The sequence below is a fragment of the Aotus nancymaae genome, unplaced genomic scaffold (genome assembly GCF_030222135.1).
Source record: "Aotus nancymaae isolate 86718 unplaced genomic scaffold, 86718_ANA_hifiasm-v0.15.2.pri h1tg000028l, whole genome shotgun sequence".
Taxonomy (NCBI): Eukaryota; Metazoa; Chordata; class Mammalia; order Primates; family Aotidae; genus Aotus; species Aotus nancymaae.
The window spans coordinates 3336900-3461422 of NW_026988441.1; the positions used below are offsets into that span (position 1 = coordinate 3336900).

General features: G+C 44.2%; 6 protein-coding genes, 1 non-coding gene and 3 pseudogenes across 25 annotated transcripts; 4 read left to right on the forward strand and 6 right to left on the reverse strand.

The window, feature by feature from the left end:
• Positions 1-3734: 3734 nt before the first annotated feature.
• LOC135276915 (U6 spliceosomal RNA) lies at positions 3735-3841 on the forward strand. The gene has a single exon (XR_010344463.1). It is a non-coding gene; the product is annotated as a U6 spliceosomal RNA (small nuclear RNA).
• Positions 3842-4178: 337 nt separating this feature from the next.
• On the reverse strand, positions 4179-6317 carry LOC135276688 (putative zinc finger protein 137; annotated as a pseudogene).
• A 24-nt stretch (positions 6318-6341) lies between these two features.
• On the reverse strand, positions 6342-30662 carry LOC105723979 (zinc finger protein 888-like). 3 transcript variants are annotated; one of them, XM_064380943.1, is made up of 4 exons: positions 30517-30662; positions 12487-12563; positions 10131-10257; positions 6342-7794 (listed from the first exon to the last, which is right to left on the reverse strand). In XM_064380943.1, the coding sequence occupies exons 2-4, from the start codon at positions 12499-12501 to the stop codon at positions 6371-6373; spliced, it is 1566 nt and encodes a 521-aa protein (XP_064237013.1). In that variant the 5' UTR covers positions 12502-12563; positions 30517-30662; the 3' UTR covers positions 6342-6370. The 3 variants fall into 3 exon arrangements, with proteins under 3 accessions (XP_064237013.1, XP_064237012.1, XP_064237014.1); XM_064380942.1 differs by lacking the exon at positions 30517-30662 and adding an exon at positions 18479-18552; XM_064380944.1 differs by lacking the exon at positions 30517-30662 and adding an exon at positions 18355-18457.
• Positions 12694-13498, forward strand: LOC105724309 (small ribosomal subunit protein uS11-like). Its single transcript, XM_064380744.1, has 2 exons — positions 12694-12766; positions 13014-13498. The coding sequence occupies exons 1-2, from the start codon at positions 12694-12696 to the stop codon at positions 13496-13498; spliced, it is 558 nt and encodes a 185-aa protein (XP_064236814.1).
• On the reverse strand, positions 20543-31614 carry LOC105724307 (putative zinc finger protein 137; annotated as a pseudogene).
• A 6356-nt stretch (positions 31615-37970) lies between these two features.
• LOC105724301 (developmental pluripotency-associated 5 protein-like) lies at positions 37971-39781 on the forward strand (annotated as a pseudogene).
• A 4406-nt stretch (positions 39782-44187) lies between these two features.
• ZNF528 (zinc finger protein 528) lies at positions 44188-64034 on the reverse strand. Of its 7 annotated transcripts, none has more exons than XM_064380931.1 (6): positions 63965-64034; positions 63238-63402; positions 58239-58317; positions 53162-53288; positions 52551-52679; positions 44188-47170 (listed from the first exon to the last, which is right to left on the reverse strand). In XM_064380931.1, exons 2-6 carry the CDS (start codon positions 63276-63278, stop codon positions 45648-45650), a joined length of 1899 nt encoding a protein of 632 aa, XP_064237001.1. In that variant the 5' UTR covers positions 63279-63402; positions 63965-64034; the 3' UTR covers positions 44188-45647. The 7 variants fall into 7 exon arrangements, with proteins under 7 accessions (XP_064237001.1, XP_064237002.1, XP_064237003.1 ...); XM_064380932.1 differs by adding an exon at positions 60814-60864 and having other exon boundaries at positions 63238-64013; XM_064380933.1 differs by lacking the exon at positions 58239-58317 and adding exons at positions 58362-58451; positions 60814-60864 and having other exon boundaries at positions 63238-64013.
• Positions 64035-64279: 245 nt separating this feature from the next.
• Positions 64280-89653, reverse strand: ZNF880 (zinc finger protein 880). Of its 6 annotated transcripts, none has more exons than XR_010344213.1 (6): positions 89582-89653; positions 86177-86303; positions 85221-85349; positions 71970-73532; positions 70709-70835; positions 64280-64446 (listed from the first exon to the last, which is right to left on the reverse strand). XR_010344213.1 is itself a non-coding variant. In XM_064380941.1 (5 exons), the coding sequence occupies exons 1-5, from the start codon at positions 89591-89593 to the stop codon at positions 70819-70821; spliced, it is 1764 nt and encodes a 587-aa protein (XP_064237011.1). In that variant the 5' UTR covers positions 89594-89653; the 3' UTR covers positions 69863-70818. The 6 variants fall into 6 exon arrangements, 4 of the variants coding, with proteins under 4 accessions (XP_064237011.1, XP_064237010.1, XP_064237008.1 ...); XR_010344212.1 differs by lacking the exon at positions 64280-64446 and adding an exon at positions 69863-70280; XM_064380941.1 differs by lacking the exon at positions 64280-64446 and having other exon boundaries at positions 69863-70835; positions 72054-73532.
• A 5344-nt stretch (positions 89654-94997) lies between these two features.
• On the reverse strand, positions 94998-117893 carry ZNF610 (zinc finger protein 610). 6 transcript variants are annotated; one of them, XR_010344214.1, is made up of 6 exons: positions 117657-117893; positions 107868-107949; positions 105709-105835; positions 104770-104898; positions 96985-98202; positions 95931-95985 (listed from the first exon to the last, which is right to left on the reverse strand). XR_010344214.1 is itself a non-coding variant. In XM_064380945.1 (5 exons), the coding sequence occupies exons 2-5, from the start codon at positions 107928-107930 to the stop codon at positions 97121-97123; spliced, it is 1401 nt and encodes a 466-aa protein (XP_064237015.1). In that variant the 5' UTR covers positions 107931-107949; positions 117657-117893; the 3' UTR covers positions 94998-97120. The 6 variants fall into 6 exon arrangements, 5 of the variants coding, with proteins under 5 accessions (XP_064237015.1, XP_064237017.1, XP_064237018.1 ...); XM_064380945.1 differs by having other exon boundaries at positions 94998-98202; XM_064380947.1 differs by lacking the exon at positions 117657-117893 and having other exon boundaries at positions 94998-98202; positions 107868-111780.
• Positions 110517-110897, forward strand: LOC105724014 (large ribosomal subunit protein eL31-like). Its single transcript, XM_064380762.1, has one exon. The coding sequence runs from the start codon at positions 110517-110519 to the stop codon at positions 110895-110897; it is 381 nt and encodes a 126-aa protein (XP_064236832.1).
• Positions 117894-124523: the final 6630 nt, after the last annotated feature.

Below are 124523 nucleotides of genomic sequence, written 5' to 3' on the forward strand. Positions count from 1 at the left end.
TTTTTTAGAAATATGAGTTTCACAACATGGTAATAGGTGCCCTCTCTGGTAAGACTCCTATATTCTGACAGAAACTGATGTTAGAATTAAATAATAAAGTTTAGAACATATGATTAAGTATAGAGTTTATGTGAACACGAAGCTTGAAGATAGCCACCTGGAAACATCAACTCCAAATGAATGGGATCAGTGTTTCAAAATAGAGATGTTAAGGTTTGTTAGAAGAAAAAGTTTGAAGTCTCAAAGAAAACAATCACTCCAAGAAGTTAGCAAGGCGATTTTACATCTCTAGAAGGGTGCTGCCTGTAAACCTAATTGCCATGAGAGCACACTGGACAAGGAGAGGAGGGCCTTTTATCCTAATGCATTGGGCTTCTACCACTGTCTCCATTGGCTGGAGATGGACCTCACAATTTAAACTAAACCCGACTGGTTAAAAGCTTAAAATTTTCTTAAACAGTTAAGGCAATGCAGAGCAAACGAAGGGAGAAAGTCGCAACAAAACATATTTAAAAGCTGCCCCTAGGGTCCTTTCCTGAGGTGTTGGCCCCTCTACCATAAATACAACCTAATGACAGACAGGTATTTTGAAATGTTGCAATAGTGTTAGTAAGCTGTACAGGACTACATTGGTTGTATCAACAATTGGGAATAGCGACCCCTTTGGTGAAATGAATAAATGGTCTTAAGGACTGGCAAAGACTTGTGGGAACAGTCCCACCAAGACCTTTAGTGCTCCATAGGACACTGGACCAAGTATAACAGAGGGAATCTGTTCGGGAAGGACAAGAATCCCATTCCCACCAGCTAACACAACTGCTTCTCTCGGGATTATGATCTGTGCAAGAATCCAATATATCCTTCCAATGTCAGGAGGTCCAGGAAGGGCAGAGATATTTCTCAGAAGCAGTAAGCTGTCTTTGGTTCTGTAAATTACTGCAGGGCATGACTAAACCAGCATCAAAAGTCATAATTCAGGGTGAGCTTGATCTAGTTACATTAATGATGGAATAGCTAACCGTTGGATAGGAAAAAGTAACAGAATAGGCCGGGCTCACGCCTGTAATCGCAGCACTTGGGGAGACCGAGGCAGGGGAATCACAAGGTCAGGAGTTTGAGACCAGCCTGGCCAAGATGTTGAAACTCTGTCTCTACTAAAAATACAAAATTTATATGGGCACAGTGGCACAATAATCCCAATTACTCAGGAGGCTGAGGCAGGAGAACTGCTTGAACCTGGGAGGTGGAGGTTGCAGTGAGCCGAGATTGCGTCATTGCACTCCAGCCTGGGTGAGAGTGAGACTCCGTCTCAAAAAAAAAAAAAGAAAAAGAAAAAAGAAAAGAAAAAAGTAACAGAATAGCAGAATAGTAAATACAGAATGGTTAGATTTTTCTTAGTTTTAATTTGATAGAGCTGTTTCCTGAAATGGTAGCCCATGATTCTGGAGGCAATGATGCTTTCCTGACTTGGGTGTGGATGTGTCCATCCTTTTTCTGCTGTGTGGACTGCAGTCTCGGTGGTTATAGACATGTGGTAGGGTCCCTCCCAAGCTGGCTCAAGTTTCTTTTCTTTCCACCCTTTGATAAAAACCTGGTCTCAGCCAGGCGCGGTGGCTCACACCTGTAATCCCACCCAGCAGGTTGGGAGGCCGAGGTGGGTGGATCACGAGGTCAGGAGTTTGATACCATCCTGGCTAACACAGTGAAACCTAGTTACTAAAAAAATAAATAAATAAAAAATTAGCCTGGCATTGTGGTGTGCACCTGTAATCCCAGCTACTCTGGAGGCTGGGGCAGGAGAATCACTTGAACCCAAGAGGTGGAGGTTGCAGTGAGCCGAGATGGCACCACTGCACTCTAGCCTGGGCGAAAGAGCCAGACTCTGTCTCAGGAAAAAGCAAAAAAAAAAAAAAAAAAAAGAAAAAAAGAAAAGAAAAAGAAAACGTGGTCTCCAGTTTGGTGCTGGTGCACTGGGAATTCCAGGGGTGGCGCCTGGGCTAGAAGACCTCTGGTTTTGGGAGAAGAAAAGATAGAGGAGAGACCAAGTATACAATTTCTGAGAAACTGATCTTTTCTTTTTTTTTTTTTTTTTTGAGAAGGAGTTTCGCTCTTGTTACCCAGTCTGGAGTGCAATGGCGCGATCTCGGCTCACCGCAACCTCCACCTCCTGGGTTCAAAAAATTCTGCCTCAGCTTCCCGAGTAGCTGGGACTACAGGCGTGCGCCACCATGCCCAGGTAATTTTTAGTAGAGACGGGGTTTCACCTTGTTGACCAGGATGGTCTCAATCTCTTGACATCGTGATCCACCCGCCTCAGCCTCCCAAAGTGCTGGGATTATAGGCGTGAGCCACCGCGCCCAGCCTCTTTTTTTTTTTTTTTTTTTTTTTAAAGACCGGGGTTTCTCCATGTTGGTCAGGCTGGTTTTGAACTCCTGACCTCAGGTGATCCGCCCGCCTTGGCCTCCAAAGTGCTTGGATTACAGGCATGAGACACCACGCCCGGCTGATCTTTTGTTTGAAATGTAGGAAGCACAGTGGTGGAATGTAAGTAGGGCAGCTCATACATTACACAAGGCGATAGGTCAATGTCTTTCTGAGGGGCGGTTCTGATTTAATAACAGTGCAATAGGAAGGTATTTAGTTTAGGGTAACCAGATTTCTAGAACTAATTTAGTTAGGTGACTTTTGAGAGTTTGGTTCATCCTCTCTACTCTTCCTGAGGAAGATGAATGTCAAGGAATATGATATTCCCATTTTATGTCTAATACTTGAGCCAACTTTTTAATGACAAGTGCAGTAAAATAGGTTCCCTTGTCTGAATCAATATTTTCTATTAGCACAAACTTAGGTATGATATGTTCAACTAACGCTTTAACCACATCGCTGGCAGCTGCACTCGAGAAAGGGACAGCCTCTACCCAATGAGTAAAATCGTCTACTATTAATAAATATTTTAGCACACTGATTTGGGGCATTTCGGTACAATCAATTTGAATACTTTGAAATGGTCTCAATCCTGGATTTCTTCCACCAAGGGGTAATTTCCTCAAGGCTTGTTTATTTGTCTTTGTACATATTAAACACCTATCTGTGGCTTGTCTATCTAAAGTATAAATTCCAATACACCCATAAACTCTGAGAACTGTGTTACACGTAACTTCAGGCCCCCAATGAGCTCTTGATATAAGTGGAAGAGGACTTCTCTTTCTGCAAGATTATTTCCCCGCCCCTCAAAGGAGAAGTCTTTTTAATGTCCTGACACATGTAAAATTGCTATTTCCTCTGGAAGCTGGAAGTTGTTTAAAACATGAACAATTAATGTCTCATGAGCCAGGTTTTGGCCCTCACTATTAATAAGACCCCGTTCTGCCCAAATTTTCTCAAATGTAACAGGTACTCCAAAGGCATACTTAGAGTCAGTATAGACGGTTCCCTCTGGATTCTGTAAGCATTTTAAGGCTTGGCTGAGCAAAAATAGCTCACAAGCTTGTGCAGACCAACTATTAGGTAGTCTTCGTGATTCCATTTCTTCAAGGGTTTCTCCAGGAATTATTGCATACCCATTGTGCCTATCTGTTGACTATCCTGGAAGAGCCATCTATAAATAAGTGTTGCCTTCTATTAAAGGGGGCCTCCACTAAATCTGGCCAGACTTTTACATGATAGTCAATTAAATCAAGACATAAGCGTTCCCTGTTTAAAAGTGGATTTCCTGTTAAGAAACCTGCTGGGTTATGCTCGCTTTGGCAGCACATACACTAAAATTGGAACGATACAGAGAAGATTAGCATGGCCCCTGCGCAAGGATGACACGCAAATTCATGAAGCGTTCCATATTTTTGATTAAAGACTTAAACATAAGACCTAACACCATAGAAAACAGAGAAGAAAATCTAGGCAAAACCATTCAGGACACAGGCGTAGGCAAGGACGTCATGACCAAAACACCAAAAGCAATGGCAACAAAAGCCAAAATAGACAAATGGGACCTAATCAAACTCCACAGCTTCTGCACAGCAAAAGAAACAGTCATTAGAGTGAGTCAGCAACCAACAGAATGGGAAAAAGTTTTTGCAGCTTACCCATCTGACAAAGGGCTGATATCTAGAATTTACAACGAACTAAAACAGATTTACAAGAAAAAAACAAACAAGCCCATTCAAAAGTGGGTGAAGGATATGAACAGATACTTTACAAAAGAAGACATACATGAGGCCAACAAGCATATGAAAAAATGCTCATCATCACTGGTCATTAGAGAAATGCAAATCAAAACTATATTGAGATACCGTCTCACGCCAGTTAGAATGGCGATCATTAAAAAATCTGGAGAAAACAGATGCAGGAGAGGATGTGGAGAAATAGGAACACTTTTACACTGTTGGTGGGAGTGTAAATTAGTTCAACCATTGTGGAAGACAGTGTGGCGATTCCTCATGGACCTAGAAATAGAAATTCCATATGACCCAGCAATCCCATTACTGGGTATATATCCAAAGGATTATAAATCGTTCTACTATAAGGACACATGCACATGAATGTTCATTGCAGCACAGTTTACAATAGTAAAGACCTGGAACCAACCCAAATGCGCATCAATGATAGACTGGACAAAGAAAATGTGGCACATATACACCATGGAATATTATGCAGCCATAAAAAATGATGAGTTCGCGTCCTTTGTAGGAACATGGATGAACCTGGAAACCATCGTTCTCAGCAAACTGACACAAGAACACAAAATCAAACACCGCATGTTCTCACTCATAGGCGGGTGTTGAACAATGAGAACACATGGACACAGGGAGGGGAGCATCACACACTGGGGTCTGTTGGGGGGAAATAGGGGAGGGACAGCAGGGGGTGGGGCATTGGGGAGAGATAGCAAGGGGAGAAATGCCACATATAGGTGAAGGGGAAGAAGGCAGCAAATCACACTGCCATGTGTGTACCTATGCAAAATCTTGCATGTTCTTCACATGTACCCCAAAACCTAAAATGCAATTAAAAAAAAAAAAAGAAGAAACCTGCTGGGGTGAGTGACTCCAATGTCACTTAATGCTTGATGGGCTGATATACTCACTGCATTTGAAACAATTATCTCAAGAATTAATTTTCTGATGTTTTGAAAGGAGTGACCTCAGACTGAAGACCTTGCCACACTTATGACATTGTTAAGATTTCTGTCCAGTATGGATTCTCTGATGTCTAATGAAGTGTGAACATGAAGTAAAGGCTTTGCCACAATCATCACACTAGTGAGGTTTTTCTCCTGTATGAAGTCTATGTTTTGCATAAGATGAAACCTGACTGAAGGCCTTGCCACAATTATGACATTTGTAAGGTTTCTCTCCAGTATAAGTTTGCCGATGAATTGCAAGGTTTGAACAATGTCTGAACTATTTGCCACATTTATTACACTTGTAGGATCTCTCTTCATTATGGATTCTTCAATGATTTGCAATGGTTGTAGTGTTACTGAAGACTGTGTGACAATCATTACATTTGTAAAGTTTCCCTATACCATGGATTGCTGGATGATAAGTGCTGACTGCCCACTAAAGGCTTTGCCACACTCATTACACCTGTAAGTTTTTCTCCAGTGTCAATTCTAGTACGTTGTGCCAGGTGTGAATCATACCGAAAGCCTTGTCACAAAGCTTCTATTTGTATAACTTCTCTCCAGCATGAATTATCCTATGTCTTTCAAGGTGTGATTTGGGCCTGAGAATTCTGTTACATTCTTCACATTAATTAGTTTCTCCCCAATATGCAGTATATCATGATGTGCAAGTTTTGATTTTTGATTACAAAATTTTCCACATTCATTACAAGTTTTCTCTCCAGTATGAAGTCAATGGTAACATGGAAGCTTTGTTTTTCTATTAAAAACATTGCCCGGGGCCGGGTGCAGTGGCTCACACCTGTAATCCCAGCACTTTGGGAGGCCGAGGCGGGTGGATCACGAGGTCAAGAGATCGAGACCATTCTGGTCAACATGGTGAAACCCCATCTCTACTAAAAATACAAAAAATTAGCTGGGCATGGTGGCGCGTGCCTGTAATCCCAGGTACTCGGGAGGCTGAGGCAGGAGAATTGCCTGAACCCAGGAGGCGGAGGTTGTGGTGAGCCGAGATTGCGCCATTGCACTCCAGCCTGGGTAACAAGAGCGAAACTCTGTCTCAAAAAAAATAAATAAAATAAAATAAAAATAAAAACATTGCCACATTCATTACACTTGTAAGGTTTTACTCCACTATGAAGTATATGATGACATGAAAGGTTTGATTTTTGATTAAAAACCTTGCCACACTCATTACACTTTTTTTGTTTCTTTTAATTTTTTACATGACTACGGCAGTATACCCTTCTAAGGTTTCTTTCCAGTATGAAGTATACGATGGAATACAAGCGACGACTTCTGACTGAAGGTTTTGCCACATTCATTACATTTGTAAGGTTTCTCCCCAGTGTGAATTCTAGTATGTTGTGTCAGGTGTGAACCACGCCTGAAAGCCTTGTCACAAACCTTACATTTGTATGGTGACTCTCCAGTATGAATTCTTTTATGTCTTCCAAGGTCTGATTTCCATCTGAAAACTTTGTCACATTCTTCACATTTGTAAGGTTTCTCTCCAGTATGAACTCTATGATGACTTGAAAGGTTTGCTTGTTGATTAAAAAACTTGCCACATTCATTACACCTGTAAGGTTTCTCTCTAGTGTGAGTTCTAGTATGTTGTGACAGGTGTGAATGACGACTGAAAGCCTTGTCACAGACCTCACATTTGTATGGTTTCTCTCCATGAATTTTCCTATGTCTTTTAAGGTCTGATTTCCGAGTAAAAGCTTTCTTACATTCTTCACATTTGTAAGGTTTCTCTCCGGTATGAAGTCTATGATGACTTGCAAGGTTTGATGGTTGATTAAAAACCTTGCCACATTCATTACACTTGTAAGATTTCATTCCGGTATGAATTGCCTTATGAATTACAAGGGCTGAATTTCGACCAAAGGTCTTGTCACACCCATTACACTTGGAATGTTTCTCTACAGTATGAAGTCTACAATGATGTGTAAGGATTGACGGCCGACCGAAGTTCATGCCACACTCATTACACTTGTAAGGTTTCTCACCAGTGTGACATCTACGATGGCATTCAAGGTGTCGCTTCTGATTGAAGACTTTTCCACATATATCACATTCATACTGTTTCTCTCCTAAATGGATTATCTGATGTTCCCTTAAGAGTGAGCTACAATGAAATGCTTTGCCACTCTCACTATATTGGAAAAATTTTTCCGTCATGCGTACGTCCTGTCGATGTGTAAGTAATGAAGAATGGAGGAAATTATTTTCATAGTTAATAGAAATATGGCTTTGGGGCCTACAAGAAATCCTTTGGGATGTTGAAACTGAGGAAGCATCATTGGTAGATTTCTCTACTTGATTACCAATTTTCCCTTCAGTCTCAAATATGTGCAGTTCAGGCAGATGTGAATGAAAGCTTAATCCAAGCTCATCTTCAATAGGCTTGTTTCCAGCATGCCTTTGATCGGATCGCTCTGAACTACTAGTCAACTTTTTCATTTTTGTCATAGGAGTTTCTTGGCTATTTCTTTCCTCTTCTTCCCTCTGAAACTCAAAGTCATGAATATCTTCCTCAATTTCCTGGAAGCAAAAGTCTCCAATGTGATGACTTGCATGCGTTTCCAATGTCCCTGTGTGGAACATTTCTGTATTGCCCTGTGCTGTTGAGAACTTCTTCTTCATCATGCATTTGGAAGAGATATCTACAAAATAGAAACACCAACAGGTTTGCAATTGAGTACAGATGGTAAATAATATTGAAATGTGTAAATATTACACAGAAAAGTTTCCCAAACATGATCTTCAAAGTTTAGGAACACAAAAGGAGTGAGATTCTTTAATAAATAAAGGTCGATGACATGTACTTCAAGTCATTTCCACAGAAGCCTATTCCAGTATCATGACCACACAGTGACAGGGCACAAACATCTGTAAGCCTCAAGGAAGAAGCATTTTTCCACTATGACCCTAAAGTGTATGACAACTGGCAAAAAACATATCACTGTCACCTCAATAAATTGAAAAATTTATATTTTTCATATTTACAGCATATTTACTGTATACAAATAAATGCTCAAGAACCATATAGTATACTGTATTGATAAAGAATCCACAACAAGCTCATGTAAGCATAACCAAAATCAATGGAAATTTTCTACTGTGAAACAATCATAGCCCTGAGAAGATATGAAATGATTACAAAAATTTGCCAGGCCTGGTAGCCCATGCCTGTAGTCCCAGCTACTCGAGAGGCTGATGCACAAGAATCACCTCAACCTGGAAGTCAGAGGTTTCAGTAAATCGAGATTGCACCACTGCACTTCATCGTGGGTGACAAAGTGAGACTCCATCTCTATTTTTTTTGAGACAGAGTCTCAGTCTCTTGCCCAGGCTGGAGTGCAATGGCACGATCTTGGCTCACTGCAAACTCCATCTCCCAGTGTCAAGAGATTCTCCTGCTTCATCCTCCCAAATAGCTGGAATTACAAATGCCCGCCACAGCACCTGGCTAATTTTTATATTGTTGTTGTTGTTGTTGTTTTTAATTTTTGTATCTTTAGTAGAGACAAGGTTTCACCATCTTCGCCAGGCTGGTCTCGAAATCCTGACCTCATGATCTCCCCCGCCTTGGCCTCCCAAAGTGTTGGGATTACAGGAATGACCCACCACGCCTGACCACGACTCCATCTCAAGAAAAAAAAGAAAATATTAATACAATATTTTTCTAAAAATATGTCATAAAATTACATATATCCAGGGAGAACAGGTACTTTGTGACTTTAAAAAAAAAATTCTTTTAGATATTTTTATTTTTTTGAAACAATGTCTCGTTCCGTCACCCAGGCTGGAGTGCAATGATGAGACCTCTGCTCACTGCAACCTCTGCCCCCTGGGTTCAAGCAATTCTTCTGCCTCAGCCTCCTTAGTAGCTGAGATTACAGGGATGCATCACCATGCCCAGCTAATTTTTGTATTTTTAGTAGAGATAAGGTTTCACCATGTTGGCCAGGCTGGTCTCAAACTCCTGACCTCAGGTGATCCACCTGCCTCGGCCTTCCAAAGTCTTGGGATTACAGGCATGACCCCCGGTGCCTTGAGGCACTTTGTGACATTACAGAGAGAAGTGTGTCAGATATATTGCAGATCACATACCAAAAAGCCATATGTAAAATCATAAAAATTAGTTGGCCAGGCGCAGTGGCTCATGCCTGTTATTCCAGCACTTTGGGAGGCTGAGGCAGGTAGATCACGATGTCAGGAATTCAAGACCAGCCTGGCTAACAAAGCAAAACCCCATCTCTATTGAAAGTACAAAATTTAAGCCTGGCATAGTGGTTCACACCTGTAATCCCAGCACTTTCAGAGGTCAAGGCAGGTGGATCAACTGAGGTCAGGAGTTCGAGACCATCCTGACAAACATGGAGAAATCTCGTCTCTACTGAAAATACAAAATTAAGGCCGGGCGCACTGGCTCAAGCCTGTAATCCCAGCACTTTGGGAGGCCGAGGCGGGTGGATCATGAGGTCAAGAGATTGAGACCATCCTGGTCAACATGGTGAAACCCTGTCTCTACTAATACAAAAAAAAATTAGCTGGGCATGGTGGCACGTGCCCGTAATCCCAGCTACTCAGGAGGCTGAGGCAGGAGAATTGCCTGAACCCAGGAGGCGGAGGTTGCGGTGAGCCGAGATCGCGCCATTGCACTCCAGCCAGGGTAACAAGAGCGAAACTCCGTCTCAAAAAAAAAAAAAAAAAAAAGAAAATACAAAATTAGTTGGGCATGGCGGCACAGGCTTGTAATCCCAGCTACTTGGGAGGCTGAGGCAGGAGAACAGCTTGAACCTGGGAGGCAAAGGTTGTGGTGAGGCGAGATCCCACCACTGCACTCCAGCCTGGACAAGAGTGACACTCTGTCTCAAAAACAAACAAACAAAAAAGCATAATGTATGGGGCAAAATCACAAAAAGAAATATAAAACCAGGAAGAGCCAAGATAGACAAGGGCAGATTCCTCATGTCTGGAGGGACGTTTTCCTCACCCACAGACTCCAGGTTCCTGTAGTTCTCCAACATCACTTCCCTGTATAAAGCCCTCTGCGCAGGGGTCAGGCATTTCCACTCCTCCAATGAGAATTCTACAGCCACATCCTTGAAAGTCAAGTGTCCCTAAAATGGAAAACACATTTCAACAAAACATGGAGGAGTGAGTTGCCACCTTCACATGAAATGAGAAAAGAGAAACTAAGCATCCACTTCATCACAGACTGTTCTGACAAACCCACCTTAAGGTATTTTTGAACATTTCTTCTCTATTGCTGCATTTTATTGTACTTTCCCACGAAAGATTTTAAGATCCCCAAAGTCAGTGTAGAAGTCCTGGTTTTATGGACAATATAAAAAATACACAAACAAAAAGGAAACACAAGGCCAGGCGGGGTGGCTCGCGCCTATAATCCCAACTCTTTGGGAGGCCAAGGCGTGCAGATCACTTGAGATCAAGAGTTTGAGACCAGCCTGGCACGGTGGCTCCTGCCTGTAATCCCAGCACTTTCGGAGGCAGAAGCGGGCAGATCATAAGGTCAGAACATTGAGACCAGCCTTGCCAACATGGTGAAACCCTGTCTCTACTAAAAATACAAAAATTAGTGGGCTGTGGTGGCAGGCACCTGTAATCCCTGCTACTTGGAAGGCTGAGGCAGAAGAATCGCTTGAACCCAGGAGGCAGAGGTTGCAGTGAGCTGACATCACACCATTGCACTCCAGCCTGGGTGACAGAGCAAGACTCTTGTCTAAAAAAATAAAGAAAGAAAAAATTAGCTGCTCCATGTTTCAACACATACCTATCATTCTAGCTCTTTGGGAGGGTAAAGTGTGGATGACTTGAGCCCAGGAGTTCAAGGCTTCTGTAAACTAGAATTGTGCCATTGTACTCCAGTCCTGGGTCACAGGGCAACACCGTTTTTCTCTCTCTCTCTTTTTTTTTTGAGATGGAGAGTCTAGCTGTGTTGCACAGGCTGGAGTGCAATGGTACGATCTGGGCTCTCTGCAACCTCCGCCTCCTGGGTTCAAGTGATTGTCCTGCCTCAGCCTCCTGAGCTCCTGGGATTACAGACGTGTGCCACCATGCCCAGCTAATTTTTTTTTATTTTTAGTAGAGACGGCGTTTCACCATTTTAGCCAGGATGATCTGGAACTCCTGACGTCATGATTTGCCTGCCTTGACCTCCCAAAGTGCTTGGATTACAGGCATCAGCCATCCTGCTGAACCTTTTTTTTTTTTTTTTTTATTAAGACAGAGTCTCAGGCCGGGTGCGGTGCCTCACGCCTGTAATCCCAGCACTTTGGGAGGCCGAGGAGGGTGGATCACGAGGTCAAGAGATCGAGACCATCCTGGTCAACATGGTGAAACCCCGTCTCTACTAAAAATACAAAAAATTGGCTGGGCATAGTGGCGTGTGCCTATAATCCCAGCTACTCGGGAGGCTGAGGCAGGAGAATTGCCTGAACCCAGGAGGCGGAGGTTGCGGTGAGCCGAGATCGCGCCATTGCACTCCAGCCTGGGTAACAAGAGCAAAACTCCGTCTCAAAAAAAAAAAAAAAAAAATACAGAGTCTCTGTCTGTCACCCAGGCTGGAGTGCAGTGGCACAATCTCGGCTTATTGCAACCTCGACCTTCTGGGTTCAAATGATTCTCCTGTGTCAGCCTCCTGAGTAGCTGAGATTACCACCATGTGACACCATACCCAGCTAATTTTTGAATTTTTAGTAGAGACGAGGTTTCAGCACGTTGACAAGGCTGCTTTCGAACTCCTGACCTTTAGTGATCCATCTGCCTCGGCCTCCCAATGTGCTGGAACTATAGGCACGAGCTGCACCCAGACCAACAACATGTCTCTTAAGAAAAAAAGTTTGCAGTCAGAGACATGTTGATCTACTAGTGTGGCTTGCACTGCATTACCAAATCAGATACAAAGTATCTCCCCTTACTGGTCTCGTTTTCCAGAATTCACCAGACATCTGTGCACATTAACCTATGTGTTTCATACGTGGTTTCTCTGATCTGGTCACAAAGGTCTTACATCCAAATGTGGCCCCTGAACCATCCAGGCTGCCCAGCAGCACTGACACCACAAGGCCCACACCCTGTGTCCATCCAGGTCTGGGTGTCAGCCCTTCCCATCACCATGCCCAGTGGAGCCTCTTCCCAGGTTCATGTCACTGGGTCACAGGAGATGGAATCTCAGAGCAGATGACAGGAACTGAGGGAAGGCATGGGTGAGTGCGAGCCAACGTGTCAGGCAGGACGCTTCAGACCCAGAACAGACTGGCTACTACAATACCTGGCATTTCAGAGAGGAAAGAGACAGATGAATCCACCGAGGAGTGTCACTTTACCTGAGGAAGAGCCATGCCTGGCTCCTTTTCTTGCCTCTTCTGAGCTGCTTCCTCACCTGAGTCTTTAGAAATCAATCCTGTATGTGAAAAGAATTTAAGACTTAATGTTAGAAACGACTCACTCCCTTCCTGTGATAAAAACACATACATGGGAGAGACCTCACCCTGTAGAAAGGCGGGCCTCTGCTGCCCACCGCACCAGAGATCATGCAGAGCGAAGAAAGTCCCTGGCCAGATGTGGTGGCTCACACCTGTAATCCCAGCATTTTGGGAGGTGGAGGTGGGTGGATCACAATGTCAGGAGTTCAAGACCAGCCTGGCCAAGATGGTAAAACCCTGTCTCTACTAAAAATACAAAAAAAAATTAGCTAGGCATGGTGGTGGGTGCCTGTAATCGCAGCTACTCAGGAGGCTGAGGCAGAGAATTGCTTGAACCTGGGAGGTGGAGGCTGCAGTGAGCCAAGATTGCACCACTGCACTCCAGCCTGGGCGACAGAGTAAGATTCTGTCTCAAAAAATAAAAATAGAAATAGAAAATAGAAGCCTACATGCAGAATTGGCACCTTTAAAGGGGAAGGAAAAGAAGGAAGAACACGTCGTCAGCCTTGGACCTCAGGTGGCTGAAGGAGAGAATGCATTTGGTGTCTGCCATATCTTTGCATCCGTCATTGACACGTTTGTCCGTGTCACTGATCTTTCCGGCAAAGAAGCCATCTGCCGTGTGACTGGTGGGATGAAGGTGAAGGCAGGCCGAGATGAATCCTCGCCATATGCTGCTATGTGGGCTGCCCAGGATGTGGTCCAGAGGTGCAAGGAGCTGGATGTCACTGCCCTACACATCAAACTCCGGGCCACAGGAGGAAGTAGAACCAAGACCCCTGGACCCGGAGTCCAGTCGGCGCTCAGAGCCCCTTCCCGCTCGGGTATGAAGATGGGGCAGATTGAGGACGTCACCCCCATCCCCTCTGACAGCAAGTGCAGGAGCGGGGGTCGCCGTGGTCACCGTCTGTGAACAAGACTCCTCAACATATTTTCTGTTAATAAATTGCCTTCATGTAAAAATAAATAAGTAAATAAATAAAATAAAGTTCAAAAAAAAAGAAAGTCCCACAGGAACACCTACAAGTGTATGTTTCACCCTGGTCTTCAGATCTCACTGCCCTCCTGGAGAAGCCCCACACACCAGGCAGCAGTGGGGAGCTGGGCTGGACTGAGCTCCCCTTCAGGGCCCAGACCCAGCCCTGACCAAACCCCATGCAGAGCACAGCCCCTCCCCTCTCTGTGGATCACAGGCTCAGCTCAGCCCTCAGAAACGGAGGACTCAGAGCCTTGACGCTCAGTGCTGCACACAGATCACTATCACCTGGGACACTGTCGGTATTACTGAGGGTGGGTTCCATCCCAACAGAATAAGAATCTCTGGTAAAGCAGAAGAATGTTCTATTTGCAAAATGCCTCTGCACTGTAATGTGAAGCCAGGGCTGAGCCCCACTCAGGGGCGAGCCCAGCACAGCCACGCGTTCTGGCTCTGCTCTGCCCTTTGACCCTCCTTCTCACCAGGGCCCAGACAGTGGATGGCAAAGCCACAAAACTCATCTCAAGAACAGGCAACGTGGACTAGAGGCGGGGTGAAGGTTGGGCTGCGTGAAAGGAAAATAGAACTTGGGGCCCCAAAATCACTAAGCAAAAGGGAAAAGCCAAGCTGGGATCTGCTTAGGAAACCAGAATCCCCTTCTATTCAAAGTCACCCCTCTGCTCCCTGACATAGACGTAGATCTGACTGCTGTCTTTGGAAAGGCTAATCAGAAATTCAAATTGAGGACACAGCACAGTGGCTCACACCTGTAATCCCAACATTTTGGGAGACCCAGGCAGGCAGATCACTTGGGGTCAAGAGATTGAGACCAGCCTGACCAACATGGTGAAACTAAGTCTCTACTAAAAATACAAACACCTGGCCGGGTGAGATGGCTCATGCCTGTAATCCCAGCACACTGGGAGGCCAAGGTGGGCAGATCGCTTGAGGTCAGGAGTTCAAGACCAGCCTCACCACCATGGAGAAACCCCATATCTACAAAAAATTCAAAAATTAGGCAGGCGCAGTGGCTCATGCCTGTAATCCTAGCACTTTAGGAGGCCGAGGTGGGTGGATCACCTGAGGTCAGGAGTCCAAGACCAGCCTGGCCATCATGGTGAAACCCCATCTTTAAAAAAATAAAATTAAATAAAAAAAAAAAAAGAAAAAAAAATTCAAAAATTAGCTGAGTATGGTGGTGCAAGCCTGTAGTCCCAGCTACTCAGAAGGCTGAGGAAGGAGAATCACTTGCACACCGGAGGCGGAGGTTGCAATGAGGCAAGATTGTGCAACTGCACTCCAGTCTGGGTGACAGAGTCTCAAAAAAAAAAAAAAAAGGATATATCTATTTATTTATTTATATTATTTATTTATACATAAATAAATAAACAAACAGCCAGGCCTAGTGGGGCGTGCCTGTGGTCCCAGCTACTGCGGACGGGGAGGCTGAGGTGGGAAAATCACTTGAGCCCATGAGATTGCAGCTGCAGTGAGCTGTGATCCTGCCACTGCACTCCCGCCTGGGCAACAGTAACCGTGTCTCAAAAAAATAAAAATAAAAGTTAGAGGCCAGGCGCAGTGGCTTACGCCAGTAATCCCAACACTTTGGGAGGCTGAGGCAGGCAGATCACCTGAGGTCAGGAGTCCAGGATTGAGAAACCCAGTCTCTACTGAAAATACAAAACTAGCCGGGCATGGTGGTGCACACCTGTAATCCCAGGTACTCAAGAGCTGAGGCAGGAGAATCGTTTGAACCCCTGGGGTGGATGTTGTGGTGAGCCGAGATTTCACCACTGCACTCCAGTCTGGGCAAGAAGAGCAAAACTCCGTCTTGAAAAAAAAAAAAAAAAGAAAGAAAAAGAAAATAAAAAAAAAAAAGACGAAAAAAACAAAATTAAAAAATAAAAAACAACCAATGAAATGGGAAGTAGAAAAAAGGAAACTCATTACAAAATGAGAACAAAAGTCTTTTTTTGTTCGTTTTTGAGATGGAGTTTTACTTTTATTGCCGGGCTGGAGTGCAATGATGCGATCTCGGCCTACAACAACCTCTGCCTCCTGGCAAGTGATTCTCATGCCTCAGCCTCCTGAGTAGCTGGAATTACAGGTATTCACCACCATGCCAGGCTAAATTTTTGTAATTTTAGTAAAGAGAAGGTTTCTCCATGTTGGTTAGGCTGTTCTTGAACTCTATACCTCAGGTGATCCGCCCACCTTGGCCTCCCAAAGTGCTGGGATTACAGGTGGCAGCCACCGCGCCCGACCCAAAAGCACATCTAACATTCTTTTTTATTAGGTTCCATGTAGAAACAGAGACTCGGTCACTTCTTCCTCTACTTCACTGCCCCACTCCCCACCCCACGCATGGAAAGGGAAGAGGGTGAAACACGATTAATGTCATGTCACTGTCCTCCGGCTGAACAGGGGTTTCAAAGAGAAGCTAGCCTCCGACGCCATGATTATAAAATGCGCCACACTTAGGAGTTTGGCAGCTCTCATTCTCATCGGTAACTTTAAACAAAATTAAATTTATTACGTTATAGAGAAAGCAACATGTCATAACTTAATGATCACGTCCAGTGATCTCAGTGCTCATCTGCAGGCAGGGTCCCCCCTGGTTTTCACTACTGTTCACCTTCCTCATTCTGCACCCAGCTCTTTCTCACCTTCTCTCTCCAGCTGTTTCCTTCTGCATTTCCCGCTGAGTTTCTGCTTATTTTATGCCCCTCTCCTCTCCTGCCCCACTCTTTTTTTGAGGTTAGTTTTACTCTTGTTGCCCAGGCTGGAGTGCAATGGTGCAATCTCGGCTCATTGCAAACTCTGCCTCCTGGGTTCAAGTGATTCTCCTGCCTCAGCCTTCTAATAAAAAGAAAGCTAGGTGTGGTATCGCTTGTCTATAATCCCAGCTACTCAGGAGGCTGAGGGAAGAGAATCGCTTGAACCCAGGAGGCAGAGGTTATGATTAGCCAAGATCACATCACTGCACTCCACTCTAGTCAACAAGAGCGAAACTCCGCCTCAAACAAACACACAAACAAAAAAAAGTACTATGTTGGCCAGGCAGGGTGGCTCATCCTTGTAATCACAGTATTTTGGGAGGAAAAAATGAGAGGATACCGCCGGCTGGGTGCAATGGCTCACGCCTATAGTCCCAGCACTTTGGGATGCCGAGGTGAGTGGATTATCTGAGGTTGGGGTTTTGAGACCAGACTCACCAACATGGAGAAACACTATCTCTACTAAAACTACAAAATTAACCGGTTGTGGTGGTGGGCCCCTGTAATCACAGCCTCTTGGGAGGCTGAGGCAGAAGAATCGCTTGAACCCAGGAGGTTGAGGTTGCAGTGAGCTGAGATCGAGACATTGCACTCCAGCCTGGGCAACAAGAGCAAAACTCCGTCTCAACAAACAAACAAACAAACAAACAAAAACATAGGAGGATCCTTTGACCCTAGGAGTTTGAGACCAGCCTGGGAAACATAGTGAAACCTTGTTTCTAAATAAATAAAAAAAAAATACAAAAACTAGCTGGGCTTGGTGGCTCACCCAGTGGTCCCAGCTACTCAGGAGGCTGAGGTAGGAGGATGGCTTGAGCCTAGGAGGTCGAGACTGCAGTTAGAAGAGATGACGCCCAGCCTGGGAGTTAGAAGCAGACTGTGTCTCAACATAATAATTAATTAATTAATTAATTAAAAGTATTATGTAATAACAGAAAGTAATTCTTTTCCCACTTCACTGCCCCACTTCCTATCCCACTCTGGGAAAAGGGAAGAGAGTGACTCTCAACTGCATAAGACACTGCCCTCTGGCTGAATAGGGATTCCAAGTGGAAGCTAACCTCTGATGCCAAGATTTATAAAAGGTACGTGTCTTATAAATAGGAATCTTAAAATTCTCAATCTCCTAAAACTAAAATAATAACTTTTAATAACTTAAAACTTATTTAAGTAGATTATATACACAGAAGTCAACATGTCACAACTAAACAAATCCAATGAACTCACCCACTCATCTGTACTCAAACGCCCCCATCCTTTTTTCCTTCTGAGAGACTGGATTTCACTCTGTGGATGCATGATCTTGGCTCACTGCAGCCTGGACCTCCTGAGCTCAACTAATTCTCCTACCTGGGACTGCAGAGTAGCTGGGATTACAAGTGCCCACCATCACACAAGGTTAATTTTTTTTTTCAGAGATGGGGTCCCACTATGTTGCCCAGGCTGGTCTCGAACTCCTGGACTGAAGTATATCCCCTTGCCTCAGTCTCCTAAAGTGCGAGGATTACAAGCAGGAGCCACTGCGCCCAGCCCCTCTTTCTTCCTTACTGTGTTTCCTTCCCTAATTCTGCACATCTCTCTCATTCTCCCCTTCTCTCTCTAGCTCTTCCTTTCGTTTCTTTTTCCCTGGGATTCTGCTCCTCACTTTGTACCCCTCTCCTCTCCTGCTGTTTATCCCCTTCTCCCCTCTATTCCTTCTCTTCCGCCTCTTCTGCTCCATCCTCCCATCTTATTTAACCTCTTATTGCTCCTTCTCCCCAGTCGTCCTCAATCTCTATATATTTCTGCCTCTCCTCCCCTCTCTGCCCCTCCTCTGCTCTCCCTGTTAAATTCTCTCTTCCCTGCTCTACCCCCGTCCCCAACTCTCTGGCACCCCACGTCCCCAGGTGTCCTCCCTGCTGTGGTTCCCTCTGTTCTCCTTGCCACCAGCACCCTCTGCTCTGTCTGCCCCGGCTCCAAATCCCTCCTCGTCTCCCTCACTCTCCTGAGCCTCCCTCTTTGCTGCCCCATCCCTACCTTGCTGTCCTTCATCTCTCTGTGCATCTCGCTTTTCTCTACATTTCTCCAGTTGCTTTTCTCCTCCTTTTTTTTGATTTTCCACTTTTGCTGTCTCTTGGCAAATCCCTCACCCATTCTCTACTTTGCCATCTGTTATGGGTGTTTCTCATTCCTCTTTACTGCTGTCTCCTGATCCCGTGGGCCCCCACAATCACAGGAGGGTTTGAAGTAAGTCGCCTGCATCCGGAGAAGCACATTTTTACAGGGGCCGGAGCTGGGCGGGTAAGAACACCCCGTGTCACAGGACAGGCCCCGGGCACCTCCCCAACTCGGGCTAAGGGGAAGTAGTGACTGCGGAGGGGAGATCTGGGGAGCAGCAGGGCCCCTCACGAGGAGGAAGGTGTGGGGGCGACGGCGCCTTAGGACAAGGGTGGGGTCTGCAGGATCCCACGACCAGGCAGAGGACGCGGCCTGCCCCAGACTGGAGCCGCAGCGCTGCGCTCAGGGGACCAACGAGGGCAAGGGTGGGAGGCGCCCAGGGTGGGAATCCACCTGTCGGGTGAGGACTTTAATAAGCGTGGGGCAGGAGGGGTCAGAAAAAGGTTTTGAGCAGGATAGGAAGTGTATACAGTGCCCTATAACAGAAAAACCGGGGACAGGACAAGCCTGAGGGCGACTTTAAACCAAAAAGGAAGCGACCCCCGGACTGTCATGGAAACGTCTCAATTTGCTCTGGGTGAAGGAAGACAGGTGAGAATTTCCAGCTCTGTGGGGACACCAAGTCCCAGGTACAGAAGCGCCGGGGACCTGGGAAGCGGAGACTTAATGCAAGACTGAGCGAAACTCACGCGTCCCAGAGGGTCCCTCATTTCACGCGATTCGCTTCCGGGTTTGAAAAAATCTGCGCGCGCAGGACAAATGCCAGGCCTGGGCGTGGCCCGCAGGGAGGTGGGCGGGGCCTGGGCGAGGTAGGGGCGGGGCGCTTGGCGGAGAGACTTTGCCCTTCAGAACCAGCAGAGGGCGGGGCCGGTCGACACCTGTGTCTCAGCCTCGCTCCCAGCGCCTCTGTTTCTCGGCTTTTGGAGGCGAGACCGGCCGGGAAGGCTGACACATGAGTCAAAAGCCCTGGAATTGTCTGGAACGGGGATGCAAACCAGAATGTGAAATGCAAAGCCCTGTCTGGGCGGAAAGTACGTTTTCCTGCTGCTGACGCCCACAGAACATAATAGAAATCCTTTCCCTTTCTACTCTCCATTCACTCGAGAGAGAGAGTCCGCCCCGAGCTCAGCTTCAGAGACTTCCCGAACGCCACCGCCTGGGAGGCGGGACGGAGTGCTCAGGCCAGGGAGGAGTGAGGTCACTACCTGCTGCTTGAACACAGCAGGGATGCGGGCATGAGGGCGGGAGACTGAGGTCCCAGCTACTCAGGAAGCAGCCGCCGGAGGATCGCTGAACCCGGGGGTCCAGGCCAGCCTGGGAGACAAAGTAACACCCCCTCCCGCTATACTCCCTTCCTGGCCTCTCTCTCTCGCTCTCTTGTAACTTTTAAAATAAAATTGACGATGTGACATAGGGATCCAACATTATACTTTTCCATGTGGGTATGCAGTTAGTTGTCCCAGCACATTTGTGGAAGACATCTATTATTTTCTTTTTTTAATTTACTTTTTTCTTTCCTTTTTGTTTGTTTTATTTTTGGTTTTTTGAGACAGGGTCTAGCTCTGTCGCCCGGCGTGGGAGGGGGAGTGCAGTGGCGCGATCTTGGCTCACTGCAACCTCTGCCTCACAGGTTCAAGCGATTCTCCTGCTTCAGCCTCCGGAGTAGCTGGAATTGCAGGCGCCCACCACCACGTCCAGCTAATTTTTGTATCTGTAGTAGAGACAGGGTTTCACTGTGTTGGCCAGGCTGTTCTCGAACTCCTGACCTCGTGATCCGACTGCCTCGGCCTTCCAAAGTGCTACGATTACAAGCGTGAGCCACCGCGCCTTTTTATTTTGTTTCTGTTTTTGTTTTGTTTTGAGTCAGAATATTTCTCTGTTGTCCGGGCTGGAGTGCAGCGGCAAGATCTGGGCTCACTGGGATTGCAGGCGTGAGCCACCGTGCTTGGCCCAAGAAGTACTCTTTACTTCACTTTTTAAAGGTGAGAAAATATAACTGAAAACAAAAACATCTTCCCCTAAATAAGAAATCATCTCCACGACGATATAGAGAAAGAAATAAAAACCACTTTATTAATAAACCTTAGACCAGAATACGATGGGAAATAGGCAAATAGCTAAGAGGTTGACAAGAGAGAAGGAAACTTCCCTGTTCTATACAATGCATTAAGTACATGTTTCCAAGGTAGGTAAGAGGATGTGACAACACCCTTAGTCACACATGTTCATCCTGGCTCCACTTGGTAATGGAGGTGACCATGTGTGTCAGCTGATTAGCTTCATCCCGAGGGAGAGGAAAAAACCATAACCCACGTCTTTTTGACAAGTGTGAGTTTCACAACATGACGACAGGCACCGTCTCTGGTGAGGCTCCTACAATCCAACGGAAACTGATGTCAGTAGTATATAATAAAATTTAGAATATATGATTAAGTATAGAGTTTATGTGAACACAAAGTTTGAAGATAGCCACCTAGAAATATCAACTCCAAATTAAATGAGATCAGCATTCTAAAGTAGAGACGTTAAGGTTTCACAGGCATAGGGAAAGACAGAGGAGCTTTATCAGAATCACCACATTTTCCATTTAGGACCAGTGCATACGGGGCCGGACGCGGTGGCTCACGCCTGTAATCCCAGCACTTTGGGAGGCCGAGGCGGGTGGATCACGAGGTCAAGAGATCGAGACCATCCTGGTCAACATGGTGAAACCCCGTCTCTACTAAAAATACAAAAAATTAGCTGGGCATGGTGGCACGTGCCTGTAATCCCAGCTACTCAGGAGGCTGAGGCAGGAGAATTGCCTGAACCCAGGGGGCAGAGGTTGCGGTGAACCGAGATCGTGCCATTGCACTCCAGCCTGGGTAACAAGAGCGAAACTCCGTCTCAAAAAAAAAAAAAAAAAAAAAAAACAGACCAGTGCATAGGTTGCGGCGACTTGATTGGTTACGGACTGATACACTTCAAGGAAGGTTACTTTATCATTCCACAACAAGGGACAATAAGCCAGGAGTGACTGCTCACACCTGTAATCCCAGCACTTTGGGAGGCTGAGGCAGGTGGATCACCTGAGGTTAGGAGTTCAAGACCAGCCTGATCAACAAGGTGAAACCCCATCTCTACTGAAAATACAAAAATTAGCTGGGCATGGTGGCAGGCAACTGTAGCCCCAGATACTCAGAAGGCTGAGGCAGGAGAACTGCTTGAACCCAGGAGGTGAAGGTTACATTGCACTGAGATGGTGTCTCTGTACTTCCGCCTGGGCAAGGGAGTGAGCCTCCGTCTCAAAAAAAAAAAAAAAAAAAAAGAGGGGACAATGCTCCCAAGAGATCTTATCTCTGGTGTGGCTTATTCTTACTAATTATTAACAGAAAAACTTTTTTGTTTGCTTGTTTGTTTTGAGACAGAGTCTTTCTTGGTCATTCAGGCTTTAGTGCAGTGGCTCCATCTCAGCTCACAGCAACCTCCAACTCTCGATTTCAAGCAGTTCTCCTACCTTAGCCTCCCAAGCATCTGGGATTACAGGCATACATTACCATGCCCGCCTAATTGTTTTCTATTTTTAGTTGAGACGGCGTTTTACCATATTGGCCAAGCTGTTTTCAAACTCCTGACCTCAAGCGATCCACCCGCCTCGGCCTCACACGGTGCTAGCATTACAGGTGCGAGCCACCGCTCCGGGCCCTGACTTTATCGTCATGCAATATGAAACTGTCCTTCGCCTCCTGTGTGTAGTAGACAGTCCTGCATGTTAACTTTCAGTTTCTGTTATCCACTCAAACAACCCAGGACCTTGCTTAGTTCAATACGTCATTCTAATTGTCAGTCCCCGCTGCTAAAGTGTGAAATTCAAGCACAATTTTCTTATAATACATATTTTTCCATGTTCTTGATGATCCCTTGTACTAGAAAACTCTATTCAAGAGGATATAAAAAGGATTGTAGATATTCAACTGTCACTTATCTCTGGGATGCAAGGATGGGCCCACATATTCAAGCAAATCAATGTGATATGTCACTTTAACAGAATGAAAGATAAAAACCACATCATCTCAATAGACGGAGAAAAAGCAGTTCACAAAATTCAACATCCAGTCATCATAGTAATCCTAAACAAAATAAATAGAGATACAAATTTACCACAACAATGTAAAGACCATCCATGAAACAACCACAGCAGAAATAACCAGTCCGAGAAAACAGAATGCTTTTCCTGCAGGATCTCACATGGTCCAAGAATGCTCTCACCCCTTCTATCAATAAACACTGGCTGTCTTAGCCGGAGCAATTAAATAGCCAAAGAAATAAAACTCATCCAAATCAGAAAGAAAGAAGTACAATCATATGTGTTTGTAAAGGACATAATCTCCTGTGTAGAAAATCACAAAGAGTCAACCAAGATTCTACTGGAACTAATAAACGCATTCAGTGTAATCTGCAGAATACAATATCAGCACCAAAAACTGTTGGGGTCCGTGAGATCGGCACGTCTGCCAGGGATCTCTTGACCAGCAAGAGGGTCCTAATACCTGGAAGAGAGAGTGCGCGGAAGAAGAGAGAGAAAGAAATGGGTCTGGAGGTCTGATAAAAGCTATGCTCAGATCAGCGATTTATTCTTTGTGCACAGTTGCTTATATATGTTTTTTCATACAGTGTCTGACGTAGGTCCCATTACAAAAGTTTTATCAGGAGGGAACAGAAAATTACAAAGTAAGTATGGGAGGGGGTAGCATACAGGTTAAGCTAAAGATCACTGAACCCAAAACAAACAAAAGATTCTAATCCTATTAAGATTCTTATCCTCTTATCAATGACTACAGTTACAGTAAATAACATCAAGGTGAGCAATAATTTGAGGGGTAGCATTTTTCTAGTAACATGTGAGCGATCACGGGATTTAGTGAATGCAGGTAGACAGAGTCATAAAACCAGCCCAGAATGGGAACTTCAAGAGACAATAGTCTCATAGATAGTCACGCAGGCCTCACCCAGACATGCCATTAGCTCAGTGGATCAAGAATAGGCTTCTGCAAACTCAGGCCTCTATCACTTCCTTCTTTTTTCCTCAGCTCGACTGCCCTCAGCGTGGGGAGAATATGTCCGGGCTCTAACTCCGTCATGGCGGAGACACGGAGGGGTCTCTACGCTGGTGGAGCGATCTCCATAAAAAACTAGGTGGACTTCCATACATTAACAATAAACAATTTTAAAAGAAAATTAAAAAAAACACTTCTATTTGTTAGAGAACCTAAAGTAAGAAATATTTAGGAATAAATGTAAAAAGCTGAGGAATTTGTACCATGAAATCTACAAACATTGATTAAAGTGATTTAATACATAAAGCCGGGTGCGGTGGCTCACGCCTGTAATCCCAGCACTTTGGGAGGCTGAGGTGGGCGGTGCTTTCTCCTGTCTGGCAAGTAGCCCACGTTAAATGAGAAAAGGTATCAACAATAACACGCACAAAAGAGAGTCTACCAAAGGAGGGAACATGGGTAACATCTATCTACCAAAGAGTGTTAGGAGAAAGTCCCCTAGGGTTAACTCCAAAGGAAAGTGGCTGTCGAACTAAAACCTGACAAGAAGGACACTGTTGGACAGTAGATTTAGCTTGTTTCCAAGTAATGGATAATTTGTTTTTTAAACTCGCCGCATTAGTATGAGTTACCACGTGAAAGTCAATTGCAGAAGCGGCTAATCCATCAGCTCTAGCATTGGCTGCTGACAGAGGGCCTGGCAAAGGAGAATGAGAACGAATATGAGTAACATAGAAAGGGGAAGATCATGCTTGAAGCGTAGCCTGGAATTGTTTTTTTAAAAAAAGTGAAAGCAAATCGTCATCAGGCAAAACTTAATCAGAGCAGTCTCAGTGTCCTGGGCAACACGTACCACATAGGCTGACTCAGAGACAGTATTAACTGGTTCAGGAAAATCTTGAACTACAGTCATAACCACTATAAGCTCAGCACACTGGGCTGAGGCAGAACCAGTATGAACCACTCACTCTTGTGGTCTTGTATACGTCGCATGAGTGTTTGAGGAAGCATCAGTAAACGCAGTTATGGCTTCAGGCAGTGGAGCTCGTGCAGTAATGTTGGGCAGAATCCAGGACGTTAGTTTAAGGAAGTGAAAAAGCTTAACATTAGGGTAATGATTGTCAATTACTCCTGGAAAGTTAGCAAAATTTACTTGCCAAGTGACACAGTGAGTGAAAGCCTGGCAAACCTGTTATTTAAGGGAACAATTCTATAAAGCTCCTGGCTAGAAATTCTAAGAAGGTGTGAGCCTGTCCAATCACAACAGAAATTTGGTCCAAATAAACAGTAAGCATGCTCAGAAAACTGTGTGGAAGAAAACATCGTTCAATCAAACCCTGTTTCTGAGTAATAATTTCTGTGGGAGAATAACACGAAGTGTAACTGGGGACTAAACCGAGTAACCGGTGCTTGTTGGATTTTGTTTTCAATTGGCTGCAGCTCAGACTCTTGTCTCAGGAGTTAAAGATCTTTTGCTACGTAAGTCAGGATTTCCTCATAAAGTCGAAAAGAGGTTTGACATAACATAGGTGGGAATTCCCAAGGAGGGCTGAATCCAATTAATATCCCCAAGAAGTTTTTGGAAATCATTTAGTTTTAAAGGAGCTTCTTCTAAGCTGAACCTTTTGAGGTCTAATAACTTTTTCTTCTAATTGTATGCCCAAATATTGAAAAGGGAAAGTTCGAATTTTCTCAGGGGCAATTACCAGACCTGCCTCTGTGATAGCCTGTTGAATGGCCATGAAACAGTAAATTAAAACAGAACATGCTGGAGCAGAAGAAAGGGTATTGTCCAGGTAATGAATAACATAGCATTGAGGGAACTGTTCCTGAACAGGGTATAACACGCAGCCAACAAATGACTTGCAAATAGTAGGGCTATTAATCATGCCCTGTGGGAAAACTCTCCATTGATATCATGCTGCAGGACCAACACTGTCAAGAGCAGGAACAGTAAAGGCAAATTTCTCAAAGTCCTGTCCTGAGCTGCTAGGGGAATATTAAAAAAAAACCTGTCCTTACGATCAATAATAAGAGGCCAATACTCAGGAATCATGGTGGGAGTTGGCAGGCCAGGTTGCAGAGCACCCATAGGTTGAACAGCTGCATTAACAGCTCTTAAATCAGTTAGCATTCACCATTTACCAGATCTTTTCTGAATTACAAATACAGGTGAATTCCATGGAGAAAAAGATTCCTCAATGTGTCCCTTTTCTAACTGTTCAGAAACCAAAACATAAAGAGCCTCCAGCTTAGGTTGAGACAGTAGCCACCGATGGACCCAAATCAATTTATCTGTTTTCCAGGTAAGCAGAATAGGATCTGGAGGCTTGATAGTGGCCGCTGCTAAGAATAGCCATGACTGGTAATGTCAAACTTATAAGAAGGTTGAACAGGTTCTGCAATTCCCTGCGCTGTTTTTCCTAATCCTGTCCCTGGACATAGCCCATAGTAGACATCATGTTTCTGCTCTGTGGGCTATAGGAAACAGGTGTAAAAGAGATTTGTGCCCCCCATTGTTGTAGAAGATCGCAGCCCCAAAGACTGACTGGAATGGGAGTGATTAAAAGATACAGTATCCGACTGTCCCTCAGGGCCTATACAATTCAAAATGGGAGAGCTGTCGTAAACCTCAGTAGCCTGACCAACACCCACTAAACCGGCGGAAGTAATTCCTTTGGGCCAGTGAGGAGGCCACTCATGCAAGGCAATAACAGAACAGTCAGCCCCCGTATCAATCATTCCAGAAAACTTTTTGCCCTGAATATAACCAGGACAGGACAATTGTCAGAAATAACACTCGCCCAGTAGGCAGGTTTACCAGTTATCTGTGCTTCCAAACCCACCCATTCTTATCTCAGAGCTGGAGCCAAGTCATAGGTAAGGGAGGAGTAGCTGAGCTATGCAATCTCCCCACGTGGAGGGACACCAAAGAACAGCAGAGCTGATAACAAAGTGAATTTCCCCTGGATAATCAGAGTCCTTAACACCAGTATGTACCTGGATGCCTTTTATATTCAGACTGGATAGATCGAGTAAAAGGTGAACAGAGCCAGACTGCAAAGGGCCAGAAGACACAGTCCGTACAGCGATTGGAGGCTCCTCGGGCAATAAGGAAACGTCTCGGGGGCAGCGGAGGTCTACTGAGGCACTCCCTGAGGCGGCAGGGACAGGTGTTGTAATGAGATCCTTGTTGGGGTTGTGCCACTTGTTCCTGGGGCACGAATGGTTGCAGTGGAAATCTGCTGACTGGAAAGGCATTCATCAGCCCAGAAGGTTAAGGCCGAACATTCTGGAACGCCCCATTGTTTTGTGGAGCCTGGGGATGGCCCCTCTTCCCATTTCCCTGATTCTGGTTTTGTTGTAAATGGTTGCCATCAATATCTTAGATTAGCCCAATGGTATCCTATACAGCATTTAGGGCATAAATTTTATTTTTACCCCTTTGCTGCACTGGTCTTTAAGACTGGCGGTGTGCAGAGCGTTGGCCAGAAGGGCCAAGACAATTCTTTTGTATATGTCTGAACTGACCACACTGAAAACAATTACCAGAGAACTGTCCACCCATTTTAATACCCACCATAGCCTGAGGCATAATATTGCTGTATGCATGGTGCTGCCAACACCATCAAAAGCCTTAATATAGGAAGTAAGTATATCTCCTCCTGGCAAGACTTTACCCTGAATTGGGCGAACAGCTGCCTGACAGTCTGGGTTTGTTCACAAGCCATTAGTTCCACAACCAGGCGTTGTTTGTGACTATCAGGAATAGCTTTTTCTGCTGCATCGTGAAGACGGGCAGTAACGTCTGGAGATGGTTCATTAAGTCCCTAACAGGTGTAAATCAGGGGCAATTTGCACCTTTGTCCTGAATTTTGTCCCATCCATCAAGGCAGCATTTATGAAGCTGACCAATGACCTCATCATTTAATACAGTTTGATTTATAATAGCAGTCCATTGCCCCATGCCTAAAGGATTATCGGCAGAGATGTTAATAGGAGGATTAGCTCCCTGATTTCTATGGATGTGTTCCTGAACAGCATCGACCCACCAAGTTCTAAACTGCATATGTTGAGATTTTGTTAAGACTGCCTTGCCAAGACATACCCAATCATATGGCACCAAACATTTATCCTCTGCCAAAGCTTTTAAAGTGGGGTGGACAAAAGAATTAGTTCCATATTGTTTGACTGCTTCCTTAAGATCTTAAAGAAAAGCTTTCCCAATTTGCCCATGTGCACCTGAAGCTGTCCTGGATTGAGAGGATCTGACTGGACGACAGCTTGTACACCAGGAATACCAGTAGCAGTGGGCACGGGCTGCTGAGAAACAGGCACTGGTGCCTGACTGTCAGGCTGTGCACCCTTAGGTGCCATTGGCTTGCAGAGCAAGAACAACAGGTGGATTAGTGCCAGGGGGTGCCAGGACGGGAGTAGCAGGTACAGGAGGCTGCAAAACCATGGAAAACTGCGATGCCTCAGAATCCGCGTATTCATGAGCCTGAGTGATAGCTGTCATCAGTGGCATATCATCCTCACCTATGGATGTGACATGTTTTGGGAACAACCACAATCATGGATGGACCAGAAACAAAAAGGAAATTGGAATGCTGAGAGGAAAGGTTGAGAGCCTTTAAATCAGGCTGACCCGTGGCTACCTGTGATGCATGTCCTTCAAGGGCCTGTGGACCAGGCTGTGAACCGGCTACCGCAGAGCAGGTCTTTCGAGGGCCCGAACACCAGGCTGACCAATGGACTACAGAGCAGGCTTCCGAGGAGCCTGATGCACAGGACAGAGTTGAGGGCCTTACAGCAAGCCTGAACAGGGATAGAGTTGAGAGCTTCATCACTGGGCTGATTAGATGGATGGTTCAGAGCCCTACAGCAGGGCTGAGAGAGCAGAAGCTTCTGGCCACAACGGCCGTTGCATGGACTGCTCAATCGGGCTTTGCCAATCAATAGTCTGTAAGTCACGCATGAGGTCATCAGATGCAGTAAAAGGTGGTGCAGAAGGCTTAGGAGTAGGTAGAGAGACAAAAGTGAATTCTGGGTCCACCTCCATATTAGCAATGGCATATTCAATCTCGGCTGTGTCCTCTGGAGAAAGTGACCCAAGAACCTCCTCAACCTCCTCTGAAGAAAGGAAGGAGGAGTCGGCCTCCAAGGACTCTTCCTGTGTCTGCAGAGACTTGAGGACAGTAGAGAAGACCAAACAGACCAGATTACAACAGGAAAAACAGTCTGTTCCTTTTGAGTCGCTTTAAGATGGTGGCTGACCTTACCCCAATCCTTGAGTTTCAAGGTCCTTCAATGGAGAATCAGGGGCAAAACTGATCCATAACCTCCAACAACTGAATACATTTCTCAGAAGAAACTGTGACCTTCCTTTTTGAAGGAGAATTTTAATAAAATTAAGATAGCCCGAGTATTTCGTACTGGCTTGTACCACGATTACCCTGGATTCCTCTGAGGCACCTAAGCTTACCACAAGATTAACCGCGTACTCAGGAATTTCTCACTGAAAGATCCTCTGCTTCCATACTCAAGGCGTATCTTCACACAAGAGAGAAACCCACGTTGGAGCGCCAGATGTAGGGTCCAGCCCTACAGGGTCCTATGAGCCCCTCTCTAGTGGTGTGGAGACGAGAAACTGGAAATAGTCACAAGACACTGTGATCGAGATCAAGAGAGTTTGGGCCCAGGGGTCCACTGCCAACCAAAGTGCGGAGTCGGGCAGTGGCCCCGAGTGTCCGCACATGCTGACTTTTATTGACTACAAAGCTGAGGGCAGGGTAGGTAGGGCAAGGCATTGGTGGTCAGTGATAGGGTCAAAGTACATCACATGTCATATAGGTAGGGCCCAGGACTCTCAAGAAGCCGAAACAAGGGAAGGAGCATAATGAGTGAGCGCTTTTCCTTACATGTCAAGACGTTAATATTTATGTTACTTTTACTGATTTTACCTTCTAAGAAAAGGAGGAACCAGGTCTAGAAGTGGAATATGAAAGTAGACATGAAACACGACCACTGAAGCGTAGCATCACATAGAGACAGTTAAGCCCCTGGATGTTTGTGGGCCTCCCTGACAGCCATCAGGCCAACCGCAAGAACCTGGGGGGTGGAGTTTTCTCTTAGCTCCTGGGAGGAAGGAGACATGTCCAACATCTCCTTCCATAGCTTGCCAAACAGCAGGCACTTTCCCAGCCCTGGTGCTGTCGCATAGCCAAGGTGCCCTCCAGCAGCCCTTACACGGGCATCACAGAGCGCTTAAAACGTGTTGCCTTAGGGTCACTTCTTTCACAATGTCACCTTAGGTTCACACTTCGAGACCTGAGAGGCATTAGTAAAAGATTATGCTGAGTATACATATTTATATATATCTTAATGATTACCTATGAATAACTAAGATCACCTATGAATAACTACTACGGTTATCTCTATTTTCTTCTTCATTATTTATATGGAAACAGACTGAGGCTTCTGACTGCTGCCTCGGCACTTATGGGGTCTCCTGCCCACAACAACCCTTATTGATATATTGGAAAAATTAATATTGTTAAATGATTATAAAGCCCAATGTGATTTAGATTCAACTCAATACCCCTAAACATCCCTATCAATTTTTGTTAAAAAAACAAACAAACAAAAGACAAACTGGGAAAAGAGGCTTACGTGTGTTGGCCACGTTGGTCTCAAACTCTTGATCTCAAGTCATCTACCCATCTTGACCTCCCAAAGTGCTGGGATTACAGGCGTGAGTAAACATGCCAAGACCAATCCTCTTCACATAAACTCTTTAACGTCAATTAATGCTTGAACTGAATGTTAAGTCAACTCAAACTCATGTCAGTGCTGAATTGACTCTGATGTCAATTAATGCTCGATGGTTTGCTAGACTCATTGCATTTGGAACAATTATCTCAAAAATGAATTTTCCAATGTTCTACAAGAAATGACCTTGGACTGAAGAGCTTGCCACACTTACAAAATTTGTAAGATTTCTGCCCAGTATGGACTCTCTGATGTCTAATGAGGTGTGAACGTAAAGGCTTTGCCACAGTCAGAACAGTTGTGAGGTTTATCTCCTATATGAATCCTCCTGTTTTCCCTACGATGAAGCTTGACTGAAGACCTTGCCACAATCATAACATTTGTAAGGTTTCTCTCCAGTATAAGTTTGTCAATGAACTGCAATGGATGAATGATGTCTGAAAAATCTGCCACCTTTATTGCATTTGTAATATCTCTCTTCATTATGGATTTTCTAATGATCTGCAATGGTTGTAGCCTTACTGAAGACTTGATGACAATCATTACATTAGAAAAGTTTCCCTATACCATGGATTGACTTATGGTGATGAAGTATTGAATGTCCCCTAAAGGCTTTGCCACACTCACTACACTTGTAAGGTTTCTCTCCTGTGTGGATTCTAGTATGTTCTGCCAGGGTTGAATTACACCCAAAAGCCTTGTCACAAACCTTACATTTGTATGGTTCTCTCCAGTATGAATTCTCCTATGTCTTTCAAGGTCTGATTTGATTCTGAAAACTTTGTTACATTCTTCACATTTCTAAGGTTTCTCTCCAGTATGACGTCTACGATGAGGTAGAAGGTATGATTTTTGATTAAAATCTTTGCCACTTTCATTACACTTGTAAGGTTTCTCTCCAGTATGAAGTCTACGATGGCATGTAAGGGATGACTTTTTAATGAAGGTCTTGCCACATTCATTACACGTGTAGGGTGTCTCTCCAGTATGAAGTCTATGATGGCCTACAAGACTCACCATCTGACTGAAGGCCTTGCCACACTCATTACACTTGTAAGGTTTCTCTCCAGTGTGAACTGCCTTATGATTTACAAGGGCTGTATTTCAACCAAAGGACCTGCCACAGTCATTACACTTGTAAGGTTTCTCTCCAGTATGAATTACCTTATGGTTTAAAAGGACTGAATACTGACGGATGATGACTGACTGAAGGTCTTGCTACACTCATTACACTTGTAAGGTTTCTCTCCAGTATGATGTCTACAATGGTAAAAAAGGTATGACTTCTGACCGAAGGTCTTACCACATACATTACACTTGTAAGTCCTCTCTCCAGGGTGAAGTCTATGATGGCGTACAAGATTTGCCTTCTGACTGAAGTTCTTGCCACACTCATTACACTTGTAAGTTTTTTCTCCAGTATGAAATCCACAATGGCATACAAGCTGTCGCTTCTGATTAAAGACCTTGCCACTCTGTAAGTAAGTAGATATAAAATAAAAAAAATTAAAAAGTTAAACAAAAAAAAAAGACCTTGCCACATACATAACATTTATACTGTTCCTCTCCTAAATGGATTATCTGATTTTTCCTTAAAAGTAAGCTACAATTAAAGGCTTTGCCAGTCTCATTACACTGGACAGATTTTTCTCTCATGTGATGACTTTCATGTCTTTGCAATGTTCTTGTGGGGAACACTTCTGTATTACGTTGTCCTGTGCATGTTGCCTTCATCATGCATTTGGAAGAGACATCTACAAGATGTAAACACCAATAGGTTTCCAATTCAGCACCAATGGTAATAATACTGAAATGTGTAAACACGACACAAAGAACAATTGTTTTAAACTTCCCAACATGATCTTCAAAGTATAGTACAGGAACACAAAAGGAATAAGATTCTTTAACAAAGGGCAAAATTAGCCAGGCATGGTGGCTAGCACCTGTAATCCCAGCAACTCGGGAGGCTAAGGCAGGAGAATCACTTGAACCCGGTAGGTGGAGGCTGCAGTGAGCTGAGATCACGCCATTGTACTACAAAGTGAGACTCCATCTCAAAAAAAAAAAATCAATAAAGAAATAATTAAGGGCAATTACATGTACCACAAATCATTTCTACAGAAGCCTATTTTCAGTATCATGAAAAACACTGACAGGGCATAAACATGTATGAACCTAAGGTAAGGAGCATTTTTCCACTGTGATCCTAAAGTGCATAACAGTTTGCAAAAAACACATTACCGTCATATCAATGAAGAGAAAACTATATATTCTTCGTATTTACTGCATACAAATAAATGCTGAAGAACCATACAATATAGTACATTGGTAAATAATCCACAATAAGCTCATGTCAGCATAACAAAATTTAGTGGAAATTCTGTACTGTCAAACAATGACAGCACAAGAATCACTTGAACCCAAGAGGCAGAGGATGTAGTGAGCCGAGATCACATCACTGACCTTCAGTCTAAACAACAAAGTGAGAAAGAAAGAAAGAAAGAAAGAAACGTTAATATAGTATTTTTCTGATAAGGTCATAAAATTACCTATATTCACGCAGAACACTCATGTGACTTTAAAAAAAACTTCTTGGTGGTGGAGGTGGGATTCAAAAGAATAAAAACAGCAACAAAAACAAATTCTTTTTTTTTTTTTTTTTTTTTTTTGAGACAGAGTTTCACTCTTGTTACCCAGGCTGGAGTGCAATGGCGTGATCTCGGCTCACCGCAACCACTGCCTCCTGGGTTCAGGGAATTCTCCTGCCTCGTATTTTTAATATTTTGAGACAAAGTCTCTCCCTGTCGCCCAGACTGGAGTGCAATGGTGCAATCTAGGCTCACTGCAACCTCCACCTCCTGGGTTGAAACAATCTCTGATCTCAGCCTCCTGAGTAGGTGAGATTACAGGTACACACCACCATGCCCGGCTAATTTTTCTATTTTTATTAGAAATAATGTTTTGTCATATTGACCTGCCTGGTCTTGAACACCTGACCCCAAGTCATGGACCCGCTTCGGCCTCCAAAAGCGCTGGGATTACAGGTTTGAGCCACTGCACCTGGCCAAGTTATGCAAATTTAAAGTTTCATTATTATACTATAACTTTGATAAGTTTAACATACTTGCAACAATGACTTCCACCCCAAATCTACACAACACACTTCAGTTCTTCATACTGAAAGGAATCCACACTAACATGGTTGTTATATTCACATTGTAATCACGCTTAAACCACTTATATGTTTAGTAATGCCAGCACTCTGGAAAGCTGAGGAAGGTAAATCCCTTGAGATCAGGAGTTAAAGTCCAGCCTGGATAACATGGTGAAACCCCATCCCTATTAAAAACATAAAAATTAGTTGGGCATGGTGGTGGGTGCCTGTAGTCCCAGCTATTCAGGAAGCTGGGGTAAAAAATTGTTTCAGCCAGGAGGCGGAGGATGCAGTTAGCCGAGATTGCACCACTGCGCTGTAGCCTGGGCGACAGAGTGAGATTCTCTCATAAAAGAAAAAGTAGGGCCGGGCGCGGTGGCTCAAGCCTGTAATCCCAGCACTTTGGGAGGCCGAGGCGGGTGGATCACGAGGTCAAGAGATCGAGACCATCCTGGTCAACATGGTGAAACGCCGTCTCTACTAAAAAATACAAAAAATTAGCTGGGCATGATGGCGCGTGCCTGTAATCCCAGCTACTCAGGAAGCTGAGGCAGGAGAATTGCCTGAACCCAGGAGGCAGAGGTTGCCGTGAGCCGAGATCGTGCCATTGTACTCCAGCCTGGGTAACAAGAGCGAAACTCTGTCTCAAAAAAAAAAAAAAAAAAAAAAAAAAAAAGATTTGTACTCTATGATTTAATGGGGTTTATTTGAGGATGGAAGGCTGTTTAATCATTTAAAATTTAATTAGTGTTCTGTCTACACTGGGTTGTAAGAAGAATAAAATAAAATTTAATCAATGTAATCCACAATATTAACATGATAAAAAAAATTTTTTGAATCACAGGACTCTATCAATAGTGGCAGAAAAAATACAACAAAATTCAACACTTGTTTATGATCTAACTTTCAAAAACTAACAATAGAGCAAAATTTTTCAACTTACTGAAGAACATCTACAAACCTTAAGAAAAATGTCATTATTAATAGTTCAAAAAACAAACAAAAAACAAATCTGAATGGTTCACCACAGAGATTGAGAATAAAACAAGTATGTCCACTTTTTTTTTTTTTGCCATACTATTAGAAATGGTAGACAGTGAAATAAAAAAAGAAAAACAAATGTAATGGAGACCAGAAAGAAGAATAAAACACTATAGCCATTAACAGAATATATTAATTATAATAGGATGAATAATGTCAAAATATCAAAAATAATGCTGTTTAGGGCTTAGAATCAACACATCCCCTTCCTGTGCCATAGCCACACAAAAAGGGAAGACCTCACTCTGTGGAAAGATGGTCCTTTGCTGCCCACTGTTGATCTCTTACGGGAAGATCAACACGTGAGTGCTTGACTTCTTTCCTCAAAATTCTCTCCCCTCCTGGTGAGCGACGCACACATGCTACAGCAGTGCCGAGTTGGGCTGGACTGAGCTCCTCTTAAGAGCACACTTGATCCTGACCAAACCCCATGCAGAGCACAGTCCCCTCAGCCGTCTGTGGATTACCGGGCTCAATTCTAGATACAGAATATAGTAGAATCCCCTTATCCATGGGCAGTATGTTCCAAGAACCCCAGTGATTGCCTGAAACCTCCATCAGTACTGAACCCTATTAATTCCACTTAAAGTCTGCATGTTACAGCTTCTCACTGGCATAACCAAATTGTCAGCATGAAAACTGATGTGCTTGGAGGGCACTGTTAAGGGGGGAAAAAAGTTACATAACAAAATCACTGAGATACCATAAAAGTGGATCTCATGAAAAAGAAAACTTTTTTTTTTATTTTTATTTTTATTTTTTTAAAGACGGGGTTTCACCATGTTGGTCAGACTGGTCTTGAACTCCCAACCTCAGGTGATCCGCCCGCCTTGGCCTCCAAAGTGCTTGAAATAGAAGACTTTTATGTGACTAATGAGCAGGCAGAGTCTAAAGTCAACCCTTGGTATCTCTGGGGTTCATATCCACGGATTCAACCAACTACAGACTAAAATAGTTACAAATAAAGGAAAAGGAAAGAATTGCCAAGTGTTGGGATTACAGGTGTGAGCCACCGCGCCCGGCCCCAAGCCTCCAAGCGGCTTTAACAGGCGGGGAAGGCGGGGCGCGGTGGCTCAAACTTGTAATCTAGCACTTCGGGAGAATGAGGTAGGCGGATAACGGGGTGAAGAGATCAAGACCATCCTGGCCAACATCGTGAAACCCGTCTCTATTAAAATACAAAATTGCTCACGCCTGTAATCCCAGCACTTTGGGAGGCCGAGGCGGGTGGATCACGAGGTCAAGAGATCGAGACCATCCTGGTCAACATGGTGAAACCCCGTCTCTACTAAAAATACAAAAATTAGCTGGGCATGGTGGCGCACGCCTGTAGTCCCAGCTACTCGGGAGACTGAGGCAGGAGAATTGCTTGTACCCAGGAGGCGGAGGCTGCGGTGAGCCGAGATCGAGCCATTGCACTCCAGCCTGGGTAACAAGAGCGAAACTCTGTCTCAAAAAAATAAATAAATACAAAATTAGCTGGGCATGGTGGCGCATGCCTGTAGCCCCAGCTACATGGGAGGCTGAGGCAGAATTGCTTCAACCCAGGAGGTGGAGACTGCAGTGAGCCGAGATCGCGCTACTGCACTCCAGCCTGGCTCCTGGCGACAGAGCTAGACTCTGTCTCAAAAAAAAACACCACACAGGGAAGCTACTCCGACTGTTTAGATGATGTCTGAATTTACTCGGGGGTCGATGGAAGCGGATGTAGAAGCACAGAGAAACCGGGCAGCCTAAATTTAATCTACACAAAAGGGAAACTCACGCGCTGTGCCTAGCCCCTCTTCCCAAGCAACCGGCTTCCGGGTCTACCGGAAACAGCACAGGAATTGTTCACTCTACGGGATCCGCTTCCGGGTCTGAAGGAAATTGCGCGTGCGTAGTATAGACCTGGCCGGGATGAGGGCTGAGCCGAGACAGGTGCGATCCCTGGGCGGAGCCTGCGCTTCTCTCTGCCTGACTTGGCGATCCTATTTTTTTTTCTGTTTGTTTTTTTCCGAGACAGAGTCTTGCTCTAGCGCCAGGCGCCAGGCCGGAATATAGTGGCGCAATCTCGGCTCACTGAAATCTCCTCCTCCTGGATTCAAGCAAGTCTCCTGCCTCAGCCTTCCTAGTACCTGGGACTACAGGCGCACGCCACCACGCCCAGCTAATTTTTGTATTTTTTTTAGTAGAGACGGGGTTTCACCATGTTGGCCAGGGGCGATCCTGTTTTAGGGTTTCGGAAGCAAGATCTGCTCAGCAGTCCAGAAAGAGATCTTGCAGGGACAGAGCAAAATCGGTTGGTGATTAGATCCACGAGAATTCCTGCTATTAAAATGGATCTTAAGTCCTAACTACTCTGGAAGGAGAGAGAGGAGAGTGAAAAAAGAGACAGTGAAAAGAGAAGTTGAAAAACTAGAGAGAGACAGAACCAAGAAAAAAAAAAAGAAATCAAAAAGACAAGAAAGAACAAAAGAAAGACAGACAAATGTGAGGAATTGAATTAAGACACTGGAATTGTCTGTGAAGGGGATGGAAGCTAAAGGGTGAAATGCAAAACTCTGCCAGGGTGGAATGTGCAATATCATGCCAATACCCCCAGAAGATAAATACTTTTCATTTCTATTCCCATTCACTCCAGAGAGTGAGGGTCAGCCCTGTGCTCAATTCCAGAGACTTTCCTAGGGACACTACCTTGGGCATAGAGGACTCAGGCCAGTGTGAAGTTAGGTCACTGTTTCTTTTTGTTAAAAAAAAGGCAATAAATTTTAAAAATAGGTGTAAATTACTAAGTTTTTTAGACTTTAAAATTATTAAAGACAGGATCTCACTCTGTAACCCAGGCTGGAGTGTAGTGGCACAATCATAGCTCATTGCAACCTTGACTTCCTGTGTTTATGGGCACTTCCCACCTCAGCCTCTGCAGTAGCTGGAAGTACAGGCCTGTGACATTGCACTGTGCTAATTTTTTATTGTTTTATATTATTATTTTATAGAGATAGAGTCTCACTTTGTTGCTCAGCCAGGTCTCCAAGTTTTGGCCTGAAGTGATACTTCTGCCTATACCTCCCAAAGTACTTGGATTATAGGCATGAGTCACTGTGCACAGGAGGTAAGGACTGCACATCAGGACCTCAGGTATTTTTGAAACACAAATATGTAAGACCCACAAGCAGGACCACTGGCTTCAGACAGTGGGGTCACCTGAAGAACTTTTCTTGCACCTGAATAGCAACTTCTCACCTACATCACTGGGATCTTTGGCGATGGCACTGCTCTAGGCAGGTTATCCTGCTTGAGGCGGCAGTCCTCTTAAGCCTAGTGAAATACATCTAGCCCTATCTCAATGATGTTGCACTGAGATTCTCCCAGTCAAGGTGTTATTTCAATCTCCTGAGACCAACCTCTACCTCCAGATCCAGGGAGGTCAGTGCACATGTGAATGTACTAGCTTTACTAAGGGACGCATCTGGGTCAGTGGGGGACTGCAAATGGCACTCAAGTGGGTTGAACTAGCCCAGCTGCATCTGACTTCTTGGTCATAATTTCCAAGAATGAGTATAGAATGTACTGGAAAAGCAATATCCTGAGAGGAAGGCCAGGATCCTGTCCATCCTGACCAGAGGACAGGATATAACAGTCCTCCCAGAAGAGGACACCCTTTTGTTAGGAACCAGCCCAACCCTGTACCCGGCGGTGACAAGGGAATGAGAAAAGAAATAAAACAAAGACAAGAGCAGAATTGAACAGTACGAGTCCAGGGGGCCAACGCACTCTGCACTCTCACTGGACGAACCATGGTGGCATTGAGCTCTGTCCTCCACACGCTTTTATTAGGGGCATTATCTTGTTAATCTTGCGGGCTGTGAGGAGGGGGATTGCGAAGGAAGATAGCTGGGGGAAGAGCATGTGTCTGCAGCATTCAATAGCAAATGTGGTTCTTTTAAGAAATGCTAACTTAGGACACTGAGCTTTTATCACCCACTGTCCATCCAGGTGCATCTGCAAAGAGGCTCAGCCAATAAGGCACCATAAGTTCTGACCACACACGATGCATCAAGGGGCTTTTATCTCCCTAGCCTTGCGGACACAGAGCAATCAGAATTCCTCCATATTCTGAGAACATAGGCAGAACCTGTGGCATTCTGGTTCTCTCTGCCCTGCAAGACTTTCCAGCCTCCCAAGCTTCCATCTGCAAAGACCCTCCCGAGTCTTGTAAGCAGAGGTTGCATTCCTTCCCAGAGTTCTTGCACAAGCCCTCTTTAGGAGACCCTCATGCAGACCCTATATTAGGAAGAGAGTGTGGGACCAAAGAAGTCTTTCCTGCCTTGCCACCACACCACTGCCTTCCGCGGTTTTAAAGCCTCTTAGATGGTGGTCACTATAGGCCTCCCGTTACCAATTTCTGCTTTTACAGACCTTAATTTTTATTTTACTGCATCATAGTTTGGAGTTTTCTTAATTCAATATTTGGTCTGTGACACAAATCTCAGTGTATAAAAAGCAAAGCAACCTTGTAATCATTTAACTGTAAGTAACACAGGTCTGCCCTGGCCATCTTGGCCTCCACCTTTAAACCAGTGTGCCACGCATCCCTGGAGCATGAAACCCAGGATGAGCCGCCTTCCAGACTCCCCCAGCTATGATGCAAGTGGAGCACACACACAGACTGCATCTGCACTGGGTGGCTTTCCTGACCCTTTTAGGAGCAGCACACACAAATCCCAGTCACTTCTTGTGACTTACTGTGTATGCATGGGATTCTCTCTCATTTAACTCAGACACATTGGAAACCAGTGTGGAGTGAACTTGCTTCATAAGCAGGGTTGTGGAGAAACTGTAATCTTCATACATTTGGTGGGAATCAAATACACTGATGAGCGCTGCAGGTCAGCGGGCGTGGTCAGGCCTGGCTCACGCAGGAGTGTAGTTTTAGTTGTGAGGGTTACAAGATGGGAACACCACTGGACATAGAAATATCCCGCTGTGGGTGAAACTTCCTGAAGACCTCAAAGATCCAGAGGTGCTCCAGGTCCACATGCAGCTGCTGGAAGCCATGTTCAGCCTGGACAGATCTCGAATCTCTTACATCAAGCAAGTGAGAAAGGCCACGCTCGAGCTGAAGGCTTTGGAGTCTCCAGACCTCACCAAAGTTGTCATTTACGGCTCCTATCATACAAGCTCTGGACCAAGTGGATGCTCCAGTCCCATGGTTGAGTGGCACCATTAGCACCAGGAGCAAGGGATGCTCTAACTTGCGGAAGCCATGAATGCCCTCTAACCAGGCCCTTGGATGAAGTGAGCCGGCTTCCAGCCAATGAAAAGGAGGCCAGGATATAGAGAATAGGTTGTGGTCAGAGCTGTAATGGTCCCTCCAGTTTGGTTTAAACGCCGCTCCAAGCCGGGCGCGGTGGCTCACGCCTGTAATCCCAGCACTTTGGGAGGCCAAGGTGGGTGGATCACGAGGTCAAGAGATCGAGACCATCCTGGTCAACATGGTGAAACCCCGTCTCTACTAAAAATACAGAAAATTAGCTGGGCATGGTGATGCGTGCCTGTAATCCCAGCTACTCAGGAGGCTGAGGCAGGAGAATTGCCTGAACCCAGGAGGCGGAGGTTGCGGTGAGCCGAGATCGCGCCATTGCACTCCAGCCTGGGTAACAAGAGCAAAACTCCGTCTCAAAAAAAAAAATAAATAAATAAAATTTAAAAAAAACAAAAAAAATAAAAACTCCGCTCCAGCCTGATGAATTAAGAAAAAACCAGTGGCCGGGCGTGGTGGCTCACGCCTATAATCCCAGCACTTTGGGAGGCTGAGGCAGGTGGATCACGAGGTCAAGAGATCGAGACCATCCTGGTCAACGAGGTGAAACCCTGTCTTTACTAAAAATACAAAAATTAGCTGGGCATGGTGGCACGCACCTGTAGTCCCAGCTACTCAGGAAGCTGAGGCAGGAGAATTGCTTGAACCTTGGAGGCAGAGGTTGTGGTGAGCCGAGATTGCGCCATTGCACTCCAGCCTGGGTAACAAGAGTGAAACTCCATCTCAAAAAACAAACAAACAAACAAAAAAAAAAACTTTAGCCGGGCGCGGTGGCTCAAGCCTGTAATCCCAGCACTTTGGGCAGCCGAGGCGGGCGGATCACGAGGTCAAGAGATCGAGACCATCCTGGTCAACATGGTGAAACCCCGTCTCTACTAAAAATACAAAAACTAGCTGGGCGTGGTGGCGCGCGCCTGTAGTCCCAGCTACTCGGGAGGCTGAGGCAGGAGAATTGCTTGAACCCGGGAGGCGGAGGTTGCAGTGAGCCGAGATTGTGCCACTGCACTCCAGCCTGGCGCCTGGCAACAAAGTGAGACTCGGTCTTAAAAAAAAAAAAAAAGAAAGAAAAAACCACCTGTCTGGGGGTTTCTGCCTTGTTCTAAGTCTTTTTGTGTATCTCTTTTGACAGTTGCCAATTTAAAAGTATTTTTCAAAAAAAAAAAAATACTGCAGTCAGTATGTAAAACAGTATCACAGGAAACTTCTTCAACTTAACATCACCTACCAATTTATAAATGATCATCATACATTCTGGTGAAAGTCAGAAAGATTCCCCCAAGGGTTCAGGATGAAGCAAGGAAGTCTACTGTTACCACTATTATTCCACACAGTATGAAAGGTTCCAGCCTGTGAAATAAAGGAAGAAAAGCAAATAAAAGTGACAGGCTGGGTACGGTATCTGAGGCCTGAAATCACAGCACTTTTTTGGAAGGGTGATGGTTTGAGGACAGGAGAAAAATAAACAGTGTACAAACAGAAAATATGGTTGTGCAAGTCATCCCTGTGTTACTGGATATGTCAAAAGGGAGTTTGCAAATGTGGTCCGCTTAAGAATCTTTAGATAGACATTACCTTGGATTATATGGTCAAAGTGATAGAACCAAAAGGTTCAATATCAGAAGGGTGCAAGTGGACACTGAGGGACAGAGACAGTGGTGATGTGATACAAATAGAAGGATAAAGAGATTTTATCTCACCTTTAAATATGGAGGAAGTGGACCATGAGTGGCCTCGGGAACCTACAAAGGGGAAGGAAACAAGTTCTCCTCTGAAGATTCATGAAGAATCACAGAACTGTGGACGCATATTAGATACGTGACCTACAGAATTGTGAAAGAATAAATTTCTCTTGTTTTAAGCCAATCACTGTGTGGTAGCAATAGAAAACTGATGAAATAATTTTATGTAGAAAATTTCAAGAAATCTTCAAAAATCTCTGGAACTAGAAAAATGTAAAGGTGGCAAGGGATAAGATCAACATACAGCAATCTTGTACATTTCATTGGCCAGGCATGGTAGCTCATGCCTGTAATCTCAGCAATTTAAAAGGCCAAGGCAGGTGGATCGCTTGAGCTCAGGACTTTGAGACCAGCCTGAGTAACATGGCAAAAACCTGTCTCTATAAAACACGAAAATTAGCAGGCCATGGTGGCACACACCTGCGGTCTCAGCTACTTGGGTAGGTAGCTGGGATGGGAGGATCACTTAAGGCAGCAGAACAGAGGCTGCAGTTAGCTGAGATTGTTCTACTGCAATCCAGCCTGGGTGACAGAGTAAGACCTCATCTCAAAGAAATAATAATCTTATATATTTCTGTACACCAGCAATTTACACATGAAAGCTGATATTAAAAATAAAATACCATGTATGATTGCTCCATTAAAAAAAAAATAGGTCAGCTGGGCATGATGGCTTGTGCCTGTAATCCCAGCACTTTGGGAGGCCAAGGCAGGTGAATCACCTGAGGTCAGCAGTTCAAGACCTGCCTGGCCAACATGATGAAACCCTATCTCTACTAAAAATACAAAAATTAGCCATTCATGGTGGTGTGTGCCTGTAATCCCAGCTACTCAGGAGGCTGAGGTACGAGAATTACTTGAACCTGCAGGCAGAGGTTGCAGTGAGCTGAGATTGCGCTACTGCACTCCAGCCTGGGCGACAGAGTGAGACTTCGTCTCAAAAAAAAAAAAAAAAAGGTCAAATAAAGACATGACAAACAAAACATTCATAGAACTGTTATGTTAAAACTACAAAACGTTGATGAAAGCAATGAAAGACACCAAATATAGAGAATATACTGAAATTACACCTAATAGGTCCCGGGCTGAGTCATGGATTCTTCAAGTCAGCCCGCAGACTAAGCACATTCTTTCCCCGTTCCAGTGTATAAAATCCCCAGTACAGACCTCAGTCAGTACTCCTGTTCAGGATCCCCTCTCTGCAGGCAGAGATTTCTTCTTTTGCTTATCAAACTTTCACTCCAACCTCACTTTTGTGTCCTCACTCCTTTTCTTGAAGGTAGGACAAAGAAACACAGGAATTGGGCCGGGTGTGGTGGCTCACCCCTGTAATCCAAGCACTTTGGAGGCCAAGGCGGCGGGTGGATCATCTGAGGTCGGGAGTTCAAGACCAGCCTGACCAACACAGTGAAACCCCGTCTTTTTTTTTTTTTTTTTCTGAGACAGAGTTTCGCTCTTGTTACCCAGGCTGGAGTGCAATGGCATGATCTCGGCTCACCGCAACTTCCACCTCCTGGATTCAGGCAATTCGCCTGCCTCAACCTCCTGAGTAGCTGGGATTACAGGCACGTGCCACCATGCTCGGCTAATTTTTTTTTGTATTTTTAGTAGAGACGGGGTTTCACCATGTTGACCAGGATGGTCTCGATCTCTTGACTTCGTGATTCACCTGCCTCGGCCTCCCAAAGGAAACCCCATCTTAAAAAAAAAAAAAACAACAACAAAAAATACAAGCGTTATCTCAAGTGAGAGACCGTTATATCTTGGTGCATTGCTGAGACTATGCTCAAAAAGCGAAAGGTCTTCAAAAATATATACATCAGGCTGGGCGCAGCAGCTCGTGTCTGTAATCCCAGCACTCTGGGAGGCTGAGGCAGGTGGATCACCTGAGGTCAGAAGGTCGAGACTAGCCCGATACCGTCTCTACTAAAAACACAAAATTAGCTGGGCATGGTGGCGCATGCCTGTAATCCTAGCTACTTGGGAGGCTGAGGCAGGAGAATCGCTTCAACCCGAGAGATGGAAGTTGCAGTGGGCCAAGATCACGCCACTGCACTCCAGCCTAGGTAATAATAGCAGAATTCCATCTCAAAGAGAGAGAGAGGGAGAGAAGGGAGCGGAAGAGGGAGAGGCGGGAGAGGGAGAGAGGGGAAGGCAGGGAGAGAGACATATGATGATACAGTGAACGTTCACCAAGAGCGATGCATGTGTTGGAGGGTACAGGATGCTGCAGGCACACTGCTGTGGGATTCTTTTTTTTTCTTTTTTGAGACGGAGTTTCGCTCGTTACCTAGGCTGGAGTGCAATGGCACGATCTCGGCTCAACGCAACCTCCGCCTCCTGGGTTGAGGCAATTCTCCTGCCTCAGCCTCCTGAGTAGCTGGGATTACAGGCACGTGCCACTATGCCCAGCTAATTTTTTATATATTTTTTAGTAGAGACGGGGTTTCACCATGTTGACCAGGATGGTCTCGATCTCTTGACCTCATGATCCACCTGCCTCGGCCTCCCAAAGTGTTGGGATTACAGGCGTGAGCCACTGCGCCCGGCATGCTGTGGGATTTTCATCGTACCCACATAAACATTCTAGGGCAGAGAACAGATATAACTCATGTACTTAGTATGATTACTTATATTCACGCTTACCGAAAGATATGTGCCCAAATGACACGTTTCATTTCACAACCAGAAACCTGCTTTGGATGCTCCAACCTTAAAATCCCAATGGTACATCACTGTGTGCTACTGAGCATCCATCCTCCTGAGGTGGGATGAAATGACGTTGTTAGAAAAGACAGGATTCATTCTTACGTAGGAAAAATGAAACTTTATTACTGCAAACATGAGAACTACATACATTCTAAAAAAAAAGTTGCAACTTGTAATGCCAAGAATTAAATGAGAATCCTACTTGAGAATATGCTGATTTGGCCGGGCACAGTGGCTCATGCCTGTAATTCCAGCACTTTGGGAGGCCAAGGTGGGCAGATCATTTGAGGTCAGGAGTCCAAGGCCTGCTTGGCCAACATAGTAAACCCTGTCTCTACTAAAAATGCAAAAATGATCTGGGTGTGGTGGTGCACACCTGTAGTCCAGCTACTTGGGAGGCTAAGACAGAAGGACTGCTTGAACCCAGGAGGCGGAAGGTGCAGTAAGCCAAGAACACACTACTAAACTCCAGCCTGGGCAGCAGAGAGACGCTATCTGAGAAGAAAAAAAAAAGAAAAAAAAAAAGACTATGTTGTCTCATCAGTCTTTGCTAAACACCAACTACTGCTATTCAATGGAGAAGGTGGCCACCTTTTTCCTTGCATTATTTCTGCTCTATAATGAGACCCCAGCAACCTATTACTCTCTTCCCATTAATAACCCACGTCTTAAGATCACGGATACTCTATTTCATGGTCAGCTGGTAGATACTGAAGCACTGTGCACTTACATCAGAAGTGTGCTGGTCAACAGTATGATATGATGATGGTCATCAGAGTTTTACGTTACTCTGCCCACCTCCATGCTCTCTAAATCAGACAGTATTTAATCTGAAAAGGCAGTGTTGTTCTTCATCAGGAAACTGGATAGAAATAATCCTCAGCTAATGAAGTCAGCCCTGTCATCCTGATTCTTTCCGAGGCCACAGTGAAAGGCCTGTATGGAAGGCACATGAAGAGATTTCAGTCATAAAGAGTCAAGTAGCCTTTTCTACATGCCCCAAATGATTGAATTTTTATAACCTGAATATAACTGATCATTTCCACATGGCCTTGCACCTTCGATATACATCATCTCACGAGATTCAACATATTTTAACAGCATTATTCTGCAGCATGCCATATCATAAATACTGGAGAACCAGAGACTAAGCTACTTGTGCAAATCCTATCGTATTCTATAGTAATGGTCCTGAATAATAGCCTGAGTACACACAATCCATCTATGTGGTTTCATCCAAGAGGTATATTTTGATGTCCAGTGATTTGGCAGACCTTGATAAAGCCTGAGTCGCATACATTTCATTTATATGATTTCCACTTGGTATGGACTCTCTGATGTTAATGCTGGAACTCATGATGAAGATCTTGCCATACACAGTTTGTAAGAATTCATTCTCATGAATGAATTCTCTGATGCTGTGCAAGGTCAGAATTGTGACTAAAGACCTCACTGCACAGGGTGCATTTGTAAGGTTTCTCTCCAATATGAATTCTCTGGTGATTGGTTAGGGAAGATTTGTGACTGAAGATCTTGCCACATTCTTTACATTCATGAGATTTCTTTTCAGCATGGATTGCAAGATGGGCAGTAAGGCCAGAACACCCTCTAAACGCTTTGCCACATTCATTACATCTGTAAGGTCTCTCTCCAGTATGAATTATTTGATGTCTTGTAAGGTATGAAGGTTGATTAAAGACTTTGCCACATTCATTACATTTGTAAGGCTTCTCTCCTGTATGAATTTTCTGATGGCATATAAGGTTTGAACTACGACTGAAGACCTTGCCACATTCGTTACATTTGTACGGCTTCTCTCCGGTATGAATTCTATGGTGACTAGTTAGAGAAGACTTGTACCTGAAGACTTTGCCACATTCTTTACATTCGTAAGGTTTCTCTCCACTATGGATTAGAAAATGGGCAGTGAGGTCTGAAAACTCTCTAAACGCTGTGCCACATTTATTACATTTGTAAGGTTTCTCGTCAGTATGAATTTTTCGATGTCGTATGAGGTCTGAATTCTGACTAAAGATCTTGCCACACTGACTGCATCCATAAGGTTTCTCTCTAGTATGAATTCTCTGATGAGAGGTCAGGAAACACTTGCGCCCAAAGACCTTGTCACATTCTTTACATTTGTAAGGTTTCCTTCCAGTGTGAATTAACTGATGGGTAATGAGGCTGGAACGCACTGAAAACGCTTTGCCACATTCATTACATTTGTAAGGTTTCTCACCAGTATGGACTGTTTGATGTTCTGCTAGATATGAATGGCGACTGAAGACTTTGCCACATTGATTACATCTGTAAGGTTTCTCTCCAGTATGAATTTTCTGATGTCGTACAAGGTGTGCAATTTGATTGAAGACCTTGTCACACTGATGACATTTGTAAGGCCTCTCTCCAGTATGAATTCTTTGATGTTGTGCAAGCTTTGAACTGCTACGAAAGACCTTGCCACATTCATGACATTTGTAAGGCTTCTCTCCAGTATGAATTCTTTGATGTTGTGAAAGGTTTGAATTGCTACTAAAGACCTTGCCACATTCATTACACTTGTAAGGCTTCTCTCCAGTATGCATTCTTTGATGTATCACAAGCTTTGAACTGCAACTAAAGACCTTGCCACACTCATTGCATTTGTAAAGATTGTCTGCAATATGGATTACTTGATGGTTGGTATCATCAAAATTATTTCTATATTTACTTAAAAGGCAGGATTTGACACTGGAAGAAGTGTTTTGAAGTGGTGAAAGTGAGAAATTGTCATTTATGAGGTTTTCAACATCCTTACATCCAGACATTTTCCTTTCATCTTGAAATAGCTGCAGATCACTCAGATGTAAATGAAACAGGAATCCAAGTTGACTTTTACAAGGCTTGTTTCCTGTACTACTTCCCAATTTAGAGCTCCTCTCTAAAACAGAAATAAAACAGTGGAACTTCAACCCATGATAACGGCATGTTTAGTGTCTGACAGAGGATCTAGATTCTGCCTCACCTGACTCAGGTATTGGTAGGAATATCAGCATATTGTGTATATCATGCTGGCAGTGCAGAAAACACAAGGAACTGAGGTGATGCATTGGAGCAGTGGGGAATCTGCAGGAGTCGAAAGAACTATAGGAAGTCTGAAAGAGGTTTTAAGTAGAGAAGTACAACAGAAACTGAAAGCTTCTGGGAAAAAGCAGGGATGAGCCTCTTAGGGAAAACCAGAAATCCAAGAACAGCTATATAGACATTAGTAATGGTACTTCCACAATCCACAAAAGTCACATCCACAATCCAAAAGTCCATCAAAGGACTGAGTGTTCCCAGTAACCGTCTCACCCTGTACAATCCTTACATAAAAGAACTGGAATGGCCGGTGCAGTGGCTCACGTCTATAATCCCAGCACTTTGGGAAACCAAGGTGGGCCGGTTTCACTCGAGGTCAACAGTTCGAGACCAGCCTTGACAACATAGTGAAACACACTATGAGGTCAATCACTTCAGGTCAATAGTTCGAGATCAGATGGCTAACACAATGAAACAGTCTCTACTAAAAATGCAAAAATTAGCCGGGCCCAGTGGCACGTGCCTGTAGTCCCAGCTACTCAGGAGGCTGAGGCAGGAGAATTGCTTGAACCCAGGAGGCAGAGGTTGCAGTGAGCCAAGATTGTGCCACTGCACTCTATCCTGGGCGACAAAGTGAGATTCAGTCTCAAGGGAAGAGAGGGAGTGAGAGAGAAGAGAGAGAGGAGGGGGAGAGAGAGAGAGAGAGACAGACAGAAAGACATAGAGAAAGAAAGAACAGAAAGAAAGAAAGGAAGGAAGGAAGGAAAGGAAAGAAAGGAGGGAGGGAAGGAAGGAGGGAAGGAAGGAAGGAATGAACAAACGAAAGGAAAGAAAGAAAGAAATGAACTGGGAGAAGTGGTTGTTTTAGCAAACCTAAAAAAAAAATTACATGGCCTACAAATGGACATGGAAATATGGCTAAAATTAAACAAAGAAACAAACAAATCTCCAACCTAGAAAAAGGCAGCCCTCTGATTACTTGACAAATATCGAAAGCAACTGTCTTTAAGATGCTTAATGAGCTAAAACATAATTGAGAGAGACAACTGTATGAAATCAGGAAAATCATGCATGAAAAGGAGAGTATCATGGCAGGTGCCTGTAATCCCAGCTACTCGGGAGGCCTGGGCTGAAGAACCACTTGAACCCAGGAGGCAGAGGTTGCAGCGACCCAAAATTGTGTCACTGCACTCCAGCCTGGGCAATGGAATGAGACTCTGTCTCAAAAAAAAAAAAAAAAGCGGGGGTGGATACAAAACATGGGAGAAACTATTAAAAAGAGAATAAGAATTGTGGAGCTGAAATACCATGATTGAAGTAAATGTTCACTAGAGGGTTCAGCAGCAGACTGAGTAAGGCACAAGAAACAGGGAGCAGACTTAAGGAAGAAACAATGAGCAAAAAGAAAACACAAGCCAGGTGAGGTGGCTCACGCTGTAATCCCAGCACTTTGGGAGGCTGAGGTGAGCGAATCACATGAGGTTGGGAGTTCGAGACCAGCCTGGCCAACACAGAGAAACACCATCTATACTAAAAATACAAAATTAGCCATGCGTGATAGTGCATGCCTGTAATCCCAGCTACTTGGGAGGCTGAGGCAAGAGAATCGCTTGAACCTGGGAGGCGAAGGTTGAATGATCCGAGATCATGCCACTGCACTCAACCTGGGCAACAAGAGCAAAACTCCATCTCAAAAAAAAAAAAAAAGAAAAGAAAATACAATGAAGAAAAGGAAACAGTAGTTTTTCTTATAGATTTCTGAAGAACAATCAAGTGGGAAAATATACTAACTATTGGAGGCGCATAAGGAGAAAACAGAGGATCAAAAATTGCAGTTGAGGCCGGGTGCGGTGGCTCACGCCTATAATCCCAGCATTTGGGAGGCCGAGGCGGGTGGATCACGAGGTCAAGAGATCGAGACCATCCTGGTCAATAAGGTGAAACCCCATCTCTACTAAAAATACAAAAATTAGCTGGGCATGGTGGCGCACGCCTATAGTCCCAGCTACTCGAGAGGCTGAGGCAGAATTACCTGAACCCAGGAGGCGGAGGTTGCGGTGAGCCGAGATCACGCCATTGCACTCCAGCCTGGGTAACAAGAGTGAAACTGTCTCAAAAAAGAAAAAAATTGCAGTTGAAGAAATAATCTCCGAAACATCCCAAATCTGAGGAAAGAACTGAATACAGAAATTCAAGAGGCTTGACCAGACCGAAAACATTGGCTCACATCTGTAATCCCAGCACTTTGGGAGGCCGAGGCAGGTGGACTACCTGAGATCAGGAGTTCAAGATTAGCCTGGCTGACATGGTGAAACCCTGCCTCTACTAAAAAATACCAAAAATTAGCCAGTACAGTAGCTCATACCTGTAATCCTAGCACTTTGAGAGGCCAAGCGGGGTGGACTGCCTAAGCTCAGGAGTTTGAGACCAGCCTGGGCACCATGGTGAAACCTCATCTCTACTAAAATACAAAAAATTAGCCAGGCTTAGCGGTGTGCACCTGTAGTCCCAGATACTCGTGAGGCTGAGACAGGAGAATTGCTTGAACCCAGGAGGTGGAGGCTGCAGTGAGCCGAGATGGCGCCACTGCACTCCAGCCTGGGTGAGAGTGAGACTCCACCTCCAAAAACAAAACAAAACAAAAATATAAAAAATTAGCCAGGCATGGTGGCAGGCACCTGTAATCCCAGTTACTTGGGAGGCTGAGGCAGGAGAATTGCTTGAACCCGGGAGGCGGAGATTGCAGTGAGCCAATCTCATGCCATTGCACTCCAGCCTGGGCAAAAGAATGAAACTCCATCTCAAAAGAAAAAAGAGGCTTGACCATTCTAACTAAAATTAAGCCAAATACATTCACACAGAGACATACTGTAAAGAAATTATCAAAAGTCAAAGGAGACAAAGACACAATCTTGAGAGCAGAAACAAAAAAGAGACTTGTCAGACAACAGGAAACACTGTGAAATTATATGTATTTTCCAGCCGACATCTTCCAGCTAGAAAGGAGGTGACAGACTGAAAGTGCTTAAAGAAAAGTAAGCAAAACAGCTATGCAGAATACTACACGTAGCAAAACTCACCTGCAAAAATAACGACTTATAGACTTTCCTAGATAAAGAAGAGCTGAGGAAGTTAATTAGCATTCCAGACCTGTTCAAGAGGAAATGCAAAAAGCAGCATTCCAGACGAAAGGAAAGTACTCTTTAACCTAAATGAAAATGTAAAGCTCATCACAGGCTGGGCGCGGTGGCTCACGCCTATAATCTCAGCACTTCGAGAGCCTAAGGCGGGTGGATCACCTGAGGTCCGGAGTTTGAGACCAGCCTGGCCAATGATGAAACCCCGTTTCTCCTAAAAATATGAAAATTATCTGGGTGTGGTGGTGGGCCCCTGTAATCTCAGCTTCTCGGGAAGCTGAGGCAGGAGAATCACTTGAACCCAGGATGAGAGGTGGCAGTGAACCGAGATCCTGCCATTGAACTCCAGCCTGGGCGACAAGAGCAAAACTCCATCCCCCCAAAATAAACAATACAATAAAAAAGCTCATCATAAAAGGTCAACAAATGATCAAATACAGAAACATGTATTACTGCACTTTTCACTTGTAACTTGACTTTAAAGTCTTTCCTACAGTTTAAAAGACATAATCAGGCCGGCCGGCGCGGTGGCTCATGCCTAATCCTAGCACTTTGGAAGGCCAAGGTAGGAGTTGGAGACCAGCTTGGCCAAGACAGCAAAAACCTATCTCTACTAAAAATACAAAAATTAGCCAGGGGTGGTGATAGACACCTTTAATCCCAGCTACTCAGGAGGCTGAGGCAGGAGAATTGCTTGAACTCAGGAGGCAGAGTCTACAGTGAGCCAGGATCAGCCTGGGTAATAGAGGGAGACTCCATCTCAAAAAAAAAAGGACATATTCATTTAAAAAGCATTATAAACATACGTTAATGGGAACATAAAATATGTAAGATTAATTTATGCCAGTAATAACAGAAAGTGAGAGCAGAGTTGGTAAGCAGAGCTTTCTGTACCTAATCAAAGATAAGCTGTTAACATTTAAAATGGAATGTTTTGGGCCGGGTGCAGTGGCTTACGCCTGTAATCCCAAGCACTGTGGGAGGTCAATGGGGGCTAATCACATGAGGCCAGAAGTTAGAGACCAGCCTGGCCAACATGGAAACATCCTGTCTCTACTAAAAGTATAGAAATTAGCCAGGTGTGGTGGTGCATGTCTATAAACCCAGCTACTCGGGAGGCAGAGGGATGAAATGCTGAAATTAACGAAACAAAAAAACTGTAAAAAAATTTTTATTTTTACAGTTTTTGAGATGGGTCTCCCTCTGTCGCCCAGGCTGGAGTGCAGTGGCATGATCTCGGCTCACTGGAACCTCTGCCTCCTGGGTTCAAGCGATTCCCCTGTCTCAGCCTCCTGAGTAGCCGGAATTACAGGTGTCTGCCATTACACACTGCTGATTTTTATATTTTTAGTAGAGGCAGGGTTTCACCATGTTGGCCAGGCTGATCTTGAACTCCTGGCCTCAAGTGATCTGCTGGCCTCGGCCGCCCAAAGTGCTGGATTACAGGCATGAGCCACTGTGCACAGCCAAAAGAAGAAAAATTTAACGATCCACAAATATGTACCAATTAAACAAAACACCTTGCTGGGTATGGTGGCTCACATCTGTAATCCTAACAGTTTGTGAAGCTGAGGCAGGTGGATTGCTTGAGGCCAGGAGCTCCAGAGCAGCCTGGGTAACATGGTGAAATGCCATCACCACAAAAAATACAAAAAATTAGCCAGGCATGGTGGCGTACACCTGTAGTCCCAGCTATTCAGGAGGCTGCAGTGGAAGAATCCCCTGAGCCCAGGAAGTCAAGGATGCAGCAAGTTGTAATCATGCCACTGGACTCTGGCCTGGTGATGTGAGAGAGACCCTGTTTCCAAAAATAAATAGGAATATAAAGAAAAATGCCTGTTCAGAACTCACAAGACTTCAACTTTTGTCCCACTCACAGAGAGTTTCCCAAAAGCTATCCAAGAGTGTGGCTTTGCAGGGTACAGTGGCTCATGCCTGTAATCCCAACACTGGATGATGAAGCCAGGAGGATCCCTTGAGTCCAGGAATTCAAGGCTGCAGTGAGCTATGATTGCCACTGCAGTTAGTCTGGATGACAGAGTGAGACACTGTCTCAAAAAACAAAAATTATGGGCCCTCTTCTTTGCCCACTGGAGCTCTTACCTGTGTTCACACCTTTGATGCATTCCCTGCCATCTGGATTCCTTGCCATTTTCTCTTCACTCTGCAGAGTCCAGGGTTCTCTCTTTTGCTCCAACATGGAGATAAAACTCAGGTCAGGAAGACCCACTCCTATTTATAAAAAGAAAGAATAAATGTGTGCTATGGCATCTCCCAAGTCCAAGCCCTATATGTAGGTAGGAGAGAGGATATTACAAATCAATCAAAAACAGCATTTCACAAATTCATCCACTGACTGCCTCTTTCTGAATGCTTAGGGAACACTGCAACACACAGACATCAAGCCCCCTTCCGAGAACTACAGAATCAAAAGCACAAGCGGGGGAAACAGGAAATTGGATATTTTAAAAATTTGTCAGAAGCTTTCATGCATACTTCAGCCCTGGTGCCACCAATGATGAATCGTGAAGGGAGCAGAACATCTGAAGAAAGGGGATATTTCAAGTCCAGAAAGTATAATGGAGCTTTTCAATTTTGAGTCAACAAGGTTTCAATCTCAGTCAAGCAATGCAGGAGCTCCCAAGAGGCTCCCAAGAGACAACGCAGAGATCCACCAGGGCAGAGCCCAGCTTCTGGGGGGACATTATCCTCACCCAGGGAGACCAGGTTCCTGTAGTTCTCCAACATCACGTCCCTGTATAAAGTCCTCTGAGCAGGGTCCAGGCATCTCCACTCCTCCTGAGAGAACTCTATGGCCACGTCCATGAATGTCAAGGGTCCCTAAAAGGAAATCCACATTTCAGCCACAGGGTATGGAGAGAGTGCTCATCTTCACACAGAATGAGAAGACAGTTGTTAAGGACTGACTCCACTGAAGTGAGCTCTGTGAAAAATCCACATTAAGGTACTCTTGAGCCAGTTATGTGTCTGTAATTGTTGTTTTATTATACTTTTCCATGACAAGTTATGACATTCTTTTTTTTTTTTTTAAGAGATAGGGTTTCTCCATGTTGGCCAGGTTGGTCTCGAACTCCTGAACTCAGGTGATCCACCCACCTCGGCCTCCCAAAGTGCTGGGATTACAGGCGTGAGCCACAGTGCCTGGCCTCTCGGCCTTATGACATTCTTTTTTTTTTTTTTTTTTTTAGAGACAGGGTTTCACCATGTTGGTCAGGCTGGTCTTGAACTTCTGACCTCAAGTGATCCACCCGCCTCAGCCTCCGAAAGTGCTGGGATAACAGGTGTGAGCCACCACACCCGGCCTATGACATTCTTTAAATCAGTACAGATGTCTCATTTTGTGGACAATACAAACAAAAAAAAATTAAATCAGGGTTATCTCTATATACAAGTGTTAGGTGTTTTCACACACCAAGTGATATCCAGTGTCTACCTGAGATACAATTCAAGAGGTGTCTTCAGAGATGACGATGCCTACAGTGGTTTTTCTTTTTTTTGAAACAGGGTGTCACTCTGTCACTCAGACTGGAGTGCAGTGGCATAATCTCGACTCACTACAACCTCCACCTCCCAAGCTCAAGTGATCCTCCAATCTCAGCCTCTGGAGTAGCTGGCAATACAGGCTCACGCCACCACACCTGGCTAATTTCTGTATTTTTTGTAAAGATGGGGTCTCACCATGTTGCCCAGACTGGTCTTGAACTCCTAAGCTCAAGCTATCCTCCCACACCTGACCTACAGCAGTTTTTTAAAATGGTCAAAATCTTGGCCAGATGTGGTGGCTCATGCCTGTAACCCCAGCAATTTGGGAGGCCAAGGCAGGCAGATCACCTGAGGTCAGGAGCTGAGACCAGCCTGGCCAACACGGTAAAACCCTGTCTCTACTAAAAATACAAAAAAATTAGCTGGGTATGGTAGTGAGCACCTGTAATCCTGGCTACTCGGGAGGCTGACAGAACTGCTTGAACCCAGGAGGCAGAGGTTGCAGTGAGCCAAAATCGTGCCCCTGCACTCCAGCCTTGTGACAGAGCGAAAATCTGTCTCAAAAAAAAAAAAAGAAAAATGGTCAAAATCTGAAAGCTGTGATGATGGTAACAATAGCAATGGCTGAATGTAACACCTCCCATGTGACAGGCATTATTCTAAATGCTTTACATGAACTAACTGGTATAGCAACAAAACCCCAAAAAAGAACCATCTGTTCCTATCTTACTGAAGAGATAACTCTTTCACATATACTCTGGGAGACTTGCCCCAGGTGTGAGGGCTGAAAATGGCAGGGTAAGCACCAGATCCCATGTGTCTGGATATTAGAATCAAACCTAACAAATAAAACGGTCAAGTAACAAATCAGTAACAAAACTAAACTGACAATTACCTAATTCAGTAAACTTAAAACAAGTTCAAGGATTAAAAACACCGAACTGCCTAAAAGGTCACTGTATCTGCATATATATAAAATGCTATATATCCCCATAATACATTATTATTCTTACAGATATCAGCTCATTAACATGATAGTGTAGAAAAATTTGAACATCCTGGTAAATATTTAAGATGTAATTTCAACTGATAAAAAAATATACGATTTACATAAAATGATGACATGCCATTCATAAAAACCATAGGCTTGCTCATCTGTGCACTCAAGCACACACATCACAGGTACACACACAAATATACACTAACACTCATATATACTAGTACACATACACACTTACACACATCACCTGAAATAAGAGGAGTTGTCTCTCAGTGACCTATTTTTTACCTGATATTTTTCATTATTACTTTGGTTCGCAATTTTTAGACACAGGATCTTAGTACATTGTCCAAATTGAATGGCGGTGGCCATTCATAGTGAACCACAGCCTTGAGCTCCTGGCGTCAAAGGATCCTCCCTCCTCAGCCTCCCACGTGGGAAACTAAAGGCACGCACCACTGTGCCTACCTGTAAGTATTATTTTTCCTAATGTGTATTTCAGCATGTTTGCAACAATAAAAATGTGTAAGTTGTACTCAATTTAGTTTATAAACATTATATGGTAGGTGATTAAAAATAGGAGACCAGCTGAGCATGGCGGCTCACACCTATAATCCCAGCACTTTGGGAGGCTGAGGCAGGTGGATCATCTGAGGTCAGGAGTTCAAGACCAGCCTAACTAATATGGAGAAACCCCATCTCTACTAAAAATACAAAATTAGCCAGGCGTGGTGAGAGAGGTGACTGATTTCTAATTCAGAGAACATTTACATGAGGATGGAAAGGAGCAAGCAATCCATCTTCCTAACATGAAAACATGCAAATTTTCACAATGTTCAGAATAAAACGTCACAACAAAACAATCACTGAGGATTTAAAAACATGCATCACGATGCTATATAAACACATTTGCCCAGGACTTGAGAGGACCCTTGCTGCAGAGCTGACAACAGTGGCTCCCCGATGAGATATGAGGGAGGGTGGAAGGCTGGACAGGGCACGGGATGCTTTGTACCTGATATGCTGGTAAGCTGCATGTTTGTTTGGACTTTCATTATTTAAAAGTACACATAATTTGATTGTTTAAAAAATACAATACTTGGCCAGGTGTGGTGTTCACGCCTGTAATCCCAGCACTTTGGGAGGCCGAGGCGGGTGGATCACCCTAGGTTAGAAGTTTGAGACCAGCCTGGCCAACATGGAGAAAACCTGTCTCTACTAAAATTACAAAATTAGCCAGGTGTGGCAGCACCTGTAATCCCAGCTACTCGGGAGGCTGAGGCAGGAGAATGACTTGAACCTGGGAGGCAGAGGGTGCAGTGAGCTGAGATTGCATCATTGCACTCCAGCCTGGGCAACAAGAGGGAAACTCCATCTTAAATAAAAAAGAAAAAGAAAAACAAAACAAAAAAACCCAGAAAAACAATACTTAATAATAATTGGTAGTACAAGAACATGATTTCCTTCTCTCTAGTGACAAAAAATTCTAGGCCGGGTGCAGCGGCTCACACCTGTAATCCTAGTACTTTGGGAGGCCAAGGCAGGAGGATTGCTTGAGCCCAGGAATTCAAGACCAGCCTGGGCAACATAGTGAGATCCCATCACTTAAAAAAAAAAAAAGAAAGAAAGAAAAAACTTAAGCTGCAATCTCTAAGCAAAATTATAACCTTTTCCGACTAGCACAGCAGCTGCACAAGACTGCCTGCAGGAATGCCAGTCTCTGTGTGAAGCACGTGCTGAGAACGATGACAGAGCACCTTCCCTGAACTGAGCCAGAGACAGAGACAGAAAACGGCAAAACGTGACAGATGTGTAAATGCTGCCTGCAGGAATGCCAGTCTCTGTGTGAAGCACGTGCTGAGAACGATGACAGAGCACCTTCCCTGAACCAAGCCAGAGACAGAGACAGAAAACGGCAAAACGTGACAGATGTGTAAATGCTGCCTGCAGGAATGCCAGTCTCTGTGTGAAGCACGTGCTGAGAACGATGACGGAGCATCTTCCCTGAACCAAGCCAGAGACAGAGACAAAAACGGCAAAAGGTGACAGATGTGTAAATGCTTTTGAATGTCCTGCTGTTAAGACATTCAGCTTGATTTCATATTTTAAAATAGAATAGTTTATAAAGGGAATAAAACACTATCACTGATGTCTTTATCTAAATATTCCATTCCTTTGCCAATCATTAAGATATCTGAGTAAGACAGACAGATTGTTTAGCTTCCAATGTCATTCAAAATCAGGCAGAAAAAATGTCCCTTTTGTCAACTCTTTTTCCAGAATTTACCAAATACTCATGCACATTGATATGTAACTTTCAGCTGGGTGAGGTGGCTCATGCCTGTAATCCCAGCACGTTGGGAGGCCAAGGTGGCCAGATCACTTGAGGCTGGCATTAAAGATCAACGTGGCCAATATGGTGAAACCCCATCTCTCCTAGAAACACAAAAGTTAGATGCGGGGGTGGTGTGCACCTGTAATCCCAGCTACTCGAGAGGCTGAGGTGGAAGAATCCTTTGAACCTGAGAGGCAGAGGTTGTAATGAGAAGGGATCATGCCACTGCACTCCAGCCTGGCTGGCAGAGAAAGACTCTGTCTCAAAAAAAAAAAAAAGAAAGTAACTTCTGCACACAGCTTCTCTAATTCTAGTTCACAGAACACTGAGGGTGCATCAGATGTGGACCCTCAACACTCCCTGCTGCCCAGCAGCCCTGACACCATGGGGCCCACACCCCGTCTCCATCCACGTCTCGGGCTGAGCCCTTCCCAGGACCATGCCCAGTGCAGCCTATCCCCAAGCTCATGTCACTGGGTCATAGAGAACTAGAATCTCAAGTGGAAATGAAGGAACCGGAAGTAGCCATGGGTAAGTGCAAGGAAACCAGACAGGAAGGATGATCAGAGTCAGAGATTAGCAACTCCAATGCCGGGTATTTCAGGAAGAAACAGAGACAGAGCCGGGCATGGTGGCTCACGCCTGTAATCCCAGCACTTTGGGAGGCCGAGGTGGGTGGATCATGAGGTCAAGAGATCGAGACCATCCTGGTTAACATGGTGAAACCCCATCTCTACTAAAAATACAAAAAATTAGCTGGGCACGGTGGCATGTGCCTGTAATCCCAGCTACTCGGGAGGCTGAGGCAGGAGAATTGTCTGAACCCAGGAGGCGGAGGTTGCAGTGAGCCGAGATTGCGCCATTGAACTCCAGCCTGGGTAACAAGAGCGAAACTCTGTCTCAAAAAAAAAAGATACAGAGACAGAACAATCCACTAAGAATATTACCTTACCTGACTAAGGGCCATTCCTGACTTCTTTCCTTTCCTCTTCCGAGTTGCTTCCTTACATATGTCTCTTTGGAACTGAATCCTGAATGTCAAAAATATGCTGTTTAGGGCTTAGAATCAACATACCTCCTTCCTGTGCCACAGCCACACACAAAGGAAAGACCTCCCTCTGAGGTACTCCTCCAACTCTGACTTTCTTCATAGGCCTGATTCATCCTGAGCAAACAGATGTTAATAATTTCAGAAATCACTCCACTATGAGGTTAAGGTACCTCCTCTGTTGAGTGGATTCCCTCTGAGATTGTTTCACTTTATTCTTTCCTGCTTTAAAATTGTGAACCTAAGCCGGGCGCGGTGGCTCACGCCTGTAATCCCAGCACTTTGGGAGGCCGAGGCGGGTGGATCACGAGGTCAAGAGATTGACATCATCCTGGTCAACATGGTGAAACCCCGTCTCTACTAAAAATACAAAAAATTAGCCGGGCATGGTGGCGCATGCCTGTAATCCCAGCTACTCGGGAGGTTGAGGCAGGAGAATTGCCTGAACCCAGGAGGTGGAGGCTGCAGTGAGCCGAGATCGCGCCATTGCACTCCAGCCTGGGTAACAAGAGCGAAACTCCGTCTCAAAAAAAAAAAAAAATTGTGAACCTAAAAACAAAAAAACTGTTTATGTAGTAATAAACCACGTGATTCCTCAAATCATGCTTTAATCAACCACTTATTTTAAAAATACAAAATGCAGCAGGGCGCGGTGGCTCACGGCTGTAATAGTAGCACTTTGGGAGGCTGAGGCAGGCAGATCACAAGGTCGGGAATTCAAGACCAGCCTGGCCAACACGGTGAAACCTCATCGCTCCTAAAAATACAAAAATTTGCTGGGTGTGGTGACATGTGCCTGTAGTACCAGCTATTCGGGAGGCTGAGGCAGGAAAATCACTTGAATCCAGGAGGCAGAGGTTGCAGTGAGCCAAGATCACACCATTGAAACACTCATGGAGAAGGAAAGGGGGCTGTGTGGTTGCAGTAGAGGGAGCGGGAAGAACAGAGGCAGGAGAGGAGGTCAGAGAGCTCCTGGGGAAGCAGATCAGGCAGGGCTGAGCTCCTCAAATATTTTTCTTCCACACATCAAAAGAAATTTTGAAACAATCTATTTCTTCGGTCATTTTAAGTAAATGTGTCATTCATTCTTTGCATTATAAATTAAAACACAAGTAGTATCTCCTGTATTTTAAGCACATTCTGACAGGGTTAGTTAATCCCCACAAAGCACAAGGTGTCCCTCATCTGAGATGTGCTGGACTGGAGAAGAAGGTGTTTGGGGAGTTCAGAAAGTCTCTTTTGGACACATGGAGGTGGAGATACCTGTGGATGTCCCAGAAGACGTCAAGAACACAACTAGACACAGGCCTCTGGAATTCAGGGGACGGGGTGGGTGGAGAGGGCAAACAGAGACAAGCTGGTGGTAGGTAAAGCCATAAGATGACCCCAAAAGGAAAAGCAGAGGCTGCGGACAGAGAGAACAGGTTTAAGGACTAAATTGGGTGGCATTTCCATATTCAGAGAAGACACTTCAGGAGACACCAGCAGAGGAAACTGGTAAGACATGGAAGTAATGAGAAAAATTTTAAACAGATTTAAAAAAATACGAACACTTTCCACAGAAAACTGAAGTGGAAAAAAACATATGAACACTGTCTTCAAAGCTGAGAAAAAAATAGCGATCAGCTGTGAAACATGCTGCTGAGAGAGAAAGATGAGGACAGAAAATTCAGATGAGGATTTAAGCATGGTACAGGGGCTCATGCCTATAATCCCATCACTTCTTTGTAGGAAGATGGCTAGAAGTCAGGAGTTCAAGACCAGCCTGGGTAATATAGTGAGACTTTGTCTCTAAAAACAAAATTTTTTTTTGCTAAGCGCAGTGACTCACCTGTAATCTCAGCACTCTGGGAGGCTGTGGCGGTTGGATCACATGGTCAGGAGTTCAAGACCAGCCTGGCCAAGATGGTGAAACCCATCTCTACTAAAAATATAAAAATTAACCAGGCGTGGTGGCGGACGCCTGTAATCCCAGTTACTCGGGAGGCTGAGGCAGGGAACTGCTTGAACCTGGGAGGCAGAGGTTGCAGTGAGCCGAGATCATGTCACTGCACTCCAGCTTGGGCAACCGAGTTGACTCCTTCTCAGAAAAAAAAATTATTTTTTATTTATTTTTTTGAATCAGCTAGGCAGAGGGACAAGCCCATAGTCCTATCTACTCCAGAGGCTGAGATGGGAGGATTGCTGGAGCCCAGGAACTTGAGGTTACAATGAACTATGACTGTGCCATGGCATGCCTGCTTGGGTGACAGAGCAAGACCTTGTCTCTAAAAATTAAACGAATGAAAAAATAACTGGATTTAGAAACTGAGAAATCAATGGTGACTCATTAAAAAAAGGAGCAGTAGAATGGTTGGTGTCAAAACCTGATTGGATGGGGTCAAGGAAGAAGTGGAGGAGTTTGAGAGAGAGAGAGCGAGCCTAAACAAGATTTTGGTATACTGTGCTCTTACAAAGAGCACAGAAAAGGCATACTTACTGCAAGTAAAAATGTAGCTACTACTTCCCTTTTTCTTCTGAAGATGAAACACTAGGGAAAAAAATAAAGGCATTACTGTGTGTGTGTGTGTGTGTGTGTGTGTGTATGTGTGTGTGTGCGCGCGCCTGTGTTTTAATGGGCAACACCTCCATCTGGGTACACTGACCAATAAAGGCATTACTGTGGCGGGGCTCAGTGGCTCACGCCTGTAATCCTAGCACTTTGGGAGGCCGAGGTGAGTGGATCACCTGAGGTCAGGAGTTCAAGACCAGTGTGTGGCCATCATGGTGAAACCCCATCTTTTAAGAAAAATAAAAATAAAAATAAAAAAGGAATTACTGTGTGTGTGTATGTGTGTGCGTGTTTTAATGGGCAATAACTCCATCTGGGTACACTCACCAATAAAGGCATTACTCTGTGTGTGTGTGTGTGTGCGCATGTGTGTGTGTTTTGATGGGCAACACCTCCATCTGGTCACATTGATCAACATAATTGCCTCGAAGTAAAAACTGATGACACTGTGGAGGAGGGATGCCATGTCATCATGAGAGTGTGAATGGGGCTGGCTTGTGGCACAAAGTCTCACGGTCAGCAGCAGCCAGCAGCAGGGACAATTCACAGTCACTACTGAGTAAGAACAGAGACCTAGAGACAGGTGAGTGGGCCTGCTGGAAAACTCTTCCTCTTACTATCTGAGATAGGAAGAAACCACACTGTTTTTACTACATGTGTGTGGCCGTTCCTACACTGAGCAGTTAAACTGAGCTAAATTACAGAACACCCAGTTGCTGTTTGATGAAGAATTGCTTGTTGGTGACAAGTATCACCATATTATTTTGGTGACCAGAGATAAGGCATTCTGTGTTGAGTGCTCTCCATTGTGTTCACTGTGAGAGTACAAAAAACCACTCGGGTTTTTCCTATCTTATACACTCACTCACACCCTAGTCCATTCCAAGAAAAGAGAAGAGAGTGGCCAGGTGTGGTGGCTCACGCCTGTAATCCCAGCACTTTGGGAGGCCAAGGTGAGCAGATTGCCTGAGGTCAGGAGTTTGATATCAGTCTGACCAGCATGGTGAAACTCCACCTCTACTTAAAATACAAAAAAATTAGCTGGTCATGATGGTGTGCGCCTGTAATTCCAGCTACTCAGGAGCCTGAGGCAGGAGAATTGCTTGAACCAGGGACATGGGGGTTGCAGTGTGTCGAGACGATGCCACTGCACTCCAGCCTGAGCAACAGAATAAGACACTGTCTCCAATTTAAAAAAAAAAAAAGAAGAAGGAAAAGAGAAGAGAGTGAATCACACCTGAATGAGCCCAGTCACTGCCCTCTGGCCCTCTGGCAGAATAGAGATTACAAATGGAAGCTATCTTCTGATGCCAAGAATTACAGAATGCACATGCCTTATAAACACACATCTTCATGTGTGTTTGTGTGTGTGTGTGTTTTCTTTTTTTTTTGTGACAGAGTAATGCTCTGTCACCTAAGCTGGAGGGGAGTGGTGTGATATAGGCTCACTGCAACCTTTGACTCCCCAGGATTAAGCGATTCTCCTGCTTCAGCCTCCCAAGTAGCTGGGATTACAGACGCAGGCCATCATGCCCAGCTAATTTTGTATTTTTACTAGAGATGGGATTTCACCTTGTTGGTCAGACTGGTGTCAACTCAAGTGATCCGCCCACCTCAGCCTCCCAAAGTTTTGGGATTACACACGTGAGACACAGTCCGAGGCCTCATGTATTTTAGACAAATTTTATATTATAAATAAATTAATGTCACAATTTAATCATAACTTCCAATCAACTGACCAGTCGTTTGTAACCTGAGTCCCCCTTTTCTCACTACTGTTTCCCTGCCTCATTCTGTACGTATATCTCATTCACATCTTTTTTCCCTAGCTCTTTTTTTCTCTTTATTTTCCCCCAGGATTCTGTACATTTCGAGCCCCTTCTCTTCTTCTCTTTGTCCCCTTCTTTCCTCTATTCCTTTTCTCCCACCTATTCTGCGCCATTTTTACAATTTGTTTCACTTATTCCTCTTTCTGCCCAATCTTTCATTGTCCCTAATCTCCATACATTTCCACCTCTTTCCTCCCACATCTCAGCTCCCCTTGGGCTCTCCCTGTAAAATTCCATCTTCCCTGTTACACACCCTCTGTCCCCACTCTCTGGCACCCCGAGATCCCAGGCCTCCCCCTGCTCTCCTTGTCACCAGCTGCCCCCTCTGACTGTCCCAGCACCATGCTGCTCTGAATGCCCTGGCTTCAAATCCCTCCCCCTCTCTGTCTGAGGAGCCTTCCCTATCTTGTTGAACTTTTGTCTTTCTACAGATCCAGTTTTCTCTACATTTTTAGTTACTTTTCTCCCCTTGCTACTTTCTCGGCACCTTCTTTCACTGTGTCTCTGCAAACCCCTCACTCACCTTCTACTTTGCCGTCTGTTAATGAGTCTCTCATTCTTCATTTCTCTCAAAATTTCTCTACTTCTTCTGACTCGTTCTCCATCTATTTTTCTCCACACATTCACAGGGAGGAGAGTGGAGTAAGATGCCCACCTCCGGAAGAGCTCATTTTCAGTGCGCTGGAAGCTGGCTCCAGAGAAGACTGGATGTCAGGAGATAGAAGTCACTCCCCCCACTCGGGGTCAGGAGAAGCGGTGGCAGGGAAAGGGAGGCCTGGGGAACACAGGCTCCAGATCAAGGAGGAAAAAGCCAGGAGTGGGCTAGGAGAGGAGTGGAGGCTGCAGAAACCGGGCAGAGTACGCGGTGTCTCGTGCCGCGTTGCGGCGCCGCGCTCCAGGGGCCAAAAAGGCCGAGGCTGGGGGACGAGAGACTTGAATCTACCTCGCAGGTAAGGACTTGAGGTGGTACGGAGCGTGTCTTGGGATTAGTAAAGAATTTGAAGCAGGAAATCTCCACGATAGGAGATGTCTACATGGCCATAGGGCAGAAAGACCGGGCACAGGAGTAGCCTCCAAGCGATTTTAACACGCAGGAAAGCGACTCCGAGACTCTCAAAGGACGTCTGAATTTACTCGGGGTGGAGAAAGCCGTGCCGGGATTTCCAGGTCTGCCTGCCGCTCATATCCCGGCTATAGAAGCCCAAAAGAACTGGGCAGCCTAGAGTTAGTCTAGACAAAGAGAAACTCACGCGCTTCGTGGAAACACTCTCTCCAAGCGATCGACTTCCGGGTCTACCGGAAACTGCCCTCTAGGCGTTCACTCCCAGCGGTCCGCTTCCGGGTTTGCAGGAAATTGCGCGCGCATACTAGAGGCCGGGACGGGCTGGGACCTGGGCTGGCTGGTACTTGGGTGGGGTGGGACCTAGGCAGGCAGGGACGAGGCCGGGGAGGGGCCTGCGCTTCAGTTTGCCTGACTCGCCTCCCTCCAATGCTGTGGCGATGTTGTTGCCCCAGGCAGGCCTGGTTATCCTAGTTGAGGCTGCAGTCCTCTTGAGCCTATACATCTGGCTGTACCTCGATGATGTTGCACTGTGCTTGTTACCAGGGTTTTGGAGGCAAGATCCGCTCAGCGGTCTGAAAACGGATCTTGCCTACGCAGAGCAAAATCGGTTGGTGATTATATCCACGAAAATTCCTTCTATTAAAATGAATGTCAAGTCCCACCTGCTTTCTGTGGAAGCAGAGAGAGAAGAGAGAGAGAAATGAAAGATAAGTAGAAGAGAGAAAACCAAGAGAAAAAAGCGAAAAGAAATGGACAAGAAAAGGTAGGAGGGAAGGAAAGACGGGACAGGAAAAAAAGAAGTCAAAAGAAGAAGGAAGGAGAAGTTTTAGGAATTGAATTAACACACGTTGGAATTCTCTGTGAACGGGATGCAAGTGAAAATGTGAAATGCAAAACCCTGCCAGGATAGAATGTGCAATTTCATGTCAATGCCTCACAGAAAATAAATGCTTTTCATTTCTAGTCCCCATTCACTCCAGAGGGTGACGGTCAACCCTGTGCTCAATTCCAGAGACTTTCCTAGGGACACCACGTTGGGCATGAAGGACTAAAGCCACTATGAGGATACGTTAACCAACTGTTTCAAAAAACAAAAAAGAGGCTGGGCGCAGTGGCTCACGCCTATAATTCCAACACTTTGGGAGGCCGAGGCGGGTGGATCACAAGATCCTGGTCAACAAAGTGAAACCCTGTCTCTACTAAAAATACAAAAATTAGCTGGGCGTGGTGGCGCGTGCCTGTAGACCCAGCTACTCGGGAGGCTGAGGCAGGAGAATCGCCTGAACCCAGGAGGCGGAGGTTGCAGTGAGTCGAGATCGCGCCATTGCACTCCAGCCTGGGTAACAAGAGCGAAACTACGTCTTAAAAAAAAAAAGAGGGGATAACTTTAAAAAGTAGTCACAAATGACTTAGTTTTTGTTGTTTATTGTTGTTGTTGTTTTGAGGAGTCTCCCTCTGTCACTCAGGCTGGAGTGCAGTGGCATGAACTCAGCTCACTGCAGCCTCTGCCTCCTGGGTTCAAGTGATTCTCCTGCCTCAGCTTCCAGAGTAGCCACCATGCCCGGTCCAACTTAGTTTTTTTATACTTTTTAAAATTTTAAGACAGGGTCTCTGTGACCCAGGCTGGAATGCAGTGGTGTAATCATAGCTTGCTGCAACCTTGACTTCCTGGGGTCCTGGGCACCTCCCGTCTCAGCCTCCCAAGTAGCTGGGAGCAAAGGCCTGTGCTAATTTTCTATTGTTTGTTTTTAATAGAGATGTAGTCTGGCTTTGTTGCCCAGCCGGGTCTCCAAATTCCGGCCTCATGCCATCTTCCCATCTGCTCCTCCCGAAATGCTCAGCTTATAGGCATGAGCCATCTTGCACAAGAGGTAAAGACCCCACATCAGGACCTCAGGTTATTTTGGAAACACAAATACATAAGACCCACAAACAGGCCCATTGGCTGCATAGGGTGGGGTCATTTAAAGAAGTTTTGTTTGATCTGAATACCAACTTCTCACTTAAGTCCCTGGGATCCTGGACTATGGCATAGCTCCAGGCAGGCCTGGTTATCCTGCTCAAGGCGGCAGCCCTCTTGAGCCTAGTGAAATATATCTGGCCGTATCTCAGTGATGTTGCACTGAGAGTCTATCAGTCAAGGTGTTACTTCAATCTCCTGAGACCAACCTCTACCTCCAGATTCAGGGAGGTCAGTGCACACATAAATGGACTAGCTTTATTAAAGGGGATATCTGGGCCAGGCATGGTAACTCATGCCTATAATCCCAACACTTTGGGAAGCCAAGGCAGCCAGATCATCTGAGGTCGAGAGTTCAAGACCAGCCTGGCCAACATGGTGAAACCCTGTCTCTACTAAAAATACAAAAAAAAAAAATTAGCCAGGCATGATGGCACATGCCTGTAGTCCCAGCTACACAGGAGACTGAGACATGAGAATTGCTTGAATCCGGGAGACAGAGTTGCAGTGAGCCAAGATCGTGCCACTGCACTCCAGCCTGGGAGACAAAGCGAGACTCCGTCTCAAAAAATATAAAAATAAAAGGGGCCGGGTGCGGTGGCTCACGCCTGTAATCCCAGCACTTTGGGAGGCCGAGGCGGGTGGATCACGAGGTCAAGAGATCGAGACCATGCTGGTCAACATGGTGAAACCCCGTCTCTACTAAAAATACAAAAAATTAGCTGGGCATAGTGGCGCATGCCTGTAATCCCAGCTACTCAGGAGGCTGAGGCAGGAGAATTGCCTGAACCCAGGAGGCGGAGGTTGCGGTGAGCCGAGATCGCGCCATTGCACTCCAGCCTGCGTAATAAGAGCGAAACTCCGTCTCCAAAAAAAAAAAAAAAAAAAAAAAATCCCAAGCTACTCACCTGTCCCTTTTCTCCAAAGCCATTTTTGGACAAGCTGCGGAAGTCCATCCTGCTTTTGCCAGAAAGCCTCATTATGTAGTAGACATTTGCAGACCATCAGTCTATGGCATCATCATATTCAATATCTAACCCAAACTTTACGTGGACCTCAAACAAATTCCAGTAGAGCAGTCGAAAGTTCAAATTACCAAAAGTGTTATGAGGGTGAACATATGAAGTTTCTAGTTAATCTACAAAAGCAAAACAAATTCCCATTCTGTGTGACCTTTTTTTTTTTTTGAGACGGAGTTTCGCTCTCTTGATACCCAGGCTGGAGTGCAATGGCGCGATCTCGGCTCACCGCAACCTCCGCCTCCTGGGTTCAGGCAATTCTCCTGCCTCAGCCTCCTGAATAGCTGGGATTACAGGCACGCGCCACCGTGCCCAGCTAATTTTTTGTATTAGTAGAGACGGGGTTACACCATGTTGACCAGGATGGTCTCGATCTCTTGACCTCGTGATCCACCTGCCTCGGCCTCCCAAAGTGCTGGGATTACAGGCTTGAGCCACCGCGCCCGGCCTTTTTTTTTTTTAAAGACGGGGTTTCACCATGTTGGTCAGGGTAGTCTTGAACTCCCGACCTCAGGTGATCTGCCCGCCTTGGCCTCCAAAGTGCTTGGATTACAGGCATGAGCCACACGCCTGGCCTGTGTGACCATTCTTAAGAGAAAATTTATGAACATTAATTTAATTTTCCACCTAAGTCAATGAGCACTATTAGGAAAAAAAGGACATTGTGGTACAGTATTTTCACTCTTATTCACATACTTTCACTTAATAATATTTGTCATATATTTGTACTTTTGCTTCATAAAAATTAAGGTGCATGCTATGAGTCTTCTTTGGCACAAAACAGGCATGTAGAAATATAACAAACAGGGCCGGGCGCGGTGGCTCAATCCTGTAATCCCAGCACTTTGGGAGGCCGAGGCGGGTGGATCACGAGGTCAAGAGATCGAGACCATCCTGGTCAACATGGTGAAACCCCGTCTCTAGTAAAAATACAAAAAATTAGCTGGGCATGGTGGCGCGTGCCTGTAATCCCAGCTACTCAGGAGGCTGAGGCAGGAGAATTGCCTGAACCCAGGAGGTGGAGGTTGCGGTGAGCCGAGATGGCGCCATCGCACTCCAGCCTGGGTAACAAGAGCGAAACTCCATCTCAAGGAAAAAAAAAAAAAAAAGAAATATAACAAACAGTGAATGTTTGATGCACTTTTGACGGTGTATGAGGCTGAACTCGCATTGTTATAGCATTTTTTTTTTCTTTTTGAGAAAGGGTCTCACCCTGTCACCAGGCTGGAGTGCAGTGGCGTGACCTCAGCTCACTGCAAACTCCGCCTCCTGGGTTCAAGCAATTCCCGTCTCAGCCTCCCAAGTAGCTGGAACGACAGGTGCCTGCCACCATGCCTGGCTAGTTTTTTGTATTTCAGTAGAGATGGCATTTCACCATGTTGGCCAGGATGTTCTTGATCTCCTGACCTCGTGATCTGCCCACCTCAGCCTCCCAAAGTGCTAGGATTACAGAAGTGAGCCACCGTGCCCACCCATGTTACAAAATTTTTTATGTACCCATATAAGCATCCTTTGCAAACGCACAGAGAGAATAATTCAAGTATTAAGTATGATTAGTCTAAATTACACTTACCCAAGGAGATGGATTCACAAGTGTGTGCATATGTTGTTTCATTTCACACAGACACACACACACAATTATTCTGGATGTGTCAATCTTAAAATTTGAATGGTGCATTTTTTTAAAATGCCTATTTAACACTAAAGTTAGAGTGGTTAGACACATATCACCACTACATAGCTCAGAGTGAAGACAAAGAAAACTGCATTGCAGGGTATTTACTATTAATGGTGCATTATTGTGCACTATATTCTCCTAAGTGGGGAATCAAATAGTTGGTAGAAATGATGTGATTCATTCACACTTAGGAAAATTTTAACTTTATTCATCAAAATATGAGAACTATGTACATTCTAAATCAACAGTTGGAAATTATGCCAACAGTTAAATGTGAATGCTACTCAAGAACATGGCATACTAGTAAATGCTCTAATCTGATATAACCGTTCTATCGTCCATTTCAAAAATGACTGCTTCTTTTTTTTTGAGACGGAGTTTTGCTCTGTCGCCCAGTGTGGAGTGCAGTGGCGTGATCTTGGCTCACTGCAACCTCCACCTCCTAGGTTCTTGCAATTCTCCTGCCTAAGCCTCCCGAGTAGCTGGGACTACAGGCGCACGCCACCACACACAGATAATTTTTTGTATTTTAGTAGAGATGGGGTTTACCGTGTTGCCAGGCTGGCCACCATCTCCCCTGCATTATTTCTACAGATATGCTGTATTTCATGGCTGGTTGGTAGAGCACAGCAGCACTGTGCCCTTCTGTCAGGAAAAACATGTGCTGAATACACTATGAACTGCCATCAGACTGCCATCATAGTTTTATATGATTCCTGCCCACTGCCATGCTAAATCAGACAATGAACTGAAAATGTGCTGTTGTTCTTCCTCAGGAAACTGTATAGAAATGCTTTTCAGCTAATAAAATCAACCCTGTCATCCTACTGATTCTTTTCAAGAGACCACAATTAAAGGTCTGTAAAAAAGTCACATTAGGGCTGGGCGCGGTGGTTCAAGCCTGTAATCCCAGCACTTTGGGAGGCCGAGGTGGGTGGATCACGAGGTCAAGAGATCGAGACCATCCTGGTCAACATGGTGAAACCCCGTCTCTACTAAAAATACAAAAAATTGGCTGGGCATGGTGGCACGTGCCTGTAATCCCAGCTACTCAGGAGGCTGAGGCAGGAGAATTGCCTGAACCCAGGAGGCGGAGGTTGCGGTGAGCCGAGATTGCACCATTGCACTCCAGCCTGGGTAATGAGTGAAACTCCATCTCAAAAAAAAAAAAAAAGTCATATTAAATGATTTCAAAGTTAAGAATCAATGTCATGGCTGGGCGTGGTGGCTCACGCCTGTAATCCAAGCACTTTGGAGGCCAAGGCGGGCGGATCACCTGAGGTTGGGAGTTCAAGACCAGCCTGACCAACATGGTGAAACCCCATCTTAAAAAATAATACTAATTAAAAAAAAAAAGAAAGAAAGTCATGGGCAGAGCCGGCCAGGGCTGAGCACTCGGCTGCAGTGGCGCGGTGGCCGTATCCCTGGTCCGCCATGGTCCCCGCCCATCCTGCCGCCGGCTGCCATGGCAGGAGCTGGAGGCAGCAGCTGCCCCGCGGGCGGCAACAACTTCCAGTGGTGCATCTCGCAGGTCAAGGGGGCATCGACCAGGACGTGGCCAAAGAGAATACTCCAGGTTACACAAGTGGATGTAATGAGAAATCAAACTGCCAAAGAGTCCGTATCCTCACTGAATTGAAAAATCCTTCCAACATTCACTTAATTGAACAGCTTGGTGGACTGGAAGGGTCTCTCCAAGAAACAAACCTGCATCCCAGCACTGCCTTTTTCTACAGGCACTTTTTTTTCTGGCAGCTTCTTGGATTCTTTCCTGGCCACGGCCTTCTACAGTTATCATGTCCTGGAATTGCTTCAGATGCTGGTGACAGGAGGAATAAGCTCTCGGCTGGAACAACATTTAGATAAGGGTGAGGTCTATGATGTGTCAGATATCTGCATGGTGCTCTTGTCTGGAAGAAAGCAGTGTAAGCTGGGGCTTCTGTGTTTACACCAAACCATTTTATCAAATGTTCAACCAAGAGACACCTTTGGACCACTGTTCTGTGGCTCATTACATCTTTTTGGAATCCTGTGTGTTGGCTTATACCGAAAAACAGATGAAGAGGACCTCAACCCGGAAAACACAAGGTTTGTGATCACCCGGCCAGCCCATGAGTTCAAGCTGCTGCCCTCAGATCTTGTGTTCTGTGCCATACCCTTCAGCACTGCTTGTTCTTAAAGGAATGAAGACCCTTTCTTGAAAGAGTCAAATGAAATTGTAAATAATGCACCACAGACAACACAGACATACTCAGACACAAATTTTCCTCCTACCATTGATCCAGGTGATGAGACATGGTATTCGCCAGTCTATCCTTACGAGTCTAGAAGTAACTCTCCTTTTGCTAAGCACACATCATGGGATCAGAGTAGAACACACAGTGTTACATCATCTCCGACACTTTCAGGTGACAATGCAAAAGAAAACGGAAGGCAAACCTCAGACAAGGAGGTTTATGATGAGGACTTCTTTGCATATTCAGAGCCACACTAGACCTGCCCATACTCCTCATGTGCTCTTCACTTGCTCCTTACAAATCATCTCCCAAGATGGTAACTTTGAACAAGGAAAATAAAAATGGAAGCATGCCATTTTTGTGCCCATTGCTTAATAGTTCATGAAGGCCACACTGTTTCAAATGAGACAAAAGTCTAATCCTACTGGATCTTGTGTGATAAAGAAAGAAATATATAATAAATGCCAAAAAAAAAAAAAAAAACTAAGTCATAAAATGTAAAGTAGCCTTTTCAAAAAACCCCATATAATTAGGTTAATTGCCTGAATATAACTGTTTCTAGATGCCCTTGAACCTTTGACATGCATCACATCATGAGATTCCACATATTTTGAGCTGTAATTTTTCTGTTTTCTTTCTTTTTTTTTTTTTTGAGTCAGAGTTTCGCTCTTGTTACCCAGGCTGGAGTGCTATGGCGCGATCTTGGCTCATCGCAACCTCTGCCTCCTGGGTTCAAGCAATTCTCCTGCCTCAGCCTCCCAAGTAGCTGGGATTACAGCACGCGCCACCATGCCCAGCTAATTTTTTTTTGTATTTTTTTTAGTAGAGACGGGGTTTCACCATGTTGACCAGGATGGTCTCGATCTCTTGACCTCGTGATCCACCCGCCTCGGCCTCCCAAAGTGCTGGGAATATAGGCGTGAGCCACCGCGCCTGGCCTTGAGCTGTAGTTTTTCTGCAGCATGCAATATCATAAATATCAGAGAACTAGAGACTAAGTTATTGCTTGTGTAAATCTTATCATGTTCCATAATAATGGTCATTGAATAATAACCTCAGCATAAACAATCCATCTGTGTGGTTCTATCCAATATGTGTTTTGATGTCTAGTCATTTGGCAGGCCTCAAGAGACCTGTGTCATATACACTGATATGATCTCTCTCTAGTATGGAATCTCTGATGTTGATTAATGCTGGAACTAATGATGAAGAATTTGCCATACTCAATTTGTAAGAACTCTCTCATGAATACATTCTCTCATGCTGTGCAAGGTGTAAATTATGACTAAAGCTCTTACCATACACATTTCATCTGTAAGGCTTCTCTCCAGTATGAATTCTGCAATGATTTGCAATGTTTGAATTTCGAGTGAAGTCCTTACCACATTCGTTACATCTGTAGGGTTTCTCTCCCATATGAATTCTCTCATGTTTTGTTAGGTATAACTTGCGGCTGAAGACCCTGCCACATTCATTACATTTGTAAGGCTTCTCTCCAGTATGAATATTCCTATGTCTTGCAAGGTGTGAATTTTGACAAAAGACTTTGCCACATTCACTACATTTGTAAGGTTTCTCTCCAGCATGGATTCTGTGATGAATTGCAAGGCTTGAATTTCGAGTGAAGTCCTTGCCACATGCATTACCTCTATAAGGTTTCTCTCCAGTATGAATATTCTGATGGCTGCTTAGGGATAACTTATGCCTGAAGATCTTGCCGCATTCGTTACATCTGTAAGGTTTCTCTCCAGTATGAACTCTTTGATGTCGTGTAAGGCATGAAAGTCGACTAAATACCTTGCCACAGTCAATGCATTTGTAAGGTTTCTCTCCAGTATGTATTCTCTGATGTTGTGCAAGGTGTGAATTGTAACTGAAGACTCTGCCACATTCATTACATTTGTAAGGTTGCTCTCCAGTGTGAATTCTAAGATGACTGGTTAGACAAAACTTGTGCCTGAAGACCTTGCCACATTCTTTACATTCGTAAGGTTTCTCTCCAGTATGGATTCTTTGATGTCTGGTAAGGTGTGCATTTCGGCTGAAGACCTTGCCACATTTATTGCATTTGTAAAGTTTCTCTCCAGTGTGAATTACAAGATGAGCAGTAAGGCCTGAACCCCCTGAAAATGCTTTGCCACATTCATTACATTTGTAAGGTTTCTCTCCACTATGAATTTTGTGATGTCGTGCAAGGTGTGCATTTCGACGGAAGACCTTGCCACACTCATTACATTTGTAAGGTTTCTCTCCAGTATGGATTCTGTGATGATTTGCAAGGTGAGAATTTTGAGTGAAGACTTTGCCACACTCATTACATTTGTAAGGTTTCTCTCCAGTATGGATTCTCTGATGTCGTGCAAGGAGTGAAATTCTATTGAAGAGCTTGCCGCATTCAAGACACTGGTAAGGCTTCTCTCCAGTATGAATTCTTCGATGTTGTACAAGGTTTGAACTACTACTAAAGACCTTGCCACATTCATTACATTTGTAAGGGTTATCTGCAGTATGGATTACTTGATGGTTAGCAAGTCCTGAAGACGCTCTAAAGACTTTGCCGTGCTCATTACATTCACAAGGTTCTTCCCTAATTTGTGCTTTTTGTTCTTGTGGGAGTAACAGAGAATCATCAAAATCATTTCTATATTTATTTAAAATGTGGGATTTGACACTAGAATAAATTTTCTGAAGTGGTGAAACTAAGGAATTATTGTTGATAGGCTTTTCAACATGTATACATCCAGAAATATTCCTTTCAGCTTGAAATAGCTTCAGTTCACTCAGATGTAACTGAAAGGTTAATCCAAGTTGATTTTTAAGAGATTTGTTTCCTGTGTTGCTTCCCAATTTAGAGCTGCTCTCTAAAAAAGAAAGAAAAAAGAGGAACTTCAACCCATGACAATGGCATGTTGAGTGTCTGACAGAGGGACTAGATTCTGTCTCGTCTGACTCAGGCATTGGAAAGAGTATCAGCATACTGTGTATGCTGGCAGTGCAGAAAACAAAAGGGACTGAGGGATGCGCTGGAGTAATGGGGAATCTACAGGAGTCAGGTGGATTATGGGTTAGACTGACAGAGATTAGGAGCAGAGAAATACAACAAAAATTAAAAGCTCCTGAGAAAAAGCAGGGATGAGTCTCTTAGGGAAAATCAGAACTTTTAGAGCAGCTGTGTAGTCATTAGTAATGGTACTTCCACAAGCCAGAAAAAAAACACATCCCCAGAAAATGAGTGACTGTTCTACCCCCTTTATACCAAGCTAATTAGTAAAGGTATCCTCCTGTACAATTGTTTTTTTTTTTTTTTTTTGAGATGGAGTCTCACTCTGTCACTAGGCTGGAGTGCAGTGGCCATAGCTGGGACTACAGGCACACACCACCATGGCTGGCTATTTTTTTGTATCTTTAGTAGAGACGGGGTTTCACCATGTTGGCCAGGATGGTCTCAATCTCCTGACCTTGTGATCTGCCTGCCTTGGCCTCCCAAAATGCTGGGATTACAGGCGTGAGCCACCACGCCTGGCTCCTGCACGATTCTTATACAAAATAACTGGGAGAAATGGTTGCTTTACCAAACCTAAACCAAAAATTACAAGGCCTACAAATGACAAGGAAATATGGCTAAAATTATAATCAATCAATCAATCTCCAATAAACAAACCTAAACATAGGCAGTCCTCTGAACTACTTGACATGTATTTAAAGTAACTGCCTTAAGATGCTTAATGAGCTAAAAAAGAAAGCAGAGATAGATAACTAAATAAAGTTAGGCAAACATTACATGAAAAGAAAAAAAATATCAACCACAGAAGAAACTACTAAAAACAAAAGAACAGAAAATCTGGAGCTGAAATACAGTAACTGAAGTAATAATTCACTAAAAGATTCAACAGCAGACTGCAAAAGGAATAGATGACGATGAGCAAACTGAAAGACAGGTATTCAAAACTATCAGCTCCAAAGAGCCCAGAAATAAAATGATGAAGAAAACCAACCCTAATATATTTTTGAGATACTATCAGGTGGAACAATATTCAAACTATTGGAGATTCACAAGAAGACAGAGCATCAGAAATCACCGTTAGAGGAATAATGTTCAAACAACCCAAATCTTAAAAAAGAAATGAATATACAGATTCAAGAAGCTTGACCATTCTAACTAAAACTAACCCAAGGACATTCACACAGAGACATATTATAAAGAAATTATCAAAAGTCAAAGATAGAGTCTTGATAGCAGCAACAAAAAAGACATCATATAAAGGAAAACTGTACAAGATTATATGTATTTTTCAGCAGGGAACTTTGCAGGCTAGAAGGCAGTGAGAGGTTATGTTGAAAACAATTAAAGACAGGGGAAAAAAAGCAAAAATATCAACCAAGAATACTCTATTTAACAACATTCACCTGCAAAAATAAGAAATTTAGACGTTCTTAGAAAATGAAGAGCTGAGGAAGTGCATTAGTATTCTAGACTTGCCCAACAAGAAATGCTAAAGGGACTCCTTCAAGATAAAATAAAAAGAATCTAAATAGTATCTTTAACCTTAATAAAAATAGAAAGTTCACCACTAACGGTCAGTAAATAAAGCAAAAATAGAGATATTTATTATTACCCCCTTTTCTTTTGTAACGACTTTTAATGGTTTGTTTGTCTGTTTGCTTGCTTTTTGAGACAGAGTCTCTCTCTGTTGCCCAGGCTGAAGTGCAGTGGCGCTATCTTGGCTCACTGCAACCTCCACCTCCTGAGTTCAAGCAAATTCTCCTACCTCAGCCTCCCGAGTAGTAGTTCGGATTACAGGCATGTGTTACTACACCTGGCTAATTTTTCTGTTTTTAGTAGAGATGGAGTTTCAACATGGTGGTCAGGCTGGTCTCAAACTCAAAAGACTAAAAGCACTATATATATATGTTAATGGGACCGTAACATATATCGAAATAATTTCTGCCATTAATAACAGAAAGTGAGAGCAGAGTTGTAAAGTAGAGCTTTCAGTACCTAAACAAAGTTACACTGTTAATACTTAAAAATAGTATGTTTTAACTTCACGGTATTTGAAGTAGCCACAATGCTAACGACAACAAAAAATATCTATCAGACACACACAAGAGATGGGATTTAAGTATGTCACTATGGGCCAGGCGCGGTGGCTCAAGCCTGTAATCCCAGCACTTTGGGAGGCCGAGGCAGGTGGATCACGAGGTTGAGAGATCGAGACCATCCTGGTCAACATTGTGAAACCCCGTCTCTACTAAAAATACAAAAAATTAGCTGGGCATGGTGGTGCGTGTCTGTAATCCCAGCTACTCAGGAGGCTGAGGCAGGAGAATTGCCTGAACCCAGGAGGCAGAGGTTGCAGTGAGCCGAGATCGCACCATTGCACTCCAGCCTGGGTAACGAGAGCGAAACTCCGTCTCAAAAAAAAAAAAAAAAAAAAAAGTATGTCACTATGATGAAACAAGCAAAATACTACAGAAAGTAGTAAGAAAGAAATGTAGGGGGAAAATCTACAAGATGTTAAGTGATCTACAGATAATAATCCAATATGTATTCTTTTAATAGTTTCTCCTATGTTTGGTATTCTCCTTCTCATGTAATGTTGGTGTGATTTAACTTTGGAATCAGAAGAAAACAAGATTTACTAAATTCTATCTGCAAGAAACTCCCTTTAATTCTAAGGATACACATAGGCTGAAAGTGAAAGGATGAAAAAATATATTCCATGCAAATAGTAACCAGCAGAAAGTACAGGTGGCAGTGTTGATATGAGAGAACAGATTTTTACTCAAAAACCATAAGAGACAAAGATGAGCCGGGCACGGTGGCTCACGCCTGTAATCCCAGCACTTTGGGAGGCTGAGATGGGCGGATCACCTGAGGTCAGGAGTTTGAGACCAGCCTGGCCAACATGGTGAAACCCCGTCTCTATTAAAAAAAAAAAAAAAAAAAGACAAAAGACGAAATAATTTATTATAAAATACTTTCTATTTTATTACTATAAAAATTATTATAATTAAATAAAAAATTATTATAAAATGATGCAGGACTCAATTCACCAAGAAGATATAACAATTAAAAATATATAAACAGAAAGCTTCAGAGCTCCTAAGTACAGAATGAGGTTAGGTGCAATGGCTCATGCCTATAATTCCAGTCCTTCGGGAGGCTGAAGCAGGAGGAATACTAGAGCCTAGGAGCTTGAGACGACCTGGGCCACACACTGAGACCCCATCTCTATTAAAAGTAATGAATAAATAAAAACTAAGTATACAATGGAAACTTGATAAAATTCCAATGAGAGACAGACAGCTCCACAATATTATAGTTGAATTCAATATTCCAGTTCTGAAAATGGATAGAACCAGACAGGAGAACAGTCTCTCAGACCACAGTGCAATCAAATTAAGAACTCAGGATTAAGAAACCCATTCAAAACTGCTCAACTACATGAAAACTGAACAACCTCCTCCTGAATGACTACAAGATACATAATTAAATGAAGACAGAAATAAAGATGTTCTTTGAAACCAGTGAGAATGAAGACACAACGTACCAGAATCTCTGGGACACATTTAAAGCAGTGTGTAGAGGGAAATTTATAGCACTAAATGCCTGCAAGAGAAAGGAGGAAAGAGCTCAAATGGACAATCTAACATCACAATTAAAAGAACTAGAGGAGCAAAAACAAATTCAAAAGCTAGCGGAAGACAAGAAATAACTAAGATCAGAGCAGAACTGAAGGAGATAGAGACAATTAACCCTTCAAAAAAAAAGTCAATGAATTCAGGAGCTGGTTTTTTGAAAAGATTAACAAAATAGACCGCTAGCCAGACTAATAAAGAAGAAAAGAGAGAAAAATCAAATAGATGCAATAAAAATAAGCACCGGTACCACAGAAATACAAATTACCATCAAAGAATACTATAAACACCTCTATGCAAATAAACTAGAAAATCTAAAAGAAATGGATAAATTCCTGGACACATACACACTCCCAAGACTAAACCAAGAAGTCAAATCCCTGAATAGACCAATAACAAGGTCTGAAATTGAGGCAGCAATTAATAGCCTACCAACCAAAAACAGTCGAGGACTAGACGGGTTCACAGTCAAATTCTACCAGAGGTACAAAGAGGAGCTGGTACCATTCCTTCTGAAACCATTCCAAACAACAGAAAAAGAGGGAATCCTCCATAACTCATTTTACGAGGCCAACATCATCCTGGCACCAAAACCTGGCAGAGACACAACTAAACAAGAAAATTTCAGGCCAATATCCCTGATGAACATTGATGTGAAAATCCTCAGTAAAATACTGGCAAACTGAATACAACAGCACATCAAAAAGCTTATCTATCATGATCAAGTCAGCTTCATTCCTAGGATGCAAGGCTGGTTCAACATACGTACATCAATAAATGTAACTATCACACAAACAGAACCAAAGACAAAAACCACATGATCATCTCAATAGATGCAGAGAAGTCCTTTGACAAAATTCAACAGCACTTTATGTGAAAAACTCTCAATAAACTAGGTATCAATGGAACATATCTCAAAATAATAAGAGCTATTTATGACAAACCCACAGCCAATATCATACTGAATGAGCAAAAGCTGGAAACATTCCCTTTGAAAACCGGCACAAGACAAGGATGCCCCCTCTCACCACTCCTGTTTAACACAGTATTGGAATTTCTGGCCAGGGCAATCAGGCAAGAAAAAGAAATAAAGGAAAACAGGAAGTCAAATTGTCTCTATCTGCAGATGACATGATTGTATATTTAGAAGACCCCATTGTCTCAGCCCAAAATCTCCTTGAGCAAATAAACAACTTCAGCCAAGTCTCAGGATACAAAATCAATGTGCAAAAATCACAAGCATTCCTATACATCAAAAACAGACAGAAAGCCCAATCATGAGTGAACTCCCATTCACAATTGCTACAAAGAGAATAAAATACCTAGCAATACAACTAACAAGGGATGTGAAGGACCTCTTCAAGGAGAACTACAAACCACTCCTCAAGGAAATAAGAGAGGACACAAACAGATGGAAAAACATTCCATGTTCATGGATATTAAGAATCAATATCGTGAAAATGGCCATACTGCCCAAAGTAATTTATAGATTCAATGCCATCCCCCTCAAACTACCATTGACTTTCTTCACAGAATTGGAAACAACAACAACAACAACAACAACAAAACCCTTAAATTTCATATGGAAACAAAAAAGAGACTGCATAGCCAAGACAATCCTAAGCAAAAAACAAAAAACAAATGTGAAGCCATCATGCTACCTGACTTCAAACTACACTACAAGTCTACAATAATCAAAACAGCATGGTACTGGTACCAAAATAGAGATATAGACCAATGGAACAGAACAGAAGCCTCAGAAATAACACCACACATCTACAACCATCGGATCTTTGACAAATCTTACAAAAACAAGCAATGGGGAAAAGATTCCCTATTTAATAAATGGTGTTGGGAAAACTGGCTAGCCATATGCAGAAAGCTGAAACTGCATCCCTTCTTTATACCTTATACAAAACTTAACTCCAGCTGGATTAAAGACTTAAACATAAGACCTAACACCATAAAATCCCTAGAATAACACCTAGGTAATAGCATTGAGGACATAGGCACGGGTAAGGACTTCATGATTAAAACACCAAAAGCAATGGCAACAAAAGCCAAAATAGACAAATGGGCCAGGCACGGTGGCTCATGCCTATAATCCCAGCACTTTGAGAGGTCGAAGCAGGCAGATCACAAGGTCAGGAGTTTGAGACTAGCCTGGCCAGTGAAGTGAAATCCCATCTCTACTAAAAATACAAAAATTAGCCAGGCATGGTGGCAGGTGCCTGTAACCCCACCTACTTGGAGGCTAAGGTAGGAGAATCACTTGAACCTGGGAGGCAGAGATTGCAGTGAGTCAAGACCATGCCATCGCACTCCAGCCTGGGCAACAGAGCAAGACTCTGTCTCAAAAAAAACAAAGATAGACAAATGGATCTAATTAAACTAAAGAGCTTCTGCACAGCAAAAGAAACTATCATTAGAGTGAACAGGCAACCTACAGAATGGGAGAAAAATTTTGCCATCTACTCATCTGACAAAGGGCTAATATCCAGAATCTACAAAGAACTTAAACAAATCTACAGGAAAAAAACAAACAACTCCATCAAAAAGTGGGCAAAGGACAGGAACAGACATATCTCAAAAGGAGACATTTATGCAGCCAACAAACATATGAAAAAAAGCTCATCATCACTGGTCATTAAAGAAATGCTAAGCAAAACTGCAATGAGATATCATCTGACGCCAGTTAGAATGGTGATCATTAAAAAGTCAGGAGATGGCCAGGCGCTGTGGCTCACGCCTATAATCCCAGCACTTTGGGAGGCCAAGGCGGGTGGATCACGAGGTCAAGAGATCGAGACCATCCTGGTCAACAAAGTGAAACCCCGTCTCTACTAAAAATACAAAAATTAGCTGGATGTGGTGGCGCGCGCCTGTAATCCCAGCTACTCAGGAGGCTGAGGCAGGAGAATTGCCTGAACCCAGGAGGCGGAGGTTGCGGTGAGCCGAGATCGTGCCATTGCACTCCAGCCTGGGTAACAATAGCGAAACTCCGTCTCAAAAAAAAAAAAAAAAAAAAAAAAAGTCAGGAGACAACAGATGATGGAGAGGTTGTGGAGAAATAGGAACGCTTTGACACTATTGGTGGGAGTGTAAATTAGTTCAACCATTGTGAAGACAGTGTGGTGATTCCTCAAGAATCTAGAACCAGAAATACCATTTGGGCCAGTAATCCCATTACTGGTTATATACCCAAAGGATTATAAATCATTCTATTATAAATAAACATGCACATGTAATGTTTATCGCAGCACTGTTCATAATAACAAAGACTTGGCACCAACACAAATGCCCATCAATGTCAGACTAGATAAAGAAAATGTGGCACAGATACACCATGGAATACTATGCAGCCATAAAAACGGATGAGTTCATGTCCTTTACAGGGACATGGATGAAGCTGAAAACCATCATTCTCAGCAAACTAACACAAGAACAGAAAACCAAACACCGCATGTTTTCACTCATAAGTGGGAGCTGAACAATGAGAACACATGGACACAGGGAGGGGAACATCACACACTGGGGCCTGTCGGGGGGTAAGCAGCTAGGGGAGGGATAGCATTAGGAGAAATACCTAATGTAGATCACAGGGTGACGGATGCAGTAAACCACCATGGCACGTGTATAACTGTGTAACCAACCTGCACATTCTGCACACGTACCCCAGAACTTAACAAACAATAAATAAATAAAAGAAGAAGAAGAAGAAATCAACAGAGGACTCTGGTTGGGTGCAGTGGCTCATGCTTGTAATTCCAACACTTTGGAAGGCTGAGGTGGGACGATCACTTGATCCTAGGGGTTCAAGTCCAACCTGGACAACCTAGAAAGACCCTGTCGCCACCAAAAACTTTTAAAAATTAGCCAGGTGTGATGGTGCATGCCTATAGTCCCAGCTACTTGGGAGGCTGAGGCAGGAAGACCACTTGAACCCAGGAGATGCAGACTACTGTGAGCTATGACTGTACCACTACACTCTAGCCTGAGCAAAAGATCAAGAATGTATCTAAAAAGGGAAAAAAAATAATAAAAAAACGGAAACAGAAGGCTCAAACACCACGACAGACCCATTTGGATATAAGAGATATATACAGAAAACATCACCAAAAACAGCAGAATACAAATTGTTCTCCAATGTCCATGGAACAACTTCCAGAATAGACCTCACGGTAGGATATAAAATAAATTTTTGAAAATTTAAGGCCAAGCACAGTGGCTCATGCCCGTAATCCCGGCACTTTGAGAGGCCGAGGTGGGCAGATTGCTTGAGCTCGGGAAGCCAAGGCCGCAGTGGGCTGTGATCGTGCTACTGCACTCCGGCCTCAGCAATAGGGTGAGACTTGGTCTCAAAAAAAAAAGGCTGAAATCACATAAATTATTGATTCCCATCATCATGAAATAAAACTAGAAATTAACAGCAGAGGAAAAATAGGTAAGTCCACAAATATGTGCAATTTTAACAATATACTTAAAAAATCCAAGGGTTCCTTAGCACCAAGAGTCGCTAAAAAAAATCAAAAACCCAAGGGTTCAAAAAAGAAATCAGAAGAAAAATTAGAAAATATCTTGATACAAAGAAAAACAATAACACAATACACCAGAAATGTGTAACAACAGTACTGGGAGGGATATTATGACACTGTGTTTACATTAAAAAAAAAAAAAATAGGCCATGCACATTGGCCCGCACCTGTAACTTCAGCACTGTGAGAGGCCAAGCAGGAGCCCAGAAGTTCAAGACCAGCTTGGGCAACACAGCAAGACCCCATCTCTACTAAGAAAAAAAAATTACCTGGGCATAGTGGCACATGCCTGTGATCCCCACTAATGGAGAGCCTGAAGCAGGAGAATTGCTTGAGCTCAGGAGTTCAAGGCTAGAGTGAACCATGATCATGCCATTGAACTTCGGCCTTATTACCAAGCTACCTTCATCAAAACAGAACTGTAGTGACACGAAGACAGACGTATAAATCGGTGGAGAACAGAGAGACCAGAAACAAACCCTCAAAAATGTGGTTAATGATGTTCAATAAAAATGCCAAAACCGTGTCAGGAGAAAAGGTCAGGCGCTTCAACAAACAGTACTGGGGAAACTGGATCTCCACACGCAAAGGAATGAAGTTGAGCCCTTAATTTACACCCTATGCACAAATTAACTTAAACGTTGATTTATGACCTAAAAGTAAGACCCAAAATTATAAAACTTCTAGAAAAAAAAATCATAGATAAAAAGCTTTATGACAGTGGGTTCAACAGTGTTTTCCTGGATATAACCTCAATGGAACAAAAAGACAGTAAAAATACATAAAATACACTATAACAAGATAGACAAGATTTCTGATGAAAGAAAACAATTGCCAGAGTGAAAAGGCAGCTTACTAAATGCAACAAAATATTTGCAAATCAAATCTCTGATAAGAGTTTAACATCTACAATACATGTAACTCGTACAAATAGAAAACCAAATGATTTTCATTTAATATTATTATTGAATAAAAGTAAATGAACAAATTAAGAAATGGAGAAAAGAACAGAATACACATTTCTCCAGAGGTAATATACAAATAACTAATAACTATTTGAAAACACGCAAAATATCAGTAATTATTAGAAAAAATGGAAAGAAAAACATGGTATCATCTCAAATCCATGAGAAATGTTTATTGTTTATAAAAAAATCCAAAAACCAAAACAAACCAGTAAATCACAACTGGCAAAAATGTTCAGAAATGGGAGACCTGTGCCCTGTTGGTGGAAATGTAAAATGGTGCAAGGAAGTACGGGCCGGGTGTGGTGGCTCACACCTGTCATCCCAGCACTTTGGGAGGCTGAGGCAGGTGGATCCCCTGAGGCTAGGAGTTGGAGACCAGCCTGGCCAACATGGCAAAGCCCTGTTTCTACTAAAGAAGTACAAAAATTCTCCCCAAATCAGATGTCAAGTGGATAAAAGAAAAAAAAAAAAAAAAGAAGTACAAAAAGAAGACAGGTGTGGAGGCTACTCGGGAGGCTGAGACACAAGAATCACTTGAACCTGGGAGGTGGAGGTTGCAGTGAACTGAGATTGTGCACCACACTCCAGCCTGGGTGACCCTGTCTCAAAAATAATTAAAAATAATAAGTAAACAAGTATGACATTTTCTCAAATAAGCCAAAATCGAATTACCAGTACAGGCAACAATTCCTCATGTGGGTATATATACAAAAGAACTGAAGACAGCATCTTAAAGAGATATTTAGAAACTCATGTTCACGGCAGCATTATTAAAAGTATCAGAGCCAGGTACGGTGGCACTCACATGTAATCCCAGCAATTTGGGAGGCCAAGGCAGACAGAGCACCTGACGTAAGGAGTTTGAGATCAGCCTGGCCAACATGCTGAAACAGCGCCTGTACTAAAAATACAAAAAAAAAAGATTAGCTGGGTGTGGTGGTGGCTGCCTGTAATCCCAGCTACTCGGGATGTTGAGGCAGGCAAATCGCTTGAACCTGGAAGGCAAAGGTCGTAGGAAGCCGAGATGGCTCCACTGCATCCAGACTGGGCAACAAGAGCGAAACTCCATCTCAAAAAAAAAAAAAAAAAATCAGAGGTAGAAGCAACCCAGGTGTCCAGCAACAGATAAATAGATAAATAAAAGTGGTGGGGCCAGGAGTGGTGGCTCACGCCTGTAATTCCAGCACTTTGGGAGGCCGAGGCAGGTGGATCACGAGGTCAAGAGATGGAGACCATCCTGGTCAACATGGTGAAACCCCGTATCTACTAAAGATACAAAAAATTAGCTGGGCATGGTGGCACGCGCCTGTAATCCCAGCTACTCAGGAGGCTGAGGCAGGAGAATTGCCTGAACCCAGGAGGCGGAGGTTGCGGTGAGCCGAGATGGCGCCATTGCACTCCAGCCTGGGTAACAAGAGTGAAACTCTGTCTCCAAAAAAAAAAAAAAGAATGGAAAACCAAATATTGTATGTTCTCATTCATAATTAGGAGTTAAGCTAGGGGGATGCAAAGGTGTAAAATAATGCAATGGACTTTGGGGTCATGGGAGAAAAGGTGGGAGTGGGGTGAGGGATAAAAGAATATACATTGAATATGGTGTACAATGCTCTGGTGATGGGTGCACCAAAATCTCAGAAATCACCACTAAAGAACTTATCCATGTAACTAAAAGCCACTTGTTCCCAAAAACCTAGTAAAATAAGTAATAATAACAACAATAATAATAATGATAATATGGCCAGGAGCAGTGGCTCATGCTCGTAATCCAAGCACTTTGGGAGGCCAAGGTGGGTGGATCACTTAAGGCCAAAAGTTTGAGACAAGCTTGGTCAACATGGCGAAACTCCATTTCTACTGAAAACACAAAAACAAAAACAAAAGTCAAGCAGGCTTGGTGCTGCACACCTGTAATCCCAGCTACTTGGGGGACCGAGGCATGAGAATGGCTTGAACCCGAGGGGCAGAGATTGCAATGAGCCAAGATTGCACCACTGCCCTTTTCTGAGAGAGATTCTCTCTCAAAAAAAATAAATTAAGGTCAGGCATGATGGCTTACACCTGTAATCCCAGCACTTCGGGAGGCCAAGGCAGGCAGATCACGAGGTCAGGAGATCGAGATCATCCTGATTAACATGGTGAAACCTCGCCTGTACTAAAAATACAAAAAAATTTCTGGGAAAATCAAGTGATTCTCTTGCCTCAACCTCTGGAGTAGCTGTGATTACAGGTGTGTGCCTGTAGGCCCAGCTACTCGGAAGGCTGAGGCAGGAGAATCGCTTGAACCCGGGAAGTGGAGGCTGCAGTGAGCCAAGATCGCACCACTGCACTCCAGCCTGATGGCAGAGAGAGACTCTGTCTCAAAAAAAAATTATGGTTCCTCCACTCTACCCATTCAAGCTCTTACCTGTGTTCACACCTTTGATGCATTCCCTGACATCTGAAGTATTTGCTATTTTCACTTCACTCTGCAGATTCCAGGGACCTCTACTTTGCTCCAACGTGGATATAATACTCAGGTCAGGAAGACAGATTCCTAATTATAAAAAGAAAGAATAAATGTGTGCTGTGGCATCTCCAAAGTCCAAGCACTATGTCTAGGTAGCAAAGAGGATATTATAAATGAATCAAGAATATTTCAGAAATTCATCAGATGACTGCCTCCTTTTAAATGCTGAGGAAACACTGTAACATACAGACATCGAGCTCTCTTGCAAGAACTAATGACTCATAAGCACAGGGCGGATATCTTTTTTTTTTTTTTTTTTTGAGATGGAGTCTCGCTCCGTTGCCCAGGCTGGAGTGCAGTGGCACGATCTCCACTCATTGCAACCTCTGTCTCTTGGGTTCAAGCAATTCTTCTACCTCAGCCTCCCGAGTAGCTGGAATTACAGGCGCCCAACACCACACCCAGCTAGTTTTTGCATTTTTTAGTAGAGACAGGGTTTTACCACGTTGGCCAGGCTGGTGTGGTCTCGAACTCCTGACCTCAGGTGATCTGGCCACTTCGGGCTCCCAAAGTGCTGGGATTACAGGCACGAGCCACCGCACTGAGCCAAAACTGTGTATCTAAGTCTGTCATAAGGATTGATGCATACTTAAGCCCTGGCACCACTCAATAATGAATTATGAAGGAGGCAGAACATCTGAAGAAAGTTATTTTAAGTATAGAATGCATTATGGAGCATATCATTTCTGAAAAATACAGCATTATCAAGCATTATGGAGGTTTTCATTTCTAAGTCAACAGGGTTTCAATCTCAGTCAAGCAATACATTGACTCCTAAGATGCCTAAGAGTCACATGAGAAAATGCAAAAATACACCAGGGCAGATCCTGACTTCTGGGGGAAGTTGGACTCACCCAGGGAGACCAGGTTCCTGTAGTTCTCCAACATCACATCCCTGTACAAAGCCCTCTGAGCAGGCTCCAGGCACTCCCACTCCTCCTGAGAAAATTCTATGGCCACATCCCTGAACGTCAAATGTCCCTAAAATAAAAAACACATTTCACCAACAGGGTATCACACAAAATGAGAAAACAATTCTAAGGACTGACTTGATTGAAGTGAATGTTCTGACAAATCCACATGAAGGTATTCGTGAGCTATTTATGTGTTTCTAATTGTGTTTTATTATATTTCTCCATGAAAACTTATGATATTCTTTAAATTAGTGTAGATTTCTAATTTTGTGGGCAACAGAAGAAATACAAAAAATTAACCCACAGTTACCTCTATAGTGTCAGATACTATTTTTAACACAGCAAGTGATATTCAGTATCTACCTGAGATACAAGTGGGATCTTCAGAGATGACAACGTCTCTAGTAGTTTTGCAAAATGATCAGAATCTGGAAGCTGTGATGCTATAGCAACAGCAATGGCTGAAGCTTTTGTGTTGTTGTTTTGTTGTTGTTGTTGCTGTTGAGATGGAGTCTTGCTTGAACAGGCTGGAGTGCAGTACTGCGGTCCAGACTCACTGTGACCTCCGCCTCCTGGGTTAAAGTGATTCTCCTGACTCAACCTCTAGGAGTAGTTGGGATTACAGGCGCGCACGTCACCACACCCAGCAAATTTTTTTTTTTTTTTTTTTTTTTTTTTTTTTTTTTTTCTTTTTTTTCCTTTTTTTTTTTTTGAGACGGAGTTTCGCTCTTGTTACCCAGGCTGGAGGGCAATGGCGCGATCTCGGCTCACCGCAACCTCCGCCTCCTGGGTTCAGGCAATTCCCCTGCCTCAGCCTCCTGAGTAGCTGGGATTACAGGCAAGCACCACTATGCCCAGCTAATTTTTTGTATGTTTAGTAGAGACGGGGTTTCACCATGTTGACCGGGATGGTCTCGATCTCTTGACCTCGTGATCCACCCGCCTCGGCCTCCCAAAGTGCTGGGATTACAGGCGTGAGCCACCGCGCCTGGCTCCAGCAAATTTTTGTATTTTTAATAGAGACAGGGTTTCACCATGTTGGCCAGGCTGGTCTTGAACTCCTCGCCTCAAGTGATCAGCCTGCCTAAGCCTCCCAAAGTGCTGGGATTACAGGCATGAGTCACTGAGTCCAGCCAGGATGAAACTTTTGAATACTTCCCATGTGACAGGCCCTATTCTATATGTTTTACATGTACTAACTGCTATAACAACAAAAGCCCATGAAAGAAAAATCTGTTCCCATCCTACTGAGGAGACAATTCTTTCACAGACATGCTAAGAAACTTGCCCCAGGTGTGAAGGCTAAACATGGCAGAGTAGGCACCGGATCCCAGGTGTTTGGGCATTAGAATCAAACTTTAAGAATTAGGCCAGGTGTGGTGACTAACACCTGTAATCCCAGCACTTTGGGAGGCCGAGGCAGGTGGATTATTTGAGGTCAGGAGTTCAAGACCAGTGTGGTCAACATGGTAAAATCCCATCTCTACCAAAAATACAAAAACTAGCCAGGCATCGTGGTGGGCACCTGTAATCCCAGCTACCCGGGAGGCTGAGGCAGGAGAATCACTTGAACCCAAGGCTGAGGTTGCAGTGACCTGAGATGATGCTACTGCCCTCCAGCCTGGGTGACAGAGCAAGACTCCTTCTCAAAAAGAGAAAAAGACAAAAAAAGATCAAACAATCGAGTAACAAATCAGCATCAAAAGTAAACTGACAGACAATGACCTATTTGAGTAAAGTTAAAACAATTTCCAGGATTAAAATCAAGAAACTCGCACAGGTATCCCCATAATAGGTCACTATTCTTACAGTCATCAACTCATTATAACAGCGTAGAACAATTTTAAAATCATGAAAATATGTAAGATGTAATTTCAACAATTAAGAAATATAAAATGTATATAAACTTATGATGCGCCTTTGATAAAAGCCATAGACTCACTCATCTGTGCACTCATGCACACTCGTACACTGACACATATACATATATATACACACACATACACTCTAGTAAACATACACATGACACCTGAAAGAGCTGTCTCTCAGTGACTTCTTTTTAAATTATATTTGTCTTTTTGTTTTTTATATGTCCAGGTTGCAGTGCAGTGGCTTATTCACTGCACACTACAGCCTTGAACTCCTGGCCTCAAATGACACCCTCTCTGAGTAACTAGAATGATAGGTGTGCATGCACCACTGTGCCTGGATGTCGTTATTTTTGCTAATGTACATTTCAGCATGTTTGCAAAAATAAAAATGTATAAATAGTGCTCAATTCACTTCATAAATATTACTGCATATTAAACCATTAAAAAAAATTAGACCCTGTAAAATCACAGAAACTTGAATTCCAATCTCTATTAAATACCCATACTGTTTTAAAAATTGAGATGGGAGTCTCACTATGTTGCCCAGAGTGGTCTCAAACTACTGTGCTCAAAGAATTCTCCAGCCTGAGCCTCCGGAGAAGATGGGATTCCAGGACCACACCACTCCCCCTGGCCCATAAATATTAGGTTGGTGCAAAAGTGATCGCAGTTTTGTCATTACTTTTGCACTAAACTAAATATAATTTTGTCAACCAAATATTTAGGTATTAGCAAAAGTCCAGTGGAGATTGCAACATCACAATCAGTAATAAACATCAGATAGATTTCCTCTCATTTAAGGCACAGAAAAAGGGGCTGGCCTGTGAAAAGAGGGCGAGGCTTGGGGGACCGGAGAGACTTGGACTCATCTCGTAGGTGAGCACTTTACGCGGCGCGGGGCGTGTCTAGGGGTATGAAGCAGGAAAACTCGGCGATAGGTGCTGTCAACTTGGCCCTGTGGTGAAACACCGGGGACGGGACCAGCCTCCGAGCGCTTTTAACACTCAGGGAAGGCCGGCGCGGTGGCTCAAGCCTGTAATCCCAGCACTTTGGGAGGCCTAGGGGGGCGGATCACTGGGTCAAGAAATAGAGAACATCCTGGCCAACATGGTGAAACCCTGTCTCTACTAAAAATAGAAAAATTAGCTGGGCGTGGTGGCGCGCGCCTGTAGTCCCAGCTACTCAGGAGGCTGAGGCAGGAGAATCGCTTGAACCCGGGAGGCTGAGGTTGCAGTGAGCCGAGATCGCGCCATTGCACTCCAGCCTGGGTGACAGAGCGAGACTCCGTCTCAAAACAAACAAACAAACAAAAAAAAACAGTGAAGTGACTGCTGGACTCTTATTAGAACGTCTGAGTACTCGGGGTGGAGGGAACTGCGGGGATTTCAAGGTCTCTGTGGCCCCGGAGACACCGGGTATAGAAGCGAGAAGGGAATCGGTATCCCAGATTCAATCTAAACAAAGGGAAACTCACACGCCGTAGCATAACCGTCACTCCACGTAATCTGCTTCCGGGTCTCCACGAAGCTGCGCGCGCAGCCGAGAGGCCAGGCCGGGGCGGGACTGGGCGGGACTGGGCGGGAACCGCGCTTCTCTTCGCCTCATCCCAGCTCCTCCGGTTTGGAGGCGGGACTTGCCTTGGACTCCGGAGCAACTCAGTTTCCTGAAAACAGATCGTGCCCCGGCACAGGGAAAGTCTGTTGGTGATTAGATCCACAAAAATTCCTATTAAAATTAATTTTAAGGCGGTCGTAGGGGCGCTCGCCTGTGGTCCTAGCTACCCCAGAAGCTGAGGCGGGAGGATCGCTTGAGTCCATCAGTTGGAGGCTGCAGTGAGCCGAGATCCCGGCCACTGCACTCCCGCCTGGTCGGGATCTCAAAAACTTAAAAATAGAACTACCACATTAATACAGCAATTCCACCTCTAGGATTTTATCCAGAATTGAGATCAGGATCACAAAGACATATTTGCACTCCTATAATCATTGTGGGATTATTCACAAGAGCCAAGATGGGTCAGCCACCCAAATGTCTATTGATGGTGGATAACAAAATTATAGTATATACTTGGAATGGAATCTTATTCAGCCTTTCAGCCTTTAAAAAGTAGGAAAGTCCCTCAAATATGACAACACGAAGATCAACCAGTCACAAAAAGACAAATACTGGTAAATGGAGAAAGGAGCTAAAAAAAAAAAGGACAAATACAGCACAATGCCAGTTATATCAATTATGTGTCTAATGAGTTAGACATATAAAAACATAAGAGTAGAATGGTGGTTGCCAGAGGATGAAGATGGGTGGGAAAATATTTGCTAGATACAGGATATAAAATTTCAGCTATGCAAGGTGAATAACTTCTGGATATATATCTATGTGTGATATATAACTATGTGCTATATAACAATGCCTATACCGATTAGTATTGAATTGTACACTTAAAAATCTTTTAAGGGGTAGAGCTCATATTTTGTATTTTCTCAATTAAAAAATTACAAGTCAGGTACGGTGGCTTACACTCATAATCCTAGCATTTTGGGAGGCCAAAGCGGGCAGTTTACCCGAGGTCAGGAGTTCGAGACCAGCCTGGCCAACATAGTGAAACCCCACCTCTAATAAAAATTTAAAAATTAGCCAGGTGTAGTGGCAGGTGTCTGTAATCCCAGCTACTCAGGAGGCTGAGACAGGAGAATCACTTGAACCTGGGAGGCGGAGGTTGCAGTAAGTCAGGTCAGGCTATTACACTCCAGGCTGGGTGACAACAGTGAAATTCTGTCTCAAAAAGAAAAAAATTATCACAAATGAAGAAACAAACAGGAACAGATGGTGACACTAGACAATTTTGTTAGATTTGTAAAGAATTACGGCAATTGTACAGAATTTCTTTCCCAATGTAGAAGAGGAGGGAATTTTGTTATCCACCCATCCATCAAGAGACATTTGGGGCCGGGCGCGGTGGCTCAAGCCTGTAATCCCAGCACTTTGGGAGGCCGAGGCGGGTGGATCACGAGGTCGAGAGATCGAGACCATCCTGGTCAACATTGTGAAACCCCGTCTCTACTAATACAAAAAAAAAATTAGCTGGGCATGGTGGTGCGTGCCTGTAATCCCAGCTACTCAGGAGGCTGAGGCAGGAGAATTGCCTGAACCCAGGAGGCGGAGGTTGCGGTGAGCCGAGATCGCGCCATTGCACTCCAGCCTGGGTAACAAGAGCGAGACTCCGTCTCAAAAAAAAAAAAAAAAAAAAAAAAGAGACATTTGGGTTGCTGACCCATCTTGGCTGTTGTGAATAATCCCACAATGATTATAGAAGTCCAGCTCAACTAATGAGATCAGTATTAGCATGGTACCAAAAGTAAACAAAGACATTAGCAGAAATAAAAAAGGTGACTGAAAATTAAGTGGTACCAAAACTAGACAAACGTACTTTCAAGGAAAAAATGGTGACTGAAAGCTAAGTCCTTCATGAATAAAGACACAGAAACTCTTAACAAGGTATCAGCAGGAGAAATCCACCACTTAAACTAGACTTTTCATTTCCTCCCTTTTTTCTCTTCCTCTTTCCTTCCTCACTCCTCCCCTCTCTCCTCAAAAAAATAAACTAGGTAGGATAGAAGTATATATTCTGTTGTTTACCATTTTTATCCCTGGTGAGAACAAAGGCTGGGGTAAAATACAGTCTCTGCATTTACTGAGTAAAAGAATGACACGGAGTGACACTAACACACCCTCTGGCATAGGCTTCGCTTGGGGGGATGGGTGTGTTGAGGGTTCCATCCCCCAAAATGCAGGCTATGCCAGAGGGCGTGCTAGTGTTCATGGGATGTGCCAGTGTTCTTCAGATGGTCTCCACTGTGAGTGAGGGGGAGCTGAGCAGGAGCAGTAACCTGCTTTTCCAGTAAGAGTCTAAACTCTGCAGAAAGAGAAGTTTCTACGCTGCCAAGATCCCTCCACAGAGAAAAGGTCCTGGGGTTAAAGATTTCTCACTTGTGGAACGGGCACGGTGGCTCACGCCTGTAATCCCAGCACTTCAGGAGGCCAAGGCGGGCAGATTATGAGGTCAAGAGTTTGAGACCAGACTGGCCAACATGGTGAAACCCCGTCTCTACTAAGAACACAAAAATTAGCCAGGCATGGTGGCATGTGCCTGTAATCCCAGCTACTCGGGAGGCTGAGGCAGAATAATTGCTTGAACCCAGGAGGCAGAGGTTGCAGTGAGCCGAGATTGCACCACTGCACTCCAGCCTGGGTAAGAGAGCAAGACTCTGTCTCGAATAAAAAAAAAAAGATTTCTCACTTGGCAATGATGTTGGCTTGAATATTATTCATAGATCTAAATCCTTGGGTCTTGGGTGAGGCCAACTGATAGTGCAACTGCAAGAAGTGAAAGTCTGAGCAGAGCAGCGGAAAGGAAGGTCAAAGAGCTGAGGGAGGCGTAAAGGAGAGGCACAAAAAGATAAACCACTTCTCTTCCTCAATCACACAACTAAGTCAGCTTTGCCTTTCCAGAGAAGACAATGGGGAAGGACGGAAGTGTGCGCAGGGAGAGTGGATGCTGGGTGGAGAGCAAAGGCCTTCGCCTAAACGTAATCCTGTAGCTCATCCCATTTACCATACCAGCTGCTGAGCACGGGGGGCACTCAGTGAGGCTGAAAAGAACGTTTGCTTTCTACAGCTTTCTGAGCCTCCCAGCCATAATTAAAGCTGTAACTCTCAGTCTGTTCCTAGAAACCAGAGGCCGCTCGTCTCAGAAGAAATAGCCATTTTCCACATTTATATTAAAACATGTTGTCCCTCAGCTTCCTTGAGACATACTCCAGAATGAACAGTGAGTCAATAAAAAAAATTAAGAATTATAAAACTAAAACTTTTTTAAAACAAATGAAAATACAAATGCATCCCACAAAAGCCTCGTGGAGATCGATCTGCTTACCTCGACCTCCCAAACTGCTGGGATTACTGGTGTGAGCCACCGCACCCAGCCTAATCATTTAAAATTTAATGTTCTGTCCAAACTGGGTTGTGAGAGGAATAAATCAATCAATATATAACGTTTAACCAATATTAACATGATAAAAAGAAAAAATCGTAGGATTCTATAAAGTGATGCAGAAAAAAATTTGACAAAATCCAACACTCATTTATAATATAAACTTTCAAAGAAATAAAGAGAGCCAAACTTTCTTACCTTAATAAAGAACAGCTGCAAACTTTAAAGAAGACCTCAAAATTTCTGGTTAAAAAAAAACTTAATGTTTCACAATAGAGACTGAGAATACGGCAAGTTACTCTTCTGAACACAGTATTAGGCACTGTAGCCAGTGAAATAAAGGAAGAAAGACATATAAATATAAGACCAGAGGCCGGGGGCGGTGGCTCACGCCTATAATCCCAGCACTTCGTGAGGCCAAGGCGGGTGGATCACGAGGTCAAGAGATCAAGACCATCCTGGTCAACATGTTGAAACCCCGTCTCTACTAAAAATACAAAAATTAGCTGGGCATGGTGGTGTGCACCTGTAGTCTCAGCCACTCGGGAGGCTGAGGCAGGAGAATTGCTTGAACCCAGGAGGCGGAGGTTGCGGTGAGCCGAGATTGTGCCATTGCACTCCAGTCTGGGTAACAACAGCGAAACTCTGTCTCAAAAAAAAAAAAAAGACCAGAAAGGAAGGTATAATAGAATATCCATTATCAGAATATGTGATAATTATGATAGAATGAATAATGTCCTTCCAAATGATGTCCATATCTCCATCCACATAGTCTGGGTTACTTTATGTGTTAAGAGTTTGCAAATGTGATCACTTAAGGATCTTCAGATGAAAGTTTGCCCTGGTTTCTCTGATAAAATGATATGATCACAAGGGTCAGTATAAAAAGGATGCAGGGGCTGGGCGCAGTGGCTCACACCTGTAATCTCAGCACTTTGGGAGGCAAAGGCAGCTGGATCCCTGAGGTCAGGAGTTCTAGACCGGCCTGGCCAACATGGTGAAACCCTGTCTCTACTAAACAAAAATTAACAGGGCCTGGTATTGGGTGCCTGTAATCTGAGTTACTTGGGAGGCTGAGGCAGGAGAATTGCTTGAACCTGGGAGGCGGAGATTGCAGTGAGCCAAGATCATACCACTGCACTCCAGCCTGGGCAACAAGAGCAAAACTCCATCTCAAAGAAGAAAAAAAATACAATAAAAAAGGTTGAAGAAAAGTGTCAGTCTAACAAAACATTCACAGGACTTTTATGTTAAAAGTACAAAATCCTGATGAAAAAAGACACCCAATAGACACATATATAACATCCATTTATTGGAAGACTCAACAGTGTGAAATTACCCTACACTGACACATGGGATTAATATATTTCCTATGAAGGCATTTTGTAGATAACTGACAAGATTATCCAATATGATGAAAGGCCAAAAAAAAAAAAAAAAAAAAAAAAAACCCAAAAGCCAGAATATCCAGAATATCTGAAAAGAAGAAAGGGCTGGAATCACTTCAGATGATTTGACGTCTTCAATAGAGTAAAAATATTCTTTTTCATATTGACATTAAACGTAGTCTGTATCTGCCATTGTCTTATGGGATACTCATGTCAAATTTTTTTTTTTTGAGACAGTCTCACTGTCCCCCAGGCTGGAGTGCAGTTGCACAATCACAGCTCACTGACTGCAGCCTGGACCTCCTGGGATCAAGTGATCCTCCCACCTCAGCCTCCCAAGTACCTGGGACTACAGGGGCATGCCACCATGCTGTCTCATGTCACAAAATTTTGTCTCCAAACAACACCCTCATTTATCTGTCCCCTAAAGTTTTCACCAGAGAAAAACAAAGAAGAAATGTGTTAAACATTGAATTTGGATGCAACGTATGAAAAAAATGTAAAAATATATATACATACAAAAAAATATAATTTTATTACAATTGAAAGTGAACCATGGAATATATTGCATAATACCATAATCTGAAAATGACATATCCATAGCTTTTGGAAAAATGCTCTTGTAAAATTATATTTATTGTATAATAAATATAGATGACACAATTGTTATTTATTGGGTAATATATTATAGAATTATGTCAAATTCTATAATTAGGTATTATAAAATTATATGCTAAGTCATATTTATTATAAACACTTCCACACAATGATTTCCACACAATGATTTTCATTGAACTACTGTAAAAAAAAAAAAAAAAAAAAAAAAACCTTAGGTAATTTTACTAAACTCTATTTCACAAGCATTTTCAACAATGATATTGTGCAATGAGACCTGTATCTGTATCTGTAAAAGGAATATAAGATGTTACCATGAAGAAAATTGGGGTTACGTCCTAACCAAGCTGGCAGGAGTTTCAAGAGGAAATATTCAGTGTTGTAACAGAGTTGACTGCATTTTCTGATGTCTGAACACTAACGCCTTTTACACCTCTGCACTCCCTCTTCCTATCATGTGGATCTGGTGAAATCGTAATAAAGCCCCAGTGCCCACTCCTTTGGAACCAACTGGAATTTCAAACAAGTGGGCACCCCCACCTCAGCCCTACCCTTTAGCAATCATGACACCCCAAGCCAGTCACCTGTCTCACTTTTCTGAAGCCACTTTTGGACCGGGTGGGAAAGTACACCCTGCTTTCCCCGAACGCCTCGTTACACAATGAACACCCTCAGACTATGTCAGCGCATGGCGTCATCGTTCTCAATATCCAAGCCAAACCTTAGGGAGACTTAAACGAGTTCCAGAAGAGTGGTCAAAAGTTCACATTACCGGCCGGGCATGGTGGCTCACACCTGTAATCCAAACACTTTGGAGGCTAAGGCGGGTGGATCACCTGCGGTCGGGAGTTCAAGACCAGCCTGACGAACATGGTGAAACCCCATCTTTAAAAAAAAAAAAAAAAAGTTCACATTACCAAAAAACTTGCGAGGGTGACTCTATGAAGTTTCTAGTTAACGTACCAAAACAAAATTCTCTACGTGCTTAGACTTCAAAGATGGATGAACATTAATATTTTCAAATTACGTCACTGAGTACAGGTACAAAAAGAAATTATGTTACAGCATTTTTACCCCCAAGCCCATACTTTGTTTCATATTTGTTGTATTACTATTTATTTTTGCTGCATGAAAATGAAGGTGCACACCATGGGTCTTATTTGGTACACAAGAAAGAGGCAATAGAAATATAATACAGGGCATGCTCATTAACAGTGGTGTACGTGTGAGGGCGTACAAGGTTGAAATTGCACTGCTATTCACAAACTGATTTTCACTTTACCCACGTAAGCATCCTACTCCAGAGTACAAAGAACAACTCAAGTACTACATGTAATTACTCAAAATCATACTTACCTAAGTATGTGCACCCAGAAGTGTATGTTGTCTCTCACACACACACACTCTCTCACACATACACATACACACACTCACACACACATACACACTCACTCACACACACACACACACACACACACACACAGTTCTGGCTGCTTCAACCTTAAAATCCTAACGGGACATTATTCTGTGCTATAAATTATCCTCCTGAGGTAAGATTAAACGATGTTGGTAAAAAGGATGTATTCATTCACACTAAGAAAAATTTAAACTAGGCTGGGCACGGTGGTTCACACCTGTAATCCCAGTGCCTCCCGGGTTCAAGTGATGTGCGTCTCTCAAGTAGCTGGCATTACAGGCATGTGCCACTGCCTGTATTTTTAGCACAGACGGAGTTTTCCCATGTTGGCCAGGCTGGTCTCCAACTCCTGACCTCATGATCCGCCCGCCTCGGCCTCCCAAACTACTGGGATTACATGTGTGAGCCATCGTGCCCAGCTCTGTTCTCTCTTTATATATTATTTATATATATGTTATTAGCTTTACATTTGTAAGGTTTCCTTTCAGGGTGGATCAACAGATGGGTAATAAGGCTTGAATGCAAGGTAAATTCTTTGCCACATTTTACGATATTTGTAAGGTTTTCCTCCTGAGTCTTCCACTGTTGTGCTAGGTATGAATTTTAACTAAAGACTCTGTCACATTCATTCATCTGGAAGGTACGCAGCGAATTCCCTCCAGTGTGAATTTTCCGATGTCGTGCAAGGTGTGGATTTTGACTGAAGACCTTGCCACATGCATTACACCTGTAAGGTCTCTCTCCAGTATGAATTCTCTGATGGTTGCTTAGGTATAATTTGCGCCCAAAGACCTTGTCGCATTCATTACATTTGTAAGGTTTCTCTCCAGTATGGATGAGCAGGTGGGCCATAAGGCCCGAACGCTTGCGAAATGCTCTTCCACATTCATCACATTTATAAGGCTTCTCTGTACTATGAGTTATTTGATGTCGTGCAAGGTATGAAAGCAGACTAAAGACCTTGCCACATTCGTTACATTTATAAGGTTTTTCTGCAGTGTGACTTCTCTGATGATTGGTGAGAGAAAATTTGTGCCTAAAATTCTTGCCACACTCATTACACTTATAAGGTTTCTCTCCAGTATGGATTACAAGATGGGTAGTAAGTCCTGAACACTCTCTAAATGCTTTGCCACATTCGTGACATTTGTGAGGCTTCTCTCCAGTATGAATTCTTTGATGTCGAGCAAGGTTTGAATTGCGATTAAACACTTTGTCACATTCACTACATTTGTAAGGCTTCTGTCCAGTATGAATTCTCCAATGTTCTACAAGGTGTGAATTGCGGCTAAAGACCTTGCCACATTCAGTACATTTGTAAGGTTTATCTGCAGTATGGATTACTTGATGGTTAGTAAGGCTTGCAGACATTCTAAAGACTTCGCCATCTTCACATTCACAAGATTTTCCTCTAATGTATACTTTGTCTTCTTGTGGGAGTAATGGGAAATCAATAAAATCATTTCTATATTTATTAAAAATGTGTGTTGCGAAACTAGAAGAAATATTTTGAAGTGGTGAAACTGAGGAACTATAGTTTGTAAAGTTTTCACCTTGATTACTTCCGTAGATTTTCCTTCCAGCTTGAAACAGCTGCAATTCAGACAGATGTGACTCAAGGGTTAATCCAAGGTGATTTTTAATAGGCTTATTTCCTGCATTGCTTCTTAATATACAGCTCCTCCCTGGAAAAGCAAGGAAGAATAGAACATGAACCCATGATTCTGGCATGTTTACAGCCTGGTAGAGGGGCTGGAATCTGTCTCACCCAACTCAGACACTAGAAGTATCGGTATACGTTGTGTGTCACATTGTGAGAGCTGAAAACACGAGGGGGTGACGTGATGCACTGGAGCCGTGGGGAATCTGCAGGACTGAACAAAGCATTTAGAGAGTGTTCAGGACTTACTACCCATATTGTAATCCATACTGGAGAGAATCTGAAGGATTACGGGTGACTTTGAGAAAGATAAAGGGCAGAGACATAGAACAGAATCTGAAAGCTTCTCAGAAAAGGCAGGGACGAGCCCCTTAGAGAAAATAAGACGTTTAAGAGCAGTTGTATGGACATTAGTAATAGTGTAATATATGCATAAAGCTAGGAAAGACACACCCCCAGAAAAGGACTGAGGTGTCCCCACACTCTCTACAACAGGCTACTTGGGAAAGGTTTCCCTGTGCACAATTCTTACATAAAAGAACTGAAAGAAGTGGTTTAGTTTTACCAAACCTAAAATAAGAGGTACGAGGCCTACAAAAAGATGGGGAAATACGGCTAAAAGGACAAAATAATAATAAATAAATGTATAAATCTTAAGAAACCAAACCTAAAAACATGGAATCTTGTGAATTACTTGAAGAATACCTAAAGCAAATGCTTTAAGATGTTTAATGAGGCTGGGTGTGGTGGCTCATGCCTGTAATCTCAGTATTTTGGGAGGCTGAGGCATGAGGACTGTGTGAGTGCAGGAGTTCAGGAGCAGCCTGGGTGACACAGCAAGACCTCATCTCTACTAAAAGTCAAAAAATCCAGCTGAGCATATGGGCATGTGCCTGTAATCCCAGCTGCTAAGGAACAGACAAGTAAGTGAATCAGGAAAACAAAACATCATAATATGGAGAATATCACGCAGAAGAAAAACTATTTTTTCTTTTTCTTCTTTTTTTTTTCCAAAATGACAGAGGTTGTATACATCAGTAAATTAAACTAATTAAAAAAAAACAAACATTCTGCCAGGCGCAGTGGCTCACACCTGTAATCCCAACACCATGAGAGGCCAAGGTAGGTGGATCACCTGAGGTCAGGAGTTCGAGACCAGCCTGGCCAACATGGTGAAACCCCATCTCTACTAAAAATACAAAAATTATGCAGGCATGGTGGCAGGCACCTGTAATCCTAGCTACTTGGGAGGCTGAGGCAGGAGAATTGCTTGAACCAAGGAGTTGGAGGTTGCAGTGAGCCAAGATTGCAACACTGCATTCCAGCCTGGGCAACAAGAGCAAAACTCCATCTTAAAAAACAGAAAACAAAACCAAATATTCTAGAGCTGAAATACAATGAAGGAAAACTTTACTAGCGGTTTCAACAGCAGACTAAATAAGACACAGAGATGAATGAGTAAACTTAGGATGCACAAAATATCAGCTATAAAAAACAAGAAAGAAAAAATGACAAAGAAAAACACACAAACCTCAACATTTTGGGATGCTGTCAAACAGAACAATGTATAAACTATTGGAGGTTCATAAGAAGACAGAGGACCCCTGTCTTTTGCGATTCAAGTAATAATGCAATTCAAGTAATAATGTCCAGACCAGGCACAGTGGCTCATACTTGTAATCCCAGCACTTTAGGAGGTCGAGGCGGGTGGATCACTTGAGGCTAGGAGTTCGAGATCTGCCTGGCCGACATGGTGAAACCCTCTCTCTACTAAAAGTACAAAAACTAGCCAGGCGTGCTGGGTCACACCTGTAATTCCAGCTACTTCAGTGGCTAAGGCACAAAAATCACTTAAACCTGAGAGAGGCAGATTGCTGTGAGCCGAGACTGTGCCACTTCACTCCATCCTGGGTGACAGAGTGAGACCCTGTCGGAAAGGAAAGGAAAAGGAAAAGGAAAGGAAGGAAAAGAGAGAAATAATGTCTAAAACACCCCACATTTGAGGAGACAACTGGATGTACAAATTCCAGAAGTTTGGCCATTCCTTTTTTTTTTTTGAGACGGAGTTTTGCTCGTTACCCAGGCTGGAGTGCAATGGCGCGATCTCGGCTCACCGCAACCTCCGCCTCCTGGGTTCAAGCAATTCTCCTGCCTCAGCCTCCCAAGTAGCTGGGATCAGAGGCACGTGCCACCATGCCCAGCTAATTTTTTGTATTTTTAGTAGAGACGGGGTTTCACCATGTTGACCAGCATGGTCTCGATCTCTTGACCTCGTGATCCACCCGCCTTGGCCTCCCAAAGTGCTGGGATTACAGGCGTGAGCCACCGCGCCCGGCAAGTTTGGCCATTCTAACTAAAATTAACCACAGGACATTCACAGAAAGACACATTACAAATAAATTATCAAAAGGCAAAGAGAAAGATACAACCTGGACAGCAGGAACAAAAAAGAGACTTCTAATATATAAGAGAACTGCATGAGACTATGTGCATTTTCCAGCAGAAAACTTGCAGGCTAGATCGCCGCGAGATGATATGTTGAAAGCGCTTAAAGAACAAAAAGTACGGCTGGGCATGACGGCTCACACCTGTAATCCTAGCACTTTGGGAGGCTAAGGCAGATGGATGACCTGAGGTTAGGAGTTCAAGACAAGTCTGGTGAACATGGTGAAACCTTGTCTCTGCTGAAAACACAAAAATTAGCTGGGCATGGGGGCGCACACTTGTAATCCCACCTACTCAGGAGGCTGAAATGGGAGAATCACTTGAATCTGGGAGTTGGAGGGGGGCAGAGGTTGCAGTGAGCCAAGATTCTGCCACTGCACTCCAGCCTGGGCGACAGAGCAAGACTACTTCTCAAAAAAACAAACACACACATGCAAAAAAAAAAACCAAGAATATTATATTAAGCAAAACTCGCTTGCAAAAACAAAGGAGAAATTTAGATGTTCCTGAATAAAGAAGAGCTGAGGAAGGTCATTGGTACTTTCGAACTGTCCCGCAAGAAATGCTAAAGGGAATCCTTCAAAAGGAAATAAAAGAACCCCAGACAGTACCTCTAACCCAAATGAAAATATAAAGTTCTCCTTAAAGATCAATAAATGATTCAAATACAGAACATATATCCTGAGAGTGACACTGTATGAAAAAATATTTTTTTTAAACAAAAACCAAAAAATAATGCATTAGGGTACTTTTCATTTGTAATTTTACTTTTCTTTCCTAGCATTTCAAAGGCAAAATTATTTAAAAAGAACTACAAAAGTGTTAATGGGAACATAACATATGCAGAAGGAATTTCTGCCACAGTAACAAAGCCTACAGCTATAATGTAGTGCTGACTGTAGTAATCAGAGTTAAGCCATTAACATTGTAAAATAATGTTTTATTGTTACAACGTTTTATGCAACTTTAACTGAAATCAAAAATGGAAATGAGACGGGACTCAGAGCACGTCATTATAAAAAACCAACAAAATACAAAAGCAGGGAATAAGGGCAAAATGAAGGAGAAAAAAATCTACAAGATGGTACAAGATCTACAGATAAAAAAAAAGAAAAAAAAACTACAGAGCAATATTCCTCATCAAGCAAATGCAAATATCCACAACAAAATGCTAGCAAGCGTATTAGCAGTATATTAAAATGGATCACACACTATGATCATGTAAAATTTAGTCCCAGAATGCAAGGATATTGCAACTTAGGAACACAAAAACAGAATACAAACAAAAACTCACTTGAGAAAAAACATTTGAGAACATCAGCAACTACTGATGATAGAAACATTACAAGTTAGGAATATGAGGAATCTACTTAACATAATAGAGGCCATATACAAAAAGCCAAAAGGTGGCCGGGCGCGGTGGCTCACGCCTGTAATCCCAGCACTTTGGGAGGCCACGGCCGGCAGATCATGAGGTCAGAAGATTGAGACCATCCTGGAGACTGGTGAAACCCCATCTCTACTAAAATAGAAAAAATTAGCTGAGTGTGGTGGCACACGCCTGTAGTCCCAGCTACTCGGGAGGCTGAGGCAGGAGAATCACTTGAACCCGAGAGGTAGAGGTTGCAGTGAGCTGAGACTGTGCCACTGCGCTCCAGCCTGGTGACAGAGGAAGACTCCGTTTAAAAAAAAAAAAGGTAACATCATACTGAGTGTTCAAATAATGAAGGCTTTCCCTTCATAATTAGGAAAATAAAGCAGAAAGCCCCCCTTGCATTATTTCTATTCATAATGTAACTGTCCGCTGGTTTCCGGGAGCCCCCATGTGGTGTTATGATACACATATCCACAGTTCCTGGCTCATAACTCCCATAGCCTTTGCTACAGTCTTCTGTTATAATACTGGGTATGGTAGGCCCTGGGGCAGAACTCAAGAAACACAACCTCTCCAACCTTCCCCTGCCCTCCTCTCACCTGCCCCAAGGCAGGACTCTCATCTTCCCCAACCTTTCTGACTATAGGTCTTAAGACCTTGCCAGAGAGCGTCCTGCTTTATGTCTAGGGGAAAGAATGCTGACAAAGGGCCAGGCGTGGTGGCTCACGCCTGTAATCCCAGCACTCTGGGAGGCTGAGGAGGGTGGATCAGGAGGTCAGGAGTTTGAGACCAGCCTGGCCAACATAGTGAAACCCTGTCTCTACTAAAAATACAAAAAAAAAAATCAGCTGGGGGTGGTGGCGGGCACCTGTAATCCCAGCTACTCAGCAGGCTGAGGCAGGAGAATCACTTGAACCCGGGCAGCAGAGGTTGCAGTGAGCCAAGATCGCATCACTGCACTCTGGCCTGGCAGACAGTGCAAGACTCCATCTCAAAAAAAAAAAAAATATGGAAATGTCTTTATATGCTACAAAATGGATGAACCTGAAAGAAGCTATGCTAAGTGAAATAAGCCATTCATACAAAGACAAAAAGACACAGAATGAAGTTACATAATGTAATAAAGCTTCCATAGAAACCTAAAAGGTCTGGGTTCAGAGACGTTCTGGACACTGAACACACCGACGCTGACAGGAAGGTGAGCAGGAACTCACACACGTGCCAGGAGGGTGGCACAAGCCAACTCTAGGGAACAGAAGCTCTTGTGCTTCAGACCCTTCCAGACCTGACCCTATGTTCTTTCCATCTGTTAATTTCTCCTTATCAATTGATTTGGAATAAGGTCTCGCTCTGTGTCACCCAGGCTGCAGTGCAGCGGTGTGATCATAGCTCACTGCAGCCTTAAGCTCCTGGGCTCAAGCAGTCCTCCTGAGTAGCTGGGACGACAAGGCATGAACTACCATGCCTGGCTAATTTTTTAATTTTTTGTAGAGATAAGGTCTTACTATGTTGCTGGTCTCAGACTCCTGGGATCAAGTAATCCACTCGCCTCAGACTCCAAAAATTTTTAGGTTACAGATATGAGCCACCACACTGGGCCTGGATCCTTTAAAATATGCTGTGTAATAAACCCTGTAAACATTACATATGTATTACCATGAGCTCTGTGAATCACTCTAGCTAATTAATCAAACCCAAAGAGAGAAGACCAACTTTTGAAGCTGTCTGGTCAAAAGTTCCAGAGGCCTGGACTTGTGACTGGTGTCTGAAAGGGGGCAGTGTTGAAGACTGAGCCCTAGACCTGTGGGATGTGACGTGCTCTAGGTACACAGCATCGGAAGAGAACTGAAGGGCAGCCTGCGAGTATCCACTGCAGAGCTGACTGCTTACTTACTGGTAGAGGAAAAAGCTCACACTTGGTCACAGGAGTTTTCTGTGTTTACTGTTGTGTGGTGCAAGACCAGACAGAGGAAGACATGCTCTGAGTTTGTTCCTCAGTCTTAAATAACAAATTATGGCAAGTCATGTAATGGTATTTCTTAGATTCAGACGGCAACAATTGTAAAACAGCATATTCTTAAGGTACAAAAAATTTCCATATTATACACTATAATAAACTTAACTGGCAAAAGTGTTGTTTAATAGTAGCTACTAAGTCAGATAAAACAAAGGAAAGTAAATATTTAAACTCCTATTCAAAAATTTCTAGCATGTGTATAGGTTTTAGGGAATCTCCTGCTGAGGCCTACCCTGTGCCGTAAAAAACACAAACTCGGCCGGGCGTAGTGGCTCACGTCTGTAATCCCAGCACTTTGGGAGGCTGAGGCAGGCAGATCACTTGAGGTCTGGAGTTTGAGACCAGCCTGGACAACATGGTGAAATCCCTTCTCTACTAAAAATACAAAAATTAGCTGGGTGTGGTGGCACATGCTCGTACTCCCAGCCACTGGGGAGGCTGAAGCACGAGAATCGCTTGAACCTGGGAGGCGGAAGTTACAGTGAGCCGAGATCACACCACTGCACTCCAGCCTGCGTAACAGAGCAAGACTACATCTCAAAAAACAATTGTATGGCTTTGCAAGGTACAGTGGCTGTAATTCTACCACTTTGGGAGGCCAAGGCAGGAGGATTGCTTGAGTCTAGCTAGGGGTTTGAGGCTGCAGTGAGCTATGACTGCCACTGTACTCCAGCCCGGGTGATAGTGCAACACGCTGTCTCAAAAGATAAAAAAATAAAAACCGTGGCTTCCACTCTGCCCATCCGAGCTCTTACCTGTGTTCACACTTCTGATACATTCCCTTCCATCTTGAATTTTTACTATTTTAACTTCGCCCTGCAGAGTCGAGGGCTCTCTCCTTTGCTCCAACATGGAGATAATACTTAGGTCAGGAAGACAGATTCCTGTTTATAAAAAGAAAGAACGAAGATGTGCTGGGGCATCTCCAAAACCCAAGCCCTAGGTTTAGGTAAGAGAGGATATTGCAAATAGATCAAGAATAATATTGCAGCCGGGCACAGTGGCTCGCACCTGTAATCCCAGCACTTTGAAAGGCCGAGGTAGGTGGATCATGATGTCAGAAGTTTGAGACCAGCCGGGGCAACATAGTGAAACCCCATCTCTATTAAAAATACAAAAAATTCAGTCTGCTTGACACCGTAATTTAAAAAATTTTTTTAAAAAAAAGGAAGAAGAAGAAAACACACACACACACACAAAAAAACTACAAACATTAGTCCGGGGTGCTGGCACAGGCCTGTAGTCCTAGCTACTCGGGAGGCTGAGGTAGAAGAATCGCTTATACCCGGGAGGTGGAAGTTGCAGTGAGCCAAGACCATGCCATTGTCTCAAGAAAAAAAGAAAGAAAGAAAAATATTTCACAAGTTCACCCACAGACTGCCTCCTTCTGAATGCGTAGGGAGTACTGTAATATGCAGCCATTGAGATCTCTTCCAAGAACCACTGATTTGTGAGCACAGGGGAGAAAAGAAAGAACTGGTCATCTGGCGCCACCATGACGTATCACAAAGGGGGCAGAACATCTGAAGAAGGGAGACATCTCAAGTCCAGAGAGCATAACAGAGCTTTGCATTTCCGAGTCAACAAGGTTTCTAACTCAGTTAAGCAATTTAGGGGCTCCCAAAAGGCACACAAGAGAAAATGCAAAGCTGGCTTAGAGCAGATCCCTGCTTCCGAAGGGACATCGTCCTCACCCAGGGAGACCAGGTTCCTGTAGTTCTCCAGCATTACGTCCCTGTACAGAGCCTGCTGTGCAGGGTCCAGGCATCTCCACTCCTCCTGGGAGAATTCTATGGCCACATCCATGAATGTCAAGTGTCCCTAAAATGATGACCACACTGTTTGCAACACTAAACATGTATAAATTGTACTCAATTTAGTTTATAAACATTTTTTAATATTAAGCCATTAAAAATGGCAGATCATTAAAACATAGAAACTTTGACTCCTATCTCTAATAAATATCCACATTTCAAAATATAAACATAGTATTTTTAAAAATTCAGATGGGCTTTTACTAGGTTGCCCAGAAAGACCCCAAACTCCTGAGTTCAAGGGAAGCGTTTAATCCTTCTGCCCCTGCCTCCCATGAAGGTGGGATTATAGGCATACACCACTAACCCTGGCCTATAAATACACTTTTGTCCAATAAAATTTACCTATGTAGGTATTAGCAAAGGCCCAATGGAGTTTACTGATTTATCTTGCTAATAAAGCAGTGACATATGACAGAAAATTTAAGAATATAATACACTGATTTAACAAATAGGCCAGGCATTCCTGTAATTCCAGCACTTTGGGAGGCCGAGGGGAGTGGATCACCTGAGGTCTAGAGTTCGAGACCAGCCTGATCAACATGGTGAAAATCCCAAATAAAAAAAAAATTAGCCATGCATGGTGGCAGGTGCCTATAATCCCAGCTACTCTGGAGGTTGAGGCAGGAGAATCACTTGAACCCAGGAGGCGAAGGTTGCAGTGAGCCAAGATTGCACCATTGTACTCTAGCCTGGGCAATGAGAGTGAACCTCCATCTCAAAAGACAAACAAACGAACAAAGGTCATAGAAAATATCTCAGCAGCACATAGCTTAAGAAATTACTAGATAATTAATACTCAGGCCAAGAATGAAACTGGAAAAAACATCATGATATTAAACAAGAAGATCTCGAAAAACATCATCATCAGCAGTAAACATGGGATCCATTTCTTCTAATTTAAGGCAAGGAAAAGGCCCTGGTCTGTGCTGCAGACAATCACCATCGCACAGGAGGCCTGAGCAGGGACCAGAAGCAGAGGAAAAAAAACAGAAAAAAAAAAAGTGGGGGTAGGAGGCAGGAAAAAGCAGGATCTGTTAGAACTAACGAATGACAGGCCTGTAACCAAAACAGAATGCCATTTTAGCATATTAACTAATACAAGGCCGGGCACAGTGGCTCACACCTACAATCCCAGCGATTTGGGAGGCCAAGAGGGCAGATCACAAGGTCAGCAGATCGAGATCATCCTGGCTAACACGGTGAAACTCCATCTTTACTAAAAACATAAAAATTAGGCAGGCTTCATGGCACACACCTATAATCCCAGCTACTCAGGAGGCTGAGGCAGGAGAATCTCCTGAGCCCAGGAGGTGGAGGTTGCACTGAGCTGAGATTGTGCTGCTGCACTCCAGCCTGGGTGACAAGTGCAAAACTCCATCTCAAAAAATAATAACAATAACAATAATTGGTGGAACGAGAATGAATATAATTTCTACCTCTTTAACCTCTTTAAAAACTCTGCTCCAATCTCTGAGCAAAACTACAGCTTTCTTCACTAACACAGATGCTGTACAAGATTCCCTGCAGGAACACCAGTCTCCATGGGAGGGACGTTCTGAGACAGAAGAGAGAGCGTCCTCCCTGAACCAGGCCAGAAACAAAGACAGGTGTTTACTTCAAAAGTAGTAAAAATCAGAAAAGATTTCTCCTTCTTGAACTCCTTTTCCAGAATTTACCAGGTACTCATGCACATTAATATGTGACTTCCACATGCAGCTTCTCTACTCCTGGTCCGCAGACAGCTGAAAGTGCATCCAGATGTGGCCTCTACATAAACCCTGCCGCCCAACAGCTCTCACACCACGGGGCCCACACCCCATCTCCATCCTCATCTGGGGGTGAGTCCTTCCCAGGACCACGTCCAGTGCAGCCTCTTCCCAAGTGCATGTCACTGGGTCACAGGAGATGGAATCTAAATCAGATGAGAGGGACTGAGGGAAGGCATGGGTGAGTGCCAGCAAAGGTGTCAGGCTGAATGCTTCAGGCATTTCAGAAAGAAAAAGAAATAGAACAATCCACCAAGAATATCACTTTACCTGAGGAAGAGCCATCCCTGACTCCTTTTCTTTCCTCTTCTGGGCTTCTTCATCACATAGCATGACTGTCCAGAAGTCAATCCTAAATGTCAAAAATATGCTGATTACTGCTCAGAATCAACACATTCCCCTTCCTGTGCCACAACCACACACACAGGTCAGACTTCACCCTGTGGAAAGGTGTCCTTGGCTGCCCACTGCACCAGAGTCCCCTTCCTGTGCCACAGCCACACACACAGGTCAGACCTCACCCTGTGGAAAGGTGTCCTCCGCTGCCCACTGCACCAGAGTCCCCTTCCTGTGCCACAACCACACACACAGGTCAGACCTCACCCTGTGGAAAGGTGTCCTCCGCTGCCCACTGCACCAGAGTCCCCTTCCTGTGCCACAGCCACACACACAGGTCAGAGCTCACCCTGTGGAAAGGTGTCCTCCGCTGCCCACTGCACCAGAGTTGATGCAGGGACAAGAAACTCCTACAGGAAGAGCAACTAGTGAAGATTTTACTATTTTCTTCAGGACTTGCTCCCCTCCTGGAGATGCCCCCACACATGCTGCAGCAGTGGGGAGCTGGGCTGGACTGAGCTGCCCCATTCAGGACACAGACTCAGCCCTGATCAAACCCCATGCAGAGCACAGCCTCCCTACCCTCTCTGTGGATCCCAGGTTCATGTAATCCCTCACAAATGGAGGACAGAGAGCCTTGGTGCTCAGTGCCAGATACACAACACAGTGGAATCCCCTTATCCATGAGGGGTATGTTCCAACATGCCCAGTGGATACCCAGAACCTCAAACAGGACTGAACTCTATTTACTGCACTTAAATTATGCGCGTGACAGCTTCTCATTGACATATCCAAATTGCCAGCATCAATATCCAGGTACTTGGGTGATACTGTTAAGTAAAATAATGGTTAATTAAACAAAAGGCCTGAGATACCCCAAAAGTTAGACCAGATCAAAAAGAAAACTATTTTTTTTTTGAGACAAAGTTTCATTCCTGTTGCCCAGGCTGGAGGGCAACAGAGTGATCTTGGCTCACTGCAACCTCCACTTCCTGGGTTCAAATGATTCTCCTGTCTCAGCCTCCCGAGTAGCTGGAATTAAAGATGCCCGCCACCTTGCCTGGCTAATTTTTGTATTTTTAGTAGAGATGGTGTTTCACTGTGTTGCCCAGGCTGGTCTTGAACTCCTGACCTCAGGTGAACTATGTCCCTTGGCCTCCCAAAGTGCTGGGAATACAGGCGTAAGCCACCACACCCAGCCAAAAGAAGACTATTAACTGACTAATGGGCAGATAGAGTCTACAGTCGGCCTTTAGTATTTCTAGGGTCCAAATCTAGGGATTCAACAAATAACAGACTGAATTAACTACGGGAAAAAAAAAAAAAAAAAAAGAGCCGGGCGCAGTGACTCAAAGGCTCACACTGGTAATCCCAGCTGTCTGGGAGGCTGAGTGGGGTGAATCACGAGGTCAGGAGTTCGAGACCTGCCTGACCAACATGGTGAAACCCCATCTCTACTAAAAACTACAAAAATTAGCCAGGCGTGAAAGCGCGCCTATAATCCCAGCTACTCAGGAGGCTGAGGCAGGAGAACTGTTTGAACCCAGGAGGCGGAGGTTGTGGTGAGCCGAGATCGTACCACTGCACTCTAGCCTAGATGACAGAGAGAGACTCTGTCTCAAAAAACAAAACAAAAAAAATCAAGTAATAGAAGAAAACAACAAAGTATAACAACTATTTATATAGCATTTGTAAATTTCATTAATCCATTATAAGTAATCCATTATAAGTTTCATTAATCTATTATAAGCAATCAAGAGATGATTTGAAGTATATGGGAGGATGTGTGCAGTTTAAATGCAAATATAGTCATGCATTGCTTAGTAACGGGACCTGTTTTGAGGAATGTATTTTCAGACCATTTCATTATTAACTGCACTTACATAAGCCATGACGGTATAGCCTACCACACATTAGAGTATATGGTGTAACCTATTGTTAAAAATCTATACATCATGTTATGTACTGAATACTACAGCCAACTGTGACACAATGGTATGTACTTGTAAATAAAAACATGTCTCAACATAGAAAAGGAACAGTCATAATACGATATAAATGTTTAAAAAATGGTACATCTGTATAGGGCACTTCCCATGAATGGAGCTTGCAGGGCTAGGAATTGCCCTGGATCAGTCAGTGAGTCTGTGAGGACGGAATGTGATGGCCTAGGACACAACTGTGTACTGCTGTAGATTTTACAAATACTGAATACCCAGCCACGTGTGGTGCTCTACACTAATAATCGCAGCGCGTTTGGAGAACGAGGCAAGCAGACTGCTTGAGCCCAGAAGTTCGAGACCAGTTTGCGCAACATGGCGAGACTCCTGTGCCTACGAAAAACAAATACAAAAATAAGTTGAGGAATGGTGGAGCACACCTCTAATCCCCGCTAACCAGGAGGCTGTGGTGGGATGATCCTCTGAATGCAGGAGGCTGAGGCTGCAGTGAGCCAGGATCACACCACTGCACTCCAGCCCGGGCGGCAGTGTGAAAGCCTGTCTCACAAATAAATACATACGTTCTTCTGTATAAGAGCTAAAAAATAAAAATACAGTTCCTTTCCACCTCGGAAATGACAGAATGGCTCCTGCAAAGAAGGGTGGCGAGAAGAAAAAGGGCCGTTCTGCCATCAACCAGGTGGTGACCGGAGGATACACCACCAACATTCACAAGCGCATCCATGGAGTGGGCTTCAAGAGGCATGCCCCTCGGGCGCTCAGAGAGATTCGGAAATTTGCCATGAAGGAGATGGGAACTCCAGATGTGCGCATTGATACCAGGCTCAACAAAGCTGTCTGGGCCAAAGGAATAAGGAATGTCCCATACCGAATCCGTGTGCGGTTGTCCAGAAAACGTAATGAGGATGAAGATTCACCAAATAAGCTCTATACTTTGGTTACCTATGTACCTGTTACCACTTTCAAAAATCTACAGTCAATGTGGATGAGAACTAATCGCTGATCGTCGTCAAATACATCAAATAAACTTAAAAAATTGAAAAAATAAATAAATAAATAAATAAAATAAAAATACATACATACATACATACTTACTGTATATTTAGGCTATACTAACATATTTTTCTCAATAACAAATTAATCTTAGCTTACCGTCAATTTTTAACTTTATAAACTTCTAAATTTAACTTTTTGACTTTTACAATAACATTTAGCTTAAAACAGACATTGTATAGCTGTACAAAAATATTTTGTCTTTTAAAATTTATTTTTCCCTCGATCTTTTTTAAAATGAAATATTAAAAAAGTATTTTTCTCATTTAAAATTTATTTTCCCCTTTTAAACTTCTTTGTCAAAAACCAGGACACAAACACATACATCAGCCTATGCCTACACAGGACCAGGATCGTCAATGTCACTGTCTTCCAGTGCCACATCCTGTCCCACTGGAAGGTCCTCAGGGGCAATAACATGTACGGAGCTGTCATCTCCTGGGATGACAATGCCTTCTTCCGGACACCTCTTGAAGAACGTGCCTGAGGCTCTCCTAGCTGAGGAGGCACTCTTTTCAGAAATACGTCTGTACCTGGAATCTCAAAGTCAGCTGATCAGGAAACAAGAGAGAGAGGAAGAAAAATATCCATAGCAGTTTGCTTGCTTATTTTTTCTTCCTAAATGTTCTTTTGAGCAGATAATGAACCATGAACTTTCCTATTAATAAACACCTTTTGGGGTTGGGCGCGGTAGTCCACGCCTGTAATCCCAGAACTTTGGGAGGCTGAGGCAGGCAGATCACACAAGGCTAGGAGTTCGAGACTAGCCTGGCCGAAATGGTGAAATGTCACCTCTACTAAAAATACAAACATTAGCTGGGCGTAGTGGCAGGTGCCTGTAATCCCAGCTACTCAAGAGGCTGAGGCAGGAGAATGGCTTGAACCCAGGAGGCGGAAGTTGCAGTGAGCCGAGATCGCGCCACTGCACTCCAGCCTGGGGGACAGAGCAAAACTGTCTCAAAATAAATACGTAATTATAAATAAACACCTTTTGGTGTTGAAGTTCATGTTTCCAAACTTTTTAAGAAGCTTGTTGAGGTCTGTACACATTTCTACACATTTCTGCTAAACCCTCCACTGTGAACGTTCTTGGATTTTTTTTTTTTTTTTTTTTTTTTGAGACGGAGTTTCACTCTTGTTACCCAGGCTGGAGTGCAATGGCGCGATCTCGGCTCACCGCAACCTCCGCCTCCCGGTTTCAGGCAATTCTCCTGCCTCAGCCTCCTGAGTAGCTGGGATTACAGGCACGCACCACCATGCCCAGCTAATTTTTTGTATTTTTAGTAGCGACGGGTTTTCACCATGTTGACCAGGATGGTCTCCATCTCTTGACCTCGTGATTCACCCGCCTCGGCCTCCCAAAGTGCTGGGATTACAGGCGTGAGCCACCGCGCCCGGCCCGGATTTTTTTTCTCTTCTCCTTCACTTTCCTATCCTCTTACCTCTTCTTCAGCTACGTGTTCTTGTTCTTGTATCAGTTCCAACAACTTACCCGCTCATTTCTCATGAACCCCCTCTGGGACCATTGCAATGTCATCCTCACCCACACCCAGGTTAAAGCTGGCTGGTAACAACTTAGGTTTGTTTACACCAGCATCACCACAGACACAAGGAATGCACTGGACTATGACGTCATGACTGCTCTGAGGTAGCCAGGCAACAGGAATTTTTCAGCTCCAGTGTAACTTTACGGAACCACCATCATAGATGTGATTGTTGACCAAAATGTCATTATGCAGTGTATGACAACTTTATGTAAGGGACTCGAAGATCACCTGATTTTGGAATCGTCAGGGGTTGTGGAAGTAATCCCTTTGATATTGACGGATGACTGTATGGCCTAGACATACTGGAAAAACAGATGATTCAATTCCTGGGCAAATTACAGTGGGACTGGCCGGGTGCAGTGGCTCTCATCTATAATCCTAGCACTTTGGGAAGCCAACGTAGGCAGACTGGCTGAGCTCAGAAGTTCAAGACCAGCCTGGGCAACATCGTGAAACTCCATCTCTATGAAAAATAAAAAAAACTAGCAGGATGTGGTGATGCATGCCTGTAATCCCAGCTACTCAGGAGGCTGAGGCAGGAGAATCGCTTGAACCTAGGAGGTGGAGGTTGCAGTGAGCCGAGATCATGCCACTGTACTCCAGCCTAGGCAACGGAACGAGTCTCTGTTTCAAAAAAAAAAAATTTTTACAAATTGTATTAAGCCTGGTGCAGGGGCTCATCCCTTTAATTCCAGAGTTTTGGGAGCACAGAAGAGGGGCACTTTCTAGAGAAAGAAATGTAGTTAATGTAATATTTTTTGTTTTAAAGATAGAAGAATAGAAGGAAAATAAAACTTTTATTTTGTGTAGGAATGTATTTGAATGAATGATGCCTCCATCTGGGTACATTTTGGGAGGCTGAGGTGGGAACATCACTTGAGCTCAGGAGTTTTAAACCAGTCTGGGCAACGTAGCAAGACTCCAACTCTACTCAAAATATTAGCATGGCACAGTGGCACACACCTGTAGTCCCAGCCACTTGGGTGGCTGAGATGGGAGAATCGATTGGGCCCAGGAAATTGAGACTAGCCTAGGCAACACAGCAAGATCCCGACCCTACAAAAAACAAATATTAGAGGCAAACTAGCATGCACCTGTAGTCCCAATATTTGGAAAGCTAAGGTGGGAGAATTGTGAGCCCAGGAGGTCCAGGCTGCAGTGAGCTGTGATCACGCCACTGCACTCCAACCCGGAAGACAGAGCCAGACCCTGTCTCAAACATAAACAGACCAGGCCGGACATGGTGGCTCATGCCTGTAAACCCAGTACTTTGGCAAGCCGACGTGGGTGGATCATAAGGTCAAGAGATCGAGACCATCCTGGCCAACATGGCGAAAACCCGTGTCTACTAAATATACAAAAATTAGCTGGGCGTAGTGGCGTGTGCCTGTAATCCCAGCTACTTGGGAGGCTGAGGCAGGAAAATTGCTTGAACCTGGGAGGCAGAGGTTGCAGTGAGCCAAGATGATGCCACTGCACTCCAGCCTGGAGACAGAGGGAGACTCCATCTCGATAAATAAATAAAAATAGTATCCAGGCATAGTGGCGCATGCCTGCAGTCCTATTTAGGAGACTGAGGCAGGAGGATCACTTGAGCCTAGGAGTTCGAGGTTACAGTGAGCTATGATTGCCTCGCTGCACTCCAGCCTGTGCAAAAGAGGGAGACCTCATCCCTTATAAAATAAATAATTAATTAAAAATAAATTTAGAAACAGATAGGTCACTGGTGACTCAGATAAAGGAGCACTGGAATGGTGGATGTGATGACTTGATTCGACGGAGTCAACAAGAACTGGAAGCAAGAATTGAAGACAGGCTATAAACAAGATTTCAGTGTACTGTGCTCTAAAATAGAGCGTGCAAGAGGGGTACTTCTGGGCAGAAATGTAGTAAATACAGTATTTTTTGTTTTAAAGATTGAAGAAAGGAAAGAAGGCTTTAGTGAGTATGTGAGTGTGTGTGTTTTAATGGACAGTATCTCCATTTCAGAATGCTGATCAAAATAATTTTCCTGGCTCACACCTGTAATCCCAGCATTTTGGGAGGCTGAGGCAGGTGGATCACCTGAGGTCAGGAGTTCAAGACCAGCCTGACCAACATGGTGAAACCTCGTCTCTACTAAAAATACACAAATCAGCCAGGCGTGGTGGCACACCCCTGTAGTCCCAGCTACTTGGGAGGCTGAGGCAGGAGAATCACTTGAACCTGGGGGCAGAGGTTGCAGTGTGCTGAGACTGCACCACTGCACTCCAGCCTGGCGACAGAGCAAGACTGCATCTCAAAAAAATTAAAATAAAAAATAATTTCCAAGACAAAAAATTTAATAACACCTTAGAGGAAGCACATTATCCCACTCTGAGACTGTGAGTGGGGCTGGCACATAGTGGACAATCTCAGGACCAGCAGCAGCCAGGAGCAGAGAGAGATCATTCCCCGTCACTACTCAGTAGCTATCACAGGCCCTGAGGCAAGTGGATGGGCCATGTCTCTTCCCTTTACTGGTTGAGGTAAGAAAAAAACCAAACTGTTTTTACTACACTCATATTCAGCACAGAATACTACGCCTCTTGTTACCAAAATGCGTGTTTTCCCCCATGGCTGAGACGGAGTGTCACTGTTGCCTAGGCTGGAATGCAGTGGTGCAGTCTTGGCTCACCGCAATCTCCGCCTCCTGGGTTCAAGCGATTCTCCTGCCTCAGCCTCCCAAGAAACTGGGATTAGAGGTACATGCCATCGTGTCTAGCTAATTTTTGTAGTTTTAGTAGAGACAAGGTTTTGTCACGTTGGCCAGGCTGATCTCGAACTCCTGACCTCAAATGATCCGCCGACCTCAGCCTCCCAAAGTGTTGGGATTACAGATGTGAGCCACCGCGTCCAGTCCACGCTGACCAGTTCTGTGGTAAACTCATAGTTGTGTATCCCACAAGTTAACTCAATTTTGATACTGTCTACCTGGAGGCAGGCAAAGATTCCACAAGTTAAAGATGCAGTCCCACAAGACCGCCCCTCAGTTTAGATGTAGATAAAAAGTACAGGCCGGGTGTGGTGGCTCACACCTGTAATCCCAGCATCAAGGCGGGCCGGATCACTTGAGGTCAGGAGTTTGAATTTTTGTTTTGTTTTGTTTTTGTTTTTGTTTTTTTAAGACAGAGTTTCGCTCATTATCCAGGCTGGAGGGCAATGGCGCGATCTCGGCTCACCGCAACCTCCGCCTCCTGGGTTCAAGCAATTCTCCTGCCTCAGCCTCCCAAGGAGCTGGGACTACAGGCGCGGGCCACCATGCCCAGCTAATTTTTGTATTTTTAGTAGAGACGGGGTTTCACCATGTTGACCAGGATGGTCTCGATCTCTTGACCTCTTGATCCACCCGCCTCAGCCTCCCAAAGTGCTGGGATTACAGGCGTGAGCCACTATGCCTGGTCGAGGTCAGGAGTTTGAGACCATCTGGCCAACATGGTGAAACCTCGTCTCTATTTTTTAAAAATAAATAAATAAATAAATAAAGCATGGTTTCTGGCCGGGCGCAGTGGCTCACTCCTGTAATACCAGCACTTTGGGAGGCCGAGGCGGGTGGACCACCTAAGGCTGGGAGTTTGAGACTAGGCTGACCAACATGGAGAAACCCCATCTTTACTAAAAATACAAAATTAGCCAGGTGTGGTGGCACATGCCTGTAATATCAGCTACTGGGGAAGCTGAGGCAGGAGAATCGCTTGAACCCGGGAGGCAGAGGTTGTGGTGAGCTGAGATATTGTGCCATTGTAGTCCAGCCTGGGCAACAAGAACAAAATCATGGTTTCCAAGAGCATCTGCTTTGTTTTGAGACAGAGTCTCGTTGTCGCCCAGGCTACAGTGCAGTGGCGTGACCCCTGGTTCACTGCAACCTCCACCTCTTGGGATCAAGAGATTCTTGTGCCTCAGTCAAGTAGCTCGGACCACAGGCACACACTACCATGCCAAGCTAATTTTTGTATTTTTAGTAGAGATGGGTTTTCAGCATGTTGGCCAGGCTGGTCATGAACTCCTGACCTTAAGTGATCTGCCCACCTTGGCTTCCCAAAGTGCTGGAATTACAGGCGAGAGCCACTATGCCTGGTCCAAAAGCCCCTCATTTTGATTAGTTTACTAGGAAGGCTCTTCCATCTGGCTGTTCATCTGTATCCTCTGTAATATTGTTTGTAACAAAGGGATGAAATTAAGCAAAAAATTTCCCTGAGTTCTGTGAACCACTCTAGCAAATTCACAAAATGTGAGCAAAATTCCCCAGTTTATAGTTGGTTGATTGGTCACAAGGCTGTGGTCCCAACCCAGGACTTGCAAGTGGCACTTGAAGTGGGAGCAGTCTTGTGGAACGGAGCCCTCAACCTGTAGAATCTGATACTAACTCCACATGGAGAGTGTTAAGTGTGAAATTGAGTTAAATTACAGAACACCCAGGTGGTGTCTGATGAATTGCTTGTTGGTGGGAGATAATCCCCACACATTTTTGTGACCAGAGAGGTGGCATTCTGTGTTGGGTGTTCACTATTGTGGTGATCGTAAGAGTAGGAAAAACACTTTCGTTTTCCCTTCTATCTTACACAATCACCTACACCTGAATGAGGCAAGTCACTGACCTCTGGCTGGATAGGGATTGTGAATGGAAGCTAACCTGTGATCCCAAAAATTACAAAATGCACTTGCCTTATAGGCAGGAACTTTGCAAGTCTCATCTTCATCTGCATTTTTAAAATAAATTTTATATTTATAAGATTACAATGAGAGAAATCGGTATATCACTCCTTAATCGTAATATTCAACCAACTCATCACTCACCTGCTCTCAGGGTTCCCATCTCGTCATGAGTATGTTTCCCTCCCTCACTGTGCACCTCTCTCTCATTCTCACCTGCTTTCTCCTGCCTTTCTTCACTTCATTTTTCCCCCAGGCATTGGCTCATTTTCCTGACCCTCTCCTATCCTGTTGTTTCTCCCCCTCTTACCCTCTGTTCCTTCTCTTCCACGTGTTCTGCTCCATTATGGCAATTTGTTTTACTCCTAGTTCCTCTTGGTGTCCCATCTTTGCCCCCAATTTCCATAAACGGCTGCCTGTTTCTTGCCCTCCCTATCTTGGCTTCCTCTCTGCTCTCTCTGCGGAAATAAGTCTTGAAAATCCGTGTTTACCTGGCCCAAGGCAGAAGGACCGGGGACGGGACCCGTCGCCGAGCGACTATAACACACTAGGAAGCGACCGTCGGACTCTCACGGAGACGCCTGAATTTACACGGGGTGAATGGAGATGGGGGATTTCAAGGTCTTTGTCGGCCCTCAGATCCCCGGTACAGAAGAGCGAGAGCGCTGGGAATCTCAGACCGACTCTAAACAAAGGGAAACCGACGCGCTACGTCGTGACCTTCGACCCACGCGACCTGTTTCCGGGTCTGCAAAAATCTGCGCGCGCAACGGACGTAGCAGGACGCGAAGGGGCGGGGCCGGAGCGTCCCTCGACCAACTGCCTGTAAAACCCGGAGAAGTTTTGCAGGCAGAGAGGCTGGAGCAGCTCAGCCGTCTGCAAACTGGGATCGTGCCTGGGCAAAGCAATGTCAGTTGATAATCAGATCCAATAAATGTCCTGCTATTAAAATGATTTTTTTTTTTTGAGACGTGGTTTCACTCTTGTTGTCAGGCTGGGGTGTAATGGCGCAATCTCGGCTCAATGCAACCTCTGCCTCCCGTGTTCAAGTGATTCTCCTGCCTCAGCCTCCCGTGTACATGGGATTACAGGCGTCCACCACGAAGCTCATCTAATTTTTTTTTTTTTTTTTTTTTTTTTTTTTTTTTTTAAGTAGAGACGGTGTTGCACAATGTTGGTCAGGCTGGTCTCGAACTGACCTCAGGTGATCTACCCACCTCGGCCTCCCAACGTGCTGGGATTACAGGCGTGAGCCACCGCGCCTGGCCCACTAAAATGAATTTAAAGCCGGCTGTGGTGGGTGGGCACCTGTAGTCCCAGCTACTTGGGAGGCTGAGGCTGGAGGATTGCTTCAGCCCAGGAGTTCCAGTCGACATAGAGCTATCATGGCCACTGCACTCCAGCCTGGGCATAGTGTAGACCCTGTCCTAAAATAAATAAGTAAATAAAAACCACTTAACAATTTAGTTTAAAGGGCCTGGAATCCTCTGTGAAGGCAATGCAAGTTAAAATATAGAATGCAAAGCCCTGCCCAGGTAGCATGTGCAATTTCATTGCTGATGGCCCACAGAACAAATAGAAATCCTCTCCCTTTCCATCATCATCTCTAGATCATCTAGAGAGGATCTCCAGCAGGGGAGCAAGACGTAGGCTGGGAGGTTACGCCAGTCTAGTCTTCACACGTTCTTCTGTCTGCTTTTATTCTGATCATGCTGGCAGCTGACTGGATTGTGTCCATCCAAATCCATGGTGGGTCTTCCTTTCCAGCCCACTGATTCGGCTATAGAGTGCTCATGTCTTCCGAGTTTCCGAGGGACGCCAGGCGTGTGGAGGGCTAAGGCCAGGAATGTTAGCCCACCAATTGTTGCTTTTCAAAAAAGCAGTAACTGGGCCAGGCATGGTGGCTCACGCCTGTAATCTCAGCACTTTGGGAGGCCAATGTGCGTAGATCACCTGAGGTAGGAAGTTCAAGACCAGCCTGACCAACATGCAGAAACCCCCGTCTCTACTTAAAATACAAAATTAGCCGGGCATGGTAGTGCATGCCTGTAATGCCAGCTACTTGGGAGACTGAAGCAGGACAATCGCTTGAACCCGGGAGGCTGAGGTTGCGGTGAGCCGAGATCTCGCCACTGCAGTCCAGCTTGGGCAACAAGAGCGAAACTTCGTCTCAGAAATAAAAAAAAAAAAAAGCAATAACTTAAAAAAATAGATGTAAATTACATAGAGTTTTTTTTTTTTTTTTTTTTTTTAAAGACAGAGTCTCCCTCTATCCTCCAGGCTGGAGTGCAATGGCACAGTCTTGGCTCACCACAGCCTCTGCCTCCTGGGTTCAAGCAATTCTCCTGCTTCAGCCTCCCAAGTAGCTGGGACAACAGGCACTCACCACCACACCCAGCTAATTTTTGTATTTTTAGCAGAGACGGGATTTCACTATGTGGGCCAGGCTGGTCTTGAACTCCTGACCTTGTAATTTGCCCGCCTCGGCCTCCCAAAGTGCTGGGATCACAGGCATGAGTCATAGTGCATGGCCTACATAGTTCTTTTTTACACTTGTTCTATTCCAATTTGTTCAATTCCAACGGATTTAACCTCAAATCCGTTTCAGATGAACTTGGTTGTCATCCTGATATACTTAGGTAAATACTTTCTAAGTATACTGTAATTTCAAATTAACTTTACCTGCATTCTGAAAGCAACTAGAAAATGTACTTTAAAATTTAACAATTGTGGCCGGTGTGGTGGCTCACGCCTGTTTGGGAGGCCGAGGCTGGTGAATCACGAGGTCAGGAGTTCAAGACCAGCCTGGCCAACAAGGAGAAAACCCGTCTCTACTAAAAATACAAAAATTAGCCAGGCATGGTGGCATGCGTCTGTAGTCTCAGCTACTCGGGAGGCTGAGGCAGGAGAATTCCTTGAACCTGAGAGACAGAGGTTGCAGTGAGCTGAGAGTTCGCCACTGCACTCCACCCTGGGCGACAGAGCAAGACTCTGTCAAAAAAAGAAAACTATTTTAGGTGTTTTCTTTATCTTCCTCAATGTTCTCTCATGTAGAAATAACAAAGCCAGGCACGGTGGCTCACACCTGTAATCCCAGCACTTTGGGAGGCTGAGGTGGGCAGATCACGAGGTCAACAGATAGAGACCATCCTGGTCAACATAGTGAAAACCCGTCTCACCGGGCGCGGTGGCTCACGCCTATAATCCCAGCACTTTGGGAGGCCAAGACGGGTGGATCACGAGGTCAAGAGATTGAGACCATCCTGTTCAACATGGTGAAACCCTGTCTCTACTAAAAATACAAAAAATTAGCTGGGCATGGTGGTGCATGCCTGTAATCCCAGCTACTCAGGAGGTTGTGGCAGGAGAACTGCCTGAACCCAGGAGGCGGAGGTTGCCGTGAGCCGAGATCGCGCCATTGCACGCCAGCCTGGGTAACAAGAGCGAAACTCCGTCTCAAAAAAAAAAAAAAAAAAACCGTCTCTACTGAAAATACAAAAATTAGCTGGGCGTGGTGGTGCGTGCCTATAGTCCTAGCTACTTGTGAGGCTGAGGGAGGAGAATCTCTTGAACCTGGCAGGCTGAGGTTGTGTTCAGCTGAGATCACACAATTGCACTCCAGCCTGGTGAAAGAGCAAGACTCTGTCTCAAAGAAAAGAAAAGAAAAAAGAAATAAAGTCTATAAGGAGTCTTCAGAAGACAACTGAATTCATTTTCACCAAAGATCAATTTTGCAATAATTCTAAGGTTATTTGGCAAGTTATTCTTTTTCATATGAACCCAGAAGTAAAACTAGATTATCAAATTTTAAATAGCCTCATGTCTACTGGCAATAATTTGTATGGCAATATTAATGAATTAACATTAGATCCAGGAAATTTCCTGCTATTAAAATGAATTTTATTAATTAACGTTAAGTATGTTTTTCTCTCACATCTCTATTATTGGAAGATTTCATTAATCTTGAAGTGGTAATTAATTGAAATAGAATCACATTTAGATGTGAAAATTAGTATAACATTTTCAAGGGATTGACATGGATATATTTATTCTCTAATAAGTAAAAATACATATTTCCTGGCTTGGCATGGTGGCTCACACCTGTAATCCCAGCACTTTGGGAGGCTGAGGCGGGCGGATCATGAGGTCAAGAGATCAAGACCATCCTGGTCAACATGGTGAAACCTCGTCTCTATTAAAAATACAAAAAATTAGCTGGGCATGGTGGCACGTGCCTGTAATCCCAGCTACTTGGGAGGCTGAGGCAGGAGAATTGCCTGAACCCAGGAGGCGGAGTTGCGGTGAGCCGAGATCGTGCCATTGCACTCCAGCCTGGGTAACAATAGCGAAACTCCGTCTCAAAAAAAAAAAAAAAAAAATATATATATATATATATATAAAATACATATTTCCTGAGTCAAAAAAACAATTTTGACATGCTTCCCCTGTAATATCATTATAACACGGACACAAATCATTGAGGTTTCAAAATATTTTACCAAAGTAGGAACTGTTTTCAACTACTGAGTATACTTTATAGCCTGTCCCACAGAAAAAATAAAGAACGTACAGATTCCAACACAGTTGGCATAATGAAAATATTTACGTCTGTCAAAACGCATTCATACTTTGGAATAGGGAGGGTGCTCCAACCACAAGCTCTCCACGTGACCAGACCTTTTCTTTTATGTGGAGCAGGGAGCAAGGCTAGAAAGGTCCAGGTATGGGGCAGCGCATCAGCACCTGGCAGTGGGGACAAAGAATTCAGTAATCCTTGATAAGTCAAAGGATGGGAATTTGGCAGGTCTCTGTCTGGCTTTTCCTTTTATAAACAAGGAGACGATCATGAGACTTAACGAAGTGCTGCAGGGAAGAGCGGTTCTTCACTGCCGGTTCTCTCCAGTAAGCTGTTCCCAGAAAAGCAATGGCGAGATCTCGGCTCACTGCAACTTCCGCCTCCCAGGTTCAAAGGATTCTGCTGCCTCAGCCTCCAGAGTAGCTGGGACTACAGGAATGCGCCACCATGCCTGGCTAATTTTTCTATTTCTAGTAGAAACGGGGTTTCACTTTGTTGGTGAGGTTGCTCTTCAACTCCTGACCTCATGATCCGCCCGCCTCAGTCTCCCAAAGTGCTAGGATTATAGGCATGAGCCACCGAGCCTGGCCTAAATTAGTTACTTTAAAAACTAATAAACTCTATTTTAGAACATTTTTAGATTTCTATTTTAAAAATTGAAAAAAGTGAACAAATTCTCTATACCCTGAGCTGTTTTCCCTATTATTAACATCTTATACTATTTTAGTATGGGTTTTACAGTTTATAAACCATTACTGATACATTACTATCAACTTACTCATAATTTATTCTGATTTCCTTAGTTTTAACCCATGTTCTTTTCTGTGGGCCCAGATGACCAGGGGCAGACATAGGCTGTCTCTACTATTACTGATTAAATAAATGTAAGTTTGATTTGCTTATGAGCTTATAGAGTTCTCGGTACACTGAAGTTTATACCCTGAAATAAACAATAGTGAAGGAAAAGCACAGCACAAGAGAACAGCTTGTAGCTTGTAAAAGCACGAGCAGAAGCGGCAATAGGAGGCCTAAAGTCAGAGCGTCTGAGAGCGCCCATAACCACGGCACATCCCTCCTGTGACTGCAGGGCAGGAAAACACTGCCTTGGACCCACGAACTCCTTTCCAACATGGGGCCTGCACAGGGGTCTGGTAAAGAGGGCTTGTGTAGCACTCGGGAAAGGTCGGCGACCTCTGCTCACAAGATCCGGAGGGTCTTTGCAGATGGGAGCTGGCAAGGCAGGAAGGCCTTGCGGGCGGAGATAGTGGAACACCTGCTCTGCCTGTGTTCTCAGAATATGGGGTAATCTCGGTTGACCTATGTCCACAGTGCTCGGGAGATAAAAGCCCCTTGATGCAGGGCCGGGCACAGTGGCTCACTCCTATAATCCCAGCACTTTGGGAGGCCGAGGCGGGCGGATCACGAGGTCAAGAGATAGAGACCATCCTGGTCAACATGGTGAAACCCCGTCTCTACTAAAAATACAAAAAAAAAAAAAAAAATCAGCTGGACATGGGGGTGCACGCCTGTAGTTCCAGCTACTGGGGAGGCTGAGGCAGGAGAATTGCCTGAACCCAGGGGGCGAAGGTTGCGGTGAGCCGAGATCACGCCACTGCACTCCAGCCTGGGTAACAAGAGGAAAACTCTGTCTCAAAAAAGCCCCTTGATGCATCGTGTGTGGTCAGACCTGGTGGCGCCCTACCTGCTGTGTTCCGGTGCAGCTGCATTATTGATAACGATCAGTGGTAAAACGTGGTGTACTAGATTAGCTTCGCTCAGAAGAACCACCTGTTTCACTGTATCCTAATGATGCATGCTTCTCCCCGTGGCTATCTTGCCCCACAATAGTTTCAAGGCCTCCTCCGATAGTTTCAAGGCCTCCCCTGATAACCGCCCCCTGCTTTCCACCCCTCAACTAACAAGCGTTAGTTGTAGCTGGCAAAAGCACGAGCAGAAGCGGCAATAGGAGGCCTAAAGTTAGAGCGTCTGAGAGCGCCCATAACCACGGCATATCCCTCCTGTGGCTGCAGGGCAGGAAAACACTGCCTTGGACCCACGATCTCCTTTCCAACATGGGGTCTGCACAGGGGTCTCGTAAAGAGGGCTTGTGTAGCACTCGGGAAAGGTCGGCGACCTCTGCTCACAAGATACAGGAGGGTCTTTGCAGATGGGAGCTGGCAAGGCAGGAAGGCCTTGCGGGCGGAGATAGTGGAACACCTGCTCTGCCTGTGTTCTCAGAATATGGGGTAATCTCGGTTGCCCTGTGTCCACAGTGCTCGGGAGATAAAAGCCCCTTGATGCATCGTGTGTGGTCAGACCTGGTGGCGCCCTACCTGCTGTGTTCAGGTGCAGCTGCATTATTGATAACGATCAGTAGTAAAACGTGGTGTACTAGATTAGCTTCGCTCAGAAGAACCACCTGTTTCACTGTATTCTAATGATGCACGCTTCTCCCCAGCTATCTTGCCCCACAATAGTTTCAAGGCCTCCCCTGATAGTTTCAAGGCCTCCCCTGATAACCGCTCCCTGCTTTCCACCCCTCAACTAATGAGTGTGTACACCTAATAAAAACCTGTGGAAATCAGAACTCAGGGCCAATGTGGTCCTCGTACCTTACGTTGGTTCCCTGGACCCACTCTTTGAACTATTTCCTTTTTTTTTTTTTTTTTTTTGTAAATAATACGGGGTTTCACCATGTTGGTCAGGCTGGTCTTGAACTCCCGACCTCAGGTGATCCGGCCGCCTTGGCCTCCAAAGTGCTTGGATTACAGGCGTGAGCCAC

Coding starts and splice junctions, on each gene's coding strand:
- LOC105724309 (XM_064380744.1), top strand. CDS start 12,694: ATGCAGAGCGAAGAAAGTCCCTGGCCAGATGTGGTGGCTCACACCTGT. Junction 12,767..13,013: donor CAGCATTTTGGGAGGTGGAG/GTGGGTGGATCA, acceptor AAATAAAAATAG/AAATAGAAAATAGAAGCCTA.
- LOC105723979 (XM_064380942.1), bottom strand. CDS start 18,506: ATGAGAAACACCCATAACAGATGGCAAA. Junction 12,564..18,478: donor CACCCATAACAGATGGCAAA/GTAGAGAATGGG, acceptor TTTCACATACAG/GATTGATTTCTAAAGACTCA. Junction 10,258..12,486: donor CAGGCATGGCTCTTCCTCAG/GTAAAGTGACAC, acceptor TTTCCATTTTAG/GGACACTTGACTTTCAAGGA.
- ZNF528 (XM_064380931.1), bottom strand. CDS start 63,278: ATGAAGAATGAGAGACTCATTAACAGACGGCAAAGTAGAAG. Junction 52,680..53,161: donor CAGGAACCTGGTCTCCCTGG/GTGAGGATAATG, acceptor TTTTATAAATAG/GAGTGGGTCTTCCTGACCTG. Junction 47,171..52,550: donor CATCAAAGGTGTGAACACAG/GTAAGAGCTCCA, acceptor TTTCTGTTTTAG/AGAGGAGCTCTAAATTGGGA.
- ZNF880 (XM_064380940.1), bottom strand. Junction 85,350..86,176: donor CAGGAACCTGGTCTCCCTGG/GTGAGTCCAACT, acceptor TTTTATAATTAG/GAATCTGTCTTCCTGACCTG. Junction 73,533..85,220: donor CATCAAAGGTGTGAACACAG/GTAAGAGCTTGA, acceptor TTTCTTTTTTAG/AGAGCAGCTCTAAATTGGGA.
- ZNF610 (XM_064380945.1), bottom strand. CDS start 107,930: ATGCTATGTGATGAAGAAGCCCAGAAGAGGAAAGAAAAGGAGTCAGGG. Junction 105,836..107,867: donor CAGGGATGGCTCTTCCTCAG/GTAAAGTGATAT, acceptor TCATCATTTTAG/GGACACTTGACATTCATGGA. Junction 98,203..104,769: donor TATCAGAAGTGTGAACACAG/GTAAGAGCTCGG, acceptor TTGCTTTTCCAG/GGAGGAGCTGTATATTAAGA.
- LOC105724014 (XM_064380762.1), top strand. CDS start 110,517: ATGGCTCCTGCAAAGAAGGGTGGCGAGAAGAAAAAGGGCCGTTCTGCC.